At 37.8% G+C, this 144179-nt stretch overlaps 9 protein-coding genes across 10 annotated transcripts in view; 2 read left to right on the plus strand and 7 right to left on the minus strand.

Moving 5' to 3' along the window:
• Positions 1–85, minus strand: part of si:ch73-29c22.1 (kelch-like protein diablo) — a 2945-nt gene extending 2860 nt beyond the window's left edge. Inside the window, exon 1 of the mRNA XM_051678265.1 lies at positions 1–85. This exon is cut by the window's left edge and continues 21 nt beyond it. Coding sequence (XP_051534225.1) covers positions 1–73 — 73 coding nt within the window. The 5' untranslated portion in view covers positions 74–85.
• A 9220-nt stretch (positions 86–9305) lies between these two features.
• On the plus strand, positions 9306–12105 carry LOC127428497 (beta-1,3-galactosyltransferase 9). Its single transcript, XM_051676913.1, has 2 exons — positions 9306–9311; positions 10999–12105. The coding sequence occupies exons 1-2, from the start codon at positions 9306–9308 to the stop codon at positions 12103–12105; spliced, it is 1113 nt and encodes a 370-aa protein (XP_051532873.1).
• Positions 12106–17624: 5519 nt separating this feature from the next.
• Positions 17625–40238, minus strand: rnf165a (ring finger protein 165a). 2 transcript variants are annotated; one of them, XM_051678262.1, is made up of 8 exons: positions 40095–40238; positions 26620–26818; positions 24946–25071; positions 24566–24692; positions 24367–24471; positions 24135–24230; positions 23831–23934; positions 17625–22657 (listed from the first exon to the last, which is right to left on the minus strand). In XM_051678262.1, exons 1-8 carry the CDS (start codon positions 40153–40155, stop codon positions 22540–22542), a joined length of 936 nt encoding a protein of 311 aa, XP_051534222.1. In that variant the 5' UTR covers positions 40156–40238; the 3' UTR covers positions 17625–22539. The 2 variants fall into 2 exon arrangements, with proteins under 2 accessions (XP_051534222.1, XP_051534221.1); XM_051678261.1 differs by having other exon boundaries at positions 24560–24692.
• An 8065-nt stretch (positions 40239–48303) lies between these two features.
• On the minus strand, positions 48304–77028 carry LOC127428498 (uncharacterized protein C18orf25-like). The gene is made up of 6 exons (XM_051676914.1): positions 76851–77028; positions 72357–73118; positions 64110–64159; positions 61510–61546; positions 58987–59071; positions 48304–56316 (listed from the first exon to the last, which is right to left on the minus strand). Exons 2-6 carry the CDS (start codon positions 73045–73047, stop codon positions 56151–56153), a joined length of 1029 nt encoding a protein of 342 aa, XP_051532874.1. The 5' UTR covers positions 73048–73118; positions 76851–77028; the 3' UTR covers positions 48304–56150.
• A 72-nt stretch (positions 77029–77100) lies between these two features.
• Positions 77101–82991, minus strand: haus1 (HAUS augmin-like complex, subunit 1). The gene is made up of 9 exons (XM_051678264.1): positions 82904–82991; positions 81613–81787; positions 81340–81475; positions 81042–81176; positions 80736–80859; positions 80585–80650; positions 77574–77645; positions 77362–77409; positions 77101–77248 (listed from the first exon to the last, which is right to left on the minus strand). Exons 1-9 carry the CDS (start codon positions 82922–82924, stop codon positions 77183–77185), a joined length of 843 nt encoding a protein of 280 aa, XP_051534224.1. The 5' UTR covers positions 82925–82991; the 3' UTR covers positions 77101–77182.
• A 1908-nt stretch (positions 82992–84899) lies between these two features.
• On the plus strand, positions 84900–90484 carry LOC127429299 (ATP synthase subunit alpha, mitochondrial). The gene is made up of 11 exons (XM_051678255.1): positions 84900–85066; positions 85769–85844; positions 85958–86127; positions 87521–87694; positions 87855–88021; positions 88348–88648; positions 88787–89011; positions 89103–89210; positions 89637–89781; positions 89878–90028; positions 90262–90484. Exons 1-11 carry the CDS (start codon positions 84920–84922, stop codon positions 90338–90340), a joined length of 1743 nt encoding a protein of 580 aa, XP_051534215.1. The 5' UTR covers positions 84900–84919; the 3' UTR covers positions 90341–90484.
• Positions 90485–91103: 619 nt separating this feature from the next.
• Positions 91104–95076, minus strand: hwa (huluwa). Its single transcript, XM_051678263.1, has 3 exons — positions 94549–95076; positions 92961–93147; positions 91104–91734 (listed from the first exon to the last, which is right to left on the minus strand). The coding sequence occupies exons 1-3, from the start codon at positions 95074–95076 to the stop codon at positions 91568–91570; spliced, it is 882 nt and encodes a 293-aa protein (XP_051534223.1). The 3' UTR covers positions 91104–91567.
• Positions 95077–103091: 8015 nt separating this feature from the next.
• On the minus strand, positions 103092–107551 carry zgc:122979 (uncharacterized protein LOC641576 homolog). The gene is made up of 4 exons (XM_051678260.1): positions 107392–107551; positions 106455–106701; positions 105367–105875; positions 103092–103775 (listed from the first exon to the last, which is right to left on the minus strand). The coding sequence occupies exons 1-4, from the start codon at positions 107482–107484 to the stop codon at positions 103542–103544; spliced, it is 1083 nt and encodes a 360-aa protein (XP_051534220.1). The 5' UTR covers positions 107485–107551; the 3' UTR covers positions 103092–103541.
• An 8560-nt stretch (positions 107552–116111) lies between these two features.
• Positions 116112–133181, minus strand: LOC127429297 (thrombospondin-4-B-like). Its single transcript, XM_051678253.1, has 22 exons — positions 132840–133181; positions 127881–128078; positions 125385–125668; positions 125157–125259; positions 123830–123912; positions 123685–123736; positions 123323–123474; positions 123090–123227; positions 121815–121892; positions 121543–121695; positions 121195–121299; positions 120978–121085; positions 120684–120843; positions 120451–120569; positions 120248–120300; positions 119960–120153; positions 118053–118231; positions 117912–117960; positions 117620–117816; positions 117351–117523; positions 116753–116892; positions 116112–116609 (listed from the first exon to the last, which is right to left on the minus strand). The coding sequence occupies exons 1-22, from the start codon at positions 132913–132915 to the stop codon at positions 116551–116553; spliced, it is 2853 nt and encodes a 950-aa protein (XP_051534213.1). The 5' UTR covers positions 132916–133181; the 3' UTR covers positions 116112–116550.
• Positions 133182–144179: the final 10998 nt, after the last annotated feature.

Here is a 144179-nt window from a genome sequence, read left to right on the forward strand (position 1 = left end):
CATCTGTCCCTCCCACAACATAAATTTGACCATTCAAGACAGCGGCTGATGCAGCTGCCCTTTTTCTAAGCATGGGTACCAACTTGAACCAGGAGTTCTTCAACGGATCATATCTACAACACAGAGAGCAAGTGTGGATGTATATTTCAAATTTTATTTTTATTTTTTTGCAGGATCTCCTGCAAAAAAGTATGTTTCTCTATGTGTGTTTAGACCTCTCTACTGTATTGGTGCAGGTCGTTCCATCGAAACCCCCAAGTGTAATCAGGAATCCATCCATCTCTAACACGCACACCTTCGACCGTGAAGAGGAGAGGGGAGTTACATCAGCACACCAAGTGTTTTGACCTGGATCATACCTAACACACACACACTTTGTAGGTTTCTGTGCACATAAGTTGTTTATGTTTACATCTACAGTAAGTAAACACCTACCTCTCAACGCTGCTCAAACAGGTGGCATCATCAGATCCGCCCACAGCATAGATGACCCCGCCCAGAGCACACACCCCTGGGTCAGCACGGTGACGGAGCATTGGAGTAGTCATCTTCCACTCGTTATACTGAGGGCAGAACAGCTCAATGGGGCAAGAAGTGTCATCTTTACTCCAGCCTCCAACTGCACAATCATACAATTTAAAAACACACAACATCTATGATATACAGTAAGAGTATAAAGATATAAAATCAATGTAGATAGCATATCTCAGATCATTTATTCTTGGGAGAATTTGATGAGAAATGACTGAGTTCATATTGAACATTTGACTGCAGACTTTGGGATCACGGCAAACCGAGCACATTTCTTTTAAATCATGTTATTATTATAAGTCTCCATTTGTTCTACATTAAACCCATTAAGCTCAGATGGGCCGTGAAGAAAAAAATTATTATCAAAATATGAATAACTACAATCTTAACCAACACAAAATAGAAATCATTTTAAAGCTTAGAAGCTCTACTTTACAATGCATGTAGTACTTTGAAATTTGCAGACAAATCAGAAGTGTTTGGTTTTGATAATTTATTTAATTTTGCACTGTACATTTTGTAATCTGTAAAAACATCAAATTGATCAAATAGCCATGTGTCATTTGTTGTTGGAAAGCTCTCATAGAGTATAATACAACCAGCCTATTTGTTTTACTCACAGACAAAAATGAACAAGTAATAGCTAAGTACATGTCTTTGACATACATGTTACATGTAAACTGTTGTAGCTTATATGCTATGTTTTTTGCTTAACTTCACGAAATCTAAACATAACATATCCACTACTCCATTACTTAGAGGAGGTGATTTTATATATATATATATATATATATTTCTTTTTTTTTTTTTTTTTTGTTGTTTTTTTTTTTCCTTTTTCTCCCAATTTGGAATGCCCAATTCCCAATGTGCTTTTAAGTCCTCGTGGTCGCGTAGTGATTCACCTCAGTCCGGGTGGCGGAGGACGAAACGCAGTTGCCTCTGCATCTGAGACTGTCAACCCACGCATCTTATCACGTGGCTTGTTGAGCACGTTGCCACGGAGACATAGCGCGTGTGGAGGCTTCACACCATCCACCGCGGCGTCCATGCTAAATTCACCACGCGCCCCACCGAGAACGAACCACATTATAGCGAACAGGAGGAGTTTACCCCATGTGACTCCACCCTCCCTAGCAACCAGGCCAATTTGGTTGCTTAGGAGACCTGGCTGGAGTCACTTAGCACGCCCTGGGATTCGAACTAGCAAGCTAGCGAACTCCAGGGGTGGTAGCCAGCGTATTTTACTACTGAGCTACCCAGGCCCCCGGAGGTGATTATATTTAAAACGAGCCCACACACAACATAATTGGATGCTTAGATCATTAGATAATCCACACAAGCACAATGTGTACACAGCATATAATGTGCTATCAGGCTAAGAACACGTTAGCTTTTCTGGATCAGATGACTTCATAAAAAATTATGTAGTACGTTGTCTCGCGTCATGGAATGCTAAACCAATCGTATTAGGATTCAGATCGCTGCAACCAGATGTGAAAGTCATCCAAATATGGGCAGAGAGGATCGTTCATTCTAATTACACCAGCAGATGGCGCCAAGTACATGACACAGGCTCAATTATTACTCAAATGACACAGAATGGAACTGAATGAGATCTTTTTACTCATGCCTGCATGCTTTGGAGTGAGAGCAAACCTTTAGTCATTGTTGTATTTCCATGTGTTATTAGTTATTTATGTACAATTATTGTGTTTTATTTGTTTGGAGAGGCTTTTGGACACTTGGAGATGTTTTTGGACACATGGATAAATTATTTTTGTAATGCTATAACTTCTGATTGCTTTGTCGAATCAATACAATTTTTTACTCAGTTACAGGTGGCATGATTGGGAACAAAACAAAATCAGTTTTATTTTTCGCAGCTACCTTATTTATACCCTAAGATACATAATGTTAAATCTTTTGCTCTCTAGGAGAAACAGTTCAGGTATTTAAGAGATTTCATTTGTGATTTTTCTTTCATATGGGATGTTGAAATATATAATTAAGAGCAATTATTTAAATTTATAGTTGTTATAGAATTATTATTGGTAGTTTATCTATAGTTTGGTTCCTATTTTCTACCTTGGTGTAGAAAGTCATTGGCATTCTGAAAAGAGACTGACAGCAACACTGACCTACGTATATCATGTCAGAGGGTGTGCTTTTGGATGAGACTTTATGTCTCTTCTTGGAACGGCTGTCGCCATGGCAATGACCCTTGGTGCTGTGCAGGTTGGTATTATTTTTGATGCCCAAGAGACCATCATCTTCCCTATAGGATCTGCTAAACACACACACATATAAGCACATAGAAAAAGGAAATGTTGAAAAAGAAGTCAGAAGAGGCCATCAAAAAATATCCTGAAACTTAGAACAAATTGTTTCCAAACGCACAAACACAAATTCATACCAGTGAAAGCACAGCAGGCAAACAACTAAACACCCGCCTGCTCTGCAGTGAATCAGCATGCTGTTAATTGCCTCACTAATGGAACAGAGGACTGCTGTGTCCAAAAGTTTAAAAATAGCTTTAAAAAGTAGATTTTTCATTGTCCAATAAGTGCAGTGTTTTGCCCATGCAAAACTCGTCATCAAGATGCTTTGGAGTGCTTTGGGTGGTTTCCAGGACATTACTGTGTGGTTTCCAAGGATTTCCAAGTGTTTTTTAGCACGTTTCTATGTGGTTGCTGACTGGTCCAAGACAGGGGCGCAACTACACATTTATGTAAAACTAAATTTTGTTCCCCAGGTCAAGCGGGGTTGGGTGGGGGTGGTGGTGGTGGGGGGGGGGGGGGGTTGAGTGTCATCCATTATAAGAACTGGGGGGTTGGGGGGGTTGGGTGATGTTAGAGGGGTCGAAGAGGCCGATTGCACCACCTTTAGTGAACCACTGGTGCCCCCCTTTACATGGCACCCCTATGCATTGCATACCTTGCATATACTGTATGGTTTTTGCACCTCTGGTCCAAGACAAAAAATGTCCACCGACTTGTGAAAATTGTAATTCTGATCACTTAGGCCACATCCACACAAATCTGTTTGCAAATCAAATGGGAAAACTCTGCCCTCGTTGTTTAACAAAGTATGCAGTAATAGAGAGTGTTTTTAAAGCGTTTTCGGTGGAGCAAAATGCCGTTCTAGTGTGCATAAGCAAAATGAATGCATTTTCAAACAAAACTGTAGTAGTGTGGATGTGGCATAGAAAAGTAATAGCACACTTCTTCATGAACAAATTACACAATTTGAAGTATAATTCAAAATTGTCCATGCAAAGCTAGTTCTAAGTTTAATACTTAGGGTCAAAGGTTTGTTGAAATCCCAAATTCTTAATTCAAAGTATTAGCAATAGTAAGAGTGATGCTTGATTTAGCAAAGACCGCTAATAACAGAATTATTTAAGTTTGTTTATCATTCATTTTTAAACAAAAAGTTCCTATCCAGTCCAATCAATTATTTTTCTTATATGCGCAGACATACACTTTTGTGACTCACACATGTGGGTGTAAGCCGAATGCCCTTGACTCTGTCTGCCTTTAGTAGAGCCGTCCAACCACGTTCCGTTCTCATTCTGTCTTGATTTTCAGCTTTTTCTCACTTTTTCATTCTTTTGCTGTATTCCTCTCTCTCTTTTTCATTTGAGATGCTTATGTGGTATTTACATTGCTTTGAAAGGTAAGTGCAGTGTTTTAGCATGACAACAGCTCAGAGGATGGGGGTTGTGTGTGTCAGGGGTCAGAGGAGAGCTTATGCTTGTCACCTCAACAAATTTTATTACTCTCGACAAACATAGCACTGCATTTGACATGTCTGCAATGTGCACAGAACTCTGTCTTCACACACATTCACACACAGACAGAACTAAGAAACTGACAAGAGGACATAAAGGAAATAATTACACTGACAATATCAGACAGCTAAACACTCAGTCATATCATCCTGAGAACCAGTCACACTGTCATCTAACTTAAGACCATGAAGCCCTGAGAGTCGTCTATCAAATCAATCACCAATACACCATTCTCTTTGCCTTGTCGATAACGAGATCACCCTGGCAACCAGTTTTGTTACCATGACAACTCAGAGCACAAATGTCTTCACAACCAGTCATCATGTTTTCCTGGCAGAAATCACACTCAACCAATTAATTTTAATAATAATGAGAGACAAAGACTGAGAAAGAAATTTGCATCCCCCATAGTTTGTTTGTGCGTGTGTGTGTCTGTGTGTAAAGGTAGACAAACACCATGCTTGTCGTGAAATCTCAAATCAAGCAGAGGAAATGACAGAAAGGAGATGCCTCTTTAGGTATTTCCTGATAATTGCATCCAAAGTCCTTAGTAGACCAAGTCATGCTCCCTTCAAGTGGACCTGGGAAGTTCCTACCTCCGACTCAGACATTTGTTATTACGGCATGTCATGCATTAAAGTGGAAAACAAAATATGGAAGACGCCAAACTTAAACAAATACCCAAATGAACAACAACAAAAAATCTTTTTTTCTTTGCTTTGTACCAGTGAATAAGCATAACTAAACACACCTAAACATCACTTTTACACAACCTATATGAATTATTAATGCATGATATCTAACAAATTATTTATTTCCTTTAAACAAACAGCGAAGGGTGAGTCATAGTTGACTGTCATGTAACATATTAATATTATTGAAATAAAGCACTGAAATTGAAATAACAGCCAAATCATTCAACGTCACAACTCAGGTATCATCTAGAATTCTGAGTTTCCCACTTGTAAATAGGACTTCGCCTGGTCATTCATGTACTCAGAACTCGTAATTACGATATTTCTGACTTGAAGGGCAAGTTTGTTGGCGGCCATCTTGGTAACGCCCCCAGGCACGAATATCCAAAATGTACGATGGAGTCATTTATATTTATGAGAAATGAGATACCTGATTGGACGATTCAATAACAATTATTAGGAAAGCCCTACCTGATTGGTCAGACAAACTATAACCCAAACCTAACCCTACCCCTAAACCTAATCCTAACAAATCAGCTAGCGCTTTACTCATACATAAAATGAGTCTTCCCCTGCCATCCTACGTTTCAGAAATCCGACCCCCCAGGCAGCTATTTTCTAGTCATGCAAGTGTATTTCCTCTTTACTTGGGAAACAGCGAAATCTCCAAAACTGTTTGCCATGTTTACGTTTCAATAAGATACCGTATCAAGGTTCTCAAGGAGAACATTTTCCTTGCAGTAATTTCCTCAATGAGAACCTCCAGCTGTTGTCTAATGAAGTTTTTGTTTCTTTTGTTTTCCTTCATGTCAAATTAAAAGTTATCAAATGGTCACCAGAAAGTAAATTCTTCTATGACGGTCAGTGTCATTAAACTAAAACATTTCACGCACTTTACATTCAAAAAAAATGTTGTGATGTGCTTGCTACTTAAAAAAAGGTTAATAGATATACAATTTAACAGTGCTGAAGAATTGATTTTGTTGTTGTAGACCAGGCAACCTAATGAGCAGGCTAGTATAATCAGACAATGTCAAAGCCTTTCACATGTGACAATAAAGTGATTTGATTTGATTGATCATTTTTTAAAGACAGTTCATTCTTAAGAAAACAAAATGAAGACGTTTTTAAGATAATATTTGATCATAAATGATACATTTTGTATATTATACATATACAAACCATACCATACAAAAAGTGTATTTTTTAGGCTGGTCCAGCTAATGTGCACATGTTTTTTGGAGTAAAAAAAATCAGGCAATGCTTATACCCAAAATGCAATCTTTTATTACAGCTTCCATATTGAGTGTTGCAATTTCTCCCATTCAATTAATTATTGGAAGACCAAACTACGCATAGTCGCTGCTGAAACTGACCCATTAAAAGAGCTTTATATAAATCTCTTCATAAATATTTACAGATCGTAGTCTCTACAGTCTGTACCTTTATAAAATACTTAATTTCAGGATTTAAAAAGGTGAAAATTAAAGCCCTTAAGAGCCCACTGTTAACATTCAGCGATTTAAAGTAACTGAGACTGTTTTCAGTAGAGCTCCTTGCTGAAAGTTGTTTTTCATGTTGTATATAGAATAGGTATTTTCATTAACAATAATTCGCCCTTCTATTGTCTGTCTCGTATATATGTCTTTATGTCATACAAAAACACACAGAATGTGTTAATGAATGCACTCACTTCTCTGATGTCATAATGATGTTGCTCTTTTCCTGGTGTCAAACACTGTCATTGATTTTCTTCTCTCTCTCTCTTTCTTTCTCTGTTGTACATCATGTATGAGACAGAGCTCACTTATCTTGAGTGAGGACAGTAAAAGGTTTATTTGTGAATATGAGTGACAGAAAGACAGAGAGAGAGAGAGCACGTGTGTAGTGTGCAGTTTAGTGCTGACATGATGGACAACATGTGAATGTGATCTTGAAGGGAGAAAAAATAGCTCTTCTTTCAACCTGTGAAGCATCACACACACATGTTTGTAATTCTTACAACAGTCAAATGCTCACACCAGGAACAAGCCAGGTGTTTACAAGCCATAAGTCACTCTGACTGTCAGGTACACACATAAAATGGCTCACACACATGGTGATGCTCTGGCTTATTATATAGCGGTCTGGAATACTTGATTGTGATTGGTCAGTCTCTGCATTCTTCTGCCAAATATTTATATTGTATAATGACAGCTGAACTGTATAACTGACCATTTTCCCAGGCAACCAATTACTTACACACTTTAGCTGTGCTAGTTTCATGTATCTTATATTACCCTGCGGTCTTTTTCTAATCTCATTTTAATATAATTTCAACACAAATCATAATTCAGTTTTTTTTATTTATATATTATTTGGTAGTGTAAGCAGGATAATGCACAAACAGCACTTATTATCACAAAACAATCCCCTGTCGGATTTTAATTTATCATAATAACTGACTGACTGTACATTATCCCCAGTATTGGTTGCATTCTGATTACAAAGTAATTAGTTACTGTAATCTAATACTAAAACTTTTTTAGTCAAAAAGTAGTGCAACATTTTAAACATTTGTGTTCATTTAAAATTGTTGTAATCAGGGGGCCTGGGTAGCTCAGCGAGTAAAGACACTGACTATCACACCTGGAGTCGTGAGTTTGAATCCAGGGCGTGCTGAGTGACTCCAGCCAGGTCTCCTAAGCAATCAAATTGGCCCGGTTGCTAGGGAGGGTAGAGTCACATGGAGTAACCTCCTTGTGGTCACTATAATGTGGTTTGCTCTCGGTGGAGCACGTTGTGCGTGGATGCCACGGTGGATGGTGCAAAGCCTCCACACATGCTATGTCTCTGTGGTAACACACTCAACAAGCTACGTGATAAGATGCACAGGTTGACAGTCTCTGATACAGAGGCAACTGAGATTCATCCTCCAGCACCCGGATTGAGACGAGTCACTACACCACCACAAGGATTTAGAGTGCATTGGGAATTGGGCATTCCCAATTGGGGAGGAAAAAAAAATATTGTTGTAATCAGACAACAGTTACTGACTTTCAATGAAGTTAATTACTTTTAAGTACATTATTTGGGTTATACATATTTATTTTAGAAATTAAACATTACTTAAAAAGTAAGTTTAAAGTAAAGTAATTATTAATGTGATGACTTTTTCAGTGAAGTGGTCTGTAAAGTCATACGATTACGATTTTATCTGTTGGTGTTTATTTTGCAAAAAGGACTGACTGCTCATTATCCAACTTATTACAAGACTACTTGCCAAATAAATAACTAAATGGACATGAAATATTGATTTGTGTTGAAATTATTATGTAAGAAGAAAGAAATCACTGAATAGTTTATTACAAGAGTTCTTGCTAAATAAAGGGACATGAAACATTGATATGAGTTGAATTTATTTTATTAGCTTACTTGTAGAGATCGCAGAGTGATCCGAGAAGGAAAGATGACTCCAAAAACCCGGATGTCAGGTCTGATATGTCTTAATTCCCGGATGTGCGGTTGTTACTCAGAAATATTGGACCACTAGATGGCGCCATTGACAATCAAAATCAAGTGTTCCAGAAACCCTTGTAATAATATATTTTATGTTCTAACATTTAAAACGGCTGTGGCAGCTTTAGCCTTGCATTCCTAACCATTTTTTTTACAACCAAAAAATGTAATAAAAAGAACAAACTGCTCCTTTTCCGTAGCACAAAGGCACAAAATGCATGCACAGATGCATATTTCAAAAATCTACTGGAAATAGGATACCATCTGGGCAACTTTGGCAAACTATTTTCAATGTGCTATGACTTGAGGTGCCCTAAACCTGACCTTGCATACTAAGTAGTATGAATAGTATACAAACTGGAATGCAGCCATCTTTGATTCTCTCAAATTTCTACTTTCAAACACCAAATTACCTTCAAGAACTGATAAAACATTCTGTTAGATCAGTAGAGAATAGTAGCCTTAAGCAAAATGTGTCGTAAGACATAAATAACCAGTCTGGGAATAGTCTGTGCTTTTAGTTCCTCTTGAGTAATGTATCCTGGGGTCATTAATTATTACTGTAGGTGAAACTGGGCATCTTTGCCCAGTAGAGACAGAGCTGTGTAAAGTTACCATTACTTTAGCTGGTGTCAGTTTACTTTAGAAACAAACGTGCAGGTGAGCAGCAAGCACACTTGTTCACGAACTTGCATTAACAGGTAGAAAACCGAACTAAAAGAGGACTTTTGATTTAGAAAGTAAAGAGGAAAGAGAGAAAACAAAAGAACGAGAGACTCCAAAGGGACATCATGAAGGTAAGGGACACTGCTTATTTTTCAACCTCCTTTCTATCTCAATATTTGTCATGTATTGTTCCTTTTTAGCTCTAATTTCCAACTGTCCCGCCCTCCTAATACCTTTTAAGACAGATCAGCGTGGAATTCAAAGTTGGAATTCAAGCTTATAAATCATTCATATCCCGATGGTTTTCATCTAAAACTATATTGTAAGTCATTAATAGGTTCTTAACTGTTCATACATGTCGAAAGATTAATATTTTTGGCATTTTATCTGACAAATATAAAAATTATAATTAATATGCCATTTTTTTAAAATAATAAAATATAGAAATTCTTTGACATTTTAAAGAGACATTAACTACAGCAAAAGCATTGTGATACATGTGAAGATATTTTTTATCAACCTTTTTGTGAATGTTTTTCTTAATATAACATAATATACAATTTATATTAACATCTAATATGAGAATTATTAGTTATTTGAATTAATTTCCTATTACCCATAACTGCTCAATATAACTTGGTGGTCAAAAGTTATGAAACCAACATATTCTTTTTTCAACTAAACATCATTAAAACAACTGTACAACTCAAGTGTACAACATTAATACTTCTTTACTATGTTTTTAAGCAAAATCTATTTTATTTACTTGCATGAACTATTGTTTGGCATCAGATAGCTGCAGAGTAAAATGTGGACAATTTCCTCTTTCAAGCCCTATTTAGACTAATATGTCCATTTGCTCTCACCACACCCCCTTTAGACAGTAGTACATTTGATTTAGTTCATTTGTTATGTTTGTTATATCTGTCATGTCTGTTTTGTACAGGAATGTGTGTGTGTCTGTGTGCGACTGTATGTGTATGTGTATGTGTGTGTGTGTGTGCATGTTTGTAAACAAGATGCAGTCCCAGTGAGACAAAAAAGTGTGTGAGAGTGTATGGGAAAGAGGCAAAATGAGTGAAGTGTTTATAAGAAAAAAATCACATTCACAAAAAAATTGACATAATATCATGTGTAAATCTACAATTGATGCCCAGGTCAAAATTGACCCATGAACGCAACAGATTTAACAATATTTTTATGGTTATATCTCTTAAACAATTTTATTAAAAAATCAACAAAAAAAAAAAAAAATCAAGAAAAATTAAATCAAATCAAAAAAAAAAAAAAAAAAAAAAATATATATATATATATATATTATGTGTATTTTTGAAGTATTGACAATGTCACAAAGTTTGGTTCCCATACTATATAGTATGTGGTATTTAAAAATTATAATCTACCTCTCCCGGGTCAAAAATGACCCGAACGCTATAGGAGGGTAAACTGAACTAGCAAGACTGTCTTGGTTAACCAGAGAGACCATGAGCAGTGTCACCAGCTATGTTTAACTGGTGAACAGCATGGCTGTGCTGGTCCACCAGTTAGACTAGCACCAAACCAACATAAATCATGATGGTTTTAGTTGGTCCTCTAAGAAGGAATAAGGGCATTGTGTGTATTAGTAGGACAGCATAACTTTTCAATGGATTGTATTAGAGATGGTAAAATATTTTTGGTGGCACAAGCCAAGGCAAGTTTCTCTTACCCCAAGCCAACCCCTACCCTAATGTATTAAAGGAATTCTTCAGAAAATGTAAAAATCTATTATTGTTGCTACAGTGTTGTCACATATTTGTTGTTCCATTCTCTGTACAGATCTGTTTGCTCCGGTTGCAGACTTATCAGTGGTGTTTCCTGTTGTGTAACATCATCTTGTTTCACGCCCTGCTATTCGGCGGTGACATCGTCGAAGAGTTCCTGCTGCAATCCTCTCCTGCCATTTACACCGACCGTTTTGTCCTCAAGGTTCGGGAGCGTGCACGCAAACTAGACCTGACTGAAACCACTCTCAACACATCGCAGCTCTATCCCATTAACACTGAACCATGCCTTCATCATCAGGACCTCCTCATCCTCACCGTGGTCCTCAGTTCCCCAGGAAACTCAAGCCAGAGGGAGGGTGTGCGAAACTCATGGGCCAATCAGACCACAGTGAAGCGCGTTGCTGTGCGGACATTGTTCTTCATTGGCCCCTCCTCTTTAGGGGCAGAGTATGAGTCAATTAGGGAGGAGTCAGCACGCAATGGTGATATCGTGCAGTGTGAGTGCGGGGTTTCGCACGGTGACTGGGAGAGAGGACACTGGGAGCAAGTAAAAATGGTACTTCGCTGGATACTGCTTTTCTGCCCTCAGGCCCGATTTATCGTGCTTTCCGAGGACTCTGTATATTTAAACTTACCTGCACTTGCATCATACCTGCTAGGGCTGAGAACGCACCCAGATGACCTTTACCTGGGAAGGGTCATCCATCGGGCCACTCCTGAGCGAGACCCTGGCAAACCACATTACCTGCCGTATCAGGTGTATCCTGATAAGTATCTCCCAGACTACTGTTCTGGCCCCGCCTTCCTCCTGTCACAAGATGTTGTGAGGAAGGTTTATGTCGCTGCTGAGGACGTAGCACTGCCCCTCCCCTTAGATGTGCTGATTGGTCTGTGTGCAAGACGGGCCGGTGTGGTGGCCACTCACAGTGCTCGATTTTCCGGCAACCGACACATTCGCTATAATCCCTGCTGCTACAACTTTCTATTCAGCTCTGCCGGAATGGGGGCGGGGCTGATGGGTGTGGCTTGGAGAGATTTAGGGGAGGGACATGGGAAGGGCTGTGGCATGTTGGAGACATATTATAGTTTAATAGTCTGCAAAGCAATGACCTACCTGGACAAACTTTCCTTTCTGAGTAACGACAACATCCAGGACTAGAAAATACTGTGTTAGTGTGCTAAAATAGATCAGTATTTAGCTGTATAATGTTAATATATAATTGCAGAGGTGGGACCAAGTCATTGTTTTGCAGTTACAAGTAAGTTTCAAGTCTTTGCATTCAAGTCCTAAGTCAAGTCCTAAGTCAAGACAAGCAAGTCCAAGTCAAGTCCCAAGTCCTCAACTTTAAGCGTCATGTCTTAAACAAGTCATTAGTGCTCTTTGCCCAAATTAGTGTCAGAGTATTTATTACTATAGTAATTACACCTTCCACAGTATTAGCACATTTTAGCACAATGTGTGGACTTTCAGACGGTCCTTTACCCACCGTAGGCACAATTTCCTACTTAATGTTAAATGAACGATCTGGAACAATTTCGCCATGACACCATCTGACCAGCTTAAATACGAGACGGTTGGTAAGCCTACCTTCGCTGGTCTACAGTGCATCTTTTAGCTGGTTTCAGCAATGAGGCGTGCAAAATAATTCACGCCGAAACTGTAGTTGCCGTGTACTGAGCTCTGTGAAATTAAGTAGCTAGCTAGCTAACCAAGCTTACATGATAAGTTAAATCCTACTGATCCTTAGCTGACGTATAACAGTTAACAATCTCAGTTTTCAGATGCCTCACAAAATTGGATGCTGTTGATGAAGCGTCTATCATTTTGGAACCACAGGTTATCCATGTTGCAATCCTTTTGTTGCCTTCGATATTGTATTCTTTACATCCAAATGAAATTACCTTGTGTATCATTTTGGCTGTGTCGTTCTTGAATGAGCGATCTTCAAACGTGGTCCTACTATTGTGGAAGCTGATTGGTTGTCTGATTGGTTGAATGTGGAGCGTGGAAATGCAGATTTGAAAATCAAATTAATTGTTTATTGGGGAAATGAATCATTGATTTGTTGCACATTTTTGAATGTAGAACTCTGATCTTTGGTTTTAGAAGGTATAAAGTCTTTGCAGGATACAGGGCTCCAGTCCAAGTCAAGTTGAAAGTCGTTGTTGTCAAAGTCTAAGTCAAGTCACAAGTCTTTTTTGATTATGTCGAGTCGAGTCGCAAGTCATCAAATTTGTGACTCGTGTCCAAGTCAAGTCCAAGTCATGTGACTAGAGTCCACAGCCCTGTTTAATTGATCCAAAATACTCAAAATGTAACAAACCCTTAAAAGACCAAATCTTTTTACAAATTTTAGACCAATATCCAATTTACCTTTTATTTCAGAAATTATGGAGAAAGTAGTCTTACTTCAATTACAGTCATTTCTGAACTCTAACTCGATATTTGAGACCTTCCAGTCAGGTTTCAGAGCACTTCACAGTCCTGAGTCTGCCCTTTAAGAGCCTTAAATGATATCACTATGTAACACAATTTTTGTTCCTGGGTAGTAAGTGTTATTTCCTAATTGCTTATCCTCAAAAGTACAGAAAATGGTTATTATTCCCCACAAACTATGCTTTTGTGACCAGGACAGTGATATTTTAAAATGTACCTATTTCCAATGAGAAAACAGGCGAATTTGTGTCTTTTCGTTCATATTATGAATCCAAAATCCTTCTTTATCTGTGGTTCGACAAAGTCACCGGCTTTGACCTTTGCCTCAGACAGCTTAGGGAAGAAGTCTTGAGGGTACTTGAAGGCTGCCGACTCCTTATCTAGAGTTCTGACAAATTGTTTCATAAGCCCAATTTGATGTGCAGTGGTGGCATCAGCACCTTCTGGGGGTCCACAAGTGGCTCCCACTTGACGTTATTCCTCCCCACAGAGAACTCGGTCCGCTGTGGCCAGTCCCGCCTGTGGTAGTGCGCCTTGGTGTCCCTGCTGTCCCAAAGGCAAAGATAGCAGGGAAACTTGGTAAAATCGCCTTGGAGACCCATCAGGAATGCCACCATTTTGAGGTATCCTATGACCTCCCAGCCGTACTCATCATACATCAAGGCGTCCAGCAAGGTCTTGATGCTGTTGTAATCCTCTTTGAGGTGCACCGAGTGAGCCAGGGGAAGAGACGGGTACTTGTTACCATTATAGACCAGCACGGCTTTGAATATTACTTTAGTATAAATACATGTTAATTTGGATTCATATGTTGTTTTTTTCTGACTTTATGTGAACGAAAAGACACAAATTCGCCCGTTTTCTCATTGGAAATAGGTACATTTCAAAATATCACTGTCCTGGTCACAAAAGCAAAGTTTGTGGGGAATAATAGCCATTTTCTAGACTTTTGAGGCATAAGCAATTAGGAAATAACACTTACTACCCAGGAAAAAATAAAAAATAAAAAATTGCTACATGGTGTAATTTGCAAACCGTTCATTCTGACAATAATGTGATCCTTGTGCTTTTAGATCTTAGTGCAGCATTCGACATGGTCGACCGTAATATTCTTATTTCCTGTCTCGAGCACTGTGTGGGTATCAATGGAACAGTTCTGAAGCAGTTTAAATCTTATTTGACTAATAGACGTTTCTCAATTAGCCTTGGAAACTTCTCTTCCTCAGCAGCCCATCTCCAGTGGGGGGTACCTCAAGGCTTCATTTTCACTATACCTACTACCTGGAAGGAACCATGGTGTGTCCTTCCACTGTTATGCTGACAACACCCAAATTTATTTGCCTTTGAGACGTATTGACAAAAATGCATTTGAACCTCTAATGGCTTGCTTGAAGGATGTAAAAGCTTGAATGTCACTGAATTTCTTAAATTTAAATGAAAACAAAACTGAAATTATCATGTTTGGACTGACTGATGGTATCAGCACCCATCATTTTAATTTAGGTCCCCTCGCTGCTCATACTAAACAATGTGTGAAGAACCTGGGTTTCTTATTTGACAGCGGCCTTTAACTGGATAAACAAGTCTACTCAGTTGTCAGGTTGAGCTTTTGCTATTTGAGACTACTAACCAAAGTAAAGCCCTTTCTTTCATTTTAAGACTTTAAAAGAGTGATACATGCTTTTATCTCCTCACGATTAGACTATTGTAATTCGCTCTATTCTGGAATTAATTCATCAAGCCTGTTCCATTTACATATGGTCCAAAATGCCACTGCTAGACTGTTAAAGGGCCGGTGCAAATGTGAACACATTACGCCGATCAAAAAATCTCATCACTTGTTGCCGGTCAGATTTAGAGTTGATTTTAAAATCGTAGTTTTTGCCTACAAATCACTGAAAAATTCCTTTCTGAACTACTTTATACTAATAACCCCTCTAGATCTCTTAGATCAGGTGCTCAAAGACTACTTATAATTGTCCCTAGGTCTAGACTGAAACATAGCGGTGATCACTCCTTTGCGGTCGCTGGTCCCAGGCTTTGGAACAGCCTACCTGTGCATTTAAGGACGGCTCCGACATTACCTGCTTTTAAATAGCAGCTAAAAACTCTTTTTTTTCTTTGGCTTTTAATCATTCTTAGTGCTCGGTTTTTAAGGTCCAATTAGTGTTTTATTTTCTGCCTGATCATGTGTGTCTTTCACAAGGGCGTAAATGGCTTGAATATTGGGGGGGTTGCAGCGTGAAGCATCTACATGTTTCCATTGATCATGGTAAAAATATTGGGGGGGTGGGGGTGGGGGGGGGTTGTACTTGCTTGTTTTGATTATTGGGGGTGTTTCATCCACCCGATCCCCCCCTGTAAACTACACCCCTGGTCTTTCATATTCATTATTGTACAGCACATTGGTCAAGGGCTATTGTATAAAATATGCTTTATAAATACATATGACACTGACATTAAGTAATGGTATGTATATATTTGGCAAACAGAATTTAGTGTTATTTTGTGCTTTTCTTTGACTCTAAAAGGCCTTAAAGTCAACATGTATTCGTATTTAACCCTATTTATTGAGAAAAACATTCGTAAAAAATCTTCGAATACTATCCATTTAATTCCCAAGTCTTTTCCTACACTTTCTGTCTCCGAAATACACTATATTGCCAAAGGTATTCGCTCATCTGCCTTTAGACGCATATGAACTTAAGTGACATCCCATTCTTAATCCATAGGGTTTAATATGACGTCGGCCCACCCTTTGCAGCTATAACAGCTTCAACTCTTCTGGGAAGGCTTTCCACAAGGTTTAGGAGCGTGTTTATGGGAATTTTTGACCATTCTTCCAGAAGTGCATTTGTGAGGTCAGACACTGATGTTGGACGAGAAGGCCTGGCTCGCAGTCTTCGCTCAAATTCATCCCAAAGGTGCTCTATCTGGTTGAGGTCAGGACTCTGTGCAGGCCAGTCAAGTTCTTCCACACCAGACTCGCTCATCCATGTCTTTATGGACCTTGCTTTGTGCACTGGTGTGCAGTCATGTTGGAACAGGAAGGGGCCATCCCCAAACTGTTCCCACAAAGTTGGGAGCATGGAATTGTCCAAAATCTCTTGGTATGCTGAGGCATTCAGAGTTCCTTTCACTGGAACTAAGGGGCCAAGCCCAGCTCCTGAAAAACAACCCCACACCATAATCCCCCCTCCACCAAACTTCACAGTTGGCACAATGCAGACAGACAAGTACCGTTCTCCTGGCAACCGCCAAACCCAGACTCGTCCATCAGATTGCCAGATGGAGAAGTGTGATTCGTCACTCCAGAGAACGCGTCTCCACTGCTCTAGAGTCCAGTGGCGGCGTGCTTTACACCACTGCATCCGACACTTTGCATTGCACTTGGTGATGTATGGCTTGGATGCAGCTGCTCGGCCATTGAAACCCATTCCATGAAGCTCTCTACGCACTGTTCTTGAGCTAATCTGAAGGCCACATGAACTTTGGAGGTCTGTAGCGATTGACTCTGCAGAAAGTTGGCGACCTCTGCGCACTATGCGCCTCAGCATCCGCTGACCCCGCTCTGTCATTTTACGTGGCCTTGGAGTTGCTGTCATTCCCAATCGCTTCCACTTTGTTATAATACCACTGACAGTTGACTGTGGAATATTTAGTAGCGAGGAAATTTCACGACTGGACTTGTTGCACAGGTGGCATCCTATCACAGTACCACGCTGGAATTCACTGAGCTCCTGAGAGCGGCCCATTCTTTCACAAATGTTTGTAGAAGAAGTCTGCATGCCTAGGTGCTTCATTTTATACACCTGTGACCATGGAAGTGATTGGAACACCTGAATTCAATTATTTGGATGGGTGAGCGAATACTTTTGGCAATATAGTGTATGTCGAATTACAGAATTAAAATGGGTTGTAAACGGCATTTTAAGTTGACTTTAATGGTTTCCAGTTACTCCGTGTCATAACTACAACAGTGTTACACTATTTTGGTTTGTTGAAATAAAAATAAAAGAGCACACTTTGGGTCAAAGGGACTCTCTTTGTTTCCTCACGGCTCTCTCTCTTCATTTATATAGATTTACAAATAAATGCCAAAGATGAGACAACATTAGCATATTGTCCCATTATAAGTCTGTTATACTGTGTCTGTTCTGGTGTGTTTGGCCCTCAGCACATTAACTGAAATACAACTTCTGTTTAAACATTTTAACAACTTTTATTACAAAATGAGCACATACAAAAAGGATAATGTACAAGCTTTGAAATTAAACAAAATGAAAACGAAACAAAGCCAAAAACATTTTAGCGATGCCACTTTTAAATTCATCATTAGTAGTAGTAATAAATAAGGTACAAAAATGCCACCAAAAGAGAATTCTAACATTTTACACAGACATTGTTATACTCAACCAGTTACATACTAGCAGTCACACCAGCAGGAGGCGCTATTGCTTTAATATGAATGATAAATAGTTTATATTCTGCTAAAAAAATCCGCTAGTGAAAAAACACCCACAGCACACGGCACCCCTGTCACTGGCACTTTTAGGACAAAGTTATTATTTATGTATTTTTGTGTGTGTGTTTTGTTTTTCAAATGCAAGCAGCAGCACACAAAAAAAAAAAAAAAAAAAAAAAAAAAATTCCGTTAATAATATAATTACATCTGCACTAGTCTTTATTATCTCTATTTAGCTGTATATTCCTATTCAGTCATGTATATATTCAAACCTGAGAAAAAACATGCATTTTAAATCTGTTGTGCTTTATTATACTCTGTTAGTCCTGACCCTGCCATGAGAGGAGTGTGAAGTCCTCAGACAGGGAGAGAGAGAGATAGAAAGAGAGATACTGGCAAAGTGAACTAGGATAAGAAAGGTTTTACATGCCCTGGAAAGGTTGTCAGCGTGAGACTGCTTTCTGACTAAATCACAGATGAAGAGAATTAAACAGAAATATAATCAAGGAATAAATGTAAACATTAACAACTGAAGAAAAGTATCTTCAAGACAGAAAGAGAAAGAAATTATGCATTAGAAAAGAGAAAGCAAGAGAAATAGTCTAGGATGTAACCATTAACAAGGAAAAGCTGTTCAAACATCAATAATGTGAGAAAACTGGAAAAAGATAGAAAAGAGATAGAGAAAGATTGTGTTGCAATAGGTTGCCAGAGTGGTTCAAATGATGCCAGTGAGAGGGTGGCCTTGGAAAACTAAGTGTGCAAACAGGACAGCGAATCAAAACCCAGTATACTCCCACTCCGCTGCCGCGTCTGACCAATCAGCAAGCGGAATGACAGTAAGGTCACAGCACCAAAGGGAGAAACACACACGAACACGACCAACCGCATGCGAAGCATTCCCGCAAACCAACTCAAACATGAGGTAAGAGTTTTAATAATTTTTGTGTTATTTCTAAATAAATAAAATAGGATTCCATTGCAAAAAAAATTAAACTATACAAAATTAAATACGCACCCACAATATCTACAGTTAGTAATAAATTATGATTGTTAAATACTTAAGGCATTTCAAAGGACATAACCCTGTGTAAACGATCAACGTGAGCTATCATCCACCAATCAGCACGCACAACACTAGGGGAGGAGCCAACACACAGGAAAAAACTGCAGCTCATGGGCTGAAATGGACGAAAACAAAAGTAGCTTATGAAATTGCCCCCCAAATTATGCAAGTTTGTATTTCTCAGTGTAATTTTGACCAACCTTTAGCTCAAATTTACATATTAAGAAAAAGTTTAATTGTGCATTCTAAAGTGTAAGGACAGAAACATTCTCCACAAGCAGTGTTGGGTGTAACCTGATTACAAAGTAATTCGTTACTGTTACACAATTTATTTTTAAGTCAAAAAGTAGTGTAACACATTTCAAGTTACATTTGTGTAATCAGATTACAGTTACTGATTTTCAATTACATTAAAGTAAATTACTTGGGTTGTAAACAAACTTTTATGTGAAAAGTATTCTAGAAAGTTATTAGTAACTTAATTACTTTTCACATGATGTAAGTAGAGTAGTGTAATCTGATTACAATTTTTAATAAAGTAATTGGTCATTTGTAGTGGATTACCTTTTCCAGTAATGTACCTAACACTGGTCGCAAGTTTGTAGACATGTATGCTTTACAGACGCATTGCAAGCGCGGTCACATTGTACATACTTAATGAGCATTTGTGCATTACTGTGGCGGTAACAAATGTTGGTACTCAAGGGGGCGATATTGTTATGTTTAAAAAGTGAATGTGCCATTAAATCGAATGTTTTATTTTTCAGGCAGCTAGCTGTATAACCATGTCAAAAGTTTAACTAACTTTAACTGACTTGCTGACAATGCAGTTCATTCTAACGTGACTATAGCTGAAAATAAAGTATATTTGCGCTGCGTTATGAATTGCGTCCTGATAAATTTAGAATTGCACCCTGACACATTTCAGATCTGGGAGGAGTCAACACACAGGCAAACACCTCAGCTCATTGACTGAAATGAATATAGCATTCGAGCCATTTTTCCCTGGACAAAAACAAAAGTAGCTTAGGAAACTTTCCCCCAAAACTTTGTGAGTTTGTATTTCTCACCGTAAATTTTGACCAGTCTTTAGGTCAAATTTACATATTAAGAACAAGTAACGTTTAATTGTGCATTCTAAAGTGTAAGGCCAGAAACAATCTCCACAAGCAGTGCTGGGTGTAATCTGATTACTAAGTAATTAGTTATTGTAATATCACTTATTTTTTAAGTCAAAAAGTAGTGTAACACTTTACAATTTAAATTCATGTAATCAGATTACAGCTACTGACTTTCAATTTTCCAATTAAAGTACATTACTTGGGTTATACATAAAAAAAAACATTTCTGTGACAAGAGTATTAGAAAGTAACTTAAAATACAAGTAATTAGTAATATAATTTATTTTATCATTAAGTAATGAGTAGAGTAATCTGATTACAATTTTGTAGTGGATTATCTTTTCCAGTAACTTACCCCAACACTGTTTATAAGTATGCAGACACGAATGCTTTACAGACGCACTGCAAGCACGGTCACATTGTACATACTTAACGCATGTTTTTGCATTGCTGTAACGGTAAAACTTTTAGTACTCAAGGGGGCGATATTGTTACGTTTAAAAAACGTATGTGCCATTAAACCGAATGCTTTATTGTTCAGAAAGCTAGCTCTATAACCTTATAAAAAGTTTAACCAGCTTTAACTGATTTGCTCGACATGATTGTCTTTAAACTAGTATTTAATTGAAGCTGACCATAGAACAATACAGTTCACGCTAACGTGGCTATAGCTGAAAATGGTAAGTACATTTGCGTTGCATTATGAATTGTGTCCTGACATATTTCGGAAAAAAACGACATGTGAAATGGATCTTAAGCGTTTGCATTCACGTACTTGCGTAGAGTACGTTTCGGGCCTTAGGGGACGCAGATAATAATTTCTGCGGCGTTTGGTTTTTCATCAGTTCTGACCTGTCTCGACGCCACTTGTGTGCTGTTGGTGGACGGTCCTCTATCACACGACATTCTACATTGTAGTTCTAGCAATACAGCATAGCAACCAGCATAGCAACCACGAGGGGAGACCTGTCACACAAGAACACGGTTGGACACGCACAAGCCCTGCCCCCCTCCAAACACTGCATGTTTTAAATACCAATAATAAATACAGTAACCATGGCAGCGCAGCACCAGAGTGAGGCAGGGCACTTTAGCTATGCTCACATGTGCTTTTTTCAGTAGGCATTTAGGGTCAAAGGTCATGGCAGGGTCTCTCTCTCGCACCCGCATACGTACACGCTTGCACACAAGCTACATGAGTCTGATAATGTTACAGATCGTCACAGCTTAAAGGAGCTAATACACATTCATGCAGTGTCATACCACTAAACATACACACACACACACACACACACACACACACACACACACACACACACACACACACACACACACACACACACACACACACGCATAGTCACTTGCACACATTTCCAGGTGTACCTTGAAACAACAACCCAAGCACAGATGCATGCAACTACTACTGTGCCTATCTACATGAATCCACCAATCACAACAATCTCCGTCTACCGTTTTTTTTTTTTTTTTAAGACAACAGCCCTCCTCCTGCTGTCTCTGAAATGACTGATGGGAGTTGTTTTTGTTTTCTTTTGTGTGTGTGTGTGTGTGTGTGTGTGTGTTTTCTTTTTTGGCTTTTCTACATGCACTGTCGGGCACAGATAACCCAATGACGCATAATATATTAGGATGATCTCACTAAAACGTACAAATCATATTTCACCCCAAAATCAAAAGACAGAAAATAAGAAAGGATATTTTACATAAAGAAAATGAAGCCTGTTTTAGAAAATATTATTTCTTATTTCTTTCTTTTGATTTTGCAATTAATTATGACATGTTCTTAACAGGTGCCATGAGATTCACCCATTAACACACATACATTACACACACCAAAATAGTGAAAAAGCACACATACACACACACACACCAAATAAAATCCAAATAGCTCCAGTGTGTAAGACTAAAGCAGTATTGCAGATTAAAAATACAGCGGGGACACACACACTTACACACACACACTTCAGCAGCTAGATTTGACAGTGTCTTATCCGCCAAGAGCTTCATCGTGTATATACCGTTACGCCAGTATGATTATGCGTGTGTGTTCTATCGTTAATTTGTGTGTGAGTGTGTGTGTGTGTGTGTGTGTGTGTTGTATGCAAGATGAGGGTCTTTAGTTAAGTTCATGGCTTAAGGAATTGCACAAATACACACACATATGCTACGAACACACACCATTTCCTTACAAACAGCATCACTCTTCACAACAGACCCTTTAGTAAGCTCTACCAGTGCGTGTGTATGTGTAGTGTCAGTTATTGTCATTGGCTCAGTAAAGCGTGTAAGTGTGTGTTGGATGGCTCATTCTTGTGGAGTGTATGATTTGTACAAATACATGTGTAGGTAATAAACACTGTGTGTGAGCTGTGTTTTGGATGCAAACCCTGCAAATGGGGTTCCTCCTACATCTGTATAGAGATTTATGTGGATGAATGTGTTTTATAGGAGCGAAAGAGAGTGTTTTATTTGTTAATGTGTGTGTTTCAGCTCTCAGGTGTGAGCTGTGTCTGGATGTCCACTCGGCAGATAGGACACTTCCTGCTGGTGGCCAACCACTGATCCACACACGCCTGGTGGAATAAATGCATACAGGGTAACCGCCTGAGAAAGAGAGAGAAAGATTAGGCCACTCATGCTGCTTTGGTAAACTTTGCCTCTTGTGTTGTGCTTGATGTATTTTGTCTTTTGGCATGTCCTTTGTTTTGTCTTCTGTAGTGCACACACTGTAGTGTGTAAGCTATAGTGTGCACCCTGTAGTATGTACTGTATAAATTATATATTAATTGTGTTTACTCTGTATATAAGTTATAAAAGTATGTACTCTGTAATATACATTCTGTAGTATGTACTCTGTAGGGTAAATTCTATAGTGTGTACTTTGTATTCCTATATTGAAATATGTACTTTGTATTGTACACTCTGTGGTACTGTACAATAGTGTTTATGCAATAGTGTGCACCCTGTAGTTTGTACCCTGTATACTGAAGTAATCTGTAGTCATCTGTATGCACTGTAGTGTGTAATTTATAGTGTTCATTCTGTAGTACGTACTCTGTATTGCAAAAACAAATTTATTATGTAGTGTCCTTTGTAGCATGTAGTGATCATTCTGTAATGTGTACTCTGTAATGTGTATTCTATGTTGCTCAGTCTGTTGTTTGTGTAGTATGTTCTCTGTAGTGTAAATTCTGTAGTATGTACTCTGTTGTACGCTCTGTGTAGTGTGTACTCTGTGGTGTTCAGTCTGTAGTGTGTCCGCAATAGTGTGCACCCTGTAGCATGTATCCTGTATTCTGAAGTATGTAATCTGTAGTGTTCAATCTGCCATGTGCATACTTTAGTATGTACTTTGTTTTGCGTGTACTGAGGTATGTTTTTTTGTGTTGCTACTTTGCAGTGTGTTCTCTATGTGTATTTGTCTTGAATATTGGGGGGGATGCAGCATGAAGCATTTACATGTTTCCATTGATCATGGTATAAATATTGAGGGGGGGGGGGGGGTAGTTTGCACTCTGTGTTGTTCAGTCAGTAGTGTGTGTGCTATAGTGTGCTCCCTGAAGTATGTACACTGTATTGCATATACTGTAGTATGTAGTATGTAATGTGAAGACTGTAGTATGTACCTTGTATACTGATGTACTCTGTAGTGTGCACCCTGTAGTATGTGCTCTGTAGTCTGTACTCTGTAATGGGTAACCTGTAGTATGTACACTGTAATGTGCAATTGGTAGAGAGCACCCTGGAGTATGTACTGTAATCTATAGTGTGTACTACCTGACATCTTCTCCATCCTCCAGCATGGAGAGGCAGATGGTGCATTTCTCATCCACATCAGACTCTTCCTCACTCTCATACAACTTTAGATCCAGCGGCTTCCGCTACACACACACACACACACACACACACACACACACACACACACAAACAGCAAAAAGTGTATTAGCAGAAGAAAACATAAAACTGTGCTTAATGGCTCAGATAATGTTCATTGATTTGAGAATGACAGTCTATGTCTGTATTGTTTTCATAGTGTTGTGCAGTGCGTTAGTGTTCTCTGTGTATGTGTGTTTGTGTTTACCTTCTTGTATTTGTGAGGGAAGGTGAATCTCTCTATGGTTGTCTGAACAGCTCCTCGACTGACACTTCCCAATCGATCCTCCAACTGCAACAGTTCCTGCACACACAAACAAATAAACATAACACAATATAAAAGCTCAAGTTAAGCAATGAAATGGTGAGGTGGGTGAATAGGTTTTGCAATATACATTTCTGAAATTGTGTGTGTGTTAATGTGTGTTAATGTGTGTTACCTCATAGCTCTCCCGAACAGCAGAAGAGTGTCGACTGGGACTCAAGCTCTGTAGAGCCAGCAGATGGAGCTGTGGGTATGGATAGTTCCTAATCTCATGCACAACCTACACAAAACACATGATGAAACCCACTTTAATATATCTTTCCTATATGCTCTCTCAGCCCCTTTTATTGGACTGAGGAGGGACATACACTCACCACCTGGGTGGAGGACGTGTTTCTGGGCAGGTGGTGCATTCTAGGAGAGGCCAGGTAGTGTTGGTAGGGTTGAGGAATCTGCTGCAGTGGATACTGATGAGGGACACCTGCGTCCACACTCAGATCCCTATGAACATGAAAACACATACAAACAAACAAACAAACACACACATACACATTTTATTATAGGGCATTTAATTAATAACACAGTCCACAGCAGTGAAGATTGATGGCTGTGTGTGAAATAGGGAAATGATGGCCTTGAGACAGACACATCATTATCATACATTCTATACATTTATAACTACAAAGTTGATTACTGGGGGTCAAGTGCAAGTTACATTACTGATGAATTGTGTTTGAGTGTTTGTAGAACTCACCAGTCTGTGCCCTCTGCCAGGTATCTGGGCTGCTGTGGAATTGGCTGTGGGACATGGAGGGGTGGAGCATATTCATATCCTGGGCGTAACCGATGTGTGTTCAGCGGGACTCGTTCCTGTGTGCGTCTGAATAGGCGTGACAATATAAGAAATACAATAGAATCTAAGCAAATGTAAGGCAGAATCTGAGAAAAGGTGAGGAAAAGAACAAAATAAAATAAAATAGTCTAGAACGTATCCAGAATCTGAGCCGACGAGAGGAATAAAACCAATCAGAATAGAATATAGGATGTATTTAGAATCTGAACAGATGCAAGGAATAGAATAACAAAATTAAATTGAATAGAATAGAATCTAGAATGTACTCAGAACCTGAGAAGATGTGACGAACAGAATAACAAAATTGAATACAATAGAATATAGAATGTATTCAGAATTGGAGAAGATGTGAGGAATAGAACAAAAAATAGAATAGAATCTAGAATGTATTCAGTATCTGAGCAAATGTGAGAAATAGAACTAAATAGAATCAAATCTACAATGTATTCAGAATCTCAGCAGATGTGTGGAATAGAACTAAATGTATTCAGAATATTAGCAGATGTGAGAAATAGAATGAAATAGAATAGAATCTTGAAAGTATTCAGAATCTGAGCAAATGTGAGGAATAGAACTAAATAAAATAGAATAGATTCTACAATGTATTCAGAATCTGAGCAGATGTGAGGAATAGAACAAAACTGAATAAAATAGAATCTAGAATGTATTCAGATTCTAAGCAAATGTGAGAAATAGAACTAAATGGAATATTATCTAGAATGTATTTAGAATCGGAGAAGATGGGAGGAATAAAACAAAATTGAATAGAATAGAACCTAGAATATATTCAGATTCTGATCAGATGTGAGGAATAGAACAAAATAAAATAGAAAAGAATCTAGAATGTATTCAGAATCTGAGCAAATGTGAGAAATAGAACTAAATAGAATAGAATCTAGAATGTATTCAGAATCTGAGCAAATGTGAGAAATAGAACTAAATAGAATATAATCTAGAATGTATTCAGAATCTGAGCAGATGTGAGAAACAGAATTAAATAGAATAGAATCTAGATTGTATTCAGAATCTGAGCAGATGTGAGAAACAGAACAAAATAAAATAGAATATAAACTAGAATATATTTAGAATCAGAGCAGATGTGAGGAATAGAACCAAATAGAATAGAATCTAGAATGTATTCAGAATCTGAGCAAATGTGAGAAATAGAACTAAATAGAATAGAATCTAGAATGTATTCAGAATCTGAGCAGATGTGAGAAACAGAATTAAATAGAGTATAAACTAGAATGTATTTAGAATCAGAGCAGATGTGAGGAATAGAACTAAATAGAATAGAATCCAGAATGTATTCAGAATTAAACAATAGAATCTAGGATGTATTTAGAATCGGAGATGATCAGAGGAATAAAACAAAATTGAATAGAATAGAACCTAGAATGTATTCAGAATATGAGCAGATGTGAGGAATATAATAAAACAAAACTGAATAGAAAATAATCTAGAATCTATTTAGAATCTGAGGAGTGTGACAATGTAAGGAATAGAACTAAAGCTGAGATGTGCAAATATAAAGAATAAAATGGAATATAATGTGTACAAGTGTGTATTTTGTACCTCCGCTGCAGTAGCTGTTGCTGGATGAGGTATTGCTGCTGTAAGGCCTGAGGTAGGAAAGGCGGTGGGACTTCCTGGTACTGAGGCGGGGCGAGGGAAGGGGGTGGGAACTCTGCAGGCAGCGGTGTTGCTGTAGCAGCCAGGTGAAAATGCCGGCAGGAGGTAGCATGACTATGCTGGTGCCTGCTAAAATGTGCTCCTATACGGGACAGCCAATCAAAGAACAGAGAGAGTCCGTACAACCAATCAGAAATCAGCGACAATATGGGACAAAGATAAAGGCTATAGCTAAATTTGGAATGGCATACTACCCGTACTACTCCTTTTTATTTCTATACATGGCAGAAATAAGAGTAGTATGGTAGTATATCATTCTGAACTTGGCCTATGTTTGGATTAGCATACAATCATACTACTCTTACTATTTGTACTAGCCATGATATGTTCTCTTTATTTGATCATGTGTTAAGAAGTTTTTGGACAAAATTTAATTAAGAATGCAAAAATAAACCTTTATTTCTGAGATGTTACTGATGAGGTCATGTGACAACAATATAGCACAGGTGTATTTTAGAGCTCCTTAGGTGCACTACTGTTTAAAATGTAATTCACTGCATAATGCATAGTTTCACGTCCGGTTTATAAAAATGTTTTTTTAAATAGTAGGCACTACCAAACTCCCTGTCAAGGCGAGTCAGTTCACTCTGCGGCAATCTTTGGAATGCTCCAGTGCAGATATTTTCTATGGATACAAGTGGCATAAAAGTACAGCTGTTATCTACTTGAATGGGGAAAGAAATGTCCAAGACCATATTTCATATCTGCAATTAAATCTGACAACAATGGTATCATAAATTGTGCTTCTTTAGCTCATATCACACTAAAAAAACACAATTTTCCAGGCTGGTCCAGCTAATGTGCAAGCGCGTTCTCGAGTTGACTGACAGGCGATGTCTGTATCTAAAAGGTGACTGGCTCTTTTACTTGTAAGGCGGGACTTCCTTTTCTACATCTATCATATTGGATGTTCCATTTTCCCCCATTCATTTTAACACAAGTGCTCCGTCCTGGGCTAAACAGTCTTTGGCAGTACATTTGGCAGTATGTACTATGCAGTATGCAATAAACTGTATGCTAGTATTTCATTCTGAACATAGCCAATGAGAAGCAAACATGTACAGTTTATAAAATTTGCATTGCATTTCCCTTTAAAATGTACCATGTTAGCCATATATATATATATATATATATATATATATAAATCTGTTAAATTTAAGGTAAATTGGTTGCCAGAAATTTACTGTAAAAATACGGTAACCATGTTTGATACTTTACGTTTACGGAATGTTATCGTTATGCCTCTGTATTTCACGGTTCACTACTGTTTATCTTATTAAATATAAACTTAATATACTAACCTTTTGGAACTAAAAAAGTCTGGTTTTCGCTTTAAAATGTATTGTTAATCACTGTAGTAACTACAAAAGTCCACACAATGACTTAAAGTTCAAGAGTGGCCCTTCGAGGAGCAATAATTAATACACATGTAGAGTTAATGCACAGTGTTACACACACAAACACAAAACATTATAAGAGTAAAGCATGGGACACTATGCAATAAACATTAACTAAACTACATAAAATATAACACAGATCACCCCAATGTACATAACTGACATTCCCATAAAATATAATGAAATGTGATTGCCCGATTATTGTTTTTCACCATAATTTTAACAATAGTTTACTGTACAAATTATATGTATTCTCTTGTTCAACATATTATACATTTTTACCATTAATTATACAGTAAAATCATACTTTTACATCTAAAAAACTATATATTTTACTGTAAAATAACATGTATTGTTTTGGTAAATCTATATTATAATTTTTTTACCGTATAGGTTAAGGTAACTACCCGTTATCCAATTATAGTTTTTTTTATTGTAGCATTTTTACATTCTTTTACCGTTAAAATTACGGACATTTTGCAGTAATTGTTGCTAAAATAAAACCACAGTAAATATCAGCCACCAACTAATTAAAGGAATAGTTCACCCCCAAATGCAAATTCTGTGTTACATGATATTTGTTCCAAGTCAAAAAGGTTTGGAACAACATGAGGGAGAGTAAATGACTGCAGAATCTTCATTTTTGGGCAAACTATCCTTTTAAATAATGTAAATTACAGAAAGTCCGGAAGGAAGACAGCTCCATTAGAACATATTACCTGTTCTTGAATAACTGAAGCCCAGGTGACACCTGCTGAGTCTAATGGCCCGTATTACTTCAGTTAGGACTCATTCTTGATATGGATAACCATGGATCTAACTCATCCCACTTCCTCGGGATTAACCATATTTTCTTCAAGGGCAAATAGGCTGGACCTAACTTCCTCTATTGTGACTCAGATAGGCTGGAGATCCCATTGGAGAGGAAATATATTGGAACTAATGAATGTTGTTTATTAGAACACAAGCCTAGCAGATTCAGTGACAGAGATAACCCAGACAGATGGAGGGGTGGGGGTTTAAGGGAACGGGGAAGGAAATGGAGGGATTGGATGAAGGGGGAAGGGAAACGCGAGCGAAATGGAGGGGGAGGGCCGGATTGTTTGGCAGCTGCTCCTCAAAGTTCTATTTCAGCTGTTCAGCTGTCGAACTGAGACACACACTAAATATCAAAGTCAGCCTTAAGTATGCTTCCTACAGTAATCCAACAGGAAACCTGTTTTGGTGAAGGCCATAAAGACCTCGAGTTAACATAAAGATTGCTGACAAATAAGGCTGTTCAAGATGATAAAAATGAGAATCTTTAAAAAAAAAAAAATCTAGTTTAAAACACATGTATAAAGTTCCTAGAAATGTTAATTACTGAAATTGATTAAATTGTTTTAATGATTCCACTTGGGTGAAAATGTCGTGGAATAACCATCTAGCAAAAGGTATTAAAATACTTTACTTTTAAGTATTAAGTGCACCTTAAATACACTTGAGTGTACACAACCATTACTTTATAAAAAAAAAATAAAAAATAAAAAATAAAAATTAAATATGTTTTTTTTTTTAAACTTAAAGGAGTCCACTCTAGTTTACTTATGCCATCCGAGTGGCTGCATGTTGGTTGCACCACCTGACTTACAAATAGCCTATTTATGTCTTTTTCACTGATTTTGGCGGGGGAGGGCCTGGGTAGCTTAGTGGTAAAAGACACTGGCTACCACCACTGGAGTTTGCTAGTTCAAATCCCAGGGCATGCTGAGTGACTCCAGCCAGGCTTCCTAAGCAACCAAATTTGCCCGGTTGCTAGGGAGGGTAGAGTCACATGGGGTAACCTCCTCGTGGTCGCTATAATGTGATTCGTTCTCGGTGGGACAAGTGGTGAGACGTGTGTGGATGCCACAAAGCCTCCAAACGCACTATGTCTCCGTGGCTATGCGCTCAACAAGCCACGTGATAAGATGCGTGAGTTGGCAGTCTCAGATGTGGAGGCAACTGGGATTCATCCTCCGCCACCCAGATTGAGGCAAATCACTACGTGACCACAAGGACTTAGAGCACATTGGGAATTGGGCATTCCAAATTAGGGAGAAAAAACAATTATTTTCAGCTTTTAATGATACTCTCTGGACGGTTGCACCACGACTACATTTTTGTACTTTAAAGGTGCACTCAGTAACTTTTGTCTTTGTGTCATCTTTGATTACACCTAGCAGTTTGGATGCAGCATAATTTCAAATCAATGGTTTTCAATTTCAGATGCCATTACAGAAATGTACTATTCACAGTCAGCCATGATTACTTTAATTAATGAGTGAATGTGTCAAATAACAGTACGGTTACTGAGATTAAGTGAGTAGTATTCAGCTGGTCATGTGATCCTAACATGGCCGCCCCCATGTGCGGACCCTCTCCATGTAGAATAAAACAGCTTTTATAAGGTTACTGATATGACTGGAGTCTTCATTTTAGTGCTCATGATTTACTACATATATTGCAAAATTACAATAAATGTCTTTAGGAGTTAAACTTTTTGAATGAGGAAAAAATTACTGAGTGCACCTTTAAGAATTTCAGCATTTAATGATACTCTCTGGACGGTTCCACAACAAAGACATTTTTGTATTTTAACCCCCAGAAAAAATATCAAAATGACTTTGAACTCAGAAATTGAAAACATGTTAATCATAGCAGAGGTGTACTGTATTCAATTAATTGTTTTGTTTGAATTGTATTTTTGAATAACTTAATTGATCCAGACGAAAAAAAAAAAAAAGAAAAAAAAAGTGTGACCGTCATGACCCATAATCTTTAGTCTGCTTCGTAACGTTAAAGAGTTAGTTCACACAAGCACACCAAACATACCAAAAACACAGTGAATTTTCTTTTAACAATATCTTGAAATGTGTGTTTTAAAGCTTGATTGTTAATATTTAATCAAAATATGAAACTGATATGTACCCACAATCACGTCAATTTGCTTTTACACATGTAAATATGCAGAAATCTGTTTTATGGTATAATAAATCTTAAATGCATGACTGCTATTAAATTCCCAAACACCCCCAGTCAAATTTCATTTATTTACACTGATGCATTTGGCAGACACTTTTATCCAATGCAAATAACACTGCATCCAAGCTCTACATGTTTTAAATCAGTATACGTGTGTTCCCTGGGCAAGGGTGGGGGGGTTGCAGCGTAAAGCATTTACCCATGTTTCCACTGATCATGGTATAAATGGGGGGTTGGGGGTTACCTCCACCAATCCCCCCGGGAGTCTACACCCCTGTCCCTGGGAATCAAACCCATGACCTTGGCGTTGCTAGCACCATGTACAACCAGAAACAGAGAGATACATTTCCTTATGTGTAATGGCAAAAAGAGTATGAAACTGAAATTTCCCCTCAAGCACACAATTACTGTGCATTCAAAAGCTTTGATTTTGCTGCTATCCTAGCTGGTTGTATCCCGGAGTATCTTGAAGTAAATCGTGTGGGTGTACAGTTCTTGACTTGCAATTTTTCCTGCGATCATTAAGAGGACAAATAGTCTTGTAAAAGGTCTGTATAAAGAATTTTAAATGCTCAAAGTCTTTAGCCCTGTGGGGAAAGGAAATGCACACACTTTGAGAAATGTATGGAACTTTTTACAACGCAGACTATTTCTATTGTCTTATTTCACAACACCTTTGGAGACCAGAACGGAGGCGAAACTGGTGATTTTCTCAGTAGGAAATATTCCTCCAAGGCTTCAGAAATTCAAGCAAAACTCTTAGATCAGCAGAAACACATGAACTGTGCAGTTCACATGCTCTGAATTCTAATCATCTTCTGTGCATTCCTCAGAAACCCAAGGGATGGTTTGTGTGAAAATATTGATCAGTGGGCATCAAATAGACTTGTATAGAACATTGCATGGGATTATAACTTTTATATATTGACAGAAAAATGTCTGACCATAATTATTAGTAATAAAGGTCATTGACTGAAGGTCAGGCAGCTGGCATAATTATGGAGTTGTTAAAGCTTAAACCTCATTTGGCTGTTTGTTTTATCCAGCCCTTTATGATTTGACCCCTAACCTTTAATCTCTAACCTCTCCCTTCTTGATCCTTTTTACTAATTACTAATCTACCTTCAGGGTTGGGGAGTAACAGAATACATGTAATGAGATTAAGTATTTAAAATACAAAATATTGCCAACTGTATTCCACTACAGTTACAATTTAAATAGTTGGTAATCAGAATTCAAAAAGTATTTTGATTACTGGAGAGATTACTTTGCATTTTATTGTCATTTGTTTCATTTAGTACTTAGTGTATTCAGATGGAAAACATTTATCCATATAAATGATGCGATCCAAAGTGCATTTGAACAGCGGTGAAACACTTTCTTATGATGCGTTACATTCATATGAGCGGACAGAGAAGTAAGTTTGAAGTAAGTTTGGAGCGGAAGAAATAGAAATAAACCTTGTGTAAATTTTAATGTGAACATTTAGCTTTATGCTAAGATAAAATGCTATTTCTAGCCATTTTACAGGCATCGGTTACGAGGCACGATCATATTTGTTATTTAAAAAAATTCATGTTAGATCATATTTTTTTTCCTCTCTAGTAAGACCTTTGATATTAGGGCAAAAATCCTATTCTTGATAATCATTTTTGTATTGTTATCCTGTAAAAATATCAAAAAATCCTTAAAACAAGACCAGTTTGATTGATCTTGTTTTAGAAACAACACTGCATAAGATATTTCGGTTTTTCAGAGAATGTATTTTACTGTACTGGCAGAGTTTTTATAGTCAAAACAAGTGAAAAAATCTACCAGTGCTGAAGAAGTAATCCAAAGTATTTAGAATACGTTACTGACCTTAAGTAATCTAATGGAATACGTTACAAATTACATTTTACAGCATGTATTCTGTAATCTGTAGTGGAATACATGTTCATCAATTTCTGCCTCATTGGCTTTTCCTAAATAAATTGATTGTCCATTTGTTGAAAAAAATTGTTTATGACAAGTAGATTGTATAAAGGCTAAAGTATACTTCGATTTTTTGCGTGTCGCTACGTCCAGCGAATTTCAAATTTCGCCATCAGTACAGTATGCAGCCCAGTTTTTCTAGACACGCGGACAATCCGTAATTTCAGAGCATGCGCATGGCGTTACTGAGATAACCGCCACACTTCTACCCTAGGAAAGAGTGTAACCATAGATATCTATGTATATCTATGACCGTAACGGTCAACTAGCATGTTACGACTGTAAGTTACCATTTGTGGATATCAGACGAAGGGCGTTTTCCAAACGGCATTTTGGGGCCCTTGAAGGGCATTTCGGGAAGGGGATGCCACTTGAAGGGTCATTTTTACTATTGTTTGAAAAGTAATTTTTTTTCACAAATTGCCCTTTCACAAGACTTTTAGTGAAGGTTACATTCAAACTGTACTGCTCCCTTCACAGTGCACACATCAAGAGCTCTGTCCTTCATAGTGAGTAGGGCACAGGGATGGTCACTTTCGATTGGAATTCGCCCAAAGGACTGGGGAGAGCCGTAAACTGAAACCTACCTGTTGCAAAATTGTCTGTGTCTTCTCTTATAAAATAGCAATCCACATATAGTTCATTCCAAAAGTATTGTTTAGTGTAAAACATTCTGAAGATTAGTGATGAGCTGTTTCCTCACAAAAGCTTTTCGTTTGTAGTTTATTCAGCACACTGAAGGATCTCCTTCATAGACATTTGTCAAAAAAAGGCCCCTTATTTAATTATAATGTAATACAAAACTCAAGTCTTTTTGTTTAAAAACTAAACCACACTTGTAATAGAAGATATTGATTACAAAACTGGCTCATAAATGGGTAAACCTCAACTGGGTAACCAGCAAATACATTTGCCATTTGGTGTACATAATCTGCATTAATATGCAAATAGTGTAAGTTTTTTTGTTTTAAGACTAGTTTAAGGACTTTCTCCTTATGCTGCCATATGGTTTGAAGACAGGGCTTACAAATGACACCACATCCCTTAAAACCCATGAAACGGCATTACCAACCAATTGTATCCATTAGAAACTGATTGTATTGTGAAGCGTGAGCGTTTCAAACCAGAATGGAATCAGATGGCAGAGGGGCAGTGTTGAAGGCGTTATTACATTTTGATAAAAGATCACGATTTATTTATTTTTTGGAATGACGTACACAATAAGCCCAGGAAGATGCAATAAGAAAGTAAATCAGGTCAGTATTGATTTTCACTTAAAACCTGTGCTTGAACAAATGATAATGACAAGGAAATATGCTACTACAGAGAGGAAGTCAAATAGTGAAATGCATGATGAGATGTGTGTGACTTAAAGTGACTACTTTGCCTCCATGTTTGTGAGTGCACTTGGGTGAAACATTCCCATGATTCACTCTGGCAAGTGGGAGGAGCTGAGAGATGACTTGGGGGAGGGGCCAAAGAGGCCACAGAGTGGAGTGGGAGAGGCTTGAGGGTATGACACATGGAAATCAGCAGAAAGCACACTGAGGGTTAGGGGAAAATCTAGTCTTTATTGGAAAAAATTAGTATGAGTGGAAACGTGTGATCATAATAATAATAATTCCATGCAAATAAAGAGCGAAGGCAAGGCCCAACCATGCTCCATAGAGTTAACATAACAGAAGCAGCATCCAATGGGTAGATGTGTATGCTAAAACATGTCAGTACAGCAGGACATCTCTACACAAAGATACATTGGAGTTTGCTGTTCAATGTTCGTAAAAGAAACAAAAAACAAGAGTAAAACAATAAACATGGTCATGCATTACAGCCTAGTACAGGAAACAGAAGGCAGAGAACCACAACCAAAGAAAGAGACATTTCGATACTAGGAGGACTTCTACAGTGCAGGTCTAGTGATCCCTGTAAAGTGGATGACATTAACGCTCGCACAGCGCTGGGAACGCTGCTCGGTAGCGCTAGGCTAGTGCTGCTTTGCAATGTTGAGCTTGGCAGCATGGGAAAAATAAGATGAATGAGGGTCGGTTTGAGTGGTGAACGGGTACAGTGTGCCATTGAAGAGAGGCTAACTATCCTTCCTTTGTGAATTTAGAGGTAATTAGCATTCAGGCTACAAGTCAAGCCAATTTTAAGCATACAGTTCCTTAATTAGGAGCAATTTATAAAGCTAATGCAATTGTATTACTTCTAAGCTGAAGAAAACAATCCAAGAAACTGGATTATTTTACTAAATATACCCCCCAATTGGTCATATAGCAAAGTGTAGCGCAATTGCAAACAGTGCACTAGCGTTTCCTCTCTCAAGATGCTTTATCCATAACCGTTTTGAAATAGCAGCGTGTTTAAAATTCCCCTGAATTAGTCTAGCTATAAATTAATTTACTTCCTTGCAGATTTAATGTACAAAATATTACAAACATTATAAAAATATACATTAGGAATAATTTTATACATATTCACATTATGTACCATTATATATACATGTCATTATGTACTCAACCCTATCTCATTTTTAAAGATTTCTGAATTATTTTAAAGTGCTCTTCATCATACAACAACAGCAGCACCCTGTATGTCTGTCAAGCTCAAAAAGACAAAAAAAAACCCTCTAATAATTTGCTAAATTCAAAGTGTTTTGATGGCATACGACTGCTTTGTGTGGGGAACAGACCAAAATTTAAGTCATTATTCACTGAAAATATTCCTCTCAAATTGTATTATTCGTTCCGCAAAACAGGCAAGAACCAATCTTGTTTTGGTGTCAATAACTGCAAAATCATTTTGAATCTAAATGCACATACGATTTAAGAGATGTGGCGAAGGGAAAGTTTATCAGTAAATTAAAAGGCTTAAGGCCAAAGTATACTTCGGTTGTCCGCATTGCTGATCGCTCCGCGCACAGTATGCATGACGCAAATTTTCATCATCAGCACAGTTTGTGCAGACCCAGATTTTCTCGACATGCAGACAGTCCTCGTTTGTGTGCATTGTCGCAACATGCGCCTGCTGTTGACTGTACTAAAAGAGTATCACAAAGCAGTCATAGAGCGCATGCGTTGAACGCGTTCATAATCGCTCGTGGTCAAAAGAGTACAGTGCATTCAGAAAGCATTCAGACCTCTTCATTTTTTTCACATTTTGTTGTTGCAGCCTTATGCTGAAATGCTTTAAATTATTTATTTTTTTCACATCAATCTAAACTCCATACCCCATTATGACAAAGCAAAAACCAGATTTTTGATAACTTTGCAAATTAAAAAAAAAAAAAAAAAAAAATATCACGCTGACATAAGTATTCAGACCCTTTGCTATGACACTTGAAATTTAGCTCAGGTGCATCCCATTTCTCTGGATCATCTTTGAGATGTTTCTACACTTTGACTGGAGTCCACCAAATTCAATTGATTGGACATGATTTGAAAGTCACACACCTGTCTATATAAGGTCTCACAGCTGAAAATGCATATCAGAGCAAAAACCAAGCCATGAGGTCAAAGGAACTGCCTGCAGAGCTCAGAGACAGGATTGTGTTGAGGCACAGATCTGGGGAAGGCTACAAAAACATTTTGGCTGCATTGAAGGTTCCCAAGAGCACAGTGGCTTTCATAATTCTTAAATGGAAGAAGTTTGGAACAACCAGGACTCTTCCTAGAGCTGGCCGCCCAGCCAAACTGAGCAATCGGGGGAGAAGGGCCTTGGTAAGAGAGGTGACCAAGAACCCGATAGTCACTCTGGTTGAGCTCCAGAGATCATGTGTGGAGATGGGAGAAACTTGCAGAAGGACAACCATCACTGCAACCCTCCACCGATCTGGGCTTTATGGCAGAGTGGCCAGACCGAAGCCTCTCCTCAGTGCAAGACACATGGAAGCACCTAAAGGACTCTCAAACTGTGAGAAACAAGATTCTCTGGTCTGATGAAACGAAGATTGAACTGTTTGGCCTCAATTCCAAGCATCATGTCTGGAGGAAACCAGGTACCGCTTATCACCTGCTCAATACCATCCCAAGGGTGAAGCATGGTGGTGGTAGCATCATGCTGTGGGGGTGTTTTTCAGCAGCAGGGACCGGGGGAATGGTCAGGATTGAAGGAAAGCTGAACGCAGCAAAATAGAGATATCCTTAATGAAAACCTGGTCCAGAGCCTCAGGACCTCCGACTGGGCAGGAGGTTCATCTTGCAACAGGACAATGACCCTAAGCACACAGACAAGACAACACAAGAGTGGCTTAGGGACAACTCTGTGAATGTCCTTGAGTGGCCCAGCCAGAGCCCGGACTTGAACCCAATCGAACATCTCTGGAGTGACCTGAAAATGGCCGTCCACCGACGGTCCCCATCCAAAATGACAGAGCTTGAGATGATCTGCAGAAAAGAATGGCAGAAAATCCCCAAATCCAGGTGTGCAAAGCTTGTAGCGTCATACCCACAAACACTTGAGGCTGTAATCGCTGCCAAAGGTGCTTCAACTAGGTACTGAGTTATGGGTCTGAATACTTATGTTAATGTGATATTCCAGTTTTTTCTTTTTAATAAATTTGCAAAGTTATCAAAAATCTAGTTTTTGCTTTGTCATTATGGGGTATGGAGTGTAGATTGATGTGGAAAAAATAAATAGTTTAAAGCATTTTAGCATAAGGCTGCAACATAACAATATGTGAAAAAAAGGAAGAGGTCTGAATACTTTCTGAATGCACTATATGCTTTGAAACGCAACGCGGTCAACCGGCAGCAATCCGATCCGGAATGTACAAAAACAAAGTATACCCAGGCATTTATATTTCGGTCTTTTCCTCACGCAAAGCTATAATATGGCTTCAGAAGATGCACAAGTCATATGGACCACATTTATAGTTTTTTTTGGCCTTTTGAAAGCTTGACTTTGTCGTATGAAAGAGAGCTGCACGACAGCATTCAAGTTTGGAACGACATGAGGGCGAGTAGTTAAATAATGACAATTTTAATGTCTGGGCGCACGATTCACGAGGAAAATGGGCTGCATATAATTAGTTTTAAATCATTTATGGGGTCGCCCTGAGAGTCAAAACCCACAGAGAACAGGGTCACTAAGGGTGATAATATTGATCTGAAGATCCCTAACCCTACATAAATAATTCGAAATCACAAGGAAGGAACTCTTACACATTGTTCTTCTTCAGAAAGTTGAATTGTACAAATCGGAGTTCAAAATTGCAGCCAAATCACACCGGCACCGTGCACCCCTCCATAAGACAAGACATATAGACAAGTGTTTAGGGGTCGATCAAGCTCGGCTATGATCGAGCGAGAGACCAATGCATCCACTTGACAGAAATTTACAGCAAAAATGTTGAGTCTATCCACACTGAGAATGGGACAAATCACAATGACAGTTGTAAAAAAAAAATAAATAAATAAATAAATAAAAAAAAGCTAAATGCTACAATGAGTTGTTATTTTTTTAAGCAACAATGACTTTTTTTTTAAACATAAGAAGACAGGAGGCTTCTTCTAGAGAAGAGAGAGTGTTATTCTGCAGTCGGTTACACAGGAGGATATACTGGATGAGTGAGAGTTTGTTTGTAATGTCGTCTTCAGATGGAAAGAGAGGGAATGAGGAAGAGGGAGTCACAACACAGCTAGATGCGGGGCAGGCAGAGGCTATAGCACAGCGGCGGCGGGTGATCGTTAGATACACAATGGAAGGGAACAGAGCTCTGAAAAAAAAATGCGGTATGTAGAATCAGCCCCTAGACTATGGAACAAGGAAAAAAATAGAAACAAATACAAGCACAATCAATGAAACCATTGGTGCCAGGGAATGGCTACAAAATGCATGTCTTATTATTACTATTATTATATATGGATACATCTATTTTTCTGCTGGTATATATGGCACACATTATATTTGAAAGCATCTTTTGACATAATATTATTATTAAAAATGGTACACATTATAAAATGAATGCATCTTTTTTTTTTTTTTATGTTGGTGCTAATGCATTGCAATTAAATGCATAACATAGGCCTACTACTATTACAATTATGCCAATGCATACATATAAGGATGCATCTTATTTTCTGTCGCGACATGGCTGGCTGTGGTGGGGTTGAAAATACAGGCGTTTCTCTTTTTTTTATAGCATAACAGCAGAATTGTTTCGATTTTAACATGCATTGGATTTTGCATGTCTCCATCCCCATAATGTAAACGCTAATATTGGTGCAGGTTCAGCTGAGGATATTTTGTGCCACTGCAGCTGCCCACCAGTACACCGACTGCTGCTGGAGCCATGTTTAATTATTCATAAACAAAACCGCACACGGCGAAACAGATGTAAGGGAATGTAACGGATCGTAACGCGTTATCTGCATTACTAGACTAGAACGAACCTGTCAACGCTGCAAACGCACTTTAGGATTATAACAGACGCGTTATAGTCAGTCACGTCGCGTATTTGCGGTGTAGACAGCGTTTTAGTTATTGCAAAAATATAAATATAGGTAAAATCGCAACGGAATTAAACATAACGCGGAATATACATCTGTCTACGCTGCAAAACGCGCGATGTTTATGATTATAATGGGCGCATTACAGTTTGTTGCGTTGCGATGGGGTGTAATATGCAATACAAATAGACAAGGGTAATTTAATTTGAATAAACGAGTAGTTAATTCTAATTAAATCTATAAAACATTTGCGTTCACACGCGTGGTTCAAACGGTGACCTGATAACGATTCTAACACCATATATATATTTATATATAAAACATAACTAGTACATAATGCTGGTGAATATTCAGTTTATTGTGACGCAACTGAGTAAATCGGAATGGCTCCGTATTTGTGTTGCAAAGACAAACGCGACGCACTGACAGGCCAGCAGCCTTTGATCACATCTGCGCGTCTAAGACGCGCGACGCTCAATCAGACATAAAAAAAAATAATCAGACGCGAGTGCGAGCGTAAATAAGGCGCAATTACCTCTGCTTCTTACGGAACCGAAGACGGGAAGAACCAGATATCCGACGTGCACTAACACCATCCTGGCTCCTTTGTTGTTGTGCTGTCCATGGACACCTTCGCCTCTCAATACGAGACCATTCAAGATGCAGCCGAGATGCCAGCTGCCCCACACACAAAGAGAATATCAGCCAATCAGCGAGTCCCGCCGTCGCTTCCTGTGGCTCCGGCTGCAGCCAATCAGAGCGCTCGGCACGGCGGCGAGTCTTTGGTGAATTAGCTGCAGGGGGGCCGTTGGCTGGAACTTGCGCACTGGACGCGGCGGAAACGCGTCAGCGGATCGCTTTGTGTACTATGACGTCAGTGTGTAAAAAATGATGTTGGAAAATGTTAATAATAATAATAAATAAATAAATAAAAAACCCTGCAGCATAATATTGCCACGGCTAAATTTACACCACACCATTGTAGCTGTGGTTGCCAGAAATTTACCGTAAAAATACGGGGATGCATGTTTCAGGCTTTACGGGATGTCATTTTAATGCCTGTATATTTGACGATTCACTGCCGTTTATATAATTAAATGATATAAACTTAATATACTAATCTTCTGTAACTTTAAAAGTCTGCTTTTCACTTTAAAATGTATTGTTAATCACCGTAGTAACTACAAAAGGCCACATGATGATTTAAAGTTCATAAATAATGGCCCATCCAGGAGCAATAATTAAAGGGATAATTCACCCAAAAATGAAAATGTCTCTCATCGTTTACTCACCCTCATGCCATTCCAGATGTGTATGACTTTGTTTCTTCTGCTGAACACAAACGGAGATTTTAGAAGAATATCTGAGCTCTGCTGGTCCTTACAATGCAAGTGAATGGTGACCAGACCATTCAAGCTCCAAAAATCCCATAAATGCAGCATAGAAGTAATCCATAAGACTCCTGATGTTTAATACATGTCTTCTGAAGTGAAGCAATCACTTTGGGTGAGAAACCAAATCTTTAAATCCTTTTTACTATAAATCTCCACTTTCACATTTACTTTCAAACACTTTAATACATGTAGAGAAAGTGTGCAGTGTTACTCACACAAATACAAAACACCATCAGGGTACCACATGTGACACTAAAATAATGCAGTAAACATTAACTAAACTACATAAAATAGAACACCCCAATGTACATAACTAATATTAAAAATAAGGAGAAACATAACTATTCCCATAAAATCTAATGAAATGTGATGAATTTTAACAATAGTTTACTGTAAAAAAGTACATGTATCGTCTTGTTAAATATATTATAATTTTTACCATATACACAGTATGTTAAGGTTAGTAGTTAACAGTGTTGGGTTAAAAACACTTTAAGTTACTTAAAAATAGTAATCCACTACAAATGACTAATTATTTCTCTAAAATTGTATTCAGATTACTTTACTATTACTTCCTTGAAAGAAGGTAATCAAATTACTAATTACTTTACTTTTAAATTACTTTCTAAAACACTTTTCCACTAAACAAATTCAAAATAATGTCTATATTTCTTTTTTGTTCATTGTTACACACAAGTCATACACACTCACCACCACACATTTCTCCTTCACAGTGACTCTTTACGATATTTTAGTAATAAGCATAACCCTTAAATGTACTTAAAAGTAATTAAATTAATTGAGAGTCAGTTAATGTAATCGGATTACAAGAATTTAAAATGTAATGCATTACACTACTTTTTGACTAAAAAGTAATTAGATTACAGTAACTTTTTACTTTGTAATTGAATTACACCCAACACTGCCCATTAAACAATTAAAGTTTTTCTACTGAAATTTGTTTTCATATATCGTTAAAATTATGGAACTTTTTTACTTTTTTGGGGGGGTTTTTTGTATCCCCTTTTCTCCCAATTTGGCATGACCAATTCCCACTACTTAGTAGGTCCTTATGGTGGCACGGTTACTCACCTCAATCCAGGTGGTGGAGGACAAGTCTCAGTCGCCTCTGCTTCTGAGACCGTCAACCCACGCATCTTATCATGTGACTCGTTGTGCATGACACCGCGGAGACTCACAGCATGTGGAGGCTCATGCTACTCTCTGCAATCCACGCACGAATTACCACATGCCCCACTGAGAGCGAGAACCACTAATCGCGACCACGAGGAGGTTACCCCATGTGACTCTACCCTCCCTAGCAATCGGGCCAATCTGGTTGCTTAGGAGACCTGGCTGGAGTCACAGAACTTTTTTACTTTAACCAGGAATATTTTTTTTTATCATTTGTGTCGACTGCAAATTTCTAAATTTGACAATGCAAGTTAACTTATCAAGTAGTAAGATAAAATACTATAGAATATCACCGTTTCAGATTCAATCTCTGTTTGTGGTAAGTTTAGACCAACAGAAAATTGGCAAACATGTTTTGTTGTAGTTTTAAAGTTTTAAAAAAAAATCTTATTTTAAAGAAAGAGGAAGTGAAAGAATCAAAGACATACACAGACTGCTGACCATAAAGGGGGTTGGTTGCTTTGAAAGACTATACACTCCATATGTCAGTCCTTACCCCTCCTGAAACCCCTTCCCCCAAACACACACACAGGTCTGAGCTGTATTATCTCTGCTCCTTCTGTTCATACTTCTCACCATGACTCTAAACGAAGACCCCCACCCTGTCTCTCTAATTACAAAGCAACACATCTCATTCAACATCAATTACCATTCTTATTATAAAGAAATCTTTCACTTACAGTCATTGTATTCATACAATATTTTACTTGTGTTCTTCCAAAAGCACATTCATTTCATAAAACCACAAAAATGCGACTAATGTTCAGTTTAACACTGTAAATCCATAGCCTTATTATAATTCTGATTAAAGCTACATATATGACTTTTAAAGAGATGATGAGATAATGATGCACATGCACGATTTTACACCGATTATGCTTAATAACGACCCAACAAATTGTGTGGTCATGTAGATGCCTTAAACGGTTTTCCTTTATTGGGGTAAGGTCATAAACGGTTTAAGCAATAACCAGGTACATTTTTGCCCATTAACCGGATTTCGCGTTGCATGGAAACACTTTTACCAGCGTTCATACCGACCTATCCAATGTGCACATGACTGTTTACGCTTTGACGTCAAACTATTGACATCAATAGTTACAAATCTTATGTAAACTAGTTTTCTTGCATTGTCAGATTTGTTTTTAGTAGTTATAAGTATCGCAAGCTAATTGACATTTGACATGTTTTTACATTTATGCATTTGGCAGACACTTTTATCCAAAGCGACTTACAGTGCACTTATTACAGGGACAATCCCCCCAGAGCAACCTGGAGTTAAGTGCCTTGCTCAAGGACACAATGGTGATGGCTGTGGGGATTGAACCAGCAACCTCCTGCTTATCAGTTCTGTGCTTTAGCCCACTACACCACCACCAGTGGAATCAGCCTACTTCTAGTGAAAATGTAAAAAATTTTACTTCAGTAATTTGGTTCGCACTACTAAACGCATTAATTCTTGATATAAAAAAATGACGTCATTACTCTATGATTAATGTAATAATCATAGTGTAATGACGTCATATCCCGTCATTACATTAATTGGTAATGACGGGATTACCAATTCTTGTAATCCCACTGACTCTTATTCAAACACAATTACAGATGTCTATAATTAATTTCTTACTAGTTGAAATTCCAGTTGCACAGATCAGTAATGTACAACTTACTAGTAAAAACAATAACTTTTTTATATCAATAATTACATCGTTACTAGTGCAGCTGTCCACTCCTGATATCAACAATTGAATTACAACTAATAAAATGCTAATTTTATGATATCTCTAATTAGGGTTTCACTATTGGCAGTGTTAATTTGAGGTATCTGTAATGTGATTGTAACTATTAAGAAAGTCTTTTAAGATATCTTTAATTACTCTTCAATTTATTGATATCTGAAATACCAAATCTAACATGTTGAAATAAATGTAGAGATATAAAAAATGTGCATTTTTAGTAGTTGTAATTTAAGTGTTGATATCAGGAATGGATATTTGAACTAGTAACAATGTAATTATTGATTTAAAAATGTATACTTTTTAATAGTAAGAAGAACAAAGCTGATAAGTGAAATTGGAATTTCAATATAGTAAGAAATAATTTGAGATATCCTTAATTGCATTTTGAACAGAAGTGAATGACAGATCGTTGTTAAATTCTACTAGTGAGAATGCATATAAAAATGACGACTTTTACTAGTTGAAATTCGATTTTTGATATCAAGAATTGATGTTTCTATGCACTCAAAAAAAAAAAAAAAACTGCTTGTTCAGTTTACTTAATTAAAATAAACTAAAGCAACACAATTCTAGTCCAAACTTGATTATAGTACGTTCTATCCATTTAAATGTGTAAAATTGAAATTTACTTAATCCATTTGAGTTGGAACTACATTAATACTTTTTGTGGTGTTAATGTAGCATTGATTAAACTGGGCAGGGGATTTCCATTTGCCAGTTTGCTTTGCATAGTACTGGATAAGGGAACAAGTGTTGAAATTTCATTTAAAGCCATTTTTTATGCATTTTTGAGCAAGATGAGAATGAGGAGATTGTTAATATTTGATGTTCTGTTATATTGCTATTTAAAAACAGTGTCTGTTATGCTGGAGGTTTGGAGGTTACCATTGTGGTGAAGATGGACTTTCACTTTCAAGTGATGTTTGAATCGAGTGCTGCTCTATAAGCAGTTGCAATTAAATTGCAACTCCATACACCCGCTCACCTTGCATATACTAATGATTACTAAAATAAATTAAGTTGGGCCAACATAGGAAAATTAACTGAATAAAATCTTAGTAATTTGAGTTAAACTGTAAATACTACTAGTTATCACAAATTGTAAAAAAAATAGTTTATGCAACTTAAGCTTAAGTTTTTATTATTCTAAGTTACTGTTACTCTCTAAATCCTAAAGTTGGCATTAATAAAAACATTTAAGTGGTTCTAATTAAACAGTACTTGAAATGTCACATTTTGTAATCATAACTCAAATATATACCTTCTTTAAACTTTGACTACAGAGTACTGCTAACTCAAAATTATCAAGTACAAAACTGCGGCTGTGAGGAATACCCATAAGCCCTTGCACTTGAATAAATTATATATGGTCAAAACAAGGGAACTTATGTAGAAAATAATGTCTATTGACTATTGGTGTTTTGTCGTAGCTGCTTGATAGTTGTGATTCGTGTGAAGTCACCATGAGGGTGAACAGTGTTACCTCTGGTGAACTTGGAGCCTGTTAAATTGAGGCCATTCTTTTTTTTACTCAGTTGTACTTTACAAAAGTGCAGATTTATATGCACTATGAAGTACTGAGGAGAATCCAATGTTACATATGGGTAACGGAGATTCAAGTAATAATTTCCCTTATAATGTATTAGATGTGCTTTAAATCAATTTAAATATTTAAATAAAAAACAGTGATACTTTATTCACAGATGAGTTATACATGAGATACTTGTAATTAGTTAACTTTAAAAATGTAAGTTCAGTTAACTTGAGCCAAATAAGTATGTTTACTTAAAAAAGCATGCACACCGATTGCCTTGAAAAATCTATGTAAGGTCAACTTATTTGATTTTACAGTGTCCATTGATTTAACCTAATACAACTACATTATGTTGGCTCAGTGACACTGTTTTAATCTGAATGAAAAACATTAAATTACTTGTACAAACTTTCTCAAATTCAATTAAGGGCAATGACTTCATTTTTTAAAGTACTAGTGCAAATGTAATTACTAATATCAAAAATGAGCATTTTCACTAGTAGTAATTCCATTCCTGATATCAAGAATTAGCATTTTACATAGTGAACATTTAATTACAAAGGGCTTGGCATATCAACGCAATCATTGTGATGTCATAATTAACACACTTAAGCTATATGGACCTTTAACAAACATAAGACACTTACTAAAATGTATACACTTTAAGGTCTTTCTAAACCCCTTAAGATATGTTTGAAAGTCATGTTAGATATTTTGGAATTTGAGTTTGTTTGGTATAATATTTTTCATCATAAAACAGATAGTTCCAGTCCTGGATGCTGACTGGTCAATACAGCGTACCAGAGGAGCTAAAATAATAAATTGCAACAGCTATGACACAAAACACCTTTTGACCAAACTATTGTGTGTATCACTGCACAGTAATAACTTTAGCTAACATTTACACTTTTGGATGGATTTTAGCATGTTACAATGTAGGACAATTTTCCAAAATTTTGCAAGTACTGTATTTCATAACCATCCATACATATCCTTATATAAAAATGTACTTTTATATTAAAAGGTTTTTCAGTTTTCAATTATATTTTTAAAAGGTATGCTGACTGAATTAAGCAGCTTAAACAGGGTTTCTGCAGGTTTTATGAAGCTAAAGTTAACACTTTTTAAAGACCTTTTTAAGACAAACTAAAGGAAATATGAGAAATAGACTTAAGGGAACACAATATAACATAATGCCTAGGGAGCACAAGAACAGTCATATATACTGTATACAGTATTAACATTTCAAAGTAATGCATGTATGCAACTAAACAGATCTCCGTTACTTTTTAATTCATTTTACAAAAAGTTACACGATAAGGCTTGAATACCTCTGCCCCTGACCACCACAATATGGAAATAATTTTACCTTCTGATCCGACCCACTATATCAGCTATATTCCTCTACAACACCGCTGTTTCACTTTAATAGTGCTTAAACAACACACAAAAATATACTTCAAAGCACTGGAATAAAATATGTTATCACCACCAAACATGTTAAAACAATATTTTATTCAAATACAATTGGTCATTAAATCTAGAAGCTCAACAAAAGGAGCATTTATGATTTTTTTCCTTTTTTATAAGAAACTCCCAATGATTCTGCAATCTAAATCCCTTGTCCTAGATTAGCCAATAATATATACATTTACAGAAATGTACACACTGTGCCACACAGTTGGCATGATTCACGAATGGCAAAAAGACATGCCAAGGTTGGAGTCAGTACTCAAGTGTGGATTATCTTTTGAACTATAGGTGGCGCTGTCTCTACACTGCACAGGTATGTTCAGGACATGATGTCAATGACGCATTCCAAATTTCCTATAAATCTGACAATGCATTCAAAATATATTTAACTTTATGATAGAAATCTATGTGCCAGAGCGGCAGTATGGCTTATAAATGAAAAATCATATATGGCTAATATGGGTATCCTTGAAATCCTAATGATCCAAGGAATCCACAGACAAGATTTTTGGACATACGGTTCAAAAATTATGGACAAAAATTGCCATTTTCACATTTCTTGACCCATAGGTTGCACTGTCACCAAACTTTGCATGTACCCTCAGATCATGGTCCTGATGAAGCATACCAAGTTTTGTTTCAATACGACAAACCGTTGGCAATATATAGCCTCACTTCCTGTTTTATGTCGGCCTCGTTAAATTCGTGTTAACGTAACTTTTCAAAATTTGGTATCATTCATTCTGTGTGGATCAGTCTGGAGATTATTTTGAGCCACTGTAGTGAATAGTGGCGAATAAATGATTAATGTCATAATGGCGGCCACGGTTTTAATTGAAGTGGTCCATTTGCATCATCAGGAGGAGTGTAATTACATGCAAAAAGAATTTCTAGGACTAATGGTTCGAAAGATACACACAAAAGAAAAGTGAATTTTTGAACTGGTGGTGGCGCTATAGCATTTGTCCAAGAGACTGCAAATTTGGTGTGGGGTTATTCGTGTTCAGAAATTACTCTACACTTTAAAACGAATTTAACGCAAGGAGAAACCAATCCTTTATGCAACACTTAATACCATGACTTTATGATTTTAAGACTTGTTGCTCCGACATAAGACCTTTTTTCAGACCTGCAGAAACCCTGTTAAAATACTTTACCACTCAAGAGCATAAACTGTTTTCTAACTGAAATCCAACCGAGTGCACATTTGCATACAGCTGCGATTGTCTGTATGAAGGGAACTCCTGTTTCTTTGTCATTAGGGATGAACAGACCCTCCTGTGGCAGCTGCCTAGCTGTGACCCCCTGAGGTCGGAGGTCACAGACTGCTTTCCCACACTGGAGTCTGAATTATAAAAGGTTTGTTACTCATTCACAAGTTTACCAGATGTTGAACTCATTTTAATAAAAAACACAAGAAATCACAACATCAATCTTTAAATATCTCTATTTATCTTAAAATAGTTTCATTTTATTCTACGTAAATGTTAAAGGAAGAAAAAGACTTGCGGAAGCAAAAAATATTAACACTCTTTCGCTGTTAACTTCAAATACTGTCAAAATGAAATGAACAAAACAAGAGTAACATGATTAAATTATAGGGAAGTGTTTTTTGAATGCAGTGGAAATCTAAAAGGAAAAAAAAAACAGACCCCACATACCCCTCGTGTCACATGACTGTAAAGTTGAGTTCAGCCATGTTGGGTTTACGCTGTTCTCCGGCTGTCTAAATGATTGTTATTGCTATTTATGATGCTTAAAACACTTCAAATCAAATTACAAAACATTCCAGCAGTAGACACAAGAAGAATGGCGATCAGTTTGGAAAAACTCAACACAAGAGCAGATGATGATGTCATAATGGAGGCCTCGGAACTTTAAACTCAAGTTGCAACAGTTCAAAGTTCTAAAGTTTGGCAGGTAAATTTAGGAAGTTCTAAACAAAACGAAAAAAGACCAGCTTGATATGCTGGTGCGGCGAGAGAGTGCTTGAAAACTCATTTAAAGAGTAGTTCACTCAAGATTGTAAATTCTGTCATAATTTACTCACCCTCATTTTATTCCAAACCCGTATGACATTTTAAAGTGGTCCATATGACTTGTGCGCTCTATATATATGTAAAAAAAAATTGGGAAGACAATTAGAATTTTCAAGCCATGGGTTTCTTTAGGAATTTCCTATGGGTTTTTAAAATGGCAGTTTTAGATTTGCAAGTAAAATAAGGCCTGTGGTTAAAATTAGGGATGCACCAATCCAGGTACTGACGTTTTTAGACGGATTGGGTCTCGGTCCAATGAGCCAATACAAATCTGATACTTTGTGTTAGCTACTGTCAAGCTCCGTAAAACAACAATATAAGCACCAATAAAGTAGTCCATATGACTCGTGAGTCATGCAATAGCTTTGTGAATTGCAAAACCCTGCGTTTATTAAGTTAATATACAGTATGCATGCACAGCGCATTTTATTGTGTGGTGCTGCTCTGTTGACACACATACATAGTGAAGCAGTCGCGGCTATTTTCAGCCCTCAGAGCTTGCGGCTATTTTCATATTTGAGCGCTACTCGTGAACAACATCTGTAGATGCTCAATAGTTCGGTTCACTTATAATATAATAAAATATTTCAAACGACACCGGAAGAGCATTTTACCAGAATTTGAATAAGAAGCGAATTAAACTACTGTGAACTAGCCTACAAACAAACACATACAGGACTTTCTGGAGTGTTCTGACGTCAAAATAAAAGCTAGAGGTTTTTAAAGTTAAAGGTGCACGACTGAAATATATTACTGTTGTATTTTAAAAATCTAAAAGTCAGTAAAATTAATAACAACAACTTATTATCATTATTATTTGTTTACAAATTACAACAATATTTAAGTTGAATGGGTTCCAAAAAAAATAACTGAATGAAAAGTGGACTGATATCTTACAACTAAATTAAACAAAAAAAGAGATCTGAATCCTTTAAAATCAAGATACAAGTTGAAAAAAATTGCGCAAAGAAAACTGACTGACTTACAGACTGGAATTACTGTTAATTTTGCTGCAGCATTATCCAGTAGACTAGTTAACAATAAAGTTGTTCTTAATAGTTTGTACATTTGTATTGAAATAATGTGTAGTTAAAGGTTTGTGTTTCTTTACATATAATTAGCATCACTCAGTGAGGTATAGATATTCTTAACTGGTTATGAAAAAAACAACACTGGTATCAGATCAGTATCGGCCGATACTGAGATTTCAGATTTCGGAATCGGAAGAGAAAAACTGGTATCGGTGCAACCTCTTTTAAAATGACTTGAAGCGAAAGTTTTGTTCTAGAAAAGACGTTAATTTTGAGCAACTGCGTTTCTCAAAAGTGCATGTAGCTATCACAATGCTAATTAAGGACTACAACTACCATCAGCATGTGATATACGTGCTTTACAAAACGGATGACTGTTGTAGTCCTAATTTAGCAACGGGTTAGCAACGTGCATTTTTAAAAGACACAACGGCTTCAAAATCCACAAATGAGGTACGACTGTGTGTAATTTATGTTTTAGAACAAAAACGTGAAAGTTTCTTCAAGTAATTTTCACCACAGATCTTGTTTTACTCATAATTCCCCATTTGAAAAACCCACAGGAAATTACTGAGGGAACCCATGGCGAATTCGCCTTCTGGGTTTGCCTACAAATTTGACGTCATGGGTGAAAAGCTCTATTCGTAGTCTTTTGAAGCCATACAATAGCTCTGTGTAAGGAACAGACGGAAATGTAAGCCATCATTCACTGAAATCTTCCCCGTGTTTCATTTTATAAACAAATAATTCGCAAACAACAACAACATGAGAGTGAGTAAATGATGACAGCATTTAAATTTCCTTTAAAGCATAAGCTCCAAATGCAATCATTTTGTTTTATAAAGTGTTGATATAACGCATCTGGGTATTTGAGAGTTCTCAGTCACCATTGACAGATTTGGCCATTTTAAAACGCTTTCAAGTGGCCTTTTCTCCTTCACAACAGTCTAAATGTGAGACAGCAGCTGGGATACAGCAACTGCTTTCGCTCGAAGGCAGAAAAGATCTGCACATTTGAAAATGGAAGAGCCCGTTACAATAAAACTAGCTTAAATAACTCTTTCCTGCTTTGAAACTACCAATTCCCTTTTTCAATGTGGCTAACACAGAAGTCCAAGTAAACGCTTAGAGGGGTGGGTCACAGTTTAAGGCGGGGCTAAGAGACTCAACAGCCAAAATGGCCACCAGAGCAGCTTTAAAACCCCACCTATGAAATGACTTGCAGGGTCAAAGGGCGATACATGCAATATAATGCTGAATTAAGCATAATGATTCACATTCAGGTAGTAAGTGCTCCTCAAACACACACACGTCTAAAAACTGACAATCTTGAGGAAGAAAAATAAAATGTTTACTTAAACTCTTCTCCCCAGTGGATGTCAAACAGACTAAATATATTGGCAGGACTCAAACATAAAGGGATGGTTCACCCAAAAAAATCATCTACTCACCCTCATGTTGTTCCAAACCCGACTTTCTTCCATGCAACACAAAAGAAGAATATATTCAACGTTTTTCATGGAAGAAACTCATTCGGTTATGGAACAACAAGAGGGTGAGTAAATTATGACAATGTTCATTTCTAGATGAATAATTCCTTTAATTTTTGAGATGCATATGCATATTGCTCTTCGAACACAAAATGTGCATATGTAACATCAAGTAAAACACATAGCAAATATCAATAAATAGTTTCAGTGGTGTTCTCGGATGACATGATGTAACCATAAAAACATATTTGAGAAAAGTTTAATTGCTTAAAAACTCTATATGCAAATGAAATCCCATTCAGAAAACAATTTTTTTGCCTGTCAAATGTTGATTGTATTCACAAGTAGATAACTGAATAAGTTCCATTGGCATAATAAAAGCAAGGGTCTGTTTTTATGAGGGTAAATCTCACAAAACCTGTCAAGAACCAGTCCAGATCATATTTCACCCCAAAATCCAAAGAAAGATGCAAGAAAATAAGCTTTTTCCTAAAGCATATTTTAGGACTATTAAGATATTTTGCTACTATTTAAAATGTTTTCATTAATGCAAAAACATCTGATTTAATATTTATAAAAATAATAATAATTGGTAACACTTTACAGTGAGGTTTCATTCATTAATATTTGTGAATGCATTAGGTATCATGAACTAACAATGAACAATATATTTGTTTTTACAGAATTTATTCAGCTTTGTTAATGCTAGTTTATAAAAATACAATTGTTCATTGTTAGTTCATAGTGCATTGACTAATGTTAACATATACTATATTACATTTTTAAAAACAAAAGTTGTTCAAATTAACGTTACCCAATATTAAGAAATGCTGTAAAAGTGTTGTTCATTGTTAGTTCTTGTTAACTGATGTGAACCTTATTGTAGTGTTACCAAAAACATTATATTTATAAATCATGGTAGTATGTTTTTATGCCTTTGATCATAAAAAAAAAAAAAAAAAAAAGTATTGCAGCAATTCGTTTAATTTAACAGTAAAAAATACTGTATTATGCAATTGAGAATAATGAGAAAAATAAACAACAACAAATTCTATGTAATTACCGTAGAATGAAAAAAAAGTTTTAAAGTAATATGTTTGATATTATATATACCGTACAGCTCTGGAAAAAATTGAGACCGCTACAAAATGATCAGTCTCTCTGGATTTACTATTTATAGGTATGTGTTTGAGTAAAATGAACATTTTTGTTTTATTCTATAAAGTACTGACAACATTTCTTCCAAATTCCAAACAAAAATATTGTCATTTAGAGCATTTATTTGCAGAAAATGACGACTGGTCAAAATAACAAAAAAGATGCCGTGTTTTCAGACCTCGAATAATGCAAAGAAAACAAGTTCATATTCATTTTTAAACAACACAGTACTAATGTTTTCACTTAGGAAGAGTTCAGAAATCAATATTTGGTGAAATATCCCTGATTTTCAATCACAGCTTTCATGTGTCTTGGCATGCTCTCTACCAGTCTTTCACATTGCTATTGGGTGACTTTATGCCACTCCTGGCGCAAAAATTCGAGCAGCTCGGCTTTGTTCGATGGCTTGTGGCCATCCATGTTCCTCTTGATCACATTCCAGAGGTCTTCAATGGGGTTCAGGTCTGGAGATTGGGCTGGACATGACAGGGTCTTGATCCGTTGGTCCTCCATCCACACCTTGATTGACCTGGCTGTGTGACATGGAGCATTGTCCTGCTGGGAAAACCAATCCTCAGAGTTGGGGAACATTGTCAGAGCAGAAGGAAGCAAGTTTTCTTCCAGGATAACCTTGTACGTGTCTTCATTCATGCGTCCTTCAGATGAATATGTCCAATTCCAGCCTTGCTGAAGCACCCCCAGATCATCACCGATCCTCCACCAAATTTCACAGTGGGTGTGAGATACTGTGGCTCGTAGGCCTCTCCAGGTCTCCGTCTAACCATTAAACGACCAGGTGGAGGATCGGTGATGATCTTCCTTCTGCTCTGACAATGTTCCCAAAATCTGAGGATTTTTTTTGTTTGTTTTTTTTTGTTTTAAATAAGCATTTGCTGTACTGCCTTTATTACTGATTTTATGATAAATACAAACTCAAAATTAAAACGTCCTCAATGCATTACAGTCATGAGAATTTATGGGAAAATGAACTTTAGTGTAATGAAAATAATGTTACACTGGAAAAAACATAAAGGTCCTAAAAACAGGTTTTATTTTCTTGATGCAAAATATTATTTCTTATATTTTCTCTTATAATTTTGGGCTGAAATATGACCTGGACATGTTTCATGAGATTCAGGTAACACTTTACAATAATATTCTACATTAATTACATTAGGAACCATAAACTAACAATGAACAACATTTTTACAGCATAATTTATTAATCATGTTTAATGTTAATTTATGAAAATACATTTGTTCATTGTTAGTTCATAGTGCATTACATAACATATACAACTTCGTCATGTAAAAATTGTATTAGTATCAACATTAAGCAAGATTAAGTGCAGTAAAAGTATTGTTCATTGTTAGTTCATGTTAACAAATACACCTTATTGTAAAGTGTTAATGAGATTCCCCATTAAGAATGCAAGATACACTTAAAAAACTAATGCTCAAGACACACACACACACACACATTGTGAAAGCAGAATTACATGAGGAACACACACTCCAAGGCTTCTCCCCACAGCAGCATTAAATGACAGTAAACACGCAATCTAATTTACACTCACATCACACACACACACACACACACACACACACACACACACACAGAGCAGTGGGGCGTTTGCTCCAGTGACAGTAAGACCAGCAGGTTTGCTTTTATATCTCAGCTAATAGGCTCTCCAGCAGCTTAAAAGGAAGTTACATCACAAAGGGCACTAAAACAGGGAGGGGCGGGGTCGGGGTGTATCAGCAAGCGACTCCTGAGGCGAACAGCAGGATTATGTGAGTGTACGTGTTTGTTGTGTGGATGGCAAAGTGACTCAAAACTACTCAAGGATCCTTGATTTCCCATGACAAACTAAAGGAAGTTTTGTATGAATCACGTGGAAAACACATCCAGGTTACATTTCACCCCAAAATGAGAAGAAACAAATGAGAAATTATATTTTGCACAAATTAAGCTTATTTTTAGGGCCATTAAAATGTTTAGCATTGTGACACTATTTTCAGGACAATTAAGCACATTTTCCCACAGATCAAATTCTGTAATGCTAAAAAACTAATTTCTCATTACTGTAGTGTGAAAAAGATTATATATTATTTAAATTAGTGCTAATAATGAGCAGTGCTGGGTAAGTTACTCAAAAATAGTAATCCACTACAAATTATTATTACATCTTTAAAATTGTAATCGAATTACTTTACCAATTACTTCGTTACTTTCTAAAATTTTCACAGAATAGTTTGTTTTTCCACTCAATGATTTCAAAATAATGTCTATATTTCCTCCATTTTCACTGTGGTTATCCCTTCAGCTGTCACAGAAACACAAACAGACGTACATATGAGAGGTCATCCGATAGTGGATTTTGCCGATACGATAACTTAGATGGTTTCAAAGTCCAATAACCGATTAATTAATCGGCCAATATTTTTAAAAATCGATTTATAGAATGTCCAAAAAAAAAAAAAAAAAGATTCTTTCTTTACTATGGCGGGAAAAGGCAAAGGTTCCAAAATTAATAAAATCCCAGAAGCAGTTTTCTGTTCAACCAAAATCCCAATAATAAATAGAAAAAATGAAGATCTCGTGCATAACATGGGACTTTTAAGTATAAACAAGCCGAAACACACCGGGGAGTCTTATTTTGAAATGTTGAAATGCTGAAAAAACTATCGGCAACTATCGACATAGATATTTGCCGGTAACCGATAGTTCCAAAAAGCAACTATCGGCACAGATTAATCGGTAAAACCGATATATCGGTCTACCTCTAGTATGTATGAACATTTTTTAAATGGTTTCTACATAAATGTTATTATTTGAGAAATGTGTAACCCAAGTGATGTACTTAAAAGTAATTAGCTTTGAAAGTCAGTAACTGTTATCTGATTACAATCATTTAAAATGTAATGCATTGCATTACTTTTTGACTAAAGTAATTAGATTACAGTAACTAATTACTTTGTAATCAGATTACACCCAACACTGCTAATGACAATATAATCAACATTGAGAATAACAGGAATTACAACCAACCCTCCACCCCTCCCCTCCCCTCAAAAAAAAAAAAAAAAAAAAAAACATCTGAGAATTTAGGGGAAATATGTTTACTTGTCATGAAAACAAAAATATAGGCTTCATTTTCTAAATGCAAAATATAATTTCTTAGTTTTGGCCTTCTGATTTTGGGGGGTAATGCAATCTGGACATATCTTTGTGAGATTCCCCCAAATTTTTTAATGGTCATTGGGCTAAAAAAACAAACAAAAAAAATCACAAAGAAAGCAAAAAAAAACATTTTACATATGTTACATTCTCAGTGACAAATAATTAATCAAGTATAACGAAGTGTATCAGAAGAAAACGTTGAGTGGTTTGAAGAGTTATCCAAGAAATTTCTGGAATCATGAAGACATTTTTTCTGTGTTCTTAGATTCAAAAGTCAAATTGTATAATTGTTTGAGTCACTAAGCCCACCAATCACATGTATATGAGAGTGTGTCTAAGTGTGTGTGTGTATCTGATCACAGCAGGAATCTGTGCCTGTCTTCATCCAGTGTCAGATCCACCACCTCAGGAGGTGGAACCCACCCTGACTGGGCGGAGACTGACGTCCATGTAGGCGGAGCTCTTTGTTTCCAGGAAGAAAGCGACTGGATCACTCCACCGCGTGGAAACCGTGAGATAACGCTACAATAACATTGCAAAAAACATTAAAATAATAATCAATTTCATAATCAAAAAACTCTTAAAAATCAGTGTCCAAAATGAACATTCACCAGTATTTTATTGTCCAGTTAAAGGGATAGTTAATCCAAAAATGAAAATTCTCTCATCATTTACTCACCTTCATGTCATCCCAGATGTGAATGGCTTTCTTCTGCTGAACACAAATGAAGATTTTTAGAAGAATATTTCAGCTCTGTAGGTCCATACAATGGAAGTGAATGGGTGCCAAAATGTTTACACTCAAAAAGTGCACATTAAGTCAACATAAAAGTAATCCATACTCCAGTGGTTAAATGCATATCTTCAGAAGTGATATGATAGGTGACATGCCCAGTAGGGGGCGTATGCATGAAGAATGTGAATCACCAAAAACACAAGAAGAATGTGAAAGTGAACATAGAGGTTAACTGAGCAGAGAGGATAATTTATAGTAAAAATGTACTAAAATATTGATTTGTTTCTCACCCACACCTATCATAGGAGTTGTATGAATTACCTTTATGCTAACCTATGTGATTGTTGGAGCTTCAACATTTTGGCACCTATGCACTTGCATTGTATGGACCTACAGAGCTGAAATATTCTTCTAAAAATCTTAATTTGTGTAGCAGAAGAAATTCTTGGGTGAACTATCCCTTTAATTGGAGCATAAACATTTTTTTATATCACAATGCAAGACTTTCGGTGTTTTGATTAACAGGACGTTATAGATGTGAGCATTTCAAATAAAAAAAATATATAAACGATCTACCAAGAAATGCTCAGTCATGCATCCTCTAAAGAAGCCAAATGTTTTTTTTAATCATTATATAACTGCAGGATATAAGCCAATGCAACAAAAATTGTGAAGAATGTTTATTGGTTGCAACATGAACGCTCAATTAGATTTGTCTGGAAATAGCATTATTTTGCAAAGACAACAGATAATGTTGTTGCCTGGTCTTGACAGTCTTGAACACGTGTGAGAGCGTGAATCCCTCCCAAGTATTTGAATTCAGTGCACTTGGAGAAAGGACATGGCTTCTAACAGAATAGTGAGCTGGAACGAACTCCTCCAAGTGTGTAGAAATGCATTCATGTATTATTAGATTTCTCGGTTGTTCGTTCAGTGTTTGCTCACATCATGTTCACATTCACAATCATGTTTACTGGTTGTACGTTGTAGCATGCGACAGCCCGCAAACCAATGAAATTGAATGTGCCACACCGAAGTACACCCATGTAATTTGGATAGCCACAAGGTGATAATACAACAAGTGATAATTCAGTGGTTGATGATAATAGAGACGGGACAACGGCTTGATGGTTAAACATGAGTGAATGATTATCTAAAGAGAAAAACTTGAGGATAATTGATAATTATTTGATGATTAACAGAGGTAATGGTTATCCATTTGATTAATTGATAATCATTATTCAATGATTTACCATTAACAATTACTGTATAACCATTAACCACATTTGTACCTTTGGTATGCCATAGCTTTTCACCATGAGATTATGTATGATACTGTGAATGACACAATGAGCTTTGCAGTCTGCTACAAATATTCAAGGGAAAAACAGCACAAAACTTTGCTTTAAAAAATGAATTTTTCAGGTTCAATCGACAGCATTTGTGGTATAATGTTGATTACCACAAAAAAAACTATTTCGACTCGTTCCTCCTTTTCTTTAAAAAAGCAAAAATGGAGATTACAGCGAGGCACTTACAATGAAAGTGAATGGGGCCAGTTTTTGGAAGGTTTAAAAAGGCAGGAATTTGAAGCTTATAATTGTATTACATTGCAAAAATTTTATCATCATGGAAACAGTTGTAAAATTGGCTATAACTTTACACAGAAAAGGTTAAGTAATTTTATCACACTAAAATCATGTTAACACATATAGTTTATGTCTTGTGGCTATATTTTTTAAACAAATCGGCCCCATTGACTTCCACTGTAAGTGCCTCACTGGAACCTCGATTTGTTGATTGAGTTTAAGTTGTATTGGACTTTAAATATTCCTTTAAGAACAAAAATTTAAGTTTCAAGAAAGCAATAGACAGTTCAGTTTGTGATGAGCAGGGCAGAGCCGAGCGGCATCTGGGCAGAGCGAGGCCGGGAAGATAAGTGGCGAATGACTTACACCTGTGTGCCACACCGGTCTCGCGTTCCAGCGAGGGGTGGCGGGAGTACTTAAGGAGAGGAGAGAGCGGCAGACGGGAGAGAGAGAGACGCGTGAAGCTGTTTGTGTGTAGTGTGTTGAGCTGAAAAGCCAACAGAGTTTATGTGTGGTGAAGCTGAAAAGCAAACCTTTTGTGTACTGCTGAAAAGTAGCCTTACTGTGTGCGACTGAAAAGCGCAACAATAAATGTCTACGTGTTCTGTCAAGCTGGCCCCAGCAACCTCCTTTCCACGAACTGTTACACAGTTATAAAATAAAACAAATTTACCTAAACACAATGCCCACCATTCGTAGGTGCGCCAAAAAGTTGTTTTTGGATCCCGTCTACAATTATGCAAGTAATTCTTTTAAATCCAAAAGATGATGGATATGTGATCTATTGCGACCACTTAGCATGGGAATACTACTACTAAACTGAACTTTATGACTGAAATATGATGAATTCAATGAGGATTAGCTCACCTAGCATTTTCTTGAACTCCAACAATCTCCACTTCACTGTCTGTGGAAGCCAGACTCACCTGAGATGGCTCGACTTTTACTGCACCTACAGAAATACAGACAGAATTCAGCATATACATATTACAAAACCCTTGAGTGAATTTGACACACTCATTGCTTTCTGAGACAACAGCAACAAAACACACAAAAACACACAAATGTCCTACAAAAGAACATACTATCTGAATGTCAAGGGGACAATTTGTTTTACTACTTAATGTAAAATATCCTGTAGCGGAGGGCAACACTTTTTTACCTCACAGTAAATATAAGGCAAGTCAATGAGAAAATGGCTGCATCCCAGTTTGCATACTTCTACTGCGTACTAAAAGTAAACAATTCACTGGGAATGGGAAAATACATCCTTTTGAGTATGTAGTATGATGGTATGCCACTGAGAAATTACAAAACTGTGTCTTGATACCAGGGATCACTTTATTGTGCACTGATTGCATTTGCATGCAAGCGTTAACTTTGCATCAATCTTAACTCCTTAGTGTAAAAGTAATTATTACTAGAGATGAGAAAGATATTGTAATGCTCAATATGGTGTTTGTAGGAATGGAAGTCCCGCCTTTCAGTTAAAAGAGCCAATCGCTGTCTGATAAGAGTTTGTTTACTCTGTAATTATCTGGACCAGCCTGAAAAACAGTTTTTGGTTTGATTTGAGCAATATAAGCAAAATGTATGATACACTTGTTGTCAGATTTTGAAATGTGCTACTAAAATATAATCTTTCCCAATTCAATTAGATGGTAGCAGCAGTTAAATGAACATTGCCTACATGGACAATAACCAAGATGGCCTTAAATGCCTTGAAGGGACTTTGTATTCCTTAACTTTTAGATTGACCCATTTAAAAACCACTTTGGCCACAAATTCATTGCTATTTTTCTACAACTGAAATGTCTAAAGCAAGTGTCCAAAGCACAAAGGACTGCAAGTAATTAACCTCAAAAGCACACACAGATACATAATTCAAAAATCCACTGTAATTAATATACCATTAGGGCACGTTTGGCCAACTACTTTCAATGAACTATGATTTACAACTAGGGTATTAATACAGAATTCCTTATTGGATTCTGATTCACAAGCTCTTGATTCAATTTAGATTCTGATTCAGATGGGTATATTACAGTTAAAATGTCCATTTTGCATACATTCTCTCTCAGCTAATGCTATTGATTATACATTTATTATTCTAAGTTCATTATGAAAAGATTGATTTTACAAATTTTATTTTAGCATAATTTTTTCATCATCTCGGCTACATGAAAGCTTTTGCTAAATGTACAAATCCATTTATTCCGTAAATAAATTTGATGTCTTTAAATTGCATATATTATATTTCATATACACCGGTCAGCCACGACATTAAAACCACCTGCCTAATATTGTGAAGGTCCCCCTCGTGCCGCCAAAACAGCGCCAACCCGCATCTCAGAATAACATTCTGAGCTGATATTCTTCTCATCACAATTGTACAGAGTGGTTATCTGAGTTACCGTAGACTTTGTCAGTTTGAACCAGTCTGGCCATTCTCTGTTGACCTCTCTCATCAGCAAGGTGTTTCCATCTACAGAACTGCCCCTCACTGGACGTTTTTGTATTTTTGGCACCATTCGGAGTAAATTCTAGAGACTGTTGTGTGTGAAAATCCCAGGACATCAGCAGTTACAGAAATACTCAAACCAGCCCATCTGGCACTAACAATCATGCCACAGTCCAAATCACTGAGATCAAATTTTTTCCCCATTCTGATGGTTGATGTAAACAACTACTAAAGCTCCTGACCCGTATCTGCATGATTTTATGCACTGCACTGCTGCCACACGATTGGCTGATTAGATGATTGCATGGATGATTGTTGGTGCCAGATGGGCTGGTTTGAGTATTTCTGTAACTGCTGATCTCCTGGGATTTTCACACACGACAGTCTCTAGAATTTACTCCGAATGGTGCCAAAAACAAAAAACAGAAATGCCTTGTTGACGAGAGAGGTCAACAGAGAATGGCCAGACTGGTTCGAACTGACAAAGTCTACGGTAACTCAGATAACTGCTCTGTACAATTGTGATGAGAAGAATATAATCTCAGAATGTTATTCTGAGATGCGGGTTGGTGCTGTTTTGGTGGCACGAGGGGGACCTACACAATATTAGGCAGGTGGTTTTAATGCTGTGGCTGATCAGTGTATATATGCATGTTTATTGTTTACATGCATAACTTTTACTATTTCTAAGTATGTACACTGATATGTAGAGCAAGTGTTAAAACGGTACTGTCTCTTTAAGCGACAGTTCAGTAAGCGTCTCATGGTGGGGCGCACATTACGAGAGTGGAGTCAAATTGCTTCTTTACTGCATATATTCTATGTGTGATTAGAATTAAATGTAAATTATTCAATGACAAATGGGTTGTGTGGATCTCGTCTTTGGACACATAAAGGGGAAACAAGTCAAACTTTTCCTCTCAACTCACAGGGAAAGGTCTTGCTGCTGAACTTCTTGCCACAATACTACTCAATCACTGGCGAGAGAAATCTGAAAAAATGACATGCCAGTGGCTAATCACAGATCACAATTGGTCACAATGCAATTGATTTACTCGCACTGTAGAGGGTTGTGCGTTAAGTGAAAGATTGATTTTGTGATTTAATAATCAATATCGAGATTAGTGATAGACTGATTTGTTTTTTTTAATGGCCGATGCCGATGTATTGAGAGCAAGGTGGCCGATAGGCCTGTATAACGCTGAAATATGAGATCACACTTAGTACATGGCATGTACATAAAATGGCTAAAAATTTAGTTAATATTTACTTAATTTCACACAAAACTAACTTTGTTAAAGTAAAATAAAAATCTGAAGAAAAAAAGATTTGTGTGTGTTTTAGATAGTAGATAGGTGCTTCTCCTGGTTTGTTTAGTCATCCCATTTACATTAAGAAATTGTAACATAAATAGGAGGAAATAACAACATGGATTTCCTCACAAAGACCAAATACAATGATAATATTAGCTAATAATAATGATAATATTTACACAACAACTTGCATTTGGCATTGCTTTGCGGTCCGGGTAAAGCCCAAATTATTCTTCGGCTGTCCGCATTGCTGGTCGGAACGTGCACAGTACACGTGACACAAATTTAGTCATCAGCACAGCGCAACCGGTCCAGTCAAGCCCAGATTTTCTCATCACCCAGACAGTCATCATCTGTGGGCATCAATGGTGCTGTACTAAAAGAGTATAACAAAGCAGGTGTCGAACGCATTTGTACTCAGTGTCATGGTCAAAAAAAGTGTATTCTTTGAAAGGCAACGTGGCCAACCAGTACACGGACTGCAGAAAATCCTTTAACCCTCAATCCTTTTCTGAAAACCAAAGGAAGTATTTTTGAGTTTCTGTTTGTAGCTTAGATGACAATATACTTTTAATGCAGTGAAACGCTGTTAGTGATTAAAATGATTAAAATTTAAATAAACATATTCATGATGAACATGTCATGTTTGAATATTCCTTACAATGTTTCATCTTGTACCACATGACATAACACCCTGCATTACCGGCGATAGAAACGATATATAGTGCTGCGCACGCATCCCTCAACACTTGGTGCACAAAACACGATGACGGTGACACTCAACAGATTATGTAACGTGTAATTTTGAGTGGAAAATAAACTTCAGACTTTATAACAAGAAGCTACCAAACGTAACATAATTAATTACACAAATAAAAATAAATATGACAAGGTATTCTACTTTAGTACTGATACATGTTGACACGTTAAAAATACAAATCATAAATAATATTTATTTATAAGTTAGATCATTAATTTTTACATGTGTGAATGTAGAATTTACTTAATATGTTTAAGTTCACATTAAACTTACTTACTCAATGTAGAAAGTACTTAATCTTTTCTGCTATATTTACTTCACCACAAAATACAGTACTGTGCAAAAGTTTTAGGTACTTGTGAAAAATAATGCCATAAATAGTTTTCATTTATCACTTAATGTCATACAAAGTCCAGTAAATATAAAAAAGCTAAATCAATATTCGGTGTGACCAACTTTGCCTTTAAAACAGCCCCAATTCTCCTAGATACACCTGAACACAGTTTTTCTTGGTTGTTGGCAGATAGGATGTTTCAAGCTTCTTGGAGAATTCATCACAGTTCTTCTATTTCGGCTGTCTCAACTGCTTCTGTCTCTATATGCAATCTCAGACTGACTCAATATTCAGTGGGGCGCTCTGTGGGGACCATGCCATCTGTTGCAGGGCTCCCTGTTCTTCTATTCTAATCTTTTCTATTTGCAAAAGTAATGTTTGTGAGTCAAAAATGTATATTTCCTATTGACACACTAAAGCTGAAGATACAAATAACCATCTTAAGACAAAAGCTTTTGTGAAACATCTTATGTGCCTAAGACTTTTGCACAGTACTGTGTTTTTTTTTAGTGGCAGGAAGAAATCGCAGGATCTGTGCAAGTTGCGCAAGGTTTATGAATTAAATCTATAAAAGATATCCAATCTGCATATTTGTGGACGGTATATGACATAACTTTTAATACTATTTGCCTTTTTGTCATTAGACCAGACAGTTAAAAGTTATAGGGAACTGTTGAGACAGAGGGAGAATGAAAGCACAACATCATGAGTTTGTGCACGTCTTCTGAGCCGTTGAAATACTGAATACTGTTTAAATGAGACGGTGTTGCATGCCGGTCTATTGTTGAAACACGATGGCACGAAACAACTAAAACTGTAATTGTTCACTTGCATATCTCAGAAAGCTCCTTTACATGGAAACGAGTGATTCTCAGCGCCGTTATGGCTTACTAAACTAACCTGATAATGTAAAAATACCAAATATCGGACGATTTATCGGCCGCTGCGATGTATCGGTCAACCACTAGAGATTGTTCATATGTTTTTACCCAGCCCTATTTACAACACACTAACCCCAATCTCGTATGCTATTTAGGAGTATGCAAATTGAGATGCAGCCAAAGTGTACGAGCATACAGTAATATTACAGTCCCAGAGTTTTGGGTAATAGTGTAAACGAACCTGAGAGCGAGTGTCTGAAATGTCATAGTGCCCAACAACTGCAGGACCCACTGCAACACACACACACACACACACACCATTTGTAAGGCCATTTTACAGCTTCTACCTTAAAGAGTTAGTTGAAAATCCATTGACAATGTATGGCAAAGTGTCGCTTTTAAAGAAATATTCTGGGTTATTTTCAAGGCAAAAGTGGACTGCAAGGTTTTAAAGCAGAAATGTGAAGCTGGTACTTTTGTTAATGCATTTACATTTTAGTAAAAAAAATGTTTGTTACTTGAGCTGTAAATTTGTCCATATCATCCTTTTGAGATTGCACTACATTTCTAGGTGGAGGCAATTATGGTTACCACTATAATTCCTGTGGGTATTCTTGTGCATATACCATGCAAATGTAACTAGGTTTACTTTTTTAGCTGGTCATGACATGAATTGAACGATTAGATATATTTGTACATTAAAAGTGCTGTAAGTTATTTTTTTCTGGAAAGGTATGCAAAAAATTTTCCTACCCCATGAAGATACAGTATTAATGAAATAAGGGTCCTGAGATATCTCACTGGTCTCTGGGATAGCACTAGACTCTGTAAACAGCAAACAAAAATGTGTCCGTGGTCTCTGATGCTTTCTGCCTGTCAATCATTTTGTGCGTTCTCATAGTGTTGTAGTTGCATTGAATTATTGAGGCTTAATGCCATTTTTATGCCGTGTTGCTCATAACAGTTGTCAGTTGAGGGCGCTATTCTGCTGCTGTTGTTCTTGACAACCGCTTCTGCTCGGTGTCAGTCTCAAAGCACATTTGGTATTTTTGAAGTGTGGGGTTTTGGAAAGAGGGGGCGTGGCTAATCCAACGGCCCAGTTTGTGGAAAATTCTAGAACGGCTAAAATCACTTACAGCATCTTTAAGTGTAGGAATGGAAATTGTAAGGAATTTTACAATTCTCGTTCCGATTCCTCAACGATTCTGATTCTTAATGGTTCCATTAACTACTCTCAATTTTGAGGTAGTAGTATTTGGAAATAAAAAATGAAATTTTTATTGCATTTACTACCCATATTTGTCTTGTTAGTATTTTAGTACGGTATTGCATCCGCATCAGCTGAAAAATGCACGTTCTAGAACCGTTAACAGAACCGAAAGTCATGAAAAAAAAAAGAGGAACCGGTTCTGAATAAGTACTTGTTTTTGGTTCCCAAACTTATATAAATGTATAATTATACTTTCAAATCAGCTTGAGTCACAATTTTTAATGCTTTATGCAACGTGTCTGTTCATTTTTACAAACTAAGGGATGTGTCAAAATTATCGTACAAAGGACAGCATGCCACACATGCAGTACACGGGCATTAAAATGAAAATAACCCAGACTATTCTTTTGACTGGTTTTTAAGACCAGTTTACACCAATTTACATCAATGTAGGTGAATTACTTAAAAACTGAATGAATGCTGGTAAAAATTCTAGTATATTTATTTACCTGCTAATGAGCAAACATCAAACGTCAATAATGTATTACACATACATGAAGAGACACTAATTATTGCCTGGCACATTTTGAATTTTGGTCAGGCATTAGTAGGACATTAAAAATAAATGTAATAAAGAAAAAAAAGGACGCTATCTCTGCTCAGTCAATTCTTGATTCAGATATTCACTCATAATTTTCTAACAATTACATAAAGGAAATTCACTCCTCCATCTAAACATTTTGACACTAAACTTAATCATTTAGTAGCCTGTTAGCTTCACGCAAAATAAGTAAACATTCTCCTCCACACAGTGTACAGTAAAGCAGTAAACAACTTTCAAGTTCTCCTGTGAGCTGACAACAGTGACTACAGTAAACTTTGAGTATGCATGTTCGTAGTAGTATGTAGGAAGCATGTCTTATGTGAATGTCACAGCCTATCAAGAACACTTCTGGGTCATATTTCTCCCCAAATTGCAAAGACAATTATATTTTGCATTATAATTTTACTTTGCATTAAGATCAATTAAACTGGCATGGGGACATGATTTTCAAGACAATTAATAAATATTTTGGGGTTTTTTCAAATATCATTTGAGATATTATAATATTTGAAGTGTTAAGCATTTACATCATGGTAGTACTTGTGGTACTAATTTATGCTGAAAAAAAAAACAACTGTGTCTGATCATTTCACAGTATTGCTTACAGTAATAGTCTAATGAGAAAAAAAATAATTATAAACTGAAAAGTAAAAATTCTGGATGCATTACGGTGATGAGAACTGAAATGAAAATGTGGGAATTAAAGGAATATTCCGGGTTCAATACAAGTAAAGCTCAATCAAAAGCATTTGTGGCTTAACCACAAAAAAGTATTTTGACTTGTCCCTCCTTTTCTTTAAAAAACCCCCCCAAAAATCTGGGTTACAGTGAGGCATTTTCAATGGAAGTGAATGGGGCCAATCCGTAAACATTAAACTACTCACTGTTTTAAAAGTATAGCCACAAAACGTAAACAATATGCATGTTAACATGATTTCAGTGTGATAAAATCACTTACTAACCATTTCTGTGTAAAGTAATAGCCAATTTTATAACTTCGTTGCCATGATGTGATGTCGACAAACCCTACAACAACTTTACAGCTCAAATAATACACAAGTTTTAACAGAAGAATTAATGCAAGTGCTTTTATCAAAATATAAGCTTCACATTTCTACCTTTAAACACTCCAAAGATTGGCCCCATTCACTTCCATTGTAACCCAGATTTTAGCTTCTTTTTTATAGAAAAGGAGGGACGAGTCGAAATACAATTTTTGTGGTAATCAACATTATTCCACAAATGCTGTCGATTGAGCTCAACTTGTACTGAACCAGGAATATTCCTTTAATTGTTATGATGCGTCAAATTTTAATTGTCCTAAACATAGGCTTCATTTTCTTTATGCAGTATATTTATTTTCGGGTGAAACATGACCCAGACAAAATTTTCATGAGATTCACCCTTAAATAGATCGAAAATGTAATATTTCTTGCTTGCCATGGTGTGCAGTTGTGCGAGCATGACGTTTTTAAAAAACTGAAAATCTAAAATTTCTGCATTGCTAAACAGAATCACCCATGTTTATTGCAAGTGCAGCATGGACTGTTAATATAAGTGTTAAATGGTCAGTTGCCCATTTGTGTGAGTTCCAGATTAGCATTTAGCATTAAATCCAATGAGTAGGCTGTCATTACATTACAGCTTTCCACTTTCAGCTTATATCATGCATATTCCACTTTGGAAGTCATTAAATAATAAGCTAAAACAAGCACCAACACAAAAGGTCAGAGTTCTTTAGTAAACAAGCCAGCCCATATATTCTAGATGAACATATATTATGAGACAAAAACACAAATGGTAGTCAAATCAAAAGTTCAGATTAAAGTCTCTCAGAAAAATGTCTTTTTGTCATTATTAAATGGGCAAAACAAATGATTCATCTCTAGCTGGATTGAAGAATTGGCTCTTCCAAAGACAAGAGCAAATGGCAAAGGCACTGACTCTGGAGGGCACCCCTGAGATGCGAATAAAACAACAACGAGAAAAGTCAATTAAATGAGAGACAGAAGACGTTAAAGAAATAGTTCGCCCAAAAATAAAACAAATCTGTCATTATTTACTCACCCTTTAGTAGGGTATTTCAGAGCTTCAGAGAAGGGTAAGATGACAAGTGAATAGTTTCGAGTCTCTCACCATACTATCAAATGGCTTCAGAAAACTTGGAATATCGTACAGGAGTCATATGGACTACTTTTATAGTGTTTGTTGTCAGTTGTTTCACTGAAGATGTGGGTAAGTAAATGATGACAATTTTCATTTTGGGTGAACTAAGCTTATAATAGAGAGGATAAAGAAACATTAGGAGAGTTTTAATGTAAGATAAAAACAATAGTTGTGAGCCTCCACTTCAGTATGCTTGAATTCATCGCAGTTCTTTGTGTATAACAAGCGGTAATGTTCCTTAAACGTTTGGTTCAGATGAGTCCACGTTTCCATTGAGGCCAGCGGTGTGTGCAGGCTGGACTATGTTAGCGTTGATTCGGGCCATCTGATATGCCGCCAGTGTTTCCTGCGACTCAGATGATGGGAGGAACGAGCTAACGTGGCTCCGCCCCTCTGGATTTTCACTGGACGAAAGGTCGTCGTCGGAGTGGAGGCGGGTCAATCTTTCCATCCACACGCGAAAGCGCTCCTCGGTCTGCCTCTGCATCGCGGCGAATCGCGTAAGAGCTTCCTCCAAGACTCCGCCCAGACTTCCACTGGCCACACCCATGTTGAGTTGGCCCCGCCCACGCACTGAAGCTCCGGAACCCTCGGCTCGGCGATGACCAGCTTAAAGACAGACGGCAGTGCCGAGAGAGAGGCGTCAGACACACAGGAATGCAGAATGCAGAAAGTGGCGACGTTATTGCGTGCACACCGGCGAGCATGCTGGGAACAGGTCATGCAGCTCCCGCAGTGCATTCTGAATACAGTTCACCAATGATCAAATGACTAAGAGACGGCTTATAGACCACACAGTAAGAAAGACACCAACATTTTACCCAGTATTCTGTAGTAAACACCCACCAACTTTTAGAAAAGATAGAAGAAACAACAGTGAAATAACTAAGAATGTTAAAACAACAAAAAAATCGACTAGTTTTTCTGAACGACTTGTCGGCCTTAATGAAGCCCTGTATAAGTAGGCCTATAAAGAGTAGTGTCCACCAGACACATTTCTTAGTTTGGATATATGCAGGGCTGTGCATTATGACAATTTCAACCCATTCGCATGCGTGCGATAAGTGTAATTTCCCTACAAGGAGGGTTTCAACAAAAACAATGTACAATGAGTCTGATGGCTTTACTTTTGTCAAATCTTGAGCGCTCGAACTTCAGTGGGTTGCCGTGGACACTTTGTCAGGGTCACGGTACTGTTCCTTCTATGCTATGCGGTTGTTGTGTGGCTCAAGAGTTGCGAATTAGCCTGTGCATAAAAAAACAAAAGTCAGAAAAGACCCCCCCCCCCTAGAAACTACCAAACCTCCACTATTCTACAAAAATAAATTAATAAAACCACATCTGCCAAAGCAGCAAGTTTTGGTGGTGGTAATCTACTGGTTAAAAGTCTGGGCTGCCATCACTGGTTCGAATCCTGGTAGGGTTGACCCAAAATGAGAGGTATTGAGATCCCACTACTACCCTGACACTAATGTGGCCCCCAGAAAGGTTATACACCCCATGGGGGCCCCATGTGGGACTTTTTCTGCAGAGCTGAAGTTAGGTATGTCTTAAAGCTGAAGTATTTAATTTCTGCGCCACTAGCACCACCAAACGGAATTGCAAAATACAAAAAAACACTGTTTTTATAACAGCTTTCAGAATCCCCCCCCGTCTGGTGTTGGTCAAACAAACAGATAGCCACACCCCCAACTCATGGCATTGTTTGAGTCAATGTTATTGTCTCTCTTGCGATGGGTCTCTCAAAATAAACAGAGGAATTTTCATAGCGCCACAGAGACACAGTGATTACAGTTTTCAATCAAATTTACCTATGAATAATGGCTTATTTATGGCTGTCTCTGCATATTAAACTGGGATAGGAGAATGTATTTTAACACTGAAAAAGTTCCATACTTCAGCTTTAAGTATGCACTACTCAGAAACAAAACGAAAAATTAAACTGAATACTAGACACATTACAAACACAAACCACAGATAACACACAAACAACATTACACAACTGAGACAATTTAAAATCTAATGATTGTCTAATGTGACCTGGAAGCAAATATTACATCTCATACTTGAAGGAATATTTGAAGGTAGGATGTCAGCTTAGGAAGTACTAATAATAATCTGCTTAACGTGGAAATGTGCTAAAATATTTATCCAGGTCTGTTTGTCCAATTTTGCAAAAACAGGACGTGTGTGATTTCAGTGGGACTAAAGTGTTTACATGATCTTTAAAAAGACAAATTGTTGTTGCAATCCAACTGAAATCGGATTTTTAAAGTGCATGTAATCATACCAAGTGTGTTGCATTTTGAAATAAGGCATGCCAAAGATGTTTCATTTTGTTTTTTCAAGATGTTTTGAGCATGTCCAGACAACATCCAGATTGTTTGATCAGAAAACATCACTAGTCTGCAAAGTCTAAAACATGTTGTTTTGGCACAATAATTATGTGTCGTATTAATGTGGTCCTTGTTCATATAAGCTAACATTAACCTTAATTTCTTTGCGGAAAAGTATAGAAATAGCATCTGACATAACGTCTTTGAAAACAAAGAAAATGGAACAAAGTCCAGTTGCTTACAAGTGAATTCTACTGATACTTCCACTGTTTTACAACGATCTGCATGAATAAAGCTCATTAGAAATAGCTAGTGCTGAAACATCCAGAACTTTAATGTTGAAATATTTCCAAATTAATGTATCTATTTATTTTTTAATGAAATCAGGTCTGAATGACGTTGGATTTCAAGAGTAGCCGTACTTAGGAGGTCACTGAAGACAGAGGTCGGTGTATGGGCTGAAGCTGTTGTAATCTAATACTGGAAAAGTGTTTCTCACTGAACGCTTTGCATATGAGGTCATTCAAGACACATGCAGTAAAATACACACCCTGACCAGTGCAAAAGATCCTCAATGTGTTTGCTTAGATGCTGTGTTGGGACTGATGTGTGTTTCGCCTTATCGGTGAGCCTTACAAAGTGTGTAGGCTAGGGGTGGGCAGTATGACCCAAATAATGGTATATCACAATAAGTTACTTTTGCCAGCAATTCAATAAAAAAAGGTTATATATTAAATAACCACCTGCTAAAGGCTTTTTTGAATTACCTGCAAAATGAAAGGTAATTCATCTAATATGATTATTTTCTCTTTTTATTTGTGACTTGATGGAGCAAGCCAAAAGATTATTCATAATTAATGAAAAACTTATAATAGAACCTCTAAAGCGCACATAATTGAATTATATTATAGAGCGCAGCAGTTTGGTTCCGGAAGTAAAAATTCCAACAAAGTGCACCAAAAGAGCTCTGCAGTGACCACCCACTCCCATGACACACTGTGAATGACGGACTCAAGTTGGTTTCCCTACACTCTCAAACTACTTCTGAACATACTTCATCAATAGTTTTATATTTTTACAATTGCTTTTAATTTGATAATGTCATTCGCAATGCTTCATGGGATTGTAGTTCATTCCCTCATGAAAGACGTTAAACACACAATCTTGAACCTTTGTCTTTTTGTCTGATTTTCAAATACTTTTCTGCTTCAAATCAAAGTTTGTAATGCGATTCATCTCAGAGCTGGTTGGTTTGGTTCATGACTTAGAACTCTTTAATGAAGAACTTTACATAAATTCCCTATGGAAAATATGAATGAGCAAAACATTTAAGGAAACCAAGATGGCTAAAAATGTAAGCGGGCACTGTTGCACTCTATTAATGCGCCAAGTTATAAAGTTTCTTGGCAACTGTAAACAACCTACACTTGTATCTAGGGCCCCGTTTCCACCTGGTATTAAGATGCGTTTTGTTTGACCCAATCACATGTGGTCAGCCCTAAATACAGGTCTAATTGGGGTCTAAACAGTTTTGTGTTCGGATCGCAGTCTTTTCTGACTTCGTTGCACTATAATATCATGCAGTAACACACTGACATAATGACTGATGTATGTTGTCATGAGACCCTCTCCTCCAAATCCAAACACAAGTGGTCACAGTCACATTTAAATGACCAGGTGTAAACAGCAATGTGTCCCAACTGACCACATATGATCTGATAACTTGAGACACATCGCAATACCAGGTAGAAATGGGGCCTAAATCGAACAAGAGAGTTGTGACAATGCAAAAACGTGTCGCTCCCATAACAATCAATGACACTCATCTGTGACATTTTTTGCAGAGTAGACTATGGTTTGGATAATTGAAATCATTTCGTGAATATTCTGTGGTATAACAGAATCTGAACCGGTTTACACATTTCTATTGTCGCAGAATAAATACCATCATACTGCCCAACCCTAGTGTAGATTTATGCTGTCATTCAGCCAACATGCACCAAACAATGTACGAAAAAACAAAAACGTCAAAAATGGCGTTACGTGTTGGTTGGTTTCAGGACAGGCTGTTACTGTGAACGAGACATTTGTCTGTACACTGTTGCCAGTCTGTTCTGAACTTCCTGACTAAATGCTGGATGTGTTTTTGCATGTAGGCGTTTGCACAGTTACCTGGTGCGTGAGAGTTGATTGTCTCTCCCTCGTTGTCGGATGAGGCCGTTAACGGCGAGGATGATGAGGAGTGGGCTGTGAGGTCACTGTCACTGGTACTGCTGTCTTGGAGCACGTCTGGTTTGCGTCTCGCCGCCGCCTCACGTTTCTGTCGCAGCTGTCGCATGCGCAACTTCTGCCGCTGGCTGCGTGGCCCTCTCACGCGGACACGCCCATTCACCTGTTTTTCCTGGCAACGGTTCTTCTTGGCTGCCATGGCGACGGAGGACGCGTCACTTTCAGAATGCGACCGCCGTGACTTCCTGCCAGCAGTTTGGGTGGGCGCGGTCACTTCCTCGGCAGACGAAAGCGTGTCAGAATCGCCAAGGTGACCGGACGAGGAGGGTGATCTCAGGCAAACGGACGAATCGCTGTCTTCTTGTGGGTAGGGCTGAGTGGTGATGGGAGGCCGTTCCGTTTCCGCCGGCTGCCCGGAGCCAGAGTCTCTGTGGAGCTCCTTCAGTAAGCAGGGCATTGATAGAAGCCCGGGGGTGGGCTGTTTATCAGGATTCTGTGAGCTGATTGGCTCTTCCCCCACTGGAGAGCCGGTAGGCATGGTCTCTTGTCTCAGCGGCATCTCCTGCTCTTCTGCAGTGGCCCCATCCTCTGAGGGGCATTCAGGGAGCTCGTTGGCGTTCTGGGCATCAGTCATCTCTGGAGGGTGGGGCCAGAGGCAGTGTCTCTGAAGTGGCAGTTGCTAGGTGATAAACAGGGGCGGTTGACCTGTAAAACAGAAATTGTGTCAGTACAACACCTGACAAACATCGAACTGTACTTGCATCATAACACTAATGACAAGTGTACTTTAAGTCACAGCTATTAAGCTAAAATTTAAATGACCACTTGCAAGACAAAAGAAAAATTTTGTTTTTATTTTAATACAAAACTATTCATGAGAGGCGCAGTGGCTTTGGGTAACCAGCCAGAATGTTATACTACCATGCAAGAGTCTTATCAGTCTTTCTACATATCAGTGGGCTAAAATACACAACGCTGCATGTCACAACACCACAGCCTTAAAACCACGTCCAAAACTTTATCTGCACAAAAGAAGTTTTGCATTGTTCAAGACGAGAGGACCCAGTCACCATCCTCTGTTCATAAACTTTCAACTAGGGTTCCCACACCTTCAGACCAATTACATTTTCAGTCATACATGGTTACTGAATATGAAAGATTTTTGAGAGATTGTACACACAAACAGCCATTTTTAGACCCTTAAAATTATTTAGCTTTCACTTTTATCACTTTATATCCATAAATAGAGGCGAACGTTACTAGAAAACCTTTTTGGACAATTGAAAGTTCAATTACCTTTCCAGACCCTGATATTTCCAGGTTTTCTATAAACATAGGAACCCTGTACAACAAAATACTTCAGTTCAAATTGCACTGCAATGGCCAACTTGAGCAGCACTATACACAAAATATAGCAACAGGGGCATATAAATAGAAACCACATAAAGGCAAAAGCAATGGTCAGTTTTTTCATCTTTTTAAATATACCCCTCCAGTACTAAAAAAAAACAAAGATTTACCTTGAAAACCACAGTCGTTGCCAAAACACTCCATACTTGAGCGTGATACATGGCAGGCAATACATGTACAATACATACATGGGCATGTATTATACTGTATATGGTTTTCACTGATAATAGCCTTTTTTAACATTCATTTTGGAAAGTAAATAGGAATATTCCGTGTTCAATACAAGTTAAGCTCAATCAGAGAGTATTTAGTAGAGACGGGCCACTTCAATTAAAATGAATGGGAGAAATTGGAACACCCAACGGTCACCGGATGTAGAAAGGAAGGCCCACCTTACAGGATAAAGAGCCAATCACCTTTTACAGACATCGCCTGTCAATCAACATGAGAACGTGCATGCGCATTAGCTATACAAGCCAGGATTTTTTATTTATTTATTTATTTTTTGTAATATGAGGTAAAGCAGCACAATTTATTGTTCCAGTGTTGTCAGATATTTACTGCTGATTTGAAATATGTTCTTTGATCGGAATCTTGACCAACCGTTTAGGAGATTTCGGTGCTCCCCCATTCAAGTAGATAGGAGCTGCACTGTCATGACTGGAAACAGTTTCTCGAGAGCGTCCATAGACTTGCTAGAACGACTTTTGCACAATCAACAAGATTCGTGGCATAATGCTGATTACCATGAAAATATTTTGACTCGTCTCTCGTTTTCATAAATAACAGAGGTTACAGAAAGGCACTTACATTGGAAGTGAATGGGGCCAATCTGTAAACGTTAAAATACTGTTTCAAAATCGCTTACTGAACTTTTTTGTCAAAGTTACATCCAATATAACTCTATTGCCATGATGACACAACCATAACCCCTAAAACGACTGTAAAAAAAAAAATTTTAAAAAAAGGGCTATTTAAAGGTGCACTCAGTAATTTTTTCCTCATAAAAAAAGGTTTCAATCCCAAAGACATGAAATTGTAATTTTTCAATATATGTAGGAAATCATGACCACTCACATTAAAATGAAGAACCTTATAAAAGCTGTTTTATTCTACTTGGAGAGGGTCCGCACATGGGGGCTGCCATATTAGAATCACATGACCTGCCGAATACTACCAAAGTCTTTCTAGCAAGTCAGTACACTGTCGGCCATCTTTGGACGCTCTCGGGAGGCTATTTCCAGTCATGACAGTGCAGCTCCTATCTACTTGAATGAGAAAAGACAAAAATCTCCTAAACGGTTGGTCAGTATTATGATCAAAGAACATATTTCAAATCAGCAGTAAAATCTGACAACACTGGTATCATAAATTGTGCTTCTTTATCTCAGATTATGCTAACAAATGCAATTTTCTTGGTTTGTATAGATAATGCGCATGCGCGTTGTCGAGTTTATTGACAGGCGATATCTGTATCTAAAAGGTGACTGGCTCTTTTACCCATAAGGCGGGACTTCCTTTCTACACCCGTTGACCATTGCCTGTGTTGGGCGTTCCAATTTCTCCCATTCATTTTAACTGAAGTGGCCCGTCTCTGCTAAATAATCTCTGATATTACACGCTTAATCTCAGTAACCGTCCTGTTATTGGACACTTTCACTCACTGATTGAAGTAATCATGGCTGACTGTGAATACTAAATTTCTACAATGGCATCTGAAAATGAAAACTAGTTATTTAAAAATTATACTGCATCCACGCCACTAGGTGTCAGTGTAAGTCAAAGATGACACAAAGACAAAAGTTACCGAGTGCACCTTTAAACAACGTTACAGCTTAAATAATACATGAGTTTTACCAGAAGAATTAAAGCGCTTTTGTAAAATTATAAGCTTCACGTATCTGCCTTTAAACCCTCCAAAAATTGGCCCCATTAACTTCCATTGTAAGTACCTTGATTTTTGACTTTTTTAAAGGAGGGACAATCCTAAATTAATTTTTGTGGTAATCAACATTATGCCAAAAATACTGTTGATTGAGCTTAACTTGTATTGTATTGAATCTGGAATATTCCTTTAAATATATGTACACATGCCACTGCCCACGCATACGGATATATTTTAAATTCCAATACGATACATTTTTTTAAGTAAATTTAATGTCTCCAATATTAACCACCACTCTCATAATCAATAACATAACAGAAAACATATACAAATTTCTTACGCTGTTTGAAAGAGATCCCTTATTAATGTATTACGATTCAGAAGGTATTTTGGCGAAAACTACCGTTACTGTGGTACATTTTTGTACGGGTTTCCATGACATTACATGTCCCTCACCCCTGAAACACGAACCGCACACAACAGACAGACATCAACAATGCATCATGTATGAAGATCGCGCACGCAGTGATCAAATCACACATGCAACTACGTGTATATGTAGCAAGGGTGAAGATTTGGCTTGAACATTGGGGGGTTGCAACGTGAAGCATTTACATGTTTCAGTTGATCATGGTATAAATATTGGGTAGGGGTCCCCCCATCCTCCTTCGGATTCTACGCCCCTGCACTGTAGTATTACAAGGGCTCATTCGCAGGTGATTCAAGTCCATGTATACTTCCTCAAAATATTACCAGAATAAGTTTAGAAATTAAATTTAAACGCAACTGATATTACAATGCAGCTGTGATATAAATGCATGGAATACTGCACCTAACCTTTCAAACTCCCCACGAGACAAGATTAGAAAATAAATCTCATGCACACAAATGTTGCATTGGCTCACTGCGGTTCAGTACAGAAAAAAACGTACCCTGCGACACACACTTTTTTTTTTTTTTTTACAGCCTGTCGGTTCAACTGCAGCACTTTTACCAGCACATTTCCACATTAAATAGTGATAACACGTATGCATACATAATATGCATGAATAAAAGCATGCATTATTCAGACAGCAACACTGGCTCAAAATGGAAGGACGCACTGATAGCATCCCGCTCTACACCCGACAACAGCGACTTACCTGGAGCAAAACTGTCCTCATGTGTGTGCTCTCTGTATCATTTTAGGCGTAGACTAACATATGCATGAACATCTGTAATTGATAGATATTATATAGAATAATAGCTCCGGGTTCTCGACTTTCTGACCCCTTTATCACAGTTTGCTCATTTAAAATGTCCCCAGTAGCCGTCGCTGGAACAAATGTGAGCACGTCAATTCCGGCTGACATGACGTAGAGAAAAATTAAAAGCACCAACAAGAGGTTTGGAGAGGTATTGCATTTATTACAACACATTGTTGTCATATTTATAAACATAGTTTCTAATGTTTTATTACATGCATTATTAAATATTAATGGTTATCTAGACAAGTGTTCATGAAGTCGACCTTTTGCTCCAGCTGAGCATCCAATGCAGCCTTGGGATGAAAACACAAAACACACGTCAAATATCAATATTGTGGGATTTCCAACAAGACTAAATTCGTTTATGCTATTTAAAAAAAAAAAAAAAAAGTTTAACAAAAACTACCAGCTCTCGTTTAGCTTCCTCGATTTTCACACGTGCCAGAGCCGGACTCTGTACAGAAATGAATGGCACAAATGAAAACATATAAAATAAACATAAATGCTTCTACAATGTGTCTCTAATGTGTCCTTAGAATTGTGCTGTGGACATTAAAAAAATTAAATGTTCATTAACACAATTCTACAATTAAAAACATTCATATGAACTGTACTTACAGGGCTCAAGTCACTATACGGCTCTAGTTTCTTCTTCAAAGGTAGCATGTCCTCTTTCAGTACTGCAATTTTCTTTGTACAGCAAAGATTATAGAAAAGGGTGTAATTAATTTTTAACCTGCCTAATATGTGTCGTTTTTTTCACTTATAAAAACCTTAAATGTTATTTAAAGGTGCACTCAGTCATTTTTTTACTCATTTAAGAAGTTTTACTCCAAAAGAAATAAAAAGTAACTTTAAAATGCATGTATGAAATCATAAGCACTCACATTAAGATGAAGACTCCATTTATATCAGTAACCTTATAAAAAGCTGTTTTATTCTACACGGAGAGGGTCCCTTCATGGGGGCAGCCATGTTAGGATCATGTGACCAGCCGAATACTACTCGCTTGATTACAATAACCACCCTGTATTTGGACACTTTAACTCTGAAATTTAATCATTTATGGCTGACTCTGAATAGAGAATTTTTACATTGGCGTTGGAAATGGATGTTAAAACTAACTGCATTTCAATGGTGCTGCATCTCTGCCCCTAGATGTCAGTCTAGTTCCAGGAAAACATTAAAACCAAAAATTACTGAGTGCACCTTTAAGCACATTAAAGAGACATTTACATCATGAGGCTTATTATACATTATGGTAGGTGTGCACACAAATTTCAGTGACAGATAGAATTACCTTGTTTTAGTAATGTCCCATTCACTAAATGCATTATTGACCTGCATATATAGGTCAATTAATATTGATAGCTCACCCAAAAATGAGAATTCTGTCATCATTCACTCAACCTCATGTTGTTCTAAACATGTATGACTGTCTTTCCATGAAACACAAAATGCAAGTGAATGGTGGCCAGAACTTTGAAGCTCCAAAAAGCACATAAAGGCAGCATAAAATTAATCCATAAGACTCCAGTGGTTTAATCCATGTCTTCAGAAGTGATATGATGTGTGTGGATAAGAAACGGATTCATATTTCAGTCCTTTTATACTATAAATCTCCTGTTTCACTTTCACATTTTTCTTCTTTTGTTTTTTGGTGATTCACATTCTTTTTTTCTTCTTTATTTTTATCCCCTTTTCTCTTACTAAGTCCTCATGATGGTGCGGTTACTCACCTAAATCCGGGTGACAAGTCTCAGTTGCCTCCGCTTCTGAGACAGTCAATCCGCGCACCTTATCTTGTGCTACTCTCCGCAATCCACGCACAACATACCACACGCCCCTTTGAGAGCGAGAACCACTAATCGTGACCACGAGGAGGTTACCCCAAGTGACTCTACCTTCCCTAGCAACCGGACCAATTTGGTTGCTTAGGACACCTGGCTGGAGTCACTCAGCAAGCCCTGGATTCGAACTCGCGACTCCAGGGGTGGTAGTCAGCGTCAATACTCGCTGAGATACCCAGGCCCCCGGCGATTCACATTCTTTGCACATATCGCCACCTACTGGTCAGGGAGGAGAATTTATAGTAAAAAGGACTTAATGGGATAGTTCACCCAAAAATGAATATTCTCTCATCATTTACTCACCCTCATGCCATCCCAGATGTGTGTGACTTTCTTTCTACTGCAGAACACAAATTAAGATTTTTAGAAGAATATTTAAGCTCTGTCGGTCCAAGCAATGAAAGTGAATAGGTGCCAAAATTTTGATGCTCCAAAAAGAACATAAAGGCAGCATAAAAGTAATCCATAAGACTCCAGTGGTTAAATCCACATCTTCAGAAGTTATATGATATGTTTAGGTGAGAAACAGATCAATATTTAAGTCCTTTTTTGCTAGAAATTCTTTTGTCTGCCCAATAGGGGGTGTATGCATAAAGAATGTGAATCACCAAAAACACAAGAAGAAAGTGAAAGTGAAAGCGGAGATTGGATGCATCTCAATCAGCTCCCTATGTCGTGAATCAGTATATCGTCAACACGAGTTCAGGCACTGGCAAGGGTGTTCATCAACTGAACACTGGGACACTTTTGACTCAATTACCCGTGACATGATAACGAGCTGGTGCATTCAAACGCAGCTGTTATTAATCAGCACCATTGCTGTATAAACGACTCTATCCTTCATTTTTGTTGAAGATAATAAAACGTACAGTGTTATTTTGAAAGATAAATTACATTAAATAAACAAAATAAAAAATATAAAGGAATGTATTTTAAACCTACTTTTAACAACCCTAATATTTAAAAAATTGTTTCCTTTTCATGGTTATTAAGCATGAAAGACATTACAAACAACATCTCTTTTAAAGAGAAAATAAGGCTTTGACACCATATACTATTTACAATTGTGCTCGTCTTCTAACAACTTGAGACTTCAGGAGACATGACGACGTTTCCGGTAAGGGAACACAGTGAGCAAAGATGCTCCCTGGTTTTTATGGTGCATTGTGGGATTTTTTTTAGGGAGCGAACGCATCAGTGCACTGGAACGATTTTGCGATTGAGACAACCCTTAATATGGCCGACTCCCTGATCAGTGCCCTGGCTACTGAACAAGGGAGCTGATTAAGATGCACCCATTGACTGAGCAGGGAAGAGAATTTATAGTAAAAATTGACTCAAATATTGATCTGTTTCTCTCCCACACCTATCATATCGCTTCTGAAGACATGGATTTATCACTGGAGTCATATGGATGACTTTTATGCTGCCTTTATATGCTTTTTAGAGCTTCAAAGTTTTGGACCCCATTAACTTGCATCATATGGACCTACAGAGCTGATATATTCTTCAAAAAATCTTCATTTGTGTTCTGCTGAAGTAAGAAGGTTATGCACATCTGGGATGGCATGAGCGTGAGTAAATGCTGAGAGAATTTTCGTTTCTGGGTGAACTATAACTTTAAGTACTTTGCCGTCAACCACACCTGGATCCATTGTGTTGAAAATGAGTATGTGAACCGCTCAGAGCAGAATCTCCAAATTGTCATGGCATGATTGCAGCATAAATCAGTGATCTGGTGAGTAAGTCCTGTAAACTCTATGTTAAAATATAGGTTACCTCTGACAACTGAAGAATGGCCTGATGGGTAAGAGAATCCTCCATATGCCGTGACTGCAACTTTTCCTGTCACAAAAACACAAATTGAGTTTGTAAAGCTGGATGAAAGATATCACACCATAAATTCATGGCAGGAAAGAACTTTCCAAACCTGTGCCATCTTATTCCGGCAGGTGAGATCTCTGGATTTATTCTTCATGAAGTCCATATTAAGAAGTCTCTCCTCTGCTGTCGCTGCTTCCACCTGTTGTATATGTGTGATCTTCATCAAATCTCTGAAAGACACAATTTCACACCCAAACATAAGTTGTAGATATTTCTGTGCAGTTATATTCAGTAAATCATAAAGCCTACAAAAGAACCTGAGAACCTTCATTTCTAAACACATCCTCAAAATATCACACTGTAACAGAGACGAACAGCAAAATGAGATGCAGGGATTTTCGTGTTCCCTTACTCCTGGAGTTTCTTCCGAAGAACAACGGTGGCAGTCATCTTCTTCCTCACAGTGGAGAGTTCCCGCTGCAATCTCCTGTCGGTTTTCTCCGCTTCCAGCACGTCATTGGTCAGTTTATTGATTGCTGGCATGAAGCTGTAGAACCAATAGATAGAAATTAATCACATATCCCACAGTGTACAAGTCAGACTTAGTTTGGATCATTTAGCAAAGACATGAACATGTTGTACATATACATGTGTGTGTGTGTGTGTGTGTGTGTATTCATCTTCATAACATCAGAGACATGTTATTCTACCTCCCAAGAGATGTGTCTCTGAGTTTAAGCACCTCAGCAGTGCCCTCCAGCATCGACAGCAGGTCCACTGTGGGTTTGGAAACTCCTCCAAGTTGCAGACCCACTCCCTGGAGAAGAACTTCCTGGAGATGGGCACCTGTCATAAATGGACAAGGCACATATTTTTAAGAAAAACAAGCAAAACATTTCACAAATCCATAATGTTAAAATTAAATTTACTCAGACACTTTCTGATAGTTAAATATGAGTGGAACATGTCCATCCTGTTCTCACCATCGCTGCTGTATTCTGCTGCTTTCTGCTCGTGGTCCTCGATGAGAAGTGTGATCTCTCTGCATCTCATCTCACTGCTCTCTGCCAGCTCATGCAGAATCTCCACAGTGCGTGTGTTTACTTCAAACTCCGGTACCGGCTGCTGCCCAAACACCTTACTGAGCCATTGGGTGACCTGGAATTAAATGGTACAAGCACCTGTTTTAAGATACTACATTGCTATAACACCTTATTGATTGAACATTGATTCAGTATGCTCAGGGAGCATAAAGGCATTAAGCATACATTAAAGGAATATTTCGGGTTTAATACAAGTTAAGCTTAATCGACAGCATTTGTGGCATAATGTTGATTACCACAAAAATGTATTTTGACTAGTCCCTCATTTTCTTAAAAAAATAAGCATAAAACTGGGTTAAAGTGAGGCACTTACAATGAAAGTCAATGGGGCCAAGCCGTAAACGTTAAAATACTCATGGTGACAAAAGTATACCCACAAGACATAAACAACATGCATGTTAACATGATTTTACTGTGATAGAAAAGGTAAGCGATTTTATGTAAATTATATCCAATTTTACAACTTCGTTGCAATGGTGACTTAACGGCGTAAACTCTAAAACCCAAAAGCGACCGTAAAAACGAAGATTTATATAACTTTACTGCTTACATAATAAACAGGTTTTAACAGAAGAATTATTGTAAGTGCTTTTATAAAATGATAAGCTTCACATTTTTGCCTATAAACCCTCCAAAAATTGGCCCCATTCACTTCCATTGTAAGTGCCTCACCGTAACCTCGATTTTTGCTTTTTTTTTTTTTTTTTTTTTTTTTAAGAAAAGGAGGTACGATTTTTTTGTGGTAATCAACATTATGCCATAAATGCTGTCAATTGAGATCAGCTTGTATTGAACCCAGAATATTCCTTTAAGAACATGATGCACAAGACATAAAATATGACAAAGCATACAATACATTAAAATCACACAAACAATGCATGCATTTGGGTCTATAAGGTACATTGTACAGAAAACACAGCTATAATTCAAGAATGAATGCTGTATTGCCATTATATTGTGTTGTTTGTATATAGTCAGTATGCAAAAGGAGCATTCAAAATCATACATTAAGAACATGATGCATAAGACACAACATTAATGTATTAAATCACACCATCAAAGCATGCATTTGAGTCTCTAAAATACACAGTACTAATAAAAACTACATGGACCAACAGTGTACTCAGCTGAGAACATAACTCTATCTAATTCTACAAAGACAATAACTTACGATTTTGCTTTTCTCACACATATTTGTTATAGCTGTGCATCAGTTTTACTCCCGCCACTGAATTTGTTATTCTTGTTCCGGTGTCTCAAGGCACTTGCTCTGATTGGCTGGCCGCATGAAAAACTGACCAATGACATTCGGGGACACCGAGGCACCGCCCAGTTATAATGTACAACGTTTATTCCGTATCAGAAATAAAACGGTTTCATTGATTGTGATAAATAAATAAACATAGTTTTAAAATAAACTGAGATAGAGGTCATGAAGGAGGTGTACAATAATTATTCTCCTAAATCAAAATGATAAACACAACCTCTCTTATGCAGTGGGGACCAATATTAAAAATGATTATAATACAAGTAATATAAGTTGTAATCAGTGTTGGGTGTAATGCATTACTAAGTAATTAATTCCTGTAATTAAATTACTTTTTCATTGGAAAAAAAATAAAGTAAGGGATTACTCTTAATTTTTCAGTAATTAAATTACCGTTACTTCTGATGTAATTGTGTATATATAGAAAAATTCTATATAAAACAATAGTGAATTTAAAATCTAAATTTAACATCTAATGTTAAAATATATGTTTTTTTTTTCTCCCCAATTTTGGATGCGGAATTCCCAGTGCGCTCTAAGTCCTTGTGGTGGTGTAGTGACTCGCCTCAATCTACCCTCCCTAGCAACCGGGCCAATTTGGTTGCTTAGGAGACCTGGCTGGAGTCACTCAGCACGCCCTGGATTCGAACTCGTGACTCCAGGTGTGATAGTCAGCGTCAATACTCGCTGAGCTACCCAGGCCCCTCAAAATATATGTTTTCTAATTACTGCCCCCTTAAATTCTTTGGCAAGTTCATGAATAATTTATTTGATTTTATATTATTTATTTGAAAGAATTAAAAGAACAATTTCATGTCTGTCCTTGTATTTTTCATCTGGTCGAATTTGATCGGGGTTTTAGAAAGTAATTAGTAATAAGTAATGCAGTTACTTTTCAGACAGAGTAATTACTACAGTAATCTAATTACACTGTAGAAGATGTAATTAGTAGTTAGTAATTAATTACTTTTTTAGAGTAACTTACCCAACACTGCATATGTGTATATGTATTATGTTGACTGATACTATTCTTTTATTATCTCGATATAAAAAGATGGCAGGGTTCTTGAATCAATTTGAATGTTTAGTGCGCTATGGAAACACAGTAAATATATAAACAAAAGTAAAATATAAGGATTACAACCAGTGTTGGATAAGTTACTCTAAAAAAGTAATTAATTACTAACTACTAATTACATCTTCTACAGAATTAGATTATTGTACTAATTACTCTTTAAAACCCTGATCAGCCTCGACCAGATCAGGGGCGGAGCCAGGAGTTTTTCACAGGGATGGCCGGGCAGGGGCCAGCGATCAGTCTGTGGTGGCACAGAAATTTTCGGGCAGTACATGTTAAGTCTTGTGCCCAAAAATGGCAATTGCAAGTGGGGTGGCCAGTCTTCAATCCATGGTGGCCACGGCCACCCCTGGCCACCCCCTAGCTCCGCCACTGGACCAGATGAAAAATACAAGAATAGACATGAAACTGTTCTTTCAAACAAATCATATAAAATCTAATAAATTATTCATGACCTGGACAAAGAATTTAAGGGGGCTGCGTTAAATTAGAAAATATATATTTTAACATTAGACGTTAAATTTCGATTTTAAATTCACTATTTTTTATATACAATTGTTCTATAGTCTATACAGTATTTAACACAAATACATCAGAAGTAACTGTAATTAAATTACTGAAAAATTAAGAGTAATCCCTTACTTTACTTTTTTAAAGAAAAAGTAATTTCATTACAGGAATTAATTACTTAGTTATGCATTACACCCAACACTGCACATATGGAACACAAAATAAAGACTTCAGCGCAAAGTTAAGTTCTAATCTGTGCACAAAAACGTTTACAAATATCTTTCCCTCCGTCTCGCGCAAGTATATCCGGGTCTCGCGCTGACCTTTCCTATATGAGCTGTTCGCGCGACCTCCATTTCCTTCATTCAAGCCGCAGGAGGACACACGCCCGAACTCCACTACACAAACTCCTCACAATCATGCTGTCTGTTCGCGTCGCGGCGGCTCTGACCCGCACCCTGCCCCGACGGGCCGGATTCGTAAGTCGCATTTTGTGGCGTTTTAAACAAATGTACGAGACGGAACCGGTGAATGTCAGCGCTTTTAAATGGCGCACCGCCATCTTGCAGTATGAAGGGCCTGCGTATGTCTCGCGCACTACTGCATTATTTTACTTTTTTATGTCTCGCAGCAATGTTTTGCTCTTGGGAACCATTTAAAGGCGTTTAAATAGTGATATAATACCAATAAAGCTGCAGTTGCACGTTTTAGGGAGGTTGTGTTCAATGAATGACATTTCCAATTGAAGGTCAGGAAATCCGTCTTTGGTTGTGACATGCTAGTTGTCAGTGGCCTTGTAGTTCACTTAATAGGGTTTGTTGACGTTTCGTGCTTGATGTTTGATTGCATTTATATATGCTTTCTTTTTTGTTCCCTTTGCATGTGCTCTATGTGTACGAGGAGTTTAGATGGTGTCGTGACCGCATTATGCACTCTGCGTAGAAACCTATATGGTCTTATTGGTGCATTGCAAATTAAATGGATATGTATGATTCTTATGTGTGCAAAAATGGTTATTTTAAAGGCAGAATGGGTTTAGCTGCAATGACGTGGTCGCACATGAAGGTCAAGAGCTCGAATATAAGCATTTTTTTTATTTTTTATGACTGAAACTGCGTTATAAGTGGTCGATTATCTTGAGTATTTTAATTCTGATAGGATTTTAACTGTCTTATTTGCAGGTTTCCAAAAATGTGGCTGCTGCATGCGTTGGAGCAAAGAATCTGCACACTGCCAGACCATTGCTGCAGAAGACAGGTCTGTAGTTCATGTTGTCTCTTATGAAATGCAACAATTTTTTTGGAGTCGTCTATTGCTTTTACCTTGTCTTGCCATGCTTGCTCAAAAGCTCTGCATGTACTTTTGTTTAGGCACAGCTGAGGTGTCCAGCATTCTTGAGGAGAAGATTCTTGGAGCTCATACTGGAGCAGATCTGGAGGAAACTGGCCGGGTGTTGTCCATCGGTGATGGTATCGCTCGTGTGTACGGGCTGAGGAACGTGCAGGCCGAAGAGATGGTGGAATTCTCCTCTGGTCTTAAGGTGAGTGAGCCGGGGTCAAGAGGTCACGGTGGAGCTTTCAAGGTGCACAACGGCTTTGACCTTATCCTTGAAATGAGCATTGCATCCTTGTGCTTTGATTTTGATGCGAGCATGAACTGTATTGATTTGTATATTATCACTAAAGCTTTTTTTATGCAAGAAAGCCAGATCCTATTTTGTAAGTATAATCAGGCATCAAAACTCTTTAGTAGGGATGTACAGATACTGGTATCTGCTCTGATCCCACACGCATGTATTTGTACTCCTGTTTAGTACTCGATCACATCTGACATACAAACGTCATTACGTAAACATTCAGCGCACAAATTGAAATCACGTTGTGTCCTAGTGTGACTTTAACTGCAAAGGCTGCTATTTAATTTGATAAATATAAAGTTTGCATGCACTGCACGCTTCAAAGTCAATGTTGTGCCGACACCGGCTGCTTGAACCTTTTTAGAGCTCCTTGCCTCGTACACGGAAAACACCATCAAGAGCATCGTGTGCCATGTTTGTAGCAAATGATTGTGAGCAGAGCGCTAATTCATTTTGTAGTGCGAGGCACATGCAGGCTACATATTTAATTAAATGGCAGCCTTTTGCAGTTTTAATAATCACTTTGAGTCACGTAGCGACCTGCTTTTTGCGGAAGTGAGAACTTCTGAGAAGCTACCGTCAAAACACAAGGATCAGGATGCCTCAAAATAAAATTATGTAAAAGTACGACAGAAATGTATCACTATCACTAGTTATGTAATATTCACTGCAATACTACTACTAAAAATAATAAAAGTAGTTGTATTATATTTAGGCAATATCTCACATCTGTGATGCTCTTACGCAGCACTTTATTTGACAGATAATTAATGGTATATTTTGGATTGTGCTGTGAGGTTGCATATATAAAAGCACTTCATGTGATAAAAATAATACAATGTTGCATTTAAATGTTCTGTTTTCGTTTTAATGAAGTCATTTATTTAGACACCATTTTGATGAGAACTGAAGCCACAAAAAGAGTATCCTATCGGTGAATACCAAAAGTATCTGTACTCGTTCTAAAAATAAATAAATGGTATTAGGACATCCCTACTCTGTAGTGTTCAGTGGAATAGATGGCATTGAGGGTGGATGTAGTTTGAACTGGAAAAATAAGCCTTTACAGGCGCTTGTTCCTTGAAGCGCTCTCGCTGTGAGCGGCAAAATGCCTCTGAACCTCAAACACCGCAACTCCGACGGCTTTTCTTTCAGCTGTTCTTTAAAATATAATCGGGTGTTTGTACACAATTTGTACATTGTGAATCTGTTTTTCTTAAGGCATTCCTTTTTCATGTCACTCCATCTTTCTCTATCCTGGTCAACTCTGCAGACTTTTGACATTCTTTTTCTGCAGGGCATGTCTCTGAACTTGGAGCCTGATAACGTTGGTGTAGTGGTGTTTGGTAATGACAAACTGATCAAGGAGGGTGACATTGTCAAGAGAACAGGAGCAATTGTGGATGTGCCTGTCGGAGAGGAGCTGCTTGGCCGTGTTGTGGACGCTCTGGGAAATGCCATTGATGGCAAGGTCTGACCACCAATCAGATGTATTTTAGCTTTTATGAATTGTATCTGTTGCCTAAATATTGAAGGGTTGTGCTTTATGAAGACTTTGCTCTGACATGGTTCTTTTTAGAATTAGACTCTGGACAAAAGTCAGTTTTCTTCTCTGATCATTTTCACAACAGGGACCCCTGGGCTCCAAGGAGCGTAGGCGTGTGGGTCTGAAGGCCCCTGGCATCATTCCCCGTATCTCTGTGAGGGAGCCCATGCAAACTGGCATCAAAGCTGTGGACAGTCTGGTGCCCATTGGCCGTGGACAAAGAGAGCTGATCATTGGTGACCGACAGACTGGGTAAGTGACTAGGGGATTATGGTTTTGGTAGGAGCAGAGACTAGGTCACATCAAACTAATGGGTTTGTGGTGGCTTGGTGGTTAAATATCTGTGTTTGCAGTTTCAAACCCCAGAAAGGACAAATTAAAATGGCTGGAAACTTCAGTTACTATTGCAGAGTTTTTGGTTCAATAGTAACTTCTTTTTAATTTATAGTGTAATTTTTATTAGTCCTAATTCATTATTAGCTGTCCGTCCTGGTGTTAGCAAAATGCTATTTGTGCACTGAATTGCAAGTCACTTTGGCAGGAGTCTACATGTGAATGTAGTTTCATTGTGTCTCTAGCAAAACTGCAATTGCCATTGACACCATCATCAACCAGAAGCGCTTCAACGAGGGCACTGACGAGAAAAAGAAGCTGTACTGTATCTATGTGGCCATCGGTCAGAAGAGATCCACCGTGGCTCAGCTGGTAAAGAGGTTGACCGATACTGATGCCATGAAGTACACCATCGTGGTGTCAGCCACTGCATCTGATGCCGCTCCCCTGCAGTACCTGGCGCCTTACTCTGGCTGCTCCATGGGCGAGTACTTCAGAGACAACGGCAAACACGCCCTCATCATCTACGACGATTTGTCCAAACAGGTGAGGACTTAATAACGAAGGGATCAGTGAATTATTTGGATTCATATCGCTTTGTAGTAGCAGTTGGAGATCAGATGTCCAAGTGCTGAAAATTGAGAATATGTGCCTCTTAAAGTAAACCCTCGCTGCTCTCTGCAGGCTGTTGCCTACCGCCAGATGTCCCTGCTGCTGCGTCGTCCCCCTGGTCGTGAGGCCTACCCCGGTGATGTGTTCTACCTGCACTCTCGTCTGCTGGAGAGAGCAGCCAAGATGAATGACAACTTCGGTGGTGGATCCCTCACTGCCTTGCCCGTTATCGAGACCCAGGCCGGAGACGTGTCTGCTTACATTCCCACCAATGTCATCTCCATCACTGACGGACAGGTAAGCAGTTGTTCAGATGATTAACGTTGACTTTCCCTGTTTTGTGTTCAGCTTACACACGATCCATGCTGATATACTCATGTTCATGCAGATCTTCTTGGAGACAGAGTTGTTCTACAAGGGTATCCGTCCCGCTATTAACGTTGGTCTCTCCGTATCCCGTGTCGGCTCTGCTGCTCAGACCAGGGCCATGAAGCAGGTCAGTGTATTATGTTAGTGTTATTTCTGTAACGTTCAACCAGGTGTTTTCTTTCATGGTCCTGTTCTTCAACATGGCTGGCTTGGTTGTTGGTTGACTGAGTTCAGGATAAGGTTTAGGATAACTTTGGGCATAAATCTGGAAAATCAGAAATCCTATGTTTATCCTAAAACTTATCTTGCTAACCACGGAAGATGGGCGTTGCCTTTCATGGTCCAAGTGGCTGGTTTGGCTCAGTTCAGGATAAGTTTTTAGGAGAACTTTGGGTGTAATCTGGAAAAATCAGTTGGGAATCACGTTTAACAAAACTTAGTTGGCTAACCACGCAAGCAGTTCAAAGAAGGGAGCCAATCTTTGGTTGCCAAGAGGAACAAACCGGAAAACGTCACCATGGCTAAAACATCTCCTTGTGTCTTTTTTCGACAGGTGGCTGGTACCATGAAGCTGGAGCTGGCCCAGTACCGTGAGGTTGCCGCCTTCGCCCAGTTCGGTTCTGATCTGGATGCTGCCACCCAGCAACTGCTGAACAGAGGCGTGCGGCTCACAGAGCTCCTTAAGCAGGGCCAGTACTGTAAGTGCACTGCTGCCCCCTATTGCATTGGAGGACATTCAATGTGTCTCATTCTGCCTTCTGATACTCCCATAGTAACTAATTGTGTATGTTTAGGTCCCATGGCCATTGAGGAGCAGGTAGCAGTCATTTATGCTGGTGTGAGAGGACACTTGGACAAGATGGAGCCTAGCAAGATCACAAAATTTGAGAAAGCCTTCCTTCAACATGTCATCAGCCAGCACCAGGATCTGCTCTCAGCCATCAGGTGACCTTTTCTTTGGAGTAGCGATTCTTTTAAAGGGATAGTTTACCATGTTTCAAACCTGTATGAACATTGACCTCCATCACCATTCACTTTCTTTACATCTTTTACAAATTGTATTTCCATTTCCTGAACTGAATTGAACTGTCCCTTTTGACCTGTTCTGCATTGGTTGTCCCTACCATTTTTTTAGTTAATGAAACATTTACAATTTATTCTTTCTTTTTGTGTTTTAGGAATGATGGTAAGATTTCAGAGGCCTCCGATGCACAACTCAAACAGATTGTGCTCAACTTCCTGTCCAGCTTCGAGTAGTTTGTGTCCTTTATCGCTAATGTTTTGTCAATGTTTCCATAGTGCTCCAGCTTAAATTTATACAAACCCTAAAGAAAATATTCAAGTGGCACTTGATCAATGTACAGAAGTCTCCTAACAGAGAATAAAATGATCCCAACTCCACCTTTGTGACTCTGCCTTTTATTACCTGTTGTATATAAATGTAACCAAATGTTCAATAAGGAATGCTGTTAATATCTGAAGAAACACATTTGTCAATGGATTTGACACAATTAAATTGAACCAAGAATTTATTTGCATTATTAGCTGATGTGCTTTGCATAAACTGGTTCTTCAAAATGTAGGATCCAAAATGCAAGAAGTAGCGAGTCCCAACATGCATTTGGAAGTTTTCTTGTGTAATCCAGCACACTGTCCACACAAGTCAAGTACCAAACTTGACTGTCCCCCCACAAAAAACAGAAGTTGTATATAAAATAAAAAGATGAAATTTGTGTGGTTTTGGCTGAATTTTGGGGTTATGTTCTGTTTAGCAAACTTCACTGTGGAATTGGCAAGATTTTAAAATCTGTTGTTGTAGCATAGTGCTGGTCTTTCATAACCATTGTTAATTTGGGAAATGGGAATTACTCTAGTAAAAAGACTTGAAGAGGTTATTTCAGGACAATGTCATTACAGACTACTTACACACCATCTGCCACTAGGGGCACTTGAACATTATTTAATGCCCAACTGGACACTTTTTTTATTTTATTTTTTTTAAATTATGGTAAATCTACCTTCTGATATTTTGCCTCAAGCAATAAAACCAGAGCCTGTTTTTTAAAACTTTATTATACAAATTGGGCGCTTCTATAAACACTTTAAATATAAATAACGTAGGGTGTCAAATGCTGTGAAATAAATACATAACATCTATAAAAACAGTCCTTTAAGACCACAGCAAAATGTGACTTGAGTAAACGTGTCCTAAAGTGAGAAAAGTGGAGTGATTCTGTAAACACATTTTTAAACAACTTTCGAAGCTGCAGAACTATGCTGTGATTGTGAACATCTTTTTTTCATTGTGTGTGATTTTACAAGTGATGTGTTGCAGTTAAAACAGCAAGTGGACCTTTTAAGTGCACTAAACCCAGACCAAATAAATCTAGACTCAACTGAAGTTCTAGAATTAGTATGGCTGAATTGAGTCTTGTTTCAGAAGGCTGTTCTGGAGTTCTCCATCCTCTCTATGGAGCACAGGCTCTAGACCCAGTACTGTTTGGTAGTGATGGGAGGTGCGTGGTGTCTGTGTTTGGGGATGTGGTTTTGGGTGACGTAACTTGGGTCATAGTAATCCCATTCCAGAGCGGACGCCCAGGCAGAGCCTGGGAAACCATCACTGTCCATAGAAAGGATACGTAGAGACACACCTATATGAATAATTTAGAGAATTCATACAAAGCGTTGACAAATTCAAATGACAAGTCATTTTGACAAGATTGCACAATTTATGCATCCTCAGAAACATGATTTATTTACTTCAAAGTGCTTACTTTAGAATCAAGCTAGGTATACAAGCAACAATGTTGGGAAAGAGACTTTAAAGGGATAGTTCACCCAAAAATGAAAATTCTCTCATGACATCCCAGATGTGACTTTTTTTTTTTTTTTACTTCTGCAGAACATCTCAGCTCTGTAGGTCCATACAGTGCAAGTGAATAGTGGCCAGAATGTTGAAGGTCCAAAAAGCAAATAAAGGCATCATAAAACTAATCTATATGACTTCAGTGGTTTAATCTATATCTTCAGAAGTGATATGATACATGTGGGTGAGAAACAGATAAATATTTAAGTCATTTTTGACTATAAATCTCCACTTTCACATTCTTTTTCTTTTGTTTTTGGTGATTCGCATTCTTTGTGCATATCGCCACCTACTGGTCAGGGAGAAGAATTAATAGTTAAAAAAAAACAGATTTAAATATTGATCAGTTTTTCACCCACACCTATTATTTCTCTTCTGAAGATGTGGATTTAACCACGAGTCTTATGTTTACTTTTATGCTGCCTTTGTGCTTTTTGGACCTTCAAAGTTTTGGTCACCATTCACTTGCATTGTTTGGACCTACAGAGCTGAGATATTCTTCAAAAATCTTTGTGTTCAGCAGAAGGAAGAAAGTCATTCACATCTGGGATGGCATGAGGGTGAGTAAATGATGAGAACATTTTCATTTTTGGGTGAACTATCCATTTAAAACTTTAAATCTTACCAAACTGAAAGCTACCCATAATTTAAAGTAGTTGGGTTATTCTCACAGAATCTGGTCATATTTAACCCTAAATCAATGCAAAAAAAATGATTATCATTTGCACAAAGAAAATGAAGCCTACATGTATGGCAATTAAGACTTTTTACATTGTTACATTATTCTCAGGACATTCTCATTACCTTAACACATCTTTGCATCTTTTACTTTTACTACATTCCAATTTTGATGGCTTTCTGATTAATTATTTATGTGATCAAATAGCTATATCTTACTGCAAGTACGAACTTTATCCAGTCTGTGATCGTCCTAATCCCTTCAACCACTCAAAAGTAGCCATGTAAACAACATTTACCTCCTAATACAGCAATGACTTCGAACCCACTCACCTGCACTGGCTCCAAAATCACTGTCCAGTCCTGGGCCTCCAGCAGAAAGGCTTGATGACGGCACATAACAGGAGTTCTCCGGCAGGATGCTGCTGGCAGACTCACACACCATGTGGATCTTATCCAGTGAAGCACTCTCCAGATCCATAGTGCTGCTTCTACGCATGGAAGTCATTGGCACTGAGAACTGTAACCAGTGCAGTTAAACAACACTGTCAAGTTACTCCCAAAGGGGCATGTTTTATGCTTTGTAAAAAGATTAAACAGTGGTACTTTACTTCTCTGGGCAGAAACATTTATTAAAAACATCTGTTACACTCGCAGTTAAAACTTTATAGAGTGCATACAGTGTTTATCCCTCTAGCTACCAGGTTTTCTAGTTAAGAATTTTTGAGTCAAGAATATCGTTTTCTCAGTGTTACACCAATGGCCAAAACAAATTGTGCCTTTTCATAAAAATGTCAAAATGTGATGTCACATGTACATATATATACATATATTTACTTCAAAAACAGTTTTGAGGGTCTGAAGGGGTCCTCTGTGTTGGTAAACACTACATTACTTTGATTTGGTGGACAAAAGTTTTTTAAATAGGCTATTAATCATTGTAAAAAAAAATAGTTTCACTGCTTTTTTTTTTATTTATTTTTTTTTAAAGAAATTATATTAATGATTATTCTGCACTACACATGCCAACATATTTTATTTCAAGAATTTCAGCTTTTAGTGAGACTTTGTTTTACTGCTGGTTACACCACATGACATTTTTTAATTTAATGCTGCGTTTCATTCAAGTTGGATGTGGGATATTCCAACTTGATATCTCCAACCATAAATGCATTCCATTGCCAGATGCTCGATGATGTTTATGGAAACAAAACTGTAATGCTCAGCTTAGCAGGGGTTTGACTGTCACCAGAGATGTCTCCAAACAACTGAACTGATAAACAATCCTGCAGCCCTAGCATGTGTGCTACAGGTGTAGGATATCAAAAGGTAGTATAATGTACCACGTTTTGAACACCTGTCTCTGCTAACGTTTGTTAAACAAGCTTTAATATCATGTAATGTAGGAACTTAGACTCATTCGTCGATATTATTTGAGAGAAGTGAATGATTATCACTTATTTTGTACATCCTCCTGAGTGCCACCATGTTTGTGTGACGTCACGCCGCTGGAATTCCGACTTCAAGTGGCGTTCCATTGCACTTTTCCTAGCAAGGAAGTTGGAAAATTCGACTTTCCCAGTTGAATTGAACGCAGCCCCAGAAAAATACCAAATTGACTTTGAACTGCCATTTAAAAATAATAATAATAATAATAAAAAAATAGGTTTAATAGTTATTTTGTGTGAACTGCATTTTTAATGTATTTTTGAATAATTTAATAGATCTGGACACTTAAAAATAAATAAATAAATAATAATAATAATAAAAAAAAACTTTACGTCATTGACCCACGTTCATACTTGTTTCATGGAATTTGTTTGGACTTTGTTGCCAGCACAATTGTTAAAACTCAAAGCATGAACCACTGACTGTGCTTTCAGATTTGTTGACAAAATATACCTTGTAATCACGGCCTTACCCCGTTTGGAGTCACGCGCAGTGCGGGTGAATTCGGTGGCACCGTGTTAATTCGCTCCGTCTCCGAATCGCTGGACTGCAGCAAAACAGGTGCGCTTTTCCTCCAGGAGCGCGAGTTTGCCAAGCGCAGTGACCCGGACCAGGGGTGCGTTGCCCCATCCGGGCGTAGAAACCTTCCGCGTTGCCCGGTGGCCCTTCTCTCGGCCGATGAGGTCAGGGACGATGTGACGGGTGGCACCAGCACCGGTTCCGACACAGAAACATAGTTGGTCTTTCTGTTTGGACCGAAGAGAGGCTCGTCAGAGAAGCGCGTGATTCTCTGAGTTGAGTGCACGAGCGAGATTTCGGACCCGCAGCGCACTCTCTTCCTCCGGGTCAACAGAAAGAGCTTGTAACCCACGAACAGGCAGTTGAGGAGCAGCAGCAGAACCACACAGGGAATCAGAACCAGGATCAAAAGGGCCAAACTGGACACCGGGAGGCCCTCAGGTAAGTTTGTTGAGGGCACAGCCGATCCCAGCTGCGACATTTCATCACAGAGTAAATCGAAATAAAATTAGTATAGTTTATTTTAATGTATCTGATATATTATCTATGATGAATAATGTTTTTATGTACAATAATATCTATAAAACGTCTAAAACTGACAGTCGACGGCTGAATCACAGGTGTGCTCCACTGAGATTAATTAATTCTGACACTGACTTCGCGCTCTCATTGAAGTGCTCGAGCGTCAAGAGACTTCGGGCTTTTTCAACCATTAAAATCGACAATTTTCATCAATTTACAACACTGCAGTCTTACCTCACAGATGAGAGTCCTTTTGGCGTGTTTACACGTCTATTTCGTTTGTGAGTCTTCATAATAATGTTCAATATGTAACGTGGTCTCGTGGCGTTTCACAGGATTTGGCGGTTGAGGATTTGCAGCTGAGGTAAAAATCATGGGTCGATCTAATTGGCAAGATTATTCACGGAAAATATGTTCTGGAAACAATTAAGTAAGTTGAGAATTCTTTATAGAATAACTTGTTATTGAACTTTTTTGCTGTCAGGGCCAATCTAGTGATGTCTAGGTTTTGGCGGGAAGATGGCGCTAAAGAGTCATCTACAGCGCTGTAAAATGGTAGTCCGAACATATAAAGAAATATGGCACTTTAATGTAGATGTCAGTATTAAAGGAATATTCCGGGTTCAGTACAAGTTAAGTAAAAGTGACAGCATTTTTAGCATAATGTTGATTACCACAAAAATTTATTTTGACTCGTCCCTCCTTTTCCTTAAAACAACAAAAGAGCGGGGGCCCGGGTAGCTCAGCGAGTATTAACGCTGACTACCACCCCTGGAGTCGCTAGTTCGAATCCAGGCCTCCTAAGCAACCAAAATTGGCCTGGTTGCTAGGGAGGATAGAGTCACATGGAGTAACCTCCTCGTGGTCGCGATTAGTGGTTCTCGCTCTCAATGGGGCGCGTGGTAAGTTGTGCGTGGATCGCGGAGAATAGCTCGGCGGTGTCATGCACAACGAGTCACGTGATAAGATGCGCTGTGGATTGACTGTCTCGGAAGCCGAGGCAACTGAGACTTGTCCTCCGCCACCCGGATTGAGGTGAGTAACTGCGCCACCGTGAGGACCTAGTAAGTAGTGGGAATTGGGCATTCCAAATTGGGAGAAAAAGGGGATAAAAAAAAATTAAATGAGTAAACACAGAGGTAACATTGAGCCCGTTTACATGCACACCAATACGCTGATTACTCTCTAAAATCAGCTTATTTAAAAAAATCCGACAAGGCAAGAAATCCGCGTTTACATGACATTTGAAATAACCACGTTATTCTACACTTTTGATGTGTGAAGAGGCATGCGGTCAACACGTGCGCGCAATGGATGAGTCGGTAAGAACGCCGGGGAACGTTTTTTTACATGGCACGCGAAATCGCCGTAATGGCCAAACATCTACCCATGTCAGTCGAGTTGATTCATTCATATGGCCTTTACGCCGACAAAGAAGCGCGGTTTATTGCGTTTACATGACCGCACACGTTGTCTGATTATTTAGCATAATCGTGCATGTAAACATGCTCAGTGAGGCACTTATAATGGAAGTGAATGGGGCCAATTTTTGGAGGGTTTAAAGGCAGAAATGTGAAGCTTATAATTTTATAAAAGCATTTGCATTAATTCTTCTGTTAAAATGAATGTATTAGTTGAGATGTAAAGTTGTTTAAATCGTAATTTTTACAGTCGTTTTAGGGTTTGTTGACTACATCGTAACGGCAACGAAGTTGTAAAATTGGCTATAACTTAACACAGAAAAGGTTAGTAAGCAATTTTATCACACTGAAATCATGTTAACACTCATTGTTTGTGTGGCTATACTGTTGAAACAGTGAGTATTTTAACATTTACGGATAGGACCCATTGACTTCCACTGTAAGGCAATCACTGACACTGTAACCCAGATTTTTGCTTTTTTTAAAGAAAAGGAGGGGCAAGTCAAAATACATTTTTGTGCTAATCAACATTATGCCACAAGTGCTGACAATTGAGCTTGACTTGTATTGAACCTGGAATATTTTCTTTTAACTAAATAAACAAATAGATTTAACAGTATATTTAAAATTCAGACACTTTGGGCTATCATGAGATATTTCCTTCTCATCCAGAGCAACATTCACATTTATTTTTCTTGTGGAGTTTGTAAGTGTCCAAACTAACCTATTATGATCATAAAGTCATATTATTTTACTTTAAGGTTTTGCCTTTTTTGACTACTCCCTTTTTTGATGTCTCTGCCATTCACCTACGACCGAGAGGAGGCAGTATAGACCATTTTTACAATGTTAAGCCCTTTGGTTTCCATCTTCTGTCTGTGTATTACCATCATAAAACAGTATTTGTGTTTTATTTGAAATCACCACTAAGAAAGCACCTGCCATAACACAGACATGTTTAAAATGCCAATGTAAGCTTGATTTCCTCTAGCCTGGCCTTCAATCACTTACATGTACATACTGTATAATCATATTGCAGACACATTTATCAAAGTGGTTTTAAATGAGAGATAATTCAACAAGAAATACCACTTATGCTGGATGCAGAAGAACAAAAACTCTAAAAACACACACATTTGTTGTGAAATTATCATGTCACGATTTGTCTCCTTTCTCACTACTAAAATATAGTAAAATATATAAGTATAAGTATATAAGTATAGTTAATGTGAGAATATATATTAATATATTACTGCTTAAAGATGGGATTTCCCTAAAAGAAGGCGGAATAAACAAACATTACACTTCAGATTTAGAATGGTGTATTTTAGTTTTTCTAAGACTCATCTAGGATCAAAATGCAATTTTTTGCACTAATCACTCTCACACTGCTAAAAAAAGGCCATTCTGACCCTGAATAATTGTTTGGCACTTGGAGCTGTGAGTATGATTCATGGGCTGCAGATATGGCTGTGACTGACATGAAACACTGTTCTTTCTCACCCAGACAGTTTGTACATTCACACATTGCCTGTGAAACACAGTCTGTGGAGATTGAAAGGGCATCAGTACCAAATCCCTGCTTTAAAATGTCAAATTACTTAATGTTGTCATATATGGAGGACATGGTGTCTTGATACCACCACTAAATAAAAAAAGATTTAAAAACTGTTTTTCACAATTCTGACATTAATTCTCGCAAGCGAGTTATAAAGTCACAATTGCAAGATATAAAGTCACAAAGGTGAGATTTATAGGCTCATGCGAATTATAAAGTTGCAACTTTATTTCTCGCAATTGCAAGTTTATTTATCAGGGATGCAAACTACTCAACTTTCAGCTAGTCACCTTTATATAAAAAAAAAAAAAAAAGCTAATTTGCCCAATTTTTTTTGTTGCAATTTTCTGCATTTTACTTATTGAAATCACTTGAAAGGGGTACTTTAAGCTTAATCACTTTAAAAAGCTTTAAATGCAATAAACAAATCAACTGAAAATGTATTCCTTGCACACCTGATAAAACTTTCTCACCTGTCAAGAGTTTGCATCCCTGATTTATATACTATATATAAAATAAAATAAAAATAAGAGAGGTAATTCTGATCTTACAATCTTACAATTGTGAGATAAAAAATCAGAATTACATCTCTTATTTTTTTATTTAAATGTATTTTTTATTATTATTTAGTTGTGACTCACATGCTGTAAAATGTAATTTGTAACATATTCCAATAGATTACTGAAAGTCAGTAATGTAATCTAAATACTTTGAATTACTTCAGCACTGTCAGATGTTTTTTTTTTTCACTTGTTTTCACTATAAACAATTAAATAAAAAGTGAAAAAAAAAATCTTTCAATACAGTAAGACAAAATATACTTAATACATTTCCTGAAAAAGGCCTAAATATCTTATGCAGTATAGTTTATATATATATATTACAGTTGTGGCCAAAAATTTTGGCACCCTTAGTAAATACCTGTATGAGCAAAGAAGGCTGTGAAAAATATGTCTTTATTGTTTATCCTTTTATCTTTCATTCAGATATTAACAAAAATCTATCCTCTAATGGATATCAAACAATAGCAAACACAACACAAGTTTTATTAAAAAACAAATATTTTTGTCAAATATATGTGGCACAATTATTGGCACCCCTTTTTTTTTTTCAATACGCCAAGATAATGGCTCTGAGTCTTCTTGTATAATGCCTTAATGAGGTTGGAGAAGACATAGCAAGGAATCTGAGATCATTCCTCCATACAGAATCTCTCCAGATCCTTCAAATTCAAAGGTTCATGTTGGTGGTCTCTCCTCTTCAGTTCACCCCAAAAGTTTTCTGTGGAGTTCAGGTCAGGGGACTGGGATGGCCATGGCAGAACCTTGATATTGTGGTCAGTGTGAACACATTTTGTGTTGATTTTGATATGTGTTTTGGATCATTGTCCTGCTGGAATATCCAACCAGTACCCATTGTAAGCTTTCTAGGAGGGGCACACAGGTTTTGATTTTTTTAATCTGTTGGTATTTGATAGAGTCCATGATGCCATGTATCCGAACAAGATGTCCAGGACCTCTGGCATAAAAAACAGCCCCACAACATTAAAGATCCACCACCATATTTATCCGTGGGCATGGGGTACTTTTCCATATGGGTACCTCTCTGTGTGTGCTAAACCCATCTCTGGTGTTTGTTGCCAAAAAGCTCTTTTGTTTCATCTGGCCATAGAATCCGGTCCCACTTGAAGTTCCAGTAGTGTCTGGCAAACTGAAGACGCTTGAGTTTGTTATTTGTTGTGATGTAGGTGATGTCTGATATTTTATTTGAGACTTTCTGACCCCAACACCCAAATAATTTCTCCAGCTATGATTCTTGGAGAATTTTTGGCCATTCAAACCATCCTCCTCACCGTGCGTGGAGACAATATAGACACGCATCCTCTTCTAGGCTAATTCTTAAGATATCCATTTGATTGGATCTTCTTAATTATTCCCCTGATGGTGGAAATGGGCATTTTCAATGCTTTAGCCATTTTCTTATAGTCACTTCCCATTTTGTGAAGCTCAACAACCTTTTGCCACACATCAGAACTACAGGTGCATCTCAATAAATTAGAATGTCGTGGAAAAGTTCATTTATTTCAGTAATTCAACTCAAATTGTGAAACTCGTGTATTAAATAAATTCAGTGCACACAGACTGAAGTAGCTTAAGTCTTTGGTTCTTTTAATTGTGATGATTTTGGCTCACATTTAACAAAAACCCACCAATTCACTATCTCAACAAATTAGAATACATCATAAGACCAATAAAAAAAACATTTTTAGTGAATTGTTGGCCTTCTGGAAAGTATGTTCATTTACTGTATATGTACTCAATACTTGGTAGGGGCTCCTTTTGCTTTAATTACTGCCTCAATTCGGCGTGGCATGGAGGTGATCAGTTTGTGGCACTGCTGAGGTGGTATGGAAGCCCAGGTTTCTTTGACAGTGGCCTTCAGCTCATCTGCATTTTTTGGTCTCTTGTTTCTCATTTTCCTCTTGACAATACCCCATAGATTCTCTATGGGGTTCAGGTCTGGTGAGTTTGCTGGCCAGTCAAGCACACCAACACCATGGTCATTTAACCAACTTTTGGTGCTTTTGGCAGTGTGGGCAGGTGCCAAATCCTGCTGGAAAATGAAATCAGCATCTTTAAAAAGCTGGTCAGCAGAAGGAAGCATGAAGTGCTCCAAAATTTCTTGGTAAACGGGTGCAGTGACTTTGGTTTTCAAAACACACAATGGACCAACACCAGCAGATGACATTGCACCCCAAATCATCACAGACTGTGGAAACTTAACACTGGACTTCAAGCAACTTGGGCTATGAGCTTCTCCACCCTTCCTCCAGACTCTAGGACCTTGGTTTCCAAATGAAATACAAAACTTGCTCTCATCTGAAAAGAGGACTTTGGAACACTGGGCAACAGTCCAGTTCTTCTTCTCCTTAGCCCAGGTAAGACGCCTCTGACGTTGTCTGTGGTTCAGGAGTGGCTTAACAAGAGGAATACGACAACTGTAGCCAAATTCCTTGACATGTCTGTGTGTGGTGGCTCTTGATGCCTTGACCCCAGCCTCAGTCCATTCCTTGTGAAGTTCACCCAAATTCTTGAATCGATTTTGCTTGACAATCATAAGGCTGCGGTTCTCTTGGTTGGTTGTGCATCTTTTTCTTCCACACTTTTTCCTTCCACTCAACTTTCTGTTAACATGCTTGGATACAGCACTCTGTGAACAGCCAGCTTCTTTGGCAATGAATGTTTGTGGCTTACCCTCCTTGTGAAAGATGTCAATGATTTTCTTCTGGACAACTGTCAGATCAGCAGTCTTACCCATGATTGTATAGCCTAGTGAACCAAACTGAGAGACCATTTTGAAGGCTCAGGAAACCTTTGCAGGTGTTTTGAGTTGATTAGCTGATTGGCATGTCACCATATTCTAATTTGTTGAGATAGTGAATTGGTGGGTTTTTGTTAAATGTGAGCCAAAATCATCACAATTAAAAGAACCAAAGACTTAAACTACTTCAGTCTGTGTGCACTGAATTTATTTAATACACGAGTTTCACAATTTGAGTTGAATTACTGAAATAAATGAACTTTTCCACGACATTCTAATTTATTGAGATGCACCTGTATATTCTTTAGTCTAACCCATTGTGATGGATGACTAAGGGAATTTGGCCTGTCTTACCTCATATTTATACCCTTGTGAAACAGGAAGTCATGGCTGAACAACTTCATGTGCCTAGTCACCCAGGTGCACTAAAACATGTAAAATATGAATGGGAATATACTTCAGACATATTTTACTCATAAGAATTTCTAGGGGTGCCAATAATTGTGGCAAACGTGTTTTGGAGAAAAATATTTATTTAATTATAAGACCCCCCCCCCCCAATTAGTTTCCTTCAATTAAAGGTTAGATTTTTGTGAATTTTTTTCATGAAAGATCAAAAGGATAAACAATAAAACATATTTTTTACAGCCTTCTTTGCTCATATTTACCAAGGGTGCCAATATTTTTGGCCACATCTGTATATCGAAAAATGTTTACCACCTGAATACACTAAATATTAAATTAAACAAATGATAATACAATTCAAATTAATCTCTTCAGTAATCAAAATACTTTTTGAATGTAACTGTATTCTGATAACCAACGATTTAAATTGTAACTAGTGGAATACATTTACTAATATTTTGTAATCCATTACTCCCCAACCCTGGCTATGTGGTTGTTAGGGTGTTCTTGTTGGTTGCTAAGTGCATACTGCCCCAAGTCAAAAGAGGCTAAACTCCAAGTCTCTATGATATTCTGGTCCAGATATATGTAAATCATTTCAATGCACAAATGGTGTGGGATGAGTTTGTGTTGAAGTTTAATAATTAGTATGGATACTTAGTATAGTTTGCATGCATAAAGTTTAATACAATATGCAATAGTGATGTTTGCCTTAGCAACCACTACTAATTACATAAATCCCATTCCAAATCCATTAGAGTGAATATACCCATGTCATTATGCTCAGCTCTTGGTGAGCTCCATGAATCCAATACCAAATATGTATTTGCAAGCTTGTAGTTTCATCCTCAGAACTGAATGGGAAATTGCTACAGAAAACTTTCAAAATATTACAAGCATGCTAATGAAATATTTAAAGGCTAAAGCTTTGTGGTATTGACTTTTAATCAGCCACACCACAGCCTTATATAGCCTTAGTGTACTTAGTATTCTAATCCAGAGTATAGTTTTTCTGGTGTGAAATATCAACAAAAATAGCAGAAAGATGTACTTTATTAATCTTCAATGAGATATTCAATCTAAATCGAGTCCTTTTAATAATTAAATAGTTTCTTCTTGTCTTTTTTTCACTGATAATAGCATTTGTTTTATTCTCTAATGCATTACTAGTCTACTAAGGAGAAATATTTGTCTAACTAAGCTATTTGTTTTTGGTCTTGTATCTTGAATGCACCACCCCAACAAAATGACAGTCAAATGACAGCTATTTCATTAATAAACTTTATTTTTGCTTATAAAACATGCGTTCATCTTACATGCCAGGTTATATCTGAAATGCAACATTTTCTCTGTATAATTTCTTTACAAATAATTCATTTGAACATGACACAGGGTTCTCTCATAGAGACTAAATCACTGACAGTTCTGTACGCAAGTACAAGATCGTCATGGTTAAAGAAGTATGCCAACACTTCAGCGTAACACTTCTGTGTGTTTCAGAGGAATGCAGGTGTGTGTGTTTGTGTATTTCTCAAACATTACATCTCTGTATGAATCACAATTATAGAGGTATTACATACCCATATGTACTATATTTGTGTGAGCAACATTTTTGAATGTTTAAGTGTGTATGTGTGTGCCTCACAGAGACAAACATTTGACGTTAAGTCCATCACTGAAATTGGTATGCGTCCATATGTATATTTGTGTGTTGTTAAGTTAACATTGTCCCAAACTGTGTTTGATGATTTCTTTGCTGCTAGGTGGAATGCGATCTGGGAAAACCACTTGAAACTCGACCAACAAGTCGCCGCGCTGGGTGGGGTTTTTCGCTCTGGGTAGCCCCTCCCCTATAAGGCGTCTGATTGATCCTGGCTTTATGACATCACTGGATGGGAGTGGTTTCATCTGTCCATCAAGGGTAGGAACGTTAACTGTGCATCCACATAGAGCCTGGAGAAAAACATAAGACATAAAAAATACATATTAGATATTGTGTCACAAGATAATCTTAGATATCTGTTAATATAGAAAATTTACACCAGATTTTAATGCCTGACCCAAAATAAGGCTATCATATCTTTATTGATCTCAGGTACACAACTCTCCTCCTCTTAAAATGCTACTGATCTGATCTTTTATATCACTGACTGCAGGGTTTTGGCAGGAAATATATCAGCAGGAGTTCTATAATGCCCCTCCAGCATATGTTATGAGATCTAATCCACTTATATATATATGATGGTTTTATATAATGTGGGTATCTGTGCTGTACGTGGGCGGAATATAGGCCAGACAGATTGAACCTTGCTGTTATGCAAGCACAGAAAAGAGCTGCTAATCGCTCCCATTTCTCAATGATGCTACAGTCTGTGGGGGACGAGAGGGTGTGCGTGGGATGAGAAAGATGAAGTGAATGTGGAAAATGAGAGAGACCGGAACAGAGGGTGAGAGGTGGTAATAGTAGCTTCAGAAAGTGAGAATGGAAATGAGAAGGAAAAAAAAATGAAAAACTCAATCGTTTTAAGTAGTGGTCGACCATTTCTTTTCAATGGCTGACGCCAAAACCGATATCTAGAGGGTAGGGTGATGTAAAATGTGCACTTTTATTTGGCCATCACTAGATTTTTGAACTGACATTAGCCGGAGTGACCACTTCTGTTAATCTGTAAATCGGGCACAGTTATCGGCCGATAATCTCTAAATGGACAAATGTTGGCCAATTTATGGGCCTCGCCAATATATTTGTTAGTGGTCATTTTGCTGGAGAATTTTGAGTTAACCTCTTCTCTTAATCGGCCAGTCATTCACTTATCAACCGATAATCTCAAAATGACCATATATTGTCAAATTAATTGGCTTGGCCGATATATTTGTTGGTGATAGACCGATATGGGCCCATTTTTTTATTTTAAATAAATATTTGAGTAAAAATAAGTGTTCTTTTAAATGTAGAAATCTTATATGCTGTCTTTAAGTTGTATTTTGTAAATATCTGCAATATATCGGCCACCCTGCTCTTTAGATTTCAGTATCGGCATTGGCCAGTGATATACTGATATTTGGCAATTTTTTTGTGAATTTTAAGAAAATATTTGAGGACAATAACTGTTCTTTTATATGCAGCAATCTTATTTGCTGTCATTAATTTGCATTTTGTAAATATCTGCATTATATCGGCCACCCTGCGCACTAGATATCAGTGTTGGCCATTAAAAATCCCATATCGGTCAGCACTATTATCGGTTTGTCAGTATTTTAAAGAGAAAATAGATGGATGAAGGCGGAAAAGCCAAAAAAAGATTGACTGCTAGAGTGGAGAGAATGAGAGAATGACAGAATGTGTGTGAGAGAGTGTGTGTCAGACAAGCCGAGTGCCTAGGAGGTGTTGCAAGAGAAGGGAGGGGGAGTGTGTGTGAGTGTGCACGCTAAATCTGCGGAGGAGAGATGCTAAATTTAGATGCTGCTCTCTGCAGAGGCTTATTGAGTACCAGAGACGGCGAGGGAACATTTCGTACCACGCATACACACAAACGCATCTCACCTCTCGCAGTGTGATGGTGGATGTGTACACAATATGGGACCCATCTCGTCTGAAATGGGCGTGCTGCTTCTCTTTAACGATGAAGGCGAGGTCGTTTGGGGCGTGGCCGAGCATTTGATGGCCCTCCTTGGGGAAAGTGATTCTCGTGCCCTCCTTCCATCCCTTCTTCACCTCCACATCAAATACGCGTTCTTCCTGCCTCAACGTGTGTTTGTCGGTCTGTCGAAGGCGTGTCACTTTCACACGCTTTGTCACGCCCGTCAAAATGTCCTCCAATGACACGAGGAGCTCGTGGACCTCGGCCACGCCCGAAGGCTTAGGCCCGCCCCTGTTACCATGGTGACGGCTGAGGTGGGGAAGGGGGTTTCGCAGGAATGGGTTGAAGAGGTCATCGTCAGAGTCTAGATCAAAGTTGAAGAAAACACGCCAGGAGTGGGCGTCGGCTTTGGAGGTGCTGTGGGAGGGGTCACCTTTGTTTCCTGTGGAAGCCACACCCCCTTTGGTCAAACCTAAAGGAGGAGAAGAGGAGGATGCTATCAGCAAAAAGACAGTGTGTGTGTGTATTAGAGTGAATGTCTGAGGATTTCCTCAGAGCTTAGCCAATTATTCACAGTTCTGATCTCAGTACGTGTCTACTGAGATTTGTTATGCCTTTGTAAGAGTTCACCCGCTGGTTAATAAAGCGTGGATAAATAATTTAGCATGTTTGCAGCTATTTCCACATGTCTAAGTCTTCAGCACTGTGTGTGTGAGAATCAGTTCAGCTGGGGTTGTCTAAACCTATTCCACTCTGTTCGTTCTAACTTATTGTGTGAGTGTGTGTGTGTGTGTGTGAGAGAGAGAGAGAGAGAGAGAGAGATGTGTGAGAGAGAGAGAGAGAGAGAGAGAGAGAGAGAGAGAATCAATGCAGCTGAGGTTGCCTGAACTCATTGCACTCAGTGTTCGACTGAACTTCAAAGCTATAGGTGCAATGAAGTGTGGGATTGGGAAATTATCCCTACTCTAAATGCAGTTTTGAGACATTTTGTACCTTGAATCTAGAGTCACTCTGTATATATAAGGAGAATGTGTGTGCACTTCGTTCTCACCTTGTTGATCATAAACACTGCGTTTTTCTGCGTCTGTCAGAACATCATAGGCTTGTGCAATCTGTTTGAATTTGTCTTCGGCGTCTGCGTCTGGGTTCTTGTCTGGGTGGTAACGGAGCGCCAGACGCTTATACGCCCGCCTGATCTCCTCCTCATTAGAGTCACTTGACACACCAAGCACAGCGTAGTAATCCAAACACTGTGGTGAAGACGGGGGGCTTGACACCTCAGGTTCTTCACGCACCTCCTACACACACACACACACACAGAGAGAGAAATGGCAGAAGTTTAGAGTGAGCTTATGACTAGTTCTCTGGGTGATCCCAAGTAAAAGTGTGACTCAAGTTTAATGGTTTAGGCAGGGAATCACCATAGAAGTTAACTCAAATATTTAAACAGTGGTCGATCAATATAGGTATTTCAGTGACCGATTCTTCATTTTTCATTTTGAATATTTGGTTACACCCTTACAGGTTCAGGTTGAGATATTGCCATTATAGTGTTTAAATTAAAAAATTAATTAAAAAAAAACTAAGTTAACCATTAAGTATAAGATTAAAAAGCATTACAATTCTAAACTTTCAATAATGTGAATACCTTTAAGAGCTTTTTCCTCATTTTATTATAATCCAATGTGTCAAAAATATAAAAAAGTAAAAAATATAATTTTATATAAATATTAATAAACAATTATTTAAGAATACATATTTTAAATGTGTAATACAAATATATTTAAAACCTTATATATATATAATATACACACACTTTTTTTTTTTTTTTTTTTTAAGAAAAAACAATTGCTTCACACATAATTTTGTATTTACAAAAACACTTTAAAAAAGTAGTATTTGTACTATGTATATTATACCTATAGTGGAAATAATAGATACATAAGGATTTTGAGAATGTAATTGAAATGTTTAGGGCATCATCTTACCTCTGAGGTACATCCCTCCTCGCCGTGGATCACTCGCACTTTGCACTTGACATTCTTGTGCTTGACGCCGAACTGAGTCCAGATAAGAACCATGTTGATGCCGCTGCTGGTGCTGAGTCTGAACCGAGCGCTTGAGCTGCTGTCTGCTGCATCTCACGGCGCTCTCCGCGCGCTTATATACCCGCGCTCTATTCTAGGCGCCCAGGCTGCGTGACCGAGCTTCCCCGAGCACGCCCATTCTCCGCGTATACGAGAGGGAATACCGCGTGCCCACCAATACGCGCTCGGTGCTGATGCGGGAGGAGATGAGCCTCACGCGGATGTAGCAGCCCATCGCTCCATGTGTAGGAGCGTTTCCGGAATTCATAATGAGTTCTCATCCATCCATCTCTCCTAATTTCAGCTCCTGTTACAGATTGTTCTTTTGGCATGTCTGCCTGCAAGCTTTGTTTTATCACATCTTTTTGCAATTGAATGAGAATGAGAATGGATTTTTGCAAAACACGTTAAATTATAATGCAAGAATGGAAAATGTGCATATTAAAAAGGGGATATCACACCCTGCACGATACGTTTTCCAACGTTTTCGTTTAGAAGAATGGTTCTGGTTTGGAGTATATGGGCATATTCTTTGTAAATAACCAATGCTGCAGTTTTTTTATTTATTGTAAAATTGTTGCATATGTGATGTATGCATGCAAGTATAAACATTGCAAAATCATGTTCGATGCTTTGTGCAAGCAATGTAGACTTGTTCGAACGTGCGTTACCTGTTACCTGTCCTGACCCTTAGCAATGACTTAAGCTGGTGATTCAAAAGTCAGGTTGATTCAAACATATTAAATCATATTTTTAACTTGAATAAAACCTGTCAATATAGATGTTAACATATGAAGTACATTGTTTGATTCCTGACCAGACATTTAACATTTCAAATAACATTAACAAAATAAATAGATAAATAGAGCTTTTTATCAGATTGCTAACTTCAGGGGACAGTTTGTCCCCAAAGTACAGCTAAATACGCCCACCTACCCCAACCACATACAAACACCTCAATATCCCTTTGTGTCAGAGTGCAATTAAAACAGATTGAAATAATACAGCTAGCACTGCTTCACCCCCACATGCAATTAAAGGCAATTAACGCGCGCTTGTCGAGGCTGGAGGGCTTATGGACTAATAGTTCTTTATGTTCGTCACAAATGACAGTTCAATATTTCCTCTCCACAGGCATGAAGAGGCTATTGCGCGTGCACGAGTGCGCGTTCACACAATATCCTCAGAATTAACAGAGCGTTAGTGCATTTAAGCAGAGCCCTTGGGGAATGTCGCATTACGCAACGTAAGTGCAGGTGAATTAGCGCGCATTCCCAAGTACATAAATGGCCATATTTCCTCAGTCATGACGCGTTCAGCCAATCACAGGCGACGATGCTTCAGGATTCCCGCTGGTTCCGGAAAATTGGACATATTTGGTGAAGATGCCCACCGTCAGAAACGTCACAGAATCTCTCAGAAAACCGAGCCGACTGGTGTGAACGACACCGGCTCGAAATCTGTCATTACAGACCGGCTGGACATTTCCGTTGTGTCTCGAGAGAGATGAATGTCAGATAAGGTGTTTAAATGAATGCTTGTGAGGAAACTGAGGGAACATTGGTATTAGCGCAGTGTCGAGAGGGAACATTGTGCTTCTGTTCTGCGGTGAAAAAGGCTCAGTGGCTCGTGAGAAGTCGTGATGTCTTGCCTTTAATAATAACTCTTGGCGCGTAATCAGCGGATGTCCAACTGTGCCGCGAAATTTGCGCGCCCTCATAGTGCCGAGGTCTGTTGTTCACGCGTGCGGTGAGTATCACGGTTAATAGCGTCGACTGAAGGGCTAAATTAGTTCCTGGCTAAATTACAGCTCATGTTTTAAACAACCTCCGCTTAGATATATAAGAGATATCATTATACATTAAATCTGTCTTATACTCTGGGTCATGGGCGCCTGCAGGATTTATTCTGAGGGTATGCACAGAAATCTGCCTTATTGAAATTTATATATATAGGGATCCGGGGGGCATGCTTCCCTGGGAAATTTTGTGTGTGTGTGTGTGTAAAAACAACACCAAATCGTTCAATTCTGGTGACTGAGAGAAGCATTTTGTATTTTCTCGAGTATAAGCAGGGGCGGTTCTAGGGTCGTCCGGGGCTTAGCCCACAGACGTCCATGTATGCATCATAATACACGGGATGCACTTTAAAATGTTTAAAAGATACATCGGCAAAGAGTCCATTTTTAAATTAAGTCTATAGAAAAGTCTTTCAATATTGTTTGTTAAAGCATACAAAACATAAAAAGTATGCCTGAGCATAAAATGAGTTGGAATCGAAAACATTTCAGATCTACCAACTGCTTTATTCCTGCACTTTAGACAATCATCCACAATCTTCCTTAATAATACTGCTCTATGCTATTACCTTTTTTTTTTCCTTCTCTCCAATTTGGCATGCCCAATTCCCAATATGCTCTAAGTCCTCGTGGTGGTGTAGTGGCTCGCCTCAATCCAGGTGGTGGAGGACGAATCCCAGTTGCCTCCGCTTCTGAGACCATCAATCCGCACATCTTATCACGTGGCTTGTTAAGCGTGTTACCGCGGAGAATAGCGTGAAGCCTTCATACGTGCTTCGTCTCCGCGGTAACGCACTAAACAAGCCACGTGATAAGATGCGCAGATTGACGGTCTCAGACGGTGAGGCAACTGAGATTCGTCCTCCACCACCCGGATTGAGGCGAGTCACTACACCACCACAAGGACTTAGAGCACATTGGGAATTGGCGCATCCACGCACAACTCATTATAGTGACCACGAGGAGGATAACCCATGTGACTCTACCCTCCTTAGCAACCGAGTTCAATTTGGTTGCTTAGGAGACCTGGCTGGAGTCACTTAGCACACCCTGGATTCGAACTAGCGACTCCTGGGGTAGTAGTCAGCGTCTTTCCTCGCTGAGCTACCCATTATCATTTTTAATCAAATTCTAGATGCTATATGTTTAAAACCTACAAATCCAGAGCCATGACACCAAGCTGTTATTCCTATTAGGAACCTGCCTACAGAACATCCACAAATTATATCATATCAACAAAAATGCATGATCACAAAGTGAGAATACCACACTTTCCAAGATGTTAGATTAACAAACAAAAGTACAGTACAGGTAAGGTTTAAAATGTGCACTGCTGCAGCCATGGATGACAGAAAAATCAGTCCGTTTCTCTTTCATATTATGTTGACAGAGAATCCAAACTTCTTTCCAAGTGCTGAATTTTTAGAAGCTATTTTTGTGAGAATAAATAAATGCATAAATTAATCATGATTGTCTATAATAAGTAAAGTTTCCTTACCCATTTGTCAATCACAATTAATTTGATATCATCTATTCTTAGTATACACAGACACGTAGATACATTACACACACACACACACTTGTTGAGCCAACTATAATCAGGGCTTGAGTTGAGGGGGGATGCAAGGGGATGCCATCCCCCTTGTTGCAAGAAATAGCAAAAAGCATCCCCCTTGTAAAACCACATCCCCCCCCTTTACCATACCCTTTAGATCAGTTGTGTCATGTATTACTTAGAACTAATCATGCAAGTAAAATATTTAATTTCAATACGTTTGATAAATAACAGACTTTATCTGTTTTATCTTTAAACAGATTAGCCGGTCAGAATTTGATTTCAACGTGTGGGGTTGCCAGATTTCTATAGGTGAAATCCCCCAATCAGATCTGGACACTTGTACAGTTTGGATATATGCTGCAGGGTGATTTAGTCCCGCAATCTGGCAACCTTGAGCGCGTGAGCTCCCTCTCCATTGTGAAAAAATACACCGGTTTTCTGAAAACACTGTAAAACAGGTTTGTCGGAGTTTGCGATGGGTTGACTTCTCCGTCCTTGTGTTCTCATGAAACTTACCCCACAAGTTTTCAAATGTTTCTTGTACTTTCAAATATGGTCAAGTAGTAGATTGGAGTAAAAAAATGCGTGTCTGCAGTGGGCGGGCGATCTAGAAAAAACCTTTTTCATGATCATAACATGGATTCTTGTCACAAGATTCATCATAAAATACAATTACAGAGGGTAAAAGGTGCATATTATGGTCATGTGTCCTAAGGGTCAATGAAGTGATGTTCATTTTTGTCCTGATCTATTAAATAAAAAAATGCATTTCACAAAAACCTCTTCTATGATGAACATTTTTCAATTGCTGAGTTTAAATTCATATTGATATTTTGTCTGGGGCTTAAAGTAAACAATGTCATGTGGTGTCCAGAGACAGCAAAAAAAATAAAAAATAGGTCGAAGTCTCATTAAAATCCAAAATTCCTGAAAAAGAAATGTTGGTATGACTAGTGCAGAATAATATTTTATTGTTATTTCTTAAAAAATAACCAGTGAAACAATTTTTTAAAAATATAATTCATATTTTAAAATGCTTTTTGTCCACCAAATCAAAATATTTGGGTGTAATCAACATGTAGGTAGCCATTTAGTTGTAAAATATTGTTTTGTCAGTATTTAGTTTGCTGAGATAAACATTGGTACTGAGAATATTTAGTATAGACGGGCCACTTCTATTCAAATGAACGGGAGAAACTGGAACGTCCAGCAGTCTATGGATGTAGAAATGAAGATACTTAAAATACATCTGATATTTATTTTGACGTGTTTATGAAAAGGCACATTTTATTCATGTGGTTTAACCCTGAGAAAAATTCTTGATATTTTTGACTCAAAAATTAATATTTATAAAAAAGAATTCCTTGAAAAATGTGTTTGAAAACTTTTAGTAAATTAATGAATAAGTTGTTTATATACTCTCATGTATTCAAGGTGCAAAGAAAGTATTATAATACTATTTACTTAATGGTTACACCACATGACAATTTGAAAGTTTGATTTGTTTTATTTATTTATTTTTTATTTTATTTATTTGAAAATGCTATAAAAGTTTAAAAAAAAAATTATATAACCAAATTGGACAAAGATTACATTTCTAAGAATATGACATAAGTGTTTTAAATTAGATTTTTAAAAGGTTTCTCATTTTAATTTTGGGTGTAATTTGTCAATGACCCATAAGTAATAGACCCCCCCCCCCCCCCCCAAAAAAAAAACTTTGACTACACCATCCGCCTTAAAAAAAAAAAAAAATCGACCACTGATTATAATTAAACACGGAGAAAAGTCTTGCACACACAACACTATACATCCAGATCAGATCAAGTGAAAGACTGTTATAGGCAATGCGAACCACATGCGGATATCACGGAAACGAAGCATTTATGTAATCGATTTGTGTGTGTGTGTGTGTGTGTGTTGGGAAGACTGCGGCTGCGCAAGGACTAGTCAGAAACTTCGTTAGCTTTTCTTCCTCATAGAAACTATTTTTTTTAAATAACACAAAAATGAAAATAATATAATGATAAAATCTATAGTTGTCTCTTACAGTTACAAGGCCGTTAAGGGACAAATAGTTAGCCTCATTTGACAGTGCAGTTAATAATTAGTAGTTACACATACCTGAAGCAGTTAGCAGAATACATCTTGCTTTTGAAGTGCTGATGTTGGCTGAGTCTGTTTTACTACTTCTTTTTTTAAATGTCCATTTCAGTGTTCTAATAAACCTCCTCATCAAGATAAGTGCACACCTACGAACCATTTGTCTCTAAAGCATCGAGGTAATTACATCCAAAATTTCCAGTCTCTTTGGCTGGATCATATGTAACTTCTTATCAATGACTGGCCAATTTACATGTCAGTTAGTACTTGTCTGATTGGGAGGTTCTTGTCAAGAGTGAATGAAGACACTGTTTGATGCACAGGGAGCAGAATAGCGGTTCTAATTAGGATTTATTTATTTATTTTTTACTGCGCGCATGAAAACTCGGTGATAAGTACAAGGTTATAAAAACGTTCGGGGCTTTTGCTGAAACATCTGGGGCTTAAGCCCGGTAAGCCCACCCCTAGTGCCGCGCCTGAGTATAAGTAGCATTCATGTAACTATTGGCTAAAGCATTTCTTCCAGCAGCCTATCCATTCAGAACAAATGCATTCTCATGCTAAAAAAAGCAAAACACACCACAATGGATAGAGCAGAACGCAGGTGTATTAAGACGTGTTTTTATCAGTTGAAGTTCTTTTTAACTTGACAGCATCTAAAAATGCAGCGCTTCCTTGAGAGACACTAAAAACGCAGTGAAACGTGCTGCAGTCGTCAAAAGAATTCCTTCTAGCAAATGTTTACGTGGAATACAATTGAAAAACAGCGCGAGCAGACGCAAAAGCACGTTCGTTTTGAATAGCCCCTTGTTCACATGACACAGCACCAGCTGAAGTTTCTCAAAGTTACCTCTCAAAAAGACAGCATTTTGTTTCAGTTGATTGTAGGGACATTTCCACTGTATCCAGCTCTGTTTGTTCTCTGTATTCGTAAATATCCCAGTACTGTTTTAATGATTCAGTGAGAGTGCACTCCGAACGAATTGTACTGAATCACGAATCGAGTCAGACATTCGTTTTGCAAGCCCGTTTGGCCAATTCACTGAAAATAACCAACTCAAAAGATTTATTCATTTGCAAATGGGCAACATTCGTTCTTTTAAACAGCCAACAGAAATACGGGACATACTTAATGATTGATGAAATATTCTGAGAGTAAATGTTTCTCAGGTCAGTAGTAGCGCTTATGGTACGCACAGTTCATACGGCCATACAGCTGCAGGTGCCACTGCTTTGGTTAGGGATTTTTCAAAATGCACTTATCTCCATCGTCCCACACCATTTGCACTATGGACAGGGGTGTAGATTCCAGGGGGGATGGAGGGAGATAACCCCTCAATAATCAAAACTAGCAAGTACAGCCCCCCCATTATTTATACCATGATCAATGGAAACATGGGTAAATGCTGCAACCCCCTAATGTTCAAGCCAAATCTACGCCCAAATGATACCTCAAATCATGTTGATTGTTGAGGAGGGGTGTGGTTTCTCCTAACAGACAATAAAACGGGCGAAAACAACCTAAAAGACTTACATTGAAGGAGGGTCCTAAGCTATATTTAGGTACCAGAATATCATAAAGACTTGGGGGTGGGCTCGTTTGACTTGGAGCAGTCAGAAACTACCCTGAATACCTTAGCAAAAGCATAGCAGCATGCTAAAAAACATCCCTGATAGCACACATACACCCCCCAGATGTCTATTTGATCTGGAAGACATTTTTGTTTTTCATTGTTTGCTCATCTGCTAAGAGACGTATGTCAATATGTATGTCTCGGATTCCAGTTTAGAAGATCTTGGAGATGTTTGTTTGTTAATCTGATCTTTTTAAGATGTTTAGCAAGTGTTACTTAGCTTGTGATGCTTTTCCATATGAAAAGATCTAAAACAGAGGTGTACGTGTGCTATTTTGGACCCAGAACACCATAGCAACCACAAAGGAACACCGTGGTAACCACCCACCACACCTTAGCATTGTGGCGGCAAGTTTTGCACAGATAAGCATCACTCGATAAACGATAAAGTGTTCTTCTGTGGCCATCTAGCTACTTAAAAGTAACTGAGCACTAAAGAGTATATTCAGTTTTACTATAAGCTTACTTATACCAGTAATACCAGGATACTTTTATGTTTTTTTTATATCTTTGACGTTGTGCCATGGCAATACCATGGTATTTTTTGCAGTACCTTGGAGTACCATGTAAATACAATGGTATATGAATATGGGAATCCTACAGAACCATGGTATTACCCATGTGTTATTACCATTACTTTTTTACGAGGGGAATAGTAAATGAAAGCACATGTAATACTATTTGACTATGTAAGACTATTTTATAGTACAATAATTTTTATGTCAAAACTTTCCCTCATTTTTACCATATGTGTGTGAGTGTGTGTGTTGCAGGGGAGTGATATTCTCAGGCATGATTCTTCCTACACAACCTTCTCCGTCTCGGTCAGTGGGTGATACCGTAAAGGTTACAGGGATGATTCATAATGAGTAAAGTGGCATGTGACAGCATCTCTCACTTCAGATCCATCCCTCAGATGAGATCTGTTTAGTTGTGTAATAGTATTTATAATCAACGGCTTTGTTCTCTTTTAGTTGACTCTTAGAAAGGATGGTCAGTGACAGGCTGACTGATTGATGGAAAACAAATCTATATTCACAAAGAGGACAGAGAGGTGAGGCAAGTTAGAACATGGTAGTAAGAAAGGATTGTTCTAAAAATAGCTCACATCAATGCTCTGTGAATGTTAGTGCCATACTGCCATCTGCTGACCATGTTTTCCAAACGTTCTACCAAGATATTGGTAGAGCTTAATGTTCTAACAAATGTTCTACCAAGAACATTTATAAAGCTTGTTTTCAAAGTCTGTAATGAAACAGCTTTCACATACAGGAGGAATGTGAACAGAGGCATGAACTGCTGAGGTTAGCATGACTTAAGAGCAAAACCAGCAGGAGAGAGTCTTTATTCCCACCGCTAATTCAGTCTGGCACTAATTCTGTTGAGCAAACACTTAGCCTATAACATGAACTTGTTCACTCTGCCTATTAACTGAAGTTTTAGAGCCACAGAAAGTATCAAAGTGTGATATCTTTGGCAAATGGGTGAACATTAATACATTGAACAGATTGGCATAAAATGTCTTCACGTGTCTTAAACTGATTATTTTATTGTGTAAAACAGGATGTGAGGCTGAAGATTTAAGTAATTTAGTTTTGTCTTTATCAAATTTCATCCTTTTTGTAAATGTTGTCTTTACAACGGGTTTGATGCAATTTTAGTTTCATTCTAGGCAAATTATAACATAACAGACAACAGGAGTTAATGTCCATTTCTTATCTAAAACATTATATGATTTAGTTGATTTTCAGAAGATTTATTTTTTTACCACTAGAAGGAATAATCCATTATCAAGTAAAAAGTGTATTAAAAAAAAAAAAAAGGCATACACATTGTGTATACACAAATCCCAATTATACACACACATTGTGTACAGACGTACAGAGACACACACAAGAGTGTGTCAAATGGTGTGTGTGGGTATTCACTCACACACACTCAGGTGTGAATAGCATTTTGGGAGTTATTTATAAGGGGTCCATGCCGTGCTGTGTACTGAAATCTTGGAAGTCGTCTGGAATCGTGTCTGGAAAGGAAAAAAATATAGTATGATAACATGTGGGTTCTGTAAGTTTCGACTTCTGTAAGTTTGCATGTATGTATAAAAATGTATACATGTTGCATCTGTAGAAGTGGCACTTTAGGGGGAACATTTGTGTGTCCTCTCACCATTGCAGCGGTACTTGAGGTTGGACCAGATGATGTTCTCTTGAGAGAAGCAGAACACACCCAATCTTCCACCTCTCATTGTGGTATCAATTGTCACCCCTGAGTCTGCCACCAGCTCTGAGCCCTCATAGAAACGCACCCTGAAAACGCACACAAGTCATCAGGTTTCAAACATCAACGCAAAAAGGAAGAGTGGGCTGAAAACCATGGGTGGGATGTATGTTGCTTTAGGCCAGAGGCATACTTTAGGCAAGTAAATGGCGGTCCAGTTGAACATGCTTAACCTGTATTCTTGCCTTACTGTGGCAGTAACAAACCTCAGTACTCAAGGGGGTCTGAGCCATTAAACCGGATGTGTTATTATTCAGGTAAGTTACTATAAATGTACTGATTTTACCATACTTGATCTGAAATATTCTCTTCAAGCTGTTGCTCTGCCATGACAGTAGTTGGTTTGAAAGAGAAAACTCTCCGCAACACTCTTGTGTTGCTAGAAGTGTCTGCATTCACATACTTGTGTAGAGTATGTTTCAGCATTAATATTGACTGGCCACTTGCACTTTTAAAGTTTGAAGCATCTGAATTTAGATTGGCTTACCTGATGTATCCAACCTGTGGGCGATGCTGCAGGTACCAACGGTATGATACCTTGTCCTTCCAGCCAACGTTCCGTGGATCCTTCCACAGGAGGCGCACCTGATCGTTGGTGTCACCTGTGTGCCAGAGAGAGTTCCTTAAATGTTCCCCTGGACCAGACTTAGACTTCACTGACTGAAAGTGAGAGAGAGATATAGATTAGATAGTTCTGTTGTGCAAGACATTTTCACAAATTCAGAGGTCACATGTCTTGAAATTCATCTGACCAACCTTCAACTGAATGCCAGGTTCAGCCACGGCTCTGAATGGTGTGGCCTGCCAGTACGTCTGCTCCGTTTGCTTCCACATCACCACGTAGAAACTGGAGGAGTCCTGGTATCCAAAGATGAAGCCGGCATAGTCATCATCAGTCACTGTGTTCACATGGAATGTACCCTCAAAGTCAACACCGCTGAATGCAGTGTAGCCTGGTAATGGAGAGGCGGATAACATTATCCATAAAATGCATAATGATGGAGTAGAATATGTTGTTAACCATGATGGAAAAAGTGTATTCACTTACCAACAGCAAGGCCTGGGTCACTGTTCATAGTCTGGACAATTTCCATTCCCTTTATTTGAAAACAAAGAATTTGTCAGACTTGTACATCAGAAACACAGTGTTCTGAGATCAATTCTGTAATGTTTTATACTGATCATTCACCTGGTTCAGAACCACCCAGTTGGGGTCAATCTGAGCATCCCCCTCTGGGTCCAGAACGACTGTCTGATAGGCTCTGAAGTCTGTCAGTTTGATCTCTGCATTTTCTGGGCAGTTATCAATCCTGTCGATCACCTTGTCCTGGTCAAAGTCTGATTCGCACACATCACCCAATCCATCATCTGGGAAGTGGAGAATTGACAGGTGAGTAAGCCAAGACTGGAAATTGATTTCTGTAATGTTCAATTCCTTCTACAAGACACGACTTTTAGTGAATAAGGACTTAAACTTCGGTCTGATCCGCAGACTTGACTTAACAAGACTTGAAATATAGCACACAAGCAGGGTCAGAAATGAACTTTTCCATTAGGGGGCAATATTTGCCCCTTGAAATTGATTTGCAGGGGCATTGTTTTTCCTTTGTAAGGGCAATTTTTTCTAACCTTATAAATTGACTGTGTCATCATTTTATGTCATATACTTAAATTTAATCAATTCAATTTGAATAATGAGATACTGTTGTCTGTTACCAATAAAATAATATCAACATCTACTAATATTTTTAGGGCAGTGTATTGGCATTGATTTCCCAATTTAATTAATTGTGATTTGATTCAATATCAATTAATTTGGGAATATTTCAGTTACAATGTCAACAGTCTTGTTTCAATAATGATGTATTGCCTGATCTCTACACTGCATAATGTGCATTGTGACTAATTTCTGGGATCACTTTTTTCCTCATTCATGCATTTCATGAATGAGACATGAATTCATGACCCAAAGGAGATGATAGCATTTCTCCAGATTTGGAATGAAGAGCTTATTAAAACTGTTATCATTTCCGACCCTGCATACAAATCATGTGCACTAATTTCAGTGTGCTGTTTTGTCCTTTTTGGAGTTTGACAGTCATGGTATCTTCTAAGTATCTTTTGTATTATAAGAAAAAAATAATACGGGTTTGGAGCAACATAACAATCAGTACGTTAACATGCACTTTAAAAGTTACATTTTAGTTGGACTAAAACAATAGTTTGTCTTTTTAAAATGTCAAAACACTAAATCGGGGCCTGGGTAGCTCAGCGAGTATTGACGCTGACTACCACCCCTGGAGTCGCGAGCTCAAATCCAAGGTGTGCTTAGTGACTCCAGCCAGGTCTCCTATGCAAATTGGCCCAGTTGCTAGGGAGGGTAGAGTCACATGGGGTAACCTCCTTGTGGTCGCGATTAGTTGTTCTCGCTCTCAATGGGGCGCATGGTAAGTTGTGTGTGGATCACGGAGAATAGCATGAGCCTCCACATGCTGTGAGTCTCCGCGGTGTCATGCACAGCGAGCCACGTGATAAGATGCGCGGATTGGTGATCTCAGAAGCGGAGGTAACTGAGACTTGTCCTCCACCACCCGGATTGAGGTGAGTAACCGCGCCACCATGAGGACCTACTAAATTAGTGGGAATTGGGCATTCCAAAATAGGGAGAAATGGGGATAAATTAAAAAAAAAAAAAAAAAACAATCGAAGTTGTACAAACAGGCCTAGATAATGCCAATGTAGCATGGCTTTGCACAGCATGTATGCACGTTAATCGGACCTCAGTTGATCTCCTGCGTTTTACACATGCATGCTCCGGAAGACAGGTGACGCATGACGTATATTTAACCCTGCGCATTTGTCGTCCTTCAAATATTGATTATGCAATGTGTCATGAATACTTGAACGAAGAGATGTAGCTCAACTACACTAAAACTCGCTGTAGCTCGATTGTAAAACTGCGTATGTAAACATACAGACTAAGTAGATGATGATAGAATTTTAATTTTTTGGTAAACCACGTAGCACAGTGCATACTGTTTCAATGTAAAAATTAATTGAATTGGGTCAAGAAAGGACTTTACGGTAAGTACTCACTGTTGTCATCTATCTGGTCAGGGTTGGGCACCAACCGACAATTATCGGGTCCGGGAGGCAGTATGTCAGGAATACCATCATTATCATCATCATCGTCACACTCATCTCCAAGTCCATCTTTATCTGTATCCAGCTGGGAGCTGTTAATTACCAGTGGGCAGTTGTCCTTGCTATCTTGGTGACCATCACCATCACTGAGGGGCAAAAGATAACATCACAAAGGAGCACCAGAAGGGTCACAGAAATCTCCTCAAAGAATTCAGTGTGTTGTTAAACAATTCTAGATACCTGTCTTGATTTGTGTCACAAGAGTCTCCAACAAGGTCATTGTCAATGTCAGACTAGGAAGGAGAATATTGAGCATAAAGGTTAATGCTGGTAAGTAGCTTGGGAAGTATTATTTTATGCTTTTTCTATCTAGCTTTTCAAGTTCATAGTTCATGAAAAATATTGGGGGATATCTGGTTGAAAGTTGTTTGGGCATCATGTACCTGGTTTGGATTTGGGATGTCAGGACAGCTATCACATGCATCTCCCACCCCGTCACCATCACGATCCAGCTGATCACGATTCTTCACTCGCTGGCAGTTATCCAGGAAGTTCTTCAGTCCTAACAATCAATCAATGAAATTGCACATCCAAACAACAGAGATGATTCAGTATCAGAAAGACAAACAAGAACAAATCTTTTCTCAAAACCAATTCATAAAGACTAAAATCTCACCATCTCCATCCATGTCATCGTCGCAAGCATCTCCAAGGCCATCAGAATCTGTGTCTCTCTGGTCAGGGTTATTTACTCTGATACAGTTGTCACATGCGTCACCATGACTGTCCTTATCACTGTTCCGCTGATCAATATTTGGTGTCAACCAGCAGTTATCCTAAAATCCATACACACACACACCGGATTACAGTGTTTACTGCTTAACCAGAGATGGAAGAACAAGAGGTAAGAGACTGGAAAATAATTAGGGCGAGACGAACATAAACAGCTATGCCAATTCTATTTGTTTACCTGCTCGTTCAGTATTCTGTCTCCATCTGCATCTGGGTCACATGCATCACCTTTCCCATCACCATCTGCATCCTCTTGTCCCGAGTTGGGAACGCTAACACAGTTATCCTGGCATTAAAAACACAATATGAATCAGCATTCCCTGAGACAGGCAAGTGATGTCACCACAGACCTGAGCAAGTCAAAATCCATTGCAGTGTTGCCATAGTTACAATACCTTTCTGCAGGTGGGGTCTCTGCAGCGCAACTTCTCATCAGGGTAGCCGTCGATGTCTGTGTCTTTACCACAGAGATAACCATTACCAGCCCATCCAATGCCACACTGATACATAAAAACACAAGCATTTACATTTAAACAGTTTTAGTCAGGTGCAATGTGGCAAGTAATTTTCGGTCCACACTGAAAGTCAAAATGCGGCGTAACATAAAAAGAATCACAGCTAGTCAGAACGTATTTGATGTTTAATATACAGATACTTAGGGCAGGAGTTTGTACCAATGAGATTTCACTGTGGGAAGGGCCACCCACTGTGACAAAATAAGAAAGCAAGTGAGCGGATGGTACCTGACAAGTGATGGTGCCATCTCTCTCCTCTTTGCACTGTGCATTGGGATCGCAAGGGTTCTGCAGGCGGTTTCCACAGCTTTTCTCTGGTTTACAGCCTCTGATCTGGTCACCTGTAAATCCTTTCTTACATCTGTCACACTGATATGATCCCTACAAATACCCGTACATAATGCATACATTTAGAGACTGTTTTCCTTTGCTTTGCATGTGTGACTTGAAAACACAATGACATCATATAGGATTGTGTTATTGAAGACATCGATTCTCACCACTGAGTTCACACAGATAGAGTTGGCCGTGCAGCCTCCATTATCTGGTCCTTTACACTCATCTATATCATCACACACCTACGAAAAAACAACAGAAATGCATTCCAGACATATGTTACTGGTACAAGCAACATGGCATAAGATATGAATATAAAAGGCAACTGATAGGGACAGTAATTGCTAACAAAATGGGAATTTGATTAATATACAGCATTAAAGTGAATAAATCTGCAATTTAAGATGGGTTGTATTGGAATATTCCGGTTACAATACAAGTTAAGCTCAATCGACAGCATTTGTGACAATGTTGATTGCCTCTAAAACTAATTTTGACTCGTCCCTCCTTTTCTTTAAAAAAAGCAAAAATCGAGGTTACAGTGAGGCACTTACAATGGAAGTGAATGGGGCCAATTTTGGGAGGGTTTAAAGGTAGCTTATAATTGAAGCTTATAATTTTATAAAAGCACTTATGTTAATTCTTCTGTTAAAACTCATGTTATTTGATATAGTTGTTTAAATCACCATTTTTACAGTCGTTATAGGGTTTGTTGAAATTGTATCATCATGGCAATGAGGTTGTTACATTGGCTATAACTTCACACAGAAAGTTTAGTAAGCATTTTTATCACTATTATCATGTTAACACAGATATTGTTTATGTCGTGTCTATACTTTTGAAACAGTATTTTAACATTTACGGAGTGGCCCCATTCACTTCTATTGTAAGTGCCTCACTGTAACACAGATTTGTTTTTTTTTTGTTTTTTTTTAAAGAAAATGAGGGACAAGTCAAAATAAATTTTTGAGGTAATCAGTATTATGTCACAAATGCTGTAGATTGAGCTTGACTTGTGTTGAACCTGGAATATTCCTTTAAAGCAAGTGGAATCTGTATTGTCAGATGGGTTGTATTTTGTATTAATCGGAGTGAAATAAGTATTATCAGCTTGGTTGATTATTGCATTATTAAAACGTGAAAAATGTTGCTTATTTTTTTCATTATTGGGGAAAAATTTGTTTCACGCTCGGTGTGAACAGATGTGGCAAATTTTCTGGCAAATTTCATCATCAGCACAGAACGTGTGCAGACTACTTTTTCTAGACACACAGATGGTCTGCGTCTTTGCTCGGGTCTGTGCATGCACCTGCCATTGACTGTGCTAAAAGAGTATCACAAAGCAATCAAAATGTGTATGCGTTGAACTCATTCATATGCGCTCGAAAATGCGTGGAAAAAATGAAGTATACCCTAGCCTTAAGTCATCAGTGACATACCTGTTTATGTGTTTGTGCAAAGGCAACGCCTACACCCTCAACTGGTTTACCAGTGAATCCAAGAGGACATGCCTCACAGCGGAACCCTGGTGCCATGTTCACACACCTCACGCCAGGGAAACAGGGGTTAAACTGACACTGCAATAAACGCATAAAGTGTCTTTCAGACATGGTTTCAGAAGGTATAAGCTGCATTAATGAGAAGATACCTTCATATACAGATAAACAAATACCTCATTAACATCATCACAGCTATAGCCATCTCCAGTGTATCCATCAGGGCATGGACCACATTCCATACCCTCTTCAGTTTCTATGCACATATCTTCACGGAAACATGTTCCAGGGGTGCACTTTGTTTTCACCACCTCCGCTCCGCCCAGCCCTAGAAAATAACCAGTCATATGTTGTATGTTTGGTTTGAACTATTCATGATTCCTTTATAATTAAGGTTATGGTAGAACACCATGATTGCATCCCAGCCTCAAATTGCTAAAGCGTGTGTGCTTACAAAGCAATGCCTAGACTAGTGCTTGTTTGGCATGTGTTGGCAAATGCATACACATCAAGCTTTGGCTCTCTTCAAATGTCTTACCACAGGCCTGGCACTCCGAGATGGTGTTTCTCAAGAAAGATGTTTCCTTCACCTGTAAACATGCGTGCACATAAAAACACAAACAAATTAGAGAAGTGGTGATAAAGTATAATAGACAGGAATGTAAAATGGCTTAAGATTTTACCTGCTGAATAAGAACATCTTTCAGCTCATTAATGACCTTCGTTAGCTCCAGCATCTGAGTTGTAAGCTGTTTTGTATTAAGACCTTAACAAACAATAAACACAGCCTACCGGGTTAACAGACAAGCAGTTGATTCACTTTCTCTCTTTCACTTTGACTATCTCACTGTCTGTCTTTCACAAATTCCCATTCAATCTACAATTGTTTTCATTTTTCCCATTATGTCTATTTCTATTTTTCTATGTCTAATGTACATCAGCTGTTAGGATAATCAATAACACTTTACAATAAGATTCCATTCGTTAACATTAGATAATGAATCAGATATCATGAACTAACAATGAACATTGTATTTTTAACAGCATTTATTAATCTTTGGTAATGTTAGTTATATGTAATGTTAGTCATATGTTGAAATTAACATTAACCTAGATTAATAAAAGCTGTAAAAGTATTGTTCATTGTTTGTTCATGTTAACTAATGTAACCAATGTTAACAAATGGAACCTTATTGTAAAGTGTTCTGTTACTGGATAATCTTCTTACAAACAAAACCAAAATAATGAAACCTGTTAGGATAATCTTTTTATAAACAAAACTGAATCAAACAAAAGTTAGAATCATCTTTTTACAAACAAAACCAATACAAACGAAAGCTTTTATGGTCATCTTTTTTTACAAACAAAACCAAAACAAAGAAACCTGTTAGGATCATCTTTTTACAAACAAAACCGAATCAAAAGTTAGGATTATCTTTTTACAAGCAAATCTGAAAGAAAGGAAAGCTTTTAGGGTAATATTTTTTACAAACAAAACCGAAACAAATGAAGGCTGTTAGGATAATTTTTTCACAAGCAAAACCATAACAAACGAAAGCATTTAGGATAATCTTTTCACAAAGAAAACCGAAACAAATGAAAGCTTTTAGGGTCATCTTTTTACAAACAAAACCTAAACAAAGAAATCTGTTAGGATATTCTTTTTACAAACAAAACTGAAATAAACAAAAGTTAGGATTATCTTTTTACAAACAAAATCTAAACAAATGAAAGCAGTTAGGATAATCTCTTTTTTTTCTTTCTTTAAAAAAAAACCGCAGAATTAATCGAAAGCTGTTGGGATAATCCTTGAAGAAAGGAAGCTTTTAAGATAATCTTTTCACACACAAAACTAAAACAAACAAAAACTGTGTGGAGAATCTTTTACAACAAAATACACTTAAATTAAGTGGATTTCTGTCAACATTTTTGTTTTTGTTTTTACATATGTTTTTAAGTTGTATTTAACCTGGTACCATCATTTAATTGCAAATGTTACTTTATTGTTACCTAAAGTCTGTACAGAGTCGCTCTGATGGGTGTGGCAGTCCTGCAGCGAAGCAACATTTTCCACTGAATCGCCATATGCCAGTTTGAGCTCCTCCAATTCCTCCTGCCAATCAGAATAGAGAGAGCTTAGTGGGGTGTTTATGTGGGTGTATTATGCCAGCATGTGATGAAAGCCATCCAATACGTCTCTCAGCTTATGGATGTGTAATGATTAAATATGTTGTATACTTGTGCTTTCCCCTGCATTGTTCTGAGCTCCACACCCTGGTGATTGTTCAGGCCATTAAACACTGCTGGTAAATCTCGCAGTGTCTCTACCAGCCTACAGTCCAGGTGTAACTCCACCCCAGGCACAGGTAACACCCCCTGGGTGTTTGGGAATGCCCCCGGCCTGCCCACTTCCAGTCCCTTTAGATGGAAGAGCAAGCGATGCTTCTCACCATCGGCTAGTTTTAGGTTGTTAAAGGTGATGGTACTAATCCTACCATCTCGGCGAAGGTATCGCAAGGAAGCTGAAAAAAGAAATAAAGAGACAAAGTCTTGGTTCATATTGCATTGTTAAAATCTTTAGTACCTACTGTCTGCCATTTTACAAGTGGTGAAATCAAATAAATTTGTTCAGATAATGTACAACCCCAATTCCTAAAAAGTTGGGACAGTATGAAAAACAAAAAGGTGATTTGTAAATTATATTCACTCTTTGCTATATTGATACAACTACATATGATCTTTTTCCTTATGAATTTCATTGTTTTTTTTTTTAATTTACAGTAATTTCAAATCAGATGATTGCAACACACTCCAAAAAAGTTGGGACAATCGAGTGTTTACCACTGTGAAACATCACCATTTCTTCTAATAACACTTATTAAGCATTTGGGCAATGAAGACACAAGTTTGTTAAGTTTATAAAGTGGAATTTCCCCCCAATCATTTATTATGTAGGTCTTTAGCTGCACTATTGTATGGGGACTTTGTTGCCGTATGGTGTGCTTAATAATGCGCCACACATTCTCAATTGGAGACAGGTCAGGACTGTAGGCAGGCCAATCTAGCACCCACACTCTCTCCTCACACAGCTATGCACTTGTAATCTGGGCAGTATGTGGTTTGAAGTTGTCCTGATGGAAAATGCAGGGATGTCCCTAGAAAAGACAGCGCTGGATGGCAGTATATGTTGCTCCAAAATTTGTACATATCTGTCTGCATTCATGGTGTTCTCATAGATGTGCGAGTTACCCATGCTATGGGCACTGACACACACCCCTGACACATACAGACACTGGCTTTTGGACCTGATGCTAATAACAGCTTGGATGGCCCTTTTCCTCTTTGGCCCGGAGAAAACAATGGCTGTGTTTTACAAAAACTTTTTGAAATGTGGACTCTTCAAACCAAAAAACACAGTTCTACTTTCCATCTAAGATGAGACCGAGCCCAGAGAAGTCGGCAGCACTTCTGGACAGTGTTGATGTATGGCTTCTGCTTTGCATAGTAAAATCTTAACTTGCATCTGTAGATGCAGTGGTGACTGGTGTTGACTAACAAAGGTTTACAAAAGTTATCTCAATTCAGAAGTGGTTTTCGTCTTGCCCTTTACGCATCGAGATTTGACCAGATTCCTTGAATCTTTTAGCTATATTGTGCACTTTAGAGGGTGAAATGCCCAAAATCCTTCCAATTTGTCTTTGGGGAACATTGTTCTCAAAGTGCTGGATTATTTGCTAAAGCATCTGTTGGCAAATTGACAATTCTTGAACGATCCTTGCTCTTGAAGGACTAGGCTGTTTTTGGAGGCTCCTTATGTACTATGACATGATTGCCTCACCTGTTTAACATCTCCTGTTTCACATCGCCTTGTTATTTCAACTCGTCAAATTGTTATTAGTCTTAAATTGCCCGTCTCAACTTTTTTGGAGCATGTTGCAATCAACTGATTTGAAATTACTGTACATTTTCAAAAAATAATGAAATTCATGAGGTAAAACACCATATAATGTGTAGTTGTAGTGCTTTCAATATAGCAAAGGGTGAATATAATTTACAAATCACTCCTTTATGTTTTTATTAGCATTTTCCATACTGTCCCAACTTTTTTGAATTAGGGTGTAGTAAATATAGAGTATATCTACATCAGTCACCATAGTAATGACTTTAGCAACAGCACAGTGTCAGTAGACATTAGAAAGTAGCTGTCATTGTGGAAAGACAGGGTGGAGAACTGGAATGTTTGGTTTTTCTCATGTCTATCATGACATTTCGACATGATACTAATGAGGCATGTCAGACATCATACTATTTACAGACTATTTGAATAAATGAAAGAATTCAGACACAACTGTAGACACTACAGCACTTTGTGTGTGATGTTACAGTCATGTCGAATCCCGAATGACTCACTTTAATCACTTGATATCCAATCCGAACATTTAGAATAACATGCATGTTCAAAAATCTGATTATAATCATATTTCAAACCACATATGTATGTCTTTTGGATTGGATGCATTTGGGTTTTGCTGAAATCATGAGTTTTTTTGTTTTTTTGCTGTTTAGAGTACAAACAACTAAAGTGAAAAGAGAGGCCATTAAAACGAATCATAAAAGAAAATTAAGCTAACAAATGAGTTCTTTTTTTTTTTTTTTTTTTTTAAATAAGTATAAAATCTTAACATAATGTGAATGCGTTTAGAAATGTCATAAGTATTGTCAAAATGCTCTCACCTTTGTTGAGTTTTCCCAGTACAGTAAACTCAAAGTACTTGCTGTTGTCTCGAGGGTTGTACAGGCTGAATATGGTGGCTCCGGTTCTGGGCTGAAGACGGAACGTTGTGAGAATAAAGAGTTCTGTTACTCCCTGCTCTGCCAAACCACCGTGCAGAAGATCCGGCAGACATTCCGGCGACGTTAAGAGGTTATACACTGAGGAAACGTTATTAAAAGGTTATATAAGTGTTAAACAAGTGTCATTCAAACACAAAGCATTCCATTCACAAACACGAAGTTGTTCCTTAGGCTAATGCATCCTGGGAGTGATGCCCAGGTCTTTTAGATTGATGTCATTCTGTTAGACTGTAAATACTGTTGCTGTTTATTTAGCCACTTGCACGTGGGCTCTGAATAAATGTTTAAGAATTTCTAGTTCTGTGAAGTTTCAGTGTGACAAGAACTAGTCAATTTTGTATATGTTAACAAGTAGAATACCCTAGCAACGCCCTAGTAACCATCTAGCAATACCCTAGTAACCGCCTAGAACACCCTAACAACTGACTAGCAGTGCCCTTGTAACCACTCAGAATACACTGGTAAATGTCTTGCAACCACCCAGAACACCCTAGCAACCTCCTAGCAACCACCCTGAACACCCTAGCAAATGACTAGCAATCCTCTTGTAACCACTCAAAACACTCTAGCAACCATTTTTCAACCACCCAGAACACCCTAGCAACCACCCAGAAAACCATAGCAACTAACAATGCCCATCAGGTCATCCTAAAAGCTGTTTTGCAACCACCCAGAACAACCTAGCAACTGACTAGCAATGCTCTTGTAACCACTCAGAACAGCCTGGCAACTATCTTTCAACCACCCAAAACACCTAAGCAACCACATAGCAATGACCTAGCAACAACCCAGAACACCCTAACAACTGACTATGCCCATGTAACCACTCAGGTCATCCTAGCAGCCATCTTGCAACCAGCCAAAACACCCTAGCAACTGCCTAGCAATGTCAAAGCAACTGACTAGCAATGCCCTTGTAACCACTCAGAATAGCCTTGCAACCATCTTGCAACCTTCTAGAACACCCTAAACAGGGGCTTAGCAACAAGGGTGGCACGGGGTGGCAGCTGCCACCTAAAGAATGAGCTTTGCCACCCCATCTGCCTCCCTAGCATAAGTATCCAAATGTATAAAATATAAATGTAAGTATATTGTAGATGATGTTACATTGTGTATGGGTTTATACAGTACATGTCAAACTGTTTAAACTCTCACCGAACACACAAATGACTATAGACCCATAGCGTGATTAATAACAGCAGCGACCAATCCCGTGATTGTTTGCAGCAGCTGCCAATCACTGCATCGACCAATCGTGTGCCTACTATTGCAGCGTGTGTATAGTGTTTGGGCTCTTGCACGTTGATGAGCTTATTTCTACAACAATGACCACATGGACAAATACGTGGAAAATTTTTTTGGATGTTTCCAAGTATTCACTTAATGATTATTAGATACATCTCTGTCAGTTATGGGTTGAGACGGGTGAGATGTGTCTCACCACTTTTTGAAATAGCTTTCATCAGGTATGTGTATAATCCAGATTAAACATCTCTAGTTCTTGAGTAGGAGTTTCTATTTCATCTGTGTGTGTTTTGACTGGCGATCTGGCGCTGGAGTGTGTTATTTTGAATGTCATTATAAGTGATCATTGCGGATGTTATCTGTGTCATTTATTGTTGGCAGTTTTTCCACAGCTCGCGCTCTTTTCGGTGTCCCCCATTGTGATGGCCTTCTCAGCCATATTGTTTGTGTGTATGTAGAGTGTGTGTGTGGTCTTTTTCTCTTTCTCTCCCTCTCTTTTAATCGCTATCAGGTGTGCGGTAAAAAGGTGAGCTGATTGTTGATAGGGCGCACCGGTGCTCAGTGTGTTTCCTCCCTATATAAACTGAGTGTTTCATGATTGGGTTGTGTGATGGGAGATGGTTGTTCGTGGACTGGTTCATCTCGTTCACGGGCGCTCAGGCGCATATTTACTTTTTTCTGGGTTCCCGCTGCCGGGGCGTAGGGTTTCTGGTTGTCATTGTCGGAGTTTGCTGTTTTTCCACTTATAATAAATGTGTCTGTGTTTCTGCTACTCTCATCTCCCCGCATCTTTTATTGCATTTTATTTTTAAAGTGTAACACCCATCCACTGACGTACAGATGCAATCTTGGTTTATTAAAATAAAAAGTTATATTTGGGTGAATTAGAATCCAAAACCTCAAAAATTAAAAACAAATTAAATAAAAAATTTAATTTGATCAATCAGCCATGTTCTTAATAAAGTGCTGATCTATATATTCATCTACTGACTAACAAAATCCCAAGACTGATAGTGGTAGATGTAGAAACTATATTATGTGAAATATTTATTTGAGTGCTTATAATAAAAGAATCTTATACTGTGCATAACATAATTAATATTCATGAGTTTTGCAGCACTGCCCCCCACAGTAAAATTTTCCGTAAAGTATTTATTTTTATTTAGGCCTAACTTTGTCTTAATCTTTGCTTTCAAATGGATTATTCCAGCTGTTACAAAGGTGATAGGCCTACAGGACTTTATTAGCAGAATAACATGGGAAATACATGCATTTTCCATCCATGGGTATACTTAACTAAATAAAGGTGGTGACGTTTAGTCCAGATTGCCCATTGTAAATGTCAAGCTAAGGAACATTTAGAATTTGTTGATGTATTTAATAGACAATGTCTTGGTGTTCTGGAGATATACATTTTGTTACTTATTTTTATTATGCAAAAACAGTAGCAAAATGGTTACTATGTGGTTCCTGTGAAAATGCAGTTGTATCACAAATTCATGGACATTTGTAATTTGATAGTGACTCCAATTAATGAACTAGTACTTACTTGTTGCAATGAAGTTTAGTAACTTAATCCATAAGAACTACACATGTGCGCTTGCTTTGGTGTTGCCACCCCATAAAAAAATTCTAGATTTGCCCCTGACCCTAGCAATCACCAAACAATGCCCTAGCAACCACCCAGAATACCCTAACAACAGACAATGCCCATGTTACCACTCAGATTATCCTAGCAACCATCTTGCAACTACCCAGAATGCCCTTGCAACTGACTAGCAATGGCTGTGCAACCACCCAGAACACCCTATCAACCACCAAACAATGCCCTTGCAACCACCCAGAACACCCAAGCAACTGACCAGCAGTACGCCCTTAGCAACCACCCAGAACTCCCTAGCAACCACTTAGAACAAGCAATGCCCGTGCAACCACCAAAACATTGTGTCACCAACTTTTGCACAGCCAAGCACCATTCACATTTTCTTCAGGAAATGTATGAATCTAGTTACATTTCTTAAGTTTACTGTGTGGTCTATTGGAGTCCAGAATAAACAGAAAATTCTTCAGATTAATATCTCGTGTTCTAAACTGAAACACATGAAACTCCTCTTACTGTAGCAACTGGTCTTAGTTTATATAATTGAGATTGAAAGGGACTGGAATTGAATTGGATCTCATCCATTGAACATTTTGAGAGGAAAACTTCATGGAAACCAGGTGAATGGCCAGCCATTGTGGTGACACCACTAATACAGATGTTGGTTGTTATGGTAATGGCAGTATGCCATTTGCTGAACAGGCAAACATTATGTCGTGTGAAAAAAGTTATTTTACCGACATGGCAATGACATCTTTCCAATATGTGAGTGGAAAGAGATGGCCTGACTTTAATTTTCATACTGCAGCAATCAAAAATATAATTACCAAATACAACAAAGCAATATTCCCACTAAAACCAAAATCTGGTTGGAAACATTCTAGGAAACTCATGGGTGGCGCTGAAGCAGTGCAAGTTTAAATTCCAACAGCTTAAATCATAAACCACTATTCCATATTCCTTTGTTTTTCTTTTTTGTCTCTCTTATGATAAATTAAGAGAAATAGACTGTCCATTTCAAACACTTGGAGCACTGCTTTTGTTGCTTTAATCAATCACGTGTGTTCAAAGATGGTGTGATGAAATGTTTACATGCGGACGGTGATTGCAAACACGTGTGATTTGACTTTATATATTATTTGTCACCGTAATGTTCAAACATGCACCAACACACAAGTTTTAAAGTAAATGTTGCATTGACATTAAAGAGGATAATGTTTACAGCCTTTTTAGGTGGAAATAGACTGCTTGTGTATGTATGAGTGAGTGTGCTGTAACTTGTGTTTTCTTTAAGTATTATGTGTCCGTCTTTTCATTTTTGCACATTCAATAAAATAATGCAATCTCATAATTTCTGCAAAAGACATTATGACTTCTACAGCCCAGAATGAAGTAGCCTACCATTCCCACACACACAAACACACACATCCACATTTTCTTAGCTTAGTTACTTATCTCAATGAGGACATAAGATAGACTTTCATTGTTTTTATTTAATGACTACAGATTAACCCAACTCATAAAACGTCTTTAGAATTGAAGAAATATTTGCTTTATTCATTAATTTATTTAAGAATGTCCCAACAGAGAGTTTTCGTCAGATTAGCTTACTTCTGGGGACAATTTTATCCCCAAACTATTAACTGTCTCTCACATACAATAACCAATAACATCAAAATTGGAGCTTTATGCTTTGCGCTAAAAACATCCACATTGCCAAGATGAACAAAATGAAAACTGGAAAGGAGATGGCTCTAAAAGACTTTAAAAAGGTGAGAGAATTTAGAAAACAGACTCTTTTTAGAGTTAGACAGCCATTGAGATGCGAGAGAGCGAGAAACAAGAGAAAAAGAGTGAATGAAACCACAATTGAAGTGTCAATGATGTCATTAAGAATCAAATTAAACACTCTTATTATGATTTAAATCCAGTAACACAACTAGTTCTAAATTAAAGCGAAATTTTTACCTTCCAAATGTAATATGTATACTCACCGGTTGATTCTGCGTTTGCAGAGTAGAGACTCAAGATAAGAGAAACGGCCATGAGGAGATGCATTAAACCAGCCATCCTATGGTAAACCTTCTGCCACTCCACAGAAGGAGTGTGTAAGAGATTGTGTGTGAGCTAATCTTTAATTTCTTTGCGTTTTCTGCCTTCAGTTACTTGAATTTGTGAGTTTGTGTGTATTTCGCTGTGTAGTCTTTTAGTAAAGAGAAAATCTGTGAATTAGTCAAATCTTCAGCTCTCGAAGAGTGTAATTGTATAGGAGAACAGCAGAAAAGAGTTGGTTCTGTGTGCCTTCGGGTTTTAATGATGAATATGTGTGTGTGTGTGTAAGTGTTGGGGTGAGGTAACAGCCTGTCTATCAGCTCTCAGCAGCTGTGGTGGGCGGAGTTATGACTCTAACAGACGCCCCCATACTGAGGGGGTGGAGCTAAGTATGGTGCATTACAATCGGCCAACCTGGCTCAACTCTTATTGGTTCCTTTTATTAGATTCCATTTGTTCCACATCCTTCATCATCCTTTCCTCTCCATCCGTCCATGTTTTCACATTTTTTCCTGTCATTTTTACTGGCAGGTGCAGTAAAATACGTCTACCGAGATGGATCCTTGTGGAATTGTGTAAAGATAACGGAGGAGGAGTGTTGCTAATGTTCCATGAATGTCTGATTTTTGCGCAAAGGATTCCAAGTAGGTATTGCTACAGCCTGGAGATCTCTAAACGGGGGCAGAAACTCCAAAAGAGGGCGGGAAAACTCCAGAAGGGGGTTGGGCCCACTCCAAAATGGGGTGGCACTTCCACCCACGGTTAGAGTTAGGGTAAGGGTTGGGTTAGGGGCTCTGTACGCCCCTTTTTAGAGCTCGGCCTGCAGCTATATATCCTTTTCAAGAATTCTGCAATAAAAAAAAAAATAATTAAAAAAAAACAAAATAGACACATGTGACCAGCAGACACAGATACTGGTAACAGTCTGTTAATGATACAGGAGCAATTCAAACCAATTATCTCATCTTTCAATGCAGAGTAATAACATTCATTGACACATTTTATAAACGGCAAAGAAACATGTCTAAAACTATGAGCTGTTTGTGTGTATTGTGTGTATGTGTGTGTTTGTGTTCACCTAGTCAATACAACTGAATTTTATTAATGGTGCTTCTTAATGTAAGTATCAGTACTTTATTAGGGCTGGGTAAAAATATTGTTTTTTAGATTAATCACAATCTCCATTTATATGATTCCAATTTCGATTCTTAAAATCTCCAATTGGATCTTTTATTTTACTTCAAAGTAAATCTGTTAAATAGCAATTTAACTGCATAGTTTAGGCCCAGTTGTTAATTCTTTAAATGAATATTTCTGCAATAAGTTATAAAGTTCCCTGTTTAATTTACAGCATTAGCTGAGAGAAAATTTCTTTCATATATAAGCAAAATGGACATTACAACTTAAATATACCCTAAAGAAATGGTGATGCTATGCGCTGGCCACGCAGCCGATTGTCACGCATACAGCCTACGCTTAAAAACAAGACCAGCAGAAACTGATTTAATCAATGAAAACGCAAAATATTTGCCCTCAAAGATTAAGAGTAGAGTTGTCAATCGATTACATTCTTTAATAGAATTAATTATATATGCCAAATAATTAATAGAATTAAATTGCAATTAATCGCATATGTCAGTATTTGCGGAAAAAAGCCTCCAAATAAAAAATAAATAATGATTAAATAATTATATTTAAATAATTTTAAATATAATATATAATACATGTAAAAAATCAGATAATTAAAATACATTACATTATTATGATTAATTGCATAGATTTTTTATATGAGTTCTTTTTTATATAAATTGACTGCCTTAATTAAAAGGTTAAAAATAGTAACAATTCTAAAAATAACAAAACAATTTCCACTGCACTTTTCTGTGTGTCAATACACTTTAATTTGTGATAATTCATTTTTTTTGTTCACTAGCACTAGTGCTAACACCTAAACAAGTAAGTGTACAGCCCAGCTCAAAGCTGACCAACCAGTGCCTTTTTTTTCAAGGAGGCAAGGGAGGCAGTGCCTCCACAAAAAATTTGGATGGGAAAAATAATTGACTGTACATAAATAAAATCAATAAAATATCACAAATTGTGAGCTCAAATCATGTGAATAATGGACGATCATTTTTCCGAAGTAACAGTGACACCAGCAGATAGTTTCAGAGGGAGGCAGCGTCTCTCATGCCTCCTTAAACACATTGCAATCTCATTGAGCTCCTAAAGCATGGCGTGAATGAGCTGAGAACCGCAGAGTACAGGTGAAATGTCATGTGAGGGGAGACATTGCCTCAACTTTGTACTGATTCGTTCAATACGCTGTCAATCAATCAATGCGATAGTGCCCACCTTTCAAGCTCTCACAGTGGATCGCAGATCGCTATTAACGGGTCGATCTGATGGAAGTTGGAGAGATATTTACTTGAACTTGGACAACTCCACTTTTGGGCAAATCCAAATTTAAAATGAACTTGAAATGACTTAAAACAATGGTGTGTCAGTGAGACTTTTTTTGTGAGCACTCACTCTTAAAGATACAGCTCCGTGCCATCATGCCATCAGTACAGAGTAGATGACTGATGTTTGTTTTTTACATATTGTGATGGATCAGATTTATTAACAACTTTATCCTGAAAACTAAGTAAACGTCAGATGTGACTGAAATAAGAATTTACATTGGTTCCATCTGGTTCCATCCAGTAAAAAAGTGTCAAAACAGTCTAAACTGGTCAGTGCATGTCTGCTGTAACTTGTAGAAGTTGGATGTAGATGTTCTTCTGCCCCATAGCAGGTTAAGAGAACATTCTGCCATTCCAAACAAGGTCAAGAGAAAATTCCACTGCCCCCAGGAAAGGTCAAGAGAAAACTACACTTCCTCTAGTTGAGTTCAAGAGAACATTCTACTGCCCCAGTTTGCCCTGTCTGGGCAATTACATGCTCCTAATGTCCATGTAACACGGTCAGTTACACAGGCTGTTAAAAGCCTCCATAAACACATATTGAACACTGAGTCTGTGTCTGAGAGGGATAACTCAGGTTTGAGCCATGTCAGTAGACACACAATCTCATTGTGTCTGCTAAAAGACTCACACAGACATTTCCAACTCAAAAAAACATTATTGTTGCTATCCTCACACAAACATAAAGACGGATATGCGTCTTTGTGCAACCGAACCCTTGCGCTCACACACATGGTAAGATCATTAGCAGTGTCGTCTTACCACAAACTAACAGCCTCTGTCAGGTCATCTCACCATACAGGAACAAAAGGACACTGTGTGTGTGTATTTCCTGCTGGTCTACTGACAGATCCAACAGAACCAGACATTCTGAGAAAGTCTTAAGACCAGAATCCCATTGTAACAGACGTACACACCAGAGGAATGTGGTTTGAATCAGAACATTCCAGAACTTTGCCCACCTGGGTCTTAACATACCCATAATGCCTCAAAAAGCTTTAATGACAGAGCAGCCTCAGCTTAAGACTGTAATTTAGGCTCCTAACACACACACAAACTGTAGTGTTCGCCCCTCTGATTAGGATGTGGGATCATGTCACTCACCGCAAGATCACGTGGTGGTCACTGGTCAGTGTGATCGACCAATCAGCGGTTTGAATATATGTTGCTGTATAAGTGTGCTATATCGGAATCAGACAAGCCTGTTATTAATGATACCGACTGACATGAGTAATGCACTGGATTTTCACCACAAGAGTAGTGATAGAACATTGATTTCTTCATTTCTGCCTCTAACATAGCAATCATCACAGTTTGTCCGTAAATGCCCTATAATGAAACCTGGAATCAAAACACAGATTGGTAATGGTTTGAATTGCTAAAAACACTATAGAAACTCATTTTTGAATTTTTCGTACTACCAGTGAAAAATAGGGAATTGTGGGTGCTTGTCAGGCCATTGCTATGCTTTTGCTAAGGTATTCTGAGTGTGTTTTAGCACATTGATTTGGAGTTGTTACATGGTTCTGGGTGGTTATGAGGCCATTGCTAGGTAGTTGTTAGGTAGTTGTTTATTAACCCAAGTTAAAAGGAAAATGTAATTTAGGTGCTGATCAACAAAGCAAATTTATTAAACAAGGATAGTTCACCTAAAAATGAAAGTTCTTTCATCTTTTACTCACCCTCATGTGGTTCCAAGCCCATATGACTGCATCTTTTTTTCCATACAATGAAAGTGAATGGTGACCGAGGCTAACAATCTGCCAAACATCTCTTTTTGTGTTCCATGGAAGGAAGAAAGACACAAGTTTGGAACAAAATAAGTGGGAGTAAATGATGACAGAATTTTCCTTTAAGGGCAAACTATCCCTTAAAGGCTTTAGAAAGCGAGCGGCTCAAATCTGCAGTCACACGCTCCAAACCTCAAAGACACATTCAGCAAAGATGGATGAAAGTGTGTGACGGATGATGTTTTGGTGTGTTTGTCACTGTATGTGTGTGTGGTGAGTTGGGCCGCACATGGAAGCTATTACTCAGGTACTTAGGATCCTACACACACACACACACACACACACACACACACACAGGGATTGTGTACTGAGTAATTGCATATGTTTGGATTGAGCGATAAAAAATAAAAAGATTTAAAGTGAATGTATAGGACAGAAAAGGTCTTTAATATCTCATTGTCTTTCATATGCCAATATTTTTATTTCTAGACGACAATGAGACCAAATGGAGAACAAATTGAGACTTTTGCCAAACTCTCCTGCCTCTCAGATTTTTTTGTGTCTCCTCTAGAGTTTCAGAAGACAGATATTTATGTACTCAGAATTGCCAAGATAACAAAGACTGGAATCAAAAGTCAGAAATCTAAATATGAACTCATTCATTTCTCATCCAATTCCTCAAAAGGATATTATTCTACCTATGCTATCCACATTAAATTTAAACCTCTATAACACTCTCTCTTCAACTGAAGGTGCATCGTGACGCATCATAACGGACGCTTCCAGTTCATACAGCATCATCGATTGTAATATGAGCATTTTGCTTTTGACGTGACACACCCCTTGCGCCCCCCATGCCTTCAGTTGAAGGGGTTGAAGGACACCCCGGTCTATTGCTGACATGCTGCAGAGATACTCCGTCCTCTTTATTATCATGTTCATTTGAAATAAAATGATTTTACTTACCAGATATCATAGATGTGAATCTTTTGCCATGAATTTTATTCATTACATATTTAAATAACGTCTGACGGTTCGATTAAAAGTAGCACTGATCTTCTGGTCATCTTTTGTTTCTAACCACATATATACGCAGCTTAAGCAACAGTAACATTATAATAATACCTAGGTAGGTATAGTTTGTCAAGACACACTTTGATGTTGTCTGAAAGTTTAAACAAGTTTGAAGTTATTACAGTTAGACAAAAAGCTAGCTAGATAGTCAGACAGACTGTCACATAGTTAGTCATATAAACAATAGATAGATAGATAGAGAGAGAGAGAGCAAATTAAAGCTAATGTTTCTTCTGTTCCAGCTTAATATGCAGACAACTATAAGTAAGCCATTCATAGATTAATTTTCTCGAAAACTGTAAACACTGTGTCTCTGTGGCACTATAAAAATTCCTGTGTTTGTTTTGAGAGACCTTCTTAGACCCATCCCAACAACGTTGCTCAACCAAAGTCTTGAGTTGGGGGTGGGACTATCTGACTGTTTAAACAACGGTAGATGGGGGTGTATTCAGAAAGCAGTTTTGAAAACATTATTTATTTTTGCAATTCCATTATGTTGCACTAGTGTCGCAGGAACTACATCAGGTTTAAAGGAATATTCTGGGTGTCGATTGAGTTTACAAGTTAAGCTCAATCGACGGCATTTGTGGAATAATATAGATTACCACAAAAAACAAAAAAACAAAAAAAATCGAGGTACCAGTGAGGCACTTACAATGGAAGTGAATGGGGCCAATTTTTGAATGTTAAAATACTCACTTTTTCAAAAGTATAGCAACAAGACACAAACTATATGCATGTAAATATTAATTTAGTGTGATAAAATCACTAACCAACCACTTCTATGTAAAGTTATAGCCAATTTTACAACTTTGTTGCCATGATAATGTAATGTTAACAAACCCTAAAACACTAAAATGACTGTAAAAATTCAAATAAAAATAATACATATTTATTAATACAAATACAATAATGCTTTTATAAAATTATAAGCTTCACATTTCTGCCCTTAAACCCTCAAAAAAATTGGCCACATTTACTTCCATTGTAAGTGCCTCACTGTAATCTCGATTTCTGCTTTTTTTTTTAAAGAAAAGGAGGGATGAGTTGAAATACATTTTTGTGTTAATCAGCATTATGACGCAAATGCTTTCGATTGACCTTAACTTGTGTTGGACCTGGAATATTCCTTTAAAGCAGATCAAAGACTTTTGTGGGTTTGTTTACATTTGAATTTTTTGACAGCTGGAGTTTGAATTAACTAGTATTCCGTTGGCCCATTTGAACATTCCGTCAATGGGATTTTTCTGATATTTGATCACCCACTGTGCGAAAACCGAAAGTCCAATTTGTTAGGAAAGACAGAGCACGCAAAATCAGAACAGTCTGAAGGTCTGTGCCAAGTTTGGTAGATGTAGCTTGAAAGATCTAGTAAGATTTAGTGTTAGAATTTTTGTTGTTGTTGAACTAAACCAAGCTTGTAGAATAACAGTAATTTGGCCATGTCAGGCCAACATAATTATATAATGAGTAAATGTTTATATCAGTGGGTTTCTGTTGAAACTTAAGTGGGATACAGGTTTTTCACCCATTTAACCATTGCTGAAGTTTGCACGAGCTCACAGCTGATTAATCCATGCTATCTGGATGTCATTTAAAATGTTCACTTCAACACTTCCAATGTAGACAGCTGTTTTGTGGCGTGCTGCATTAACAGACATGTCCGGTTTAGACAGGGTGTTACTGTTCATCACAAATTGTTCATCTAATTGTTGTGTCTTATAGTATTTCTCCTCAAGAAAATAAGGAGAAACATCTCCTGAGCTATGAAAGAGCAACCTCTGAGCAAAAGCATTTTTCTCTGTCTGTTATACTGATCATATAAATTAAAAACACACACAAATGTGCACATGTGCTAAATTACCAGAACTTGGTAACAGTCTGGTTTCATATTTAAATGTAAACTGACATTATCTCCATGGACTCCATTAAGAGGAAACCCAAGAACTCACATCCCTTCACTCAAACAGTGACATTCATTCCACATTTAAATCCAAGTTCGTCCCACAGATGCCTGGATCAGAGTAGTTGTAATGCTGGCATTGGGATGGAGGACGTGTAAGTCAACAATATTTTCCCAGAATAAAGGAAGCCAATCGACCAAACACAAAAAACTCAGATGTGAATATTTACCTGGAGTGAACGAAGTGGAGAATATTCTGGATGAGTACAAAGGTCAGCTCTTATAAACAACACAATGTGTTATATTTTTAATATATATAAGCATGACCTCTTATCAGATGTGTCTGAAGGCCAGGTCGAGAGTTTTCATTCGTGGAGCTGATGATTTAGAGAGCTTTATTCAAACAGTGCGTCTATGGATGCAGAATAGGTCAAACAACACAGGTAAATCACTATCAGTCGTCGCTTAGATAATTAGAACCAGCCCCAAACAGTGACATCATCCCTTTAGTGAGCTAATGGTCACACAATATATTTGTGTGAGTGTGTGTGTGTGTGTATCTAGAATCTAGTAGGTCAGAAAACTTTCACTGGATCTTCTTGCCTCACTGCGAAAAGGAAATGGCCCGGTGTGTGTGTGTGTTTTGTATTTTATTGTGTATGTGTATAGTGGCACATACATAATGGCTTTCACAGAAAGTGAAGCAAAAACACTGAACATTTCCAGATGGTTGCTCTCTTCTAACTCGATTCCACCATTTAAAGCTTTCATCTCTCCGATAAACAGAATCAGAATCCAAAAAAATGCCACTTTAAAAACATCTGTAACTTTCAGATTATCTCACCACCTCCTGTTTGTTTTGTTGAGCACACTAAAAACAGGTTGAAGGTTATTCTAGAAAATGCCTTTCCCATTTTGTAAAGGTGATTTTTAAAGTAAATGTCCACAGGATTTTCAACATTCTATCTGACAAAGAATGTCTTTAAGTGTTAATAAATTCACATTAAATAAATCAATATTAATATATGTTGAGATTTTAAAGGAATTCTGGAATTAAAGGAATCAATACAAGTTCAGCGCAATCAACAGCATGTGTTGCATAATGTTGATTACCACAAAAATAAGCAAAAAAAAAAAAAAAAAAGTATAGCCACAAGATGTAAACATTATACATGTTTAACATGACATGTTATACTTTTGCACTTCCATTTTAAGCGCCTCACTGTAACCATGATTTTTGCTTTTTTTGAATAAAGGAGGGACAAATTGAAGTCATTTTTTTGTGGTGATCAGCATTAAGTAGCAAATGCTGTTAAATGAGCTGAACTTGAATTGAACCCAGAATATTCCTTTAAATATTCCTTTTAATAATTCCTTTAAATAGCTATTACTAGTCATGTGCTCTAGGTCATGACACTTCAAAGTGTTTATTAGAAAGAGTTTAATGTTGAGATATATATATATATATATATATACACGTATAAGTATTTGTTTTTTATACCAAATTTTTTAAACTTTATATTTGGGGTTGACAATTTCAATATCATCCCCTTTTGACCAAACTCTCAAAATATATGTTAAAATTATAAAAAGAGAAGACGCTTACTCGTGCTTGCAGAGTTCAATTCCTGAAAGGAGGATGATGTCATTGATTTATGGAACAGTACAATTCCAAAATTATGATGAACACTGGATTGACCAATAACCTGGGGCCACAATAAAATAATAATAAATAAAAAGAATAATAATAAAATTTTTAATAATACATTATCACTACTACAATGTAAAAATATATATGAATATAGTGAAAATAAAGGCAGCATACTAGCTTTTATGTCCATATATGTTTTTTTTCCATTAAAATTAGCTATTTCAGGGGCAAAATTTGAAAGACAAAGTTGGAAACAAAAGGCTGGAGATCTAAAAAGCCAACGTAATGCATAACGGGAAATAAAAATAAAAATCTTTACTAATAGAAAAAAGTTAATGGATTTCTATTAATGTGTTTAGAAAAATCTGTAACAAACGACCAAAGAGCAGAGGAACATTTCAAAGGATTTATTAACAGTAATAATGAGCAGTCAATGGGTTGAGGAATGTAGAATATCCCGACACCGCGTTCTCCAATGGCGTGTGCGTTGTAGTTGCGCAAGGGGCAATCCGTGAAGAGTGTGTTTGTAGGAAGAGTGTGTGCGTTGTGGAAGTCAGGAACAGATTGGTTGAATCCCCCGTTGAAGCTTAGTGAGATGCAGAACAACGCCCAGCAGAGATGAGCAAACTTAACTCCCGACACGCGGGCAGAGATGAGGCAGACCAGCTGACCTGCAGCAATACTGGAAGGCAACCACACACCCTACACTCAGGCAACCAACAGATACACGAGACAGGACCAACTAGACAGAGAGAGTGAGGTTAGTACTCAATATCAAACAACTATCTAGCAAAAATACTGGGAACACGACAGGCTTAAGAAGGGAGTGAATTAGAGGAGAACAGGTGTTGCTCGGGCGGGCGTAGATTTTTCTTGAACATTGGGGTGGTTGCCGCATGAAGCATTTACATGTTTCCATTGATCATGGTATAAATATTGGGGGGGATGTACCTACGCCCTCGCTTGGCACGCTAATCAGTGGCATGATCAAGTTTCCCTGCTATCTTTGCCATTGGGACAGCAGGGACACCAAGGCGCACTACCACAGGCGGGACTGGCCACAGTGGACCGAGTTCTCCGTGGGGAGAAACAACGTCAAGTGGGAGCCACTTGTGGACCCCCGGAAGGTGCTGATGCCACCACTGCACATCAAATTGGGCTTATGAAACAATTTGTCAGAGCTCTAGATAAGGAGTCGGCAGCCTTCAAGTACCTTCAAGACTTCTTCCCTAAGCTGTCTGAGGCAAAGGTCAAAGCCGGTGTCTTTGTTGAACCACAGATAAAGAAGGATTTTGGATTCATAAGTTGTTTTTTTCTGACTTTATGTGAACGAAAAGACACAAATTCGCCCATTTTCTCATTGGAAATAGGTACATTTCAAAATATCACTGTCCTGGTCACAAAGGCAAAGTTTGTGGGGAATAACAGCCATTTTCTATACTTTTGAGCATAAGCAATTAGGAAATAACACTTACTACCCAGGAACAAAAATTGTTACATAGTGTATTAGTAACTATCTAAGAACTGTTAAAAACAAACAAACAAACAAACTCTCTGTATTCCTTCAGTCAAATGAATATTTAAATGTATCCAGCTCAGTAAAAAATAGTTAATAAAATAAAACACTGACTCATTCTAAATAGCTTTTAGCATATACTAGTTCGTATTAATGTCATGAATGTCCGGAAAATGGTTTTATCAAAGTCATTCAGAACCACTTTAAATCCGACTAATTCACTTCCTGTGAATTCAGGTTAATAGATTTTTAGGCTGTGAAGAATAATTTCATGGGGTGAAAAATGTCAAAAAATAACATTTGAGACAAAGATTTAAAGTCCATGTGCTATTAAAGATAAAACACACAATCACTAACAAACAAATACTGAAGTATGAAAATACTGAAGTTAAAATAAAACTGAAACAAAACAAGACGTCATGATTTTATTTTTACACAGAGATAGGCAGGTCTATTACTAAAATCAGTTGACTTCAGCACCTCTTGTTGCATTATATGCCAAAGGTGTGTGTCCAAAAATGGGGGGGGGGAATACTAGCAATATGGGGCTCTCAATATGGCTTAAATGTTATACATTTTCAGTAGTTGAAAACCAAATGTTTCTATCTTTCTTAAGAAAAAATTTGGTTGATTTGACATGGAATAACCCGATACCCTTGTACAAATGAGACCATGATATTACCACAGTATATGTCCAAAAACATCCTAACAAAACAGACTTTTTTTTTTATATGAGTGAATCTACAGATATGCTCTTTAAGACATGCATTTTTCCCAAGGCCTGCATCACTTTGGTCCTCTATTTAAACCTTGAACCCCCACCCTTTGTATTAAATCGAGTTTGGTGATGTCTAGATTCTCAGACGTGAATTCACCTTTAAAACTCATCTCAAATGACGCACACTTACAGAGCAGGCCAGGAGCATCCTGTCTGCATTATAGACAC

This window comes from Myxocyprinus asiaticus, chromosome 38, assembly GCF_019703515.2.
Source record: "Myxocyprinus asiaticus isolate MX2 ecotype Aquarium Trade chromosome 38, UBuf_Myxa_2, whole genome shotgun sequence".
NCBI classification, from domain to species: Eukaryota; Metazoa; Chordata; class Actinopteri; order Cypriniformes; family Catostomidae; genus Myxocyprinus; species Myxocyprinus asiaticus.

What these genes read in the sequence shown, in the direction of transcription:
- rnf165a (XM_051678261.1), bottom strand. Translation starts at nt 40,155, where the DNA reads ATGGTGTTAGTGCACGTCGGATATCTGGTTCTTCCCGTCTTCGGTTCC. An exon ending in CTGGCAGAGGGCACAGACTG is followed by an intron (nt 24,693 to 24,945) that starts GTGAGTTCTACA and finishes TCATGTTCATAG; the next exon opens with GGATCTGAGTGTGGACGCAG. An exon ending in GAGGATGGAGAAGATGTCAG is followed by an intron (nt 22,658 to 23,830) that starts GTAGTACACACT and finishes TCTCTTTCTCAG; the next exon opens with GCGGTTACCCTGTATGCATT.
- hwa (XM_051678263.1), bottom strand. Translation starts at nt 95,076, where the DNA reads ATGTCGCAGCTGGGATCGGCTGTGCCCTCAACAAACTTACCTGAGGGC. An exon ending in TGCGCGTGACTCCAAACGGG is followed by an intron (nt 93,148 to 94,548) that starts GTAAGGCCGTGA and finishes CACTGGTTACAG; the next exon opens with TTCTCAGTGCCAATGACTTC. An exon ending in TGATTTTGGAGCCAGTGCAG is followed by an intron (nt 91,735 to 92,960) that starts GTGAGTGGGTTC and finishes TTATTCATATAG; the next exon opens with GTGTGTCTCTACGTATCCTT.
- LOC127429299 (XM_051678255.1), top strand. Translation starts at nt 84,920, where the DNA reads ATGAGCTGTTCGCGCGACCTCCATTTCCTTCATTCAAGCCGCAGGAGG. An exon ending in ATTGGTGACCGACAGACTGG is followed by an intron (nt 88,022 to 88,347) that starts GTAAGTGACTAG and finishes TTGTGTCTCTAG; the next exon opens with CAAAACTGCAATTGCCATTG. An exon ending in CCTTAAGCAGGGCCAGTACT is followed by an intron (nt 89,782 to 89,877) that starts GTAAGTGCACTG and finishes GTGTATGTTTAG; the next exon opens with GTCCCATGGCCATTGAGGAG.
- haus1 (XM_051678264.1), bottom strand. Translation starts at nt 82,924, where the DNA reads ATGTGTGAGAAAAGCAAAATC. An exon ending in TGTGTGAGAAAAGCAAAATC is followed by an intron (nt 81,788 to 82,903) that starts GTAAGTTATTGT and finishes ATTTAATTCCAG; the next exon opens with GTCACCCAATGGCTCAGTAA. An exon ending in CTTCGGAAGAAACTCCAGGA is followed by an intron (nt 80,860 to 81,041) that starts GTAAGGGAACAC and finishes TGTGTCTTTCAG; the next exon opens with AGATTTGATGAAGATCACAC.
- zgc:122979 (XM_051678260.1), bottom strand. Translation starts at nt 107,484, where the DNA reads ATGGTTCTTATCTGGACTCAGTTCGGCGTCAAGCACAAGAATGTCAAG. An exon ending in AGGAGGGATGTACCTCAGAG is followed by an intron (nt 106,702 to 107,391) that starts GTAAGATGATGC and finishes GTGTGTGTGTAG; the next exon opens with GAGGTGCGTGAAGAACCTGA. An exon ending in CAGTGTTTATGATCAACAAG is followed by an intron (nt 105,876 to 106,454) that starts GTGAGAACGAAG and finishes CTCCTCCTTTAG; the next exon opens with GTTTGACCAAAGGGGGTGTG.
- LOC127429297 (XM_051678253.1), bottom strand. Translation starts at nt 132,915, where the DNA reads ATGGCTGGTTTAATGCATCTCCTCATGGCCGTTTCTCTTATCTTGAGT. An exon ending in ACTGGGAAAACTCAACAAAG is followed by an intron (nt 125,669 to 127,880) that starts GTGAGAGCATTT and finishes TTCTTTTTTCAG; the next exon opens with CTTCCTTGCGATACCTTCGC. An exon ending in ACAGAATACTGAACGAGCAG is followed by an intron (nt 120,844 to 120,977) that starts GTAAACAAATAG and finishes TATGGATTTTAG; the next exon opens with GATAACTGCTGGTTGACACC.
- LOC127428498 (XM_051676914.1), bottom strand. Translation starts at nt 73,047, where the DNA reads ATGACTGATGCCCAGAACGCCAACGAGCTCCCTGAATGCCCCTCAGAG. An exon ending in TTTCAGACACTCGCTCTCAG is followed by an intron (nt 61,547 to 64,109) that starts GTTCGTTTACAC and finishes GTGATTGAGTAG; the next exon opens with TATTGTGGCAAGAAGTTCAG. An exon ending in GGAGTTCAAGAAAATGCTAG is followed by an intron (nt 56,317 to 58,986) that starts GTGAGCTAATCC and finishes ATGTTATTGTAG; the next exon opens with CGTTATCTCACGGTTTCCAC.